At 43.9% G+C, this 113,843-nt stretch overlaps 6 protein-coding genes and 1 long non-coding RNA gene across 13 annotated transcripts; 3 read left to right on the forward strand and 4 right to left on the reverse strand.

The window, feature by feature from the left end:
* Positions 1-6,423: 6,423 nt before the first annotated feature.
* Positions 6,424-24,070, reverse strand: odad3 (outer dynein arm docking complex subunit 3). The gene is made up of 14 exons (XM_006631633.3): positions 23,446-24,070; positions 22,006-22,127; positions 21,333-21,410; positions 20,784-20,963; positions 19,514-19,549; positions 18,387-18,488; positions 17,857-17,982; positions 17,310-17,432; positions 16,835-16,981; positions 15,410-15,570; positions 13,484-13,640; positions 11,010-11,165; positions 8,838-8,922; positions 6,424-7,939 (listed from the first exon to the last, which is right to left on the reverse strand). Exons 1-14 carry the CDS (start codon positions 23,528-23,530, stop codon positions 7,809-7,811), a joined length of 1,689 nt encoding a protein of 562 aa, XP_006631696.2. The 5' UTR covers positions 23,531-24,070; the 3' UTR covers positions 6,424-7,808.
* A 4,008-nt stretch (positions 24,071-28,078) lies between these two features.
* Positions 28,079-76,048, reverse strand: slc44a2 (solute carrier family 44 member 2 (CTL2 blood group)). Of its 4 annotated transcripts, none has more exons than XM_015349098.2 (22): positions 75,862-76,046; positions 46,071-46,119; positions 45,626-45,699; positions 44,748-44,832; positions 43,070-43,154; positions 42,569-42,685; positions 41,700-41,760; positions 40,114-40,237; positions 39,072-39,155; positions 38,843-38,955; positions 38,284-38,415; positions 37,807-37,906; positions 37,626-37,718; positions 37,390-37,477; positions 36,793-37,055; positions 36,232-36,326; positions 35,750-35,853; positions 35,094-35,167; positions 34,917-34,987; positions 34,730-34,818; positions 34,090-34,174; positions 28,079-30,131 (listed from the first exon to the last, which is right to left on the reverse strand). In XM_015349098.2, the coding sequence occupies exons 1-22, from the start codon at positions 75,896-75,898 to the stop codon at positions 30,025-30,027; spliced, it is 2,130 nt and encodes a 709-aa protein (XP_015204584.1). In that variant the 5' UTR covers positions 75,899-76,046; the 3' UTR covers positions 28,079-30,024. The 4 variants fall into 4 exon arrangements, with proteins under 4 accessions (XP_015204584.1, XP_006631698.1, XP_015204582.1 ...); XM_006631635.3 differs by lacking the exon at positions 75,862-76,046 and adding an exon at positions 51,657-52,496; XM_015349096.2 differs by lacking the exon at positions 28,079-30,131 and adding an exon at positions 30,624-33,052 and having other exon boundaries at positions 75,862-76,048.
* A 5,776-nt stretch (positions 76,049-81,824) lies between these two features.
* On the forward strand, positions 81,825-94,020 carry gcdha (glutaryl-CoA dehydrogenase a). Its single transcript, XM_015349224.2, has 12 exons — positions 81,825-81,961; positions 83,372-83,482; positions 84,383-84,418; positions 85,245-85,385; positions 85,635-85,697; positions 85,779-85,949; positions 86,672-86,801; positions 87,911-88,127; positions 88,650-88,753; positions 89,601-89,726; positions 90,506-90,666; positions 93,307-94,020. Exons 2-12 carry the CDS (start codon positions 83,383-83,385, stop codon positions 93,378-93,380), a joined length of 1,323 nt encoding a protein of 440 aa, XP_015204710.1. The 5' UTR covers positions 81,825-81,961; positions 83,372-83,382; the 3' UTR covers positions 93,381-94,020.
* Positions 88,124-90,558, reverse strand: LOC107077616 (uncharacterized). The gene is made up of 3 exons (XR_011191133.1): positions 90,484-90,558; positions 89,548-89,774; positions 88,124-88,210 (listed from the first exon to the last, which is right to left on the reverse strand). It is a non-coding gene; the product is annotated as an uncharacterized lncRNA (long non-coding RNA).
* Positions 94,021-94,408: 388 nt separating the features above from the next.
* Positions 94,409-100,292, reverse strand: syce2 (synaptonemal complex central element protein 2). Of its 3 annotated transcripts, none has more exons than XM_015349226.2 (5): positions 100,053-100,292; positions 99,078-99,172; positions 98,158-98,249; positions 97,257-97,452; positions 94,469-96,771 (listed from the first exon to the last, which is right to left on the reverse strand). In XM_015349226.2, the coding sequence occupies exons 2-5, from the start codon at positions 99,138-99,140 to the stop codon at positions 96,577-96,579; spliced, it is 546 nt and encodes a 181-aa protein (XP_015204712.1). In that variant the 5' UTR covers positions 99,141-99,172; positions 100,053-100,292; the 3' UTR covers positions 94,469-96,576. The 3 variants fall into 3 exon arrangements, with proteins under 3 accessions (XP_006631700.2, XP_015204712.1, XP_015204711.1); XM_015349225.2 differs by having other exon boundaries at positions 94,470-96,771; positions 99,078-99,239; positions 100,053-100,290; XM_006631637.3 differs by lacking the exons at positions 99,078-99,172; positions 100,053-100,292 and having other exon boundaries at positions 94,409-96,771; positions 97,257-97,365; positions 98,163-98,249.
* Positions 100,293-101,279: 987 nt separating this feature from the next.
* Positions 101,280-103,748, forward strand: LOC138241862 (inositol 1,4,5-trisphosphate receptor-interacting protein-like). Its single transcript, XM_069195870.1, has 2 exons — positions 101,280-101,387; positions 101,885-103,748. The coding sequence occupies exon 2, from the start codon at positions 101,887-101,889 to the stop codon at positions 103,687-103,689; it is 1,803 nt and encodes a 600-aa protein (XP_069051971.1). The 5' UTR covers positions 101,280-101,387; positions 101,885-101,886; the 3' UTR covers positions 103,690-103,748.
* Positions 103,749-105,971: 2,223 nt separating this feature from the next.
* Positions 105,972-108,451, forward strand: LOC102682686 (inositol 1,4,5-trisphosphate receptor-interacting protein-like 1). 2 transcript variants are annotated; one of them, XM_069195868.1, is made up of 2 exons: positions 105,972-106,079; positions 106,577-108,451. In XM_069195868.1, exon 2 carries the CDS (start codon positions 106,579-106,581, stop codon positions 108,385-108,387), a length of 1,809 nt encoding a protein of 602 aa, XP_069051969.1. In that variant the 5' UTR covers positions 105,972-106,079; positions 106,577-106,578; the 3' UTR covers positions 108,388-108,451. The 2 variants fall into 2 exon arrangements, with proteins under 2 accessions (XP_069051969.1, XP_069051970.1); XM_069195869.1 differs by having other exon boundaries at positions 105,976-106,063.
* Positions 108,452-113,843: the final 5,392 nt, after the last annotated feature.

A 113,843-nucleotide genomic window follows, 5' to 3' on the forward strand; every position in this document is an offset into this window, starting at 1 on the left:
TAATCCCTGTGATACAGGCTATAGGTTATTTTAAAGATATACTGTAATATCTGGTTTTGTTCCTGGAATGCAACACATTACACTTCTGCAGAGATTGCTACATCAGCACCAATGTCAAGTCAGCCAGGGCTGCTGGGAAATCCATTAGTTTGGGACCTGTGATGTCATGCCAGATTCTGTCATCTCTTCAAATATGGCATCCATTACCAAAGCGATAAGATAAAGCCTTTGCAAGGGTCTTGTTAATGCTAGTGCCTGAAGTATCAAAATACCAACAAGCATCAAAGCAAAAACTCTAATTCCCAAGCATTTCTAAATCTAGGTGATTCTTTAAAAATAAAAAGACATCAAAATATTCTCTAACCTGGATCAGCAATAAATGTGTATCAGCCCACAATTTGCTCTCTCTCGGGATCCAAAAGAAAAAACGTGATTCAAGGAGATAAAACACCCACTTTGTTAAAAGGAGAGTCAATGAGATGCAGTTACATAAAAGCATCACATTCAACAATATTTTATTGATTGGACTATGTTTTTCAGCCCTCCAAGGAAACAGCCTTATACAAGTACAGTCTTCCATGAGTACATCCCTCCATGAGTACAGCCCTAAACAAATAATGCCCTCCATGAGTACAGCCCTAAACAAGTACAGCCCTCCATGAACACAACCCTTTACAAGTGCAGCCCTCCATGAGTACAGCCCATCCATTAGTACAGCCCTCCATGAGTACAGCCCTAAACAAGTACAGCCCTCCATGAGTACAGCCCTATACAAGTACAGCCCTCCATGAGTACAGCCCTTTACAAGTGCAGCCCTTTACAAGTGCAGCCCTCCATGAACACAACCCTTTACAAGTGCAGCCCTCCATGAGTACAGCCCATCCATTAGTACAGCCTTCCATGAGTACACTACACAAGTACAGCCCTCCATGAATACAACACTATACAAGTACAGCCCATCCATTAGTACAGCTCCATCTGTGTACAGCCCTCCAATTTGTCTCCCTTAATGCTGCAAAGTGCAGATCCAGAAGAAAACTGTATTTAAATGCAGAGTGATGTGATGAAGACCAGTAAAGCACATGGAAGAACAGGCCATTTTGCTTCACCTTGCGGATACACATCTACCCCGGCCTTTCCTGACACTGTTCTTAGAGAGTTCGTTTGCATTGCAAATACCCTCAGCAAAAACAGTCGCCACACAAAACAATAGAATCTACAACAAGAGAGGATTTTCTTGAACACTGAAGAGAGGGATGCAGTTTCAATGGGGCTGATTGTTAAATATTTTAGTCCATCCATTATAAGAAAACAATTTATTCCTGGTTTGCAGCCAGCCAGAGGCTGTCCTGGAAGCACAGGGTACAAGGTGTAGTTTTGTGGGAACACATGGGAACAATTTCGAGCTACTGATCGACAGACAACAAGTCTTTGGAAGGAGGGTGGAAACAAGAGCCCTTGGAAAAGATCACAGACACAAGAGAACCATGCAAACCCCACACAGAAGATGCACCAGTCTGAACTCGAACCCAGGAGCCAAGATATGCGAGACAGCAGCACTAACCACCACAAATTCAATTCAAACAGTACAGTATGTTTCTGTCTTCACTCAGAAACCAACCCTTTTAATTCATTTTAATTCATTTTCTGTTGTGCATTAACTTGTATGAACCAAGAGACCTATTCTTAACCACCCTCTTACATTGAATTACAGAGGTGGATACAGGTGTATTATACTTTTTGTTATGTGGTTTTCTTTTGTGTTCAAGGCAAATGAAAGTGAACATTTGTTATGGCTCTCCCTGTAGACCTCAAAGCCAGCATTAGCATCTTGCTCTTACTATAGGTAGATTCAACTGTGGTGCAAAGTATAGAGCCATCTTGTTGGAGACTGCAGCAGCTCATTAAGTGCAGAAGAATCTTTGGAGAGAAACAGCAAATATTTGACATTGACTGAATACTCAGCAATAGACATTCCATGATGAAGAACACTATAGAACATAATTCCTTGTGTATTATTAAGCATCTGTTTGACCAGATGACCAGAGACTGCAACAGCATTTTCTAAGCTCTTTGTCCAATTCAAGGTCGTGGGGGAGCCAGAGCCTATCCCAGCAAGCAAAGGGCTCAAGGTGAGATACACCCTGGTCAGGAAGCCAGTCCATCGCAGGACAAACACAGACACACACTCATACCACGGTTAATTTCCCAGAAGCCAATTAACCCACCAGTATGTCTTTGGACTGTGGGAGGAAACTGGAGCACCCGGAGGATACCCATGCAAACACAGGGAAAACACAAACTCCGCGCAGACAGCGCCCCAGGTCCAGAACAGAACCCAGGGCTGAGGCAGCACAACTAACCACTGTGCCAAGGTGTCATCCTACTATCTAATCACTTTAAGTCAATTTTAGGTAAAGCTGCACTTTGCTGTGCTTTAATACAGAGTTAAAAACTTCTTTTGGTTATACTTGCACCAAATCATGTAAAAAATACAACACTCCATCTGTACACCGGTTTGTCTTGCTAAGATATTGATATTTGCAATAATCTTGGGTAGCAATTCACAAGAAGTCTGCATTATTATTAAAAAAATTGTATATCAAAATATATCAACTGTATAAGTGTGCTTTCATCCTTTTTCAGGACCAGCGCTTTCAGCACACACACTGCTGCTTTTCCTGTTGGAAAAAGGACAACACAAAGAGCACATGTGCATATGCAACTACATTTAAATTACTTTCCACTGCAATTACTGTGCATTTGCAATACAAAGGCAATGGAATTGTACTGCAGTCTGGACACTTAAGAATAAATCAGTGCTTTCAGATCTTTAAACGTGAAAGAAAAAGAGAACTCTGATATTTCTCAATCTGCCCGATTGTGTATCAGGATATAATTTATCCACTGGCTCCAAATCAAGAGCAAAGTTTGACTTACTTTTGCCATCTTACTTACTGTAACTAGAGACTCCTAAATTCTTACAGTTCACCTCAGTGCTGTGGTTTGGTTAAAAATTAATCATTAAGAATAGCACTGTTATTGTAGATACATAAAGAATATTTCTGAGAATAACTGGATACAGATCCATAAGAAAGGACTGATGAATCCCAATTTTGGAATTTAATAAAATTATCAGAATTTAACTCACATTTTGATTTGTTCTCGATAGATTTTCACTGGTTTCAAAAGAAACAGTAAAACACTGATGTAGTAGCTAGCTGCACAAAAATAAATAACTCCTGTGCATATACTCTAGTCAGAGTAAATGAAAATTATGGTTTGTGAACTGAGGAGATGGCTTGGTATTTCCATTATTGTGATGATTATATTTTCATAATCTAATCCCTTGCTAGATGCTTTGGGTGATTATGTCAGCCTCACTATTAATAAACCCTAGCCTTATTAGAGTAACATTAAAACAAATATTTCTTAACATGTATGGCAACTGTAATAAATATGCAGCAGAGATATACTACATTTAAACACATTTGTAATCTAGGTTTCTCAACCGGCATATTGTTTTTACAATCCTCGTTTCGCTCCATTGACTTGCCAGATGAAACTACAACGTTAAGTCATGCACTGCTCCGCAGGGAGCACGTGAACATTTTTCATTAAAAATGTTAAAAATGATCACATGGAAAGTCACACTGCCAGAGTATCCATGAGCACAGGGCAAGCTAAGGCCACAGAATTCAGCAGAAGAAAAAGAAAAGTGGAGGTGCTGCAAGAGCAAAGTTAACGGCATTCAACATGGCCTTGGCTGTACTCAAAGACATTTGAGACATCGCCTTGCACACTTACATCCAATTATGCTTTGAACATATTTGATCTACCAAAAGGTTGGTGTCACCAAAAGTCAAATTAAGACATAATGAATATAAAAATTATTTAAGTCTTAGCCCTATAAGCATCTATGAAACATGCTGCAAAAACCTGTCTTTGCAGACATGCTGCTAACTAGCTAAAAATCCATCAATCTTCTAATCACTTTATCCAGTTCAGGATTGAGGTGGAGCCAGATCCTACCCCAGCAAGCAATGGGCACAAAGCAGGAAACACCCTGGACAGGACACCAGTCCATCACAGGACTTACAGACAAAACAGACATGCACACTCTCACACCAGGGCCAGTTTTCCCAGAAGCAAATTAATTACCAGTATGTCTTTGCACTGGTGGGAGGAAACTAGAGCACCTGCAGGAAATCCACATGAACACGAGGAGAACATACAAACTCCACACAGATAGCACCCCAGGTCTGGAACTGAACCCAGGGCCTAAAGCACTAGAAAGCACTGTGCAGCCCAATTTTTAACACAATAAGCCAAATCACCATAAGAGACTCTGGTCATAAACCCTTTAATTCCTGCAAGTGATTGAAAGAGGAAGGGTTAGGGTTAGACTGTGAAGTCTCAAAACTGAACAACTACTCTCCTAAATTCAAGCATAAGCACTAACCACCTCCCAGGCGCTAAAACCCTGTGTCAAGATGCTTAGTGCCTTTTACTGCAACACTTGCACAATCAGCACCTGCACTGTGAAATGGAAAGTTACAGGACCCAAAGTACATCTGAGAAAGGTCTTCTTATCAGCTTTTGATATGAAAATCAGTTACTCTAACAACCTTGAAATAGTAATGAACTGGTCTCTTTAGAGTCCCAATCTAAGGTGCGAAAATATAGACATTCAACTGGCTTATAATTAGCGCAGATATAACAAGTACAGTATTTAAATTGCTATTTCTTATCCGAATTAAATGTTTCAGAACATGAACTATGTCACACGTCACTACTTGATGCTGCAAGCATTTATGCTACTGGGATTGAATGCAACAGTAACATTTGCTTCTGTCCAGTACCGTTTTTCACTAGAGTCCACAACTGTTCTAGTCCACTTGCATTCACACTGGCAGTTTTGAATACTGTTACATTCTACCGATATAAATGAGCCTGTGGTTAACAAAGTCTAAAAGCATGGGAACATAAGAAAGTTCCACCTGTCTCATTTGGTTTTTAGTAGCTAATTGAGCCAAGGATCACACACCATCTCTTGAAAGAAGGCTAGGGTACCAGCTTCGGCGACACAGCTATGTACTGTAGCTTCTCCCATAGCCCAGTGTGTAAGTTGTTCACAGTCTTAAACATACTTTCCCATTGTTTCTATTTGTGTTTCACTGGTGACTCTGAAGAACCACTGGGTTGGTTTAGAGTATAGAATGCCTTGATCTTAAATACTTGATTCTGGTCACCCTGTAATCTTCTTATGGGTAAAAAAAATGATCTGACATAAAATTAGTGTGCAAAACATGTCATAGTCATGAACAAAAAAAAACTTGCATACCTTTTGATTATGTTTATCCACTCAAAATATTAGGTTTTTGTCATTTATATGCAAATACTGTCCAAATATCTATCCACAACAAACACTTTTGTTATTATATAACATATACATATAACATATAATAACCACAGTTATTATATAGCTTTTAGAGTTGATTAATTGCTATTGGAATATACCTGGATATATACAGTAACTTTAAATGCATACATAACATGTTTTAAGATGATAAACTTGTATGGAGTAATTTTACAATAATATGAATCACAAATTGATATATCAGATTACATGGCTTTGACAATAATATGTTTAACTACACAGTTAAAATAAACAACAGTTAACAGCAATTAACCAGGTTAACAAGAAGCATCAGAGGCTAATTGGATTTATATCCATTTAACATTATAATGTTGGCAAGCACTGGGTGTAACTGTCAGAGCAGAACAGTCTGAATGGGACACTCAGATACTGCAGGCCAAGAAGTAAGTGTGGTGAAGCCACTTATAGATTTCTCTCAGAAGAGCAACATTTTACAAAAGTATAACAGGGCAAGGAACACTTTTGCATAAGGTGGATAAAGAAAAAACATTTAATCTCATTCATGTTCACTTGTTTGTGTGAAGGACTGTAGTCTGGATGCTAATGCTATACCCTGAATACCTTTAAAGAACCCCAGACATAAAAACATCTATGTGATAATGCTCAGATGACACACTGACGTAGACAAAACACTGAAAGCATTGAAAGTGCACTTAAATTCCTGTTGTGCCTTTATCTGTATCTCTACATTCACTAGAAAAGCATCCAAACTTCAGGTCATGTGGAGCTACAGTACCTATTGAAACAGAACAAAGGGTGGCATTTTACAAAAGAACAGTGAAAGAACATCCCTGGCTGTTTGGGATTGGTTTCAAGTGTCATAAAACACCAAAAAAAGATCACTCTGGAACACAATCATTTAATGCACAGGGGTTATGGCATAACTGTGATAATTTTGGTGCCAAAATACTTCTTATAATATTTTAATAACAATTATTATTACAATAATTAAAACATCTAAAAGAACAAAATAAACTTGAAAATGAATTTTCTTGTGTAATATTTTAATAAGTGAGAATATTCTCATCGCCTTAGACAATGTGGACATAATTCTGAATATCTACAGGAATAAAAGCAGGTCAGAACTAAATTTACTAGACCAGATCACACATACAACAGTTTCAAATACAAGTAGAGGACAGAGAATGGCTTTGATGTTCTGAAAAGACTCTGTCTCTCTCCATTTGAGTTATTGAGGTCACTATAAGAGTAGCTTTACCCATTAAAATCAAAAGCATTTCCAGCCTCATATCCTTATTGCCTGTTCTTGTAAGGGAGCAAAGGTTTGTTTTTAAAGATGGCAAATAAAAAGATCTTCAAAAAATATATTCATTACACAGAGCAATGAGATCTTTCCCAATTACTAAGAAGGAAATTTTGAGGGTTGAAGATTTAACTTTTGTATGTACATCAATCTAATCCTGTATACATTTAGCAAAGATAAAGACTATAAATGTCCAGTATAAGAGAAATAAAGTATCCTAAAGAATTCGGTAGATATGTAGTTTTTGCACAACCACTTAGTTCCAAGGAGGCAGATTTAGCTCAGAAAGCTCATACTTTTAGCTCATACTTGAAATTGTCAGTGTTTTAAAAATCACATTAGCTACAACTACATGTTCTATAAATTGGACTAGATCTGTGTCCTCAGCACTAAAGGGCTTTCAACATGAATACAAATGGTTGTTTAGAATATAAAGCTGATCAGGCTGGGTGCGTAGGTGCCCAACTGAGAATGAACTGAGAACTTTCTTAAATAAAAACTCCTTGCTTCTTTTGCTTGGAATGCTGTATTACTAGGGACTGAAGTAGACATTTTGATGCAGAGTAAGTTTCTAAGTTTAAAGTTAAACTAGGTCAAGAACTCATATCTGCGTAGAATAGAGCAGGGGTCTTCTACTCTGGTATTTGAAGGCCACAGTCCAGCAGGCATTTGAAGACTCTCTGAACTATAAAGACTTTAAGCCTTAGACTTATTTTCCCCTTCTCTTCAGTCAAAATATGTGAAAGAGGCTCCGACACCCTGCTAGACTACGGCACTACGCGGACTGCACTCGGGACCCCATGCAAAGATTTCTAGTTTTCCTTTCCACTGAAACAGTTTTGGAAAACTGGGAGGAGTTCATCTGGAGCTGGCGCAGCAAGTGAAGCAAGATGTTCTGAAAGCCAGGATTGCTAGAAGCCTCACCGCGGTAAAACAATTAGCAGCTTCACAGACTGGCAAATAGAGCTGGTTTTGTCAAACTGGATTTACAGGGTCTACGTTAGTGGCCTAGGGAAAGTCAACAGGGTTTGCCCTCAAAACCCACCTGACCTCTACTCTCCAAAACTGTCCTATGAACTGCTGGTGGGGTTGGCAGCAGCATGCCTAATGCTTGCCCTTCTTCTTCTTGGTGCGTGTCTTCCTCTTGGTCTTGGAGTCGATGATCTGCTGGGACTGCCTCTTCAGCGCGGCCCGAGTTACGATGTCAGACTCGTCTTCTCCGCTCTCTTCCTCTTCTAGCACAGAGAAGAGAGAACATACTTCTTTTTATACACTGCATTACACAGATTCGGCAGCAACACACTTACTTTAGTACTTTTCATTCGTTGCTGCTGTGTTAAGGAGCCCAGAAACAGACACTAGAAGCATAATATGGATTTTAACTCTGCAGGAGGAACTAAATAAATGCATACCCTGCTGATTTAGGACAATTCTGTATGCCGTAAAGTATTTAACCATTACTTGATTTAACTAGAGTTAAATACTAAACAGAAACAATATTATTGTTTATAAAACAACGGATCCAAGACTAATTCACTGAGATTATTACAGGGCCAATTTCCTAAAAAATGAAAAATAAGACTGTATTACTATTGAGGAAACAATTAGAAAAATGCAAAACAAGACGAAGATATGAAAACCTAAATCTTCAACTTGCAAGTGACCTTGACAATGTCACGCACAGTGCAAAGATTCCTGTTCACATGAACTCGGTCAACAAAAGGTTTTATCAGCACTTACTGGATGTGCAGCTTCTCAAAATTACAGATTTTGAAAGCATGTTAAAAAGTCTTAAAGCATTCTAGAGAAGAAATTCCTTGTCTCCACAAATCCTTAGATTAGTGAGGGGCTTCTTCAGTTTCCATGTTCACAGGTTCCTCAGGATTTTATTGCAATTCAGATCTTGATTACATCAATAAAAATAACTTATAAAATATAAAAAACATGTTTGTCAGGTATTAATCTTTTGCGAATTTAAAAGCTGCTATATAACTTGCAGCATTTTGTCCATGGAGGAATGGAGTTGCTCCAAATAAAAGCATTTTACATGCTTAAAAACCCAGGGTTCCATCTTTTACAATTCAAATGGAAAACTCAAACTACAGAATGTTAGAATCTGGCTGATTCACTCACCATCATAGAGGTCCTGTTTCTGGGTCTCAGGGAGTTTGATCCTCATGTTGTAGGCTGGGAGTTTTCCCTCAATGCTAGTATGGAACTACAAAGAGAAGCATTTGTGAAATATTAGTGAAGATTTATATTTTCTGTTTACTAAAATAGGAAGGCACTTATTCCTTTAGGTACCATATTCTGAATATTCTTTATGGACCTTATGGGCATTTACATATATTTTTTTTATTAAATAAGTAAACTCTAATAATGTCCACAGTTCAACAGGTTTTCTAAACATCTATTATGCTTCTATATTGGTGAATTATTTGAGAAGGAAAACAGGCAAATTATTTGATGTTTTAGTTCAATTTTGGAACCATCCAATTAATAGTAATTTCTTAGAACTAGGCTCTGCAGTAGTGGCTTTTTCACAACACAATGTAGCAGAGACTTTTGTCATTTGACAGGCTGTGAGCTTGTTCTCAATAATGTCACAACAAGCCTACAGGCACAAGCCACAAAATGCCAGAAAACCAACAGAGTTGTCTCTGACTTATCCCAAACCTGACACAACTCAGGCTCGAACCTGTGACATCTGGAATCAATTCAATAAATCTTAAAGCATAGAGCTGGCTAGCAGAAGGATTACCGATTGGTATAAAACAACTCTGCAAATGATTCCTGACAGGACAGACCTCAAGTGTCAATAATGATGTGAAACATGCAAAACTCATATTCTTTGCAAAATAACAAAGTTGAATGATTTTATACCATCATCAACAGAAGTCAGAAGCCAGAAGCCAGAACACTGTGTGCCTGCACAGTCATTTCCCAGCAGGTATGGCCTGCTGACAAAGCCAGTCTTGTTTCCATAACAAACAACTTGCGTTAAGAATTTGCCTGACGTCTCTCCTATTATCCCCCTGGACGGATGGTGTCAGCAGTCAACCAATCGTTGCACATCCCCTGAAAACTCTGATTTAACACACTGCTCTGAATCTTAGATTCTTTGAGAAACCGATACAGACCTACACAGAAGTCAAGCACCCAGCTAAAGAGCACACTTCAAATTTCAGAAAAAAACACTCTAATGGAATCTGAAGATGCCGAAGAATGTGAAGCACTAATTAAACGAGGTGTATACTTATTTTGTTGTAAGCCACATATGCTTTTCTGAACAAATTATTTATGGTATTGTGAATGGACAGCTTTGATTATGCATTTTGACAATGGACTTTGGTGCTCTATCAGAGAAAACAAGTCGTTACTAGGTATTCTACAGTAATATTTTAGATTAATATAATTATAAATATATGCAGCATACTTCTTGTCACCACAAAATGTTTTTTTGAAAAGTGAATATCTATTAATTCATAACCTGCAATAACATTGACCAAGTCAAAAACCTTTTACAATATAAAGAGATACAAACATCAGAACATTTCATCATTGCATGAGAACAGAGAGACAGAAATCTGAGAACAAAGAAACCTGCACTCCTTAAAGGTAACTCCAAACTATTGTTTTCATGCTGAGTGAAAGAACCCAGTATATCAATCACTAATTTCTAATACTTTTTGACATGCTATACCAAAATGACTCATTGATTTTGAGGATGTTGCTATTTTAGAAGGCATGGATATTTTAGCCAGCACTGCTGAAATAAAGTGACAGTCGAGTAATTGTTCTACAAACAAAGTCATCTTGGCATGTAAGCTTATGAAATTTGAGAGGCAGTACAACACGTTGCAAAGCTCCATATTGAAATCTGATATAAGGATACTTATTTCTGAGCCTTGTCGAAAATTCATCTCCCTGATGACACTCAGATATCATGGCCGAGAGTGTGATGTTATTGGTCAGGAATGACCAACTTCAGCTACGGTTCTGTGCTAACTTGGTTTCAAGTGTCTATGTGTTTCAGGTGTTTAGAGGTTGGTAACATTAAGTGGCCTATAATCACAGCATAGCGGTTCTCTCACAGAATACAGTGGCACTCCTGTTATTCCGCGGTGTTGGTATTTAATACAAGAATGATTCAAAGGAAATTAACAGGCTTCACATCTTTACTAAGTTTCAGTTTAGCCAATAAACTGAAACCTAGTAAAGGAGGGCATAATAAAAATAGTGATTCTTAAATATATTTACAATATATTCTAGGTTTTTTTGTTCAGTTTCTTTCTGGGCTCTCACCTCTTCCTCCTCCATCTCCTTGAGGATGGCAGCAAGATCTTTGCCCTGCAGCTCCTCCAGCAGTTCCAGCAGTTTCTGCTCTGACTGAAACAGCAGCTCCAGGACATACTCCTCTGAGGTAGGGGGTACCTTGACAGCCGGAACCTGGCTTTTTGGCTTTGGGAGACAGAAAGGGAGTGAGATGTTGACTGAACCTAGTTCCATGCCCTTTCTCTCATTAGGATGGAACCTGGCTGTTTACAACGTGATTCCCAGCTCCAGGTCAGGTTTGTTATCTGGCCACCACCTAAATATTTAGTTAAAAACCTGCCTATTTATTTTAGAATTATGCAAATTGCAAACTTTCAGGTTACTTTTTTAGCATTTAATTTACCGTGTGATGCAGGTGAACCAAATAAAATGTTAAGTGCTGGTTGGATTAGCAAACTAAAGCGTCAGTAAAGACTCAAGACTAGCTTCAGAAAACAAAGGCTTACAATTAAGACTGGAAGCATCTAACAAAGGGCACTTTCCCTTGCAAAAGAGCTCGCTGTATCACCTGCAAGTACACAGCCACCACCACACTCATTCAAGGCCGCTCAGGACAATTCCGGATCACCCAGACAGCATCTTGTACCTCCAGCAACCTTATTTACTGTATCTCTTGCAGTAAATGCCCAGCCATCTACATTGGGGAAACAGGAAGGAGACTCGGAGACCGCTTCAGAGAACACGTCAGGGCTGTGAAGATTAAAGATCTCTCCAAGCCCATTGTTTCTCATTTCACCTCTGACGGCCACGACCACTCTAATCTCTCCGTCTGTGTTCTCAAAGACGGTTTTCCGAACTCATACATCAGAAAGACCACCGAAACTAAAATTATTCTGCAGCTAGGATCACACATTCTCCCTTCCCTTAACGACAGATTACTGTTCTTTTAAATTTTCTCCATTCATTGGAAGTTTCATTTCACACCTCTCCGCACCCATTCTGACTTCACACCTCTTGATTGGCCTCTCTTTCTGTCCCCTGCTCCCGCCTCTCACTCCTCCTCCCTCTCAACCTTTGTTCTCCCGCTACTTTACCTTTGCCTACTGCCCTGTCTCTCTCACACCTGAAGAAGGCTCCACGGCCGAAACGTTGTGTTCTCTTTCTTCTTTTTTTCAGCATGGAATAAACCTATTACTTGTATCTTAAAATGCATCTTTCTCAGAATTGTAAATGCTGCTCAGTGGATCTGGCATAAAATCAGTACAAACCTTATTTGCATGGTGTAACAATGCTTCAGTGTAATTTTTACCTTTCAGTATGAAATTACATTTATACACATTTATATAAATAATAGCCAAAGCATGAGTTAAATCTAAAGCAGTCAGAATACCATTGCTGCTGTTTGATTGCAGGAACAGGTTTGTCTTGTTTATAATCCTACAGTACATATTCAGGTACAAGAGGCATCCAAAATAATCATATTGCTTATAGTCAACACATTGTTAGTATTTCTGATGCTGGAGTAGCTACTGTCTCATAAAAAGAGAACTGCTGTATGCAATATCTAGCATTCTAACATATTATTCTTGTTGATATTCATTACATTATGTTGATATTATGTAGTTTTATATTCTAATTTTGCAATCTGTAAAGACCAAAATACAACTGCATCTGATAAGCGCTGCAGCAAAAATGAATAGATTCAAAGAGGCAGTTATACAATAGCTGAGAGGTTTACACTCATATAACAGAACAAAAAGTGCTTTGCATGTGCTAATTTATGCTGGAAAATGCAAACCTAATTAAAAGCATAAGGAATATTGCAAATGAGAGGTCGTAGTTAGGGCTACCTCCCTTGCTTGGTTGCTAGGAAATAACTAATCTCAGGATCTTATCCAGCTGTTTCTTAAAGGAGCAGGGAGAAGAGAAGAGCTTCAAAGAGATGGTTAGATACAGTAGTTCATGGAAGACATCCAACACCCTCTGTGTCAAGGGGTCTTTTTCTGCTGATCTACATTTTAAAATAAATCTTCCTTAAAGAAAATTAGAATCACATAAATGCCCACATTGTAGATCGAATTAGAAAAAAAATAATTCCCATTTTTACAGAACAATAAACATTTGGCTGATCAAGAGTTATTTAAATGTTGATGCACTTATTTGCAATCTCCCCATACCATATAAATCCTTACCACTGCCCATGCTGATAAAGTTAAAGTCATTTAAAAAATGTCATTATCTGCAATTTTAAATCATGAGATAAGACTACCACTGCACAGCGATCTCTGCAGTTACTGGTTCTGTAAGGCTCTTACCTATAAACCAAGACCAGATATTAGATATATCAGTTTATTTTAATGACTCCATGAAGCTAAAATAGTATTAAATGTTTTGCTTGTGTGCTTTATCAGCGCAGTCTGAGCAAGAGCCTGCTGCTCAAAAGTCAAGAAGTGGATCCACCCTCTGTGCAGCTGGGATTCTGATCTGTTTTGCGGAAAAAGTACCAGTTTGATGTGCTGCAGTTTGTCGCTGAGGTGCTCCACTCCGGCCCTCACGGTGTTGAGGGTGCGCGTCAGCCTCTCCAGCCTCTCCTTGGCCTCGTCTCGGCGCTTCTCCTCCGCCCTCAGATGAGCCTCACACTCCTCCAGCATCTGCTGCCCGCTGTAGGACAGAGAACGGGCATCAATAGGGCTGTCGGGTAAGAGACGTGAAATTATGGAGGCTAAGGACTGTAAACTAATTCAGTCAATTACCAGCTTTATTCCATTACTAGACAAGCAGGCTGGCATACAGCATGTGCTTCATTTCAAGGAAAGGGTAGAGAAAAAAATGCAAGAAAAGGTGGAGATCTGGCCAGGCGCTGTGCACAATCCAAACGAAAAGTGCTAAAAATGCTTTGTGTAGTCTGAAGACAGACGGATTAAAAAGGTTGTTGCTAGCTCTCTTCTCTAGGTTGCTTTTGTGAGTCAAAATCTCACATAAAGAAAATAATGTAAAAATGACCGTAGCATAAGAATTGCTGTAGCTTTGTTTACACCAAACAACTCAGGAGGTTAGAACATTGTTCAATGATCAGAGTAACTTCTGCACAATTCTGTGGGATCCTTCCTGCTTATGGTGATGAGGACCACGTGTAGTGGGGTAGATAACTCCTCAAAAACTCAGGAATATGGAAAACCTGCATATTGCAGATATTGCACACTACAGCTGTTATAAATAAAGGCAGCTTAACTTGCTTTCAACCCCCAAGCGTCACTTGGAGAGACTGCTGTCCAGCACACTGCCTGCAGTGTGTTTTACTATGAGCTAGAACTACCACAGCACAACATCTGCAGAATACAAAGTTTTCAACAACTTATATAGATTTTCTTGTTTACCTGAAGTCCTGCTAAAGCACTATTTCTTAAGGTAAGTAAGGGAATGTGGACCCATTTCTAGTACTCTTCCAGCTTCTCTGACCTTTGATCTTTTCTGGATAAAGTTTTAACACCCAGGAATGTCTGCTTCTGTTGTCTGTCTGGGTCTCACAGTACACCTTCAATCTTTCCCTGGAAAGTCGTAGGTTTGTATGATATAGGTCCATTTATTCCTCCGCCTCCTGCACTTTCACAGTACACATCCTGGCTTTCACTTTGGCAGACAGCGCTCAGAACAGGAGTAAAGAATCACACAGTGAATGCAGGAACTCCATCTAATATGCACAGGCATCACATGGATATAGCACAGAAAAGACATCACGGTGAGTCACTGGGCATAAAATATAAAGCTAAAACAATTCAAGTAGTGTCTGTTTATTAACCTCCCCCACACATAACACAGGTTATGCCACTGATGAAAACATTGAGACCAGGCAAAAATGGCTTTACCCAGAACCCCGTACAGCCAGTGAAGGGAAAAATCATTCATCAGAAAGGTTCTGAGGATAATTGCCAAAAACAATGACACATACTGTGGCAGACACTACCCTTCCAAACAACGGCATTTCTGAAATCCCTTTCAGAAACTACATGTCAGAGCACAAAGGAATTTCTAGGAAATGTGGCATGCAAAAACATAGCTCATTAGAAATAGACAGGAAAAACAACATAGTTTAAAGAGCATCAGGAGAGACTGTAAGAGCAAATCCATGGCCCTATACCAAGTCATAGGTTTAACTAAGGGGACGCCTAGTGACAGAAAACATCAATACACAATAAAAGCAAAAACAAATTTTAGGAATCTAGGGCAATTAATCCGATTTACTGGTCTTGGAAAGCCAAGAGGTTTTAAAGAAATTTGGGCTTAAGCCAATGAATGATTCAATTAACTCATTAAGATCTTCTGACAGAATGAAAACCAGAATTCTTATAGTGTTGCATGTCCACTGGACTTGTGCCAGCAGGATTCCGGATGTACAGAATGAGCAGTGCACTTATGGGGAACTTGTGTACCTGGAGAGCTTGGCCTCCCCGGAGTATTTCATCTCCTGGAACTCTGCCTGCAATCGCTCCCTCTCTTCTTTCAGCCTGAGCAGGGTCTTCTCGTTCTCGCTCTTCAGCTGCTCCAGGTGTCTCTGCGTGTCGCCCTGAGAGATGAAGCGATCCACCACTTCCTGCAGGTGCGCAACACAGACAGGGGGAGAACAGGGTGTCCTGACTTGAGTCATAGCAGTCAACTTCGGAAATCCCTTCATCACCTGAAAACGTAATTGTACTTCCAGTGGTCTACTGAAAGACAGTAACTGACACAATGTGATAAATCACACCATAGCTGCCCATCAAACATCCTCACAGAATCTGAAACACACCAATCTCAGCAGGGTCTGAAAGCTCAGCTTTGTATGTTAAGCTATGCCCTGGCCTAAATGCACAAGAACGATATTTACACAACGGACACAGAAGAGCTGTGAGAAAATGGGACAGATTTGCTATGGATATTGTGGCGGGGAGGGGGGTTTGCTCATAATAATGTGGCATGATTTAAAATAAAAAAGGTACAACTCCTTACTATCATCATATCTAATAATAACAATTATACCTTAGAAATGACCATAATGCTTTGAATTTACATACAGCATTTGTATTAACATGTTAGGTTGTGTGTGTTAATCATGCAATGTATTTACTGTGATTTAATATTTACATGTTTCAGTACAATACTACAAGCCAAAACATGCCCTCGCTCTTCACCTATAGTTATAAAAATAACTTATCAAACAAAATATGTTGAATGTTGTAAATATAAAAAGTAGATAATAATAGAGTATTTATGGTTAATTCTGTACATTAAAAGTATACACAATTCATTTCTCATTGGATCTACTAGAATGTTGGTGTGTTTGGTTATCTTTTGGTTCAGTTACATTGTAAATAGCAGTAGTCAACTGTTGCACAGAATTATGAAATAACAAGAATGAACCCAAGATTTAGAGCAAGTTCTAATTTCATACTATTTAGTCATCGATTCACTTGTTATAAATGAGTAATTCGAGAGACCTGTTAAGTTACTTGAAAGAAATAATTCGTTTTGCATTCTTTATGTCCTCTTTGATTATGTCGCATATCTGAAATACCAACAACCAGGGCAGGGAAGCAGTTTTGCATACAAATAGGAGCAGGTGTAAAACACAACCAAAATCCATTTAGGCTCTCTACATTAATTATGGCAACAATTAAGCTCTACTTGAAGCTATTTGTTGAAGTTATTTATTTTAAAAAATGTATACGTATATGTGTATATTAATGTGAATTTATAGTGATTTAAAAAATACCACTGATGATGGGATTCTCAGATTGTCCTCTGGGAAAGCGTACGACGATGGAGAAAGCACGAGCGAGAGCAGTGTTTGACCGTCTCAAGCCCCCGCGATCCGGTACCTGGGTGTCAGTGACGCCGGTGGCCTCTTTGATACGCTGGAAAGCCTCCTCTAAGGTGGAGATGACCTTCTCCTCCTCCCCCACCCTGGTGCTGCTGCGGTGGGCCTCGCTGCCCGCCTCATCAGGGTGCATGGCTGCCCGCTGGGCCTGCGAGTGGCCGCAAGCACACCAACACAAGGCAGTAGGACACAGCTCAGTAAGACTGCAGCATCAGTAGTTCATTACAACATTATTGTAGCAGTAAAACATCCAGGAAGTGCGTCCTTATAGTGCAGCAATGGCACAATTAATAGCTAAGGTACATTACATGAGAAGGCTTTTGAAAAAGCTAAATAACAGATGAACGAGTAACAAATTAGCAAAGAATGCTGCTGGCTGATGTTCATTTACAGCATCATTATCTGAACGTAAAGCAGTGTTAGAGATTAAAACTGAAAAGTATCCAGGACTGTCTTTGTCCCGGGCTCAGCCTTACCCGCCTCTCCACGCGCTCTGCCTGGGCCTTCCTCTCCTCGGCCTGTTTCTTGTACTCGGCCAGGATCTGCTCCCTCTCTCTCCGCTCCCTGTACACCTGCTCCTCCTGTCGCTGCAGCTCTGCCTGCAACAGCCACATGCACAGCGCCCCGTCGGAACACAGACACTTCCATGATTGGAAAGAAGCGCGTCTGGCCTGAACCCGGTTCAGCTGATCTTGCAAAAGTCTTTGACGTGGTTTAGGGTACGAATTGTGGTGTGTGAGAATCTCAGACACAGTGGGCAAGTGACATGACCCAACCTTGAATCAGCACTAGAGAGGGCCTTTGCTGGTCAAGACACTGGGATGGCTTCTGTCTGAATGTCTTGCATTTTCAGAAGCTATGTCTTGTCAAAGAGCAAAGGACAATGTATAAGGAATGAAGAGATGCAGAATATTTCTACTTTTTGTAACAAACTGAATAGATTAACACAGCTACAAAAACACTGGTCTACAGCAGTTCCACTAGCACACTGGGTACATGAGGACAGGCTGATGTCGGTCAGACCTTAGCAGCGTCTCTGGAGAGGTGTGCATCACTGTTCATGATCTGCAGCTCCCTGAGCTCCTGCCGCTGACGCAGGATCTCTGCTTCCAGACCATCCAGCTGCACCTGGAATGTCAGGCTCTCCTCCTGAAATAAGAAGAGATGGACACGGGGAATTAAGAGGCAGGTGGTGAGGACAAGAGAGAAAAGACTGAAAACTCTGCCCTTCATATGAGGGCCCAAAGGCGCTTACCAGTTGCACTAATCCAGACAAGCAGATGCCAGGGTATGTCGAAAAGATAATGTCTGTAGAATCGCAGAGGTAAGCACTGCTGTTCAAACTAGAATTAGGTCACCAACTAGAACAGATTTTAACTACAGCTTTCTACAATGAATGAGGATTCAATAAAGTTTGAAGAACTATCCATGGCAAATAAGAATAGCGTAACCAACATGAGATTTAAAATACTGGCACCAGGTGTAAATGTACATAAAGGGAGTCGAATTTGCATCCATAAACCTAAATATTAAATAGGATCTGAGATCCACACCTGAAGGTGAGCTTTGAGTTTCAGATACACGTTCATGATGTGTTCTGCTTCCTGGCCCTTCAGCTGTGCTTTCTCCAACCGGTTCTCAAGAATCCGTAGGGTCTGAAACAACAACAACACAGCAAAAGATGTGAATGAGAGGCAACCACATTGTCCATGCTGTGCACCCTCACAGTGACACTCCTAACGGATTAAAAAAATCTTCTGGCTACAAGCCTGGCTGTCCCGGCTTGCAAAACCTTGCAAAAAACTCACACGGACCTTCAAAATAAGAAAACCTCTCACTAAGTAACATTAGGGAGTCAGTGAGCAAAAAGAACAGCTTGGACAGAACGTGGCCAGGATCAAAAGGTTTAAAAATATCTGTAACTCAACTTCAATCCCATCCCATCTTCCTAGCAGCACTGTATCTAGCTGAGGTTGCAATGAGAGAAACAGTGTGTGGGACTGAACAACCCTTTGTACCAGTCTCACTGGTTTTCAGCAGGATTGAGATTGGGGGATGGTTCTGCCACTGAGAAAGAGCATTCATTTGACTGGGTGTTCCTAACACTGTCTTTTGCCACATTAGTGTCTGATATTGACCTCAGCTTCCTGAGTCTACCTATTCACTATAATCAATCAACACCACATTTAAAACAGCACTTCATAGCATATGCTTGGTTTCCTAACACTCCACTGTAATCATTTTATCCACTCCTGTGTAAAGAGTTGCTTTACTTTGACAGCTCTCTCTCTATCTATTGAACACTTTTCTCCAAATGTTACTGCTCTATTATCTGAAAGCTGTGTACAGTTATAAAAATCCTTTTGCTAAAATAATTAGCCTCTTTCAGGACCCAAAGGCCTGAACATTTGCATATTGGTCATCCCCAGAATGCAGCCCAATATTAGTCTACACTCTTCTAGTGGTCAAACACAGAAGACCTGGACAAGCAAAGATGTATATAAAGATGTGCCTTGCAGTAAATACTAACAATCAGAATTAGGTGCGAACCCTCTAGTGGTGTTACATGAACAACTGAACAATCAGGATAACGGTGATGTTTTTTTTAATCAAACAGAAGGGGATTCATGGCAAACATCTACTTAAAAAGGGCTGCATTAATATAAAGAGGTGTGTTAACCTGCTGGGGTTGCTCCTCTGTGCCTTCTCTTTCATTCTGTGAATAGAAGCAAAAGGTCAGTGACAATGAATCCCCAGGTCATGTGGTTTCAAAATGTTTTGGCGGGGACAGCGGTGTTATTTTAAGAAAAACACATTTTAGGATAGAAATAAAGATTTCAGTTGCCTGGCAATTTGATTCATTTTGCACTTGAAGAGCCACATTATTTTTGGCATGTCTTAAGAAAATAAATAATGAAATAAATTCATTAATAAATAAAAAATAAATACATAACTCAAAATAAATAATTCTGTGATGCATTTTACACAATAGTCTGCAACCTGGAACACCCAAAATGGCGTGAACTGCTATGCAATGGGAGTCTTATTTTTCCAAGATGAAAATCTAAAACATCCAAGTGTCCCAACCATTCTGTGCTCACATCCTAAAAGATCTACATAATGTCCACAATTTGCATTTCTGTCTCAGAAGTACAACTGTGCTTTGGAACCACCTAATATATAATGTATGTACATTCTGTTATTAAATTTACAGAATTGTCAGTCCTGATCTTCAGGCTTTTCAATGTATCCAGACAGTCTGCTTTTTTCATGCCTCAAAGCCTGGAGCAGGCCTAGTCTGAAAAACTTAAAAACACTTCCTAAGATCAAACATTGCCCTCTCATTGAACATTTACCAGTATACAGAATTTCTTTAAAAATGTCGATGTGATTAATTATACCAAAATATTAAGCGGTTACATCCAGCACATCCGAGCAACGCCAGGTACAAAAATTCTCTAAGCAGAACAAAAAGAGAATGAACTGCATCAATGCTGCCACCATTCCCAGCTCTGTGGATCTTCATGTTGAAATCCACAGCCAGCCATTCTCTGGCTCACCTCTGACAAACCTTTTCCCATGCTGTGCATGGGAGACTATGACAGACTGAAAGAGCCATGGGTAAGCTCCCAATTGCCAAGGCTTGTCTGTAAGAGTTTTCAAGAAATATAATAGGTCTATTTTAAACTTTAGTAAGCCAAAGTGCTGTGCAACTGCTATTGAAATTACCATGCTACATCTGGCCAGTTTCCCAAAGGTTTCATTAAACCGCTAATTTAGTTACTTTGCCTTGGTTTCCCAATAATTTGTATCAGATCTGAATCCCCTGCCTTTCCATTTGATTTACTAGCTCTTATACAAGACGGATAGCTTCCCAGCTTTATGACGACATTCCAGCAAGGAATGAGAGAGGTGTGGGCCAGGATCTCTGCCCTGGTTGCTGCAGTTACCTTGGCCTCCTCAGAGCTGGCCTCAGCCCCCTGCTGCAAGGCCTGGCTCTCCTGCTGCAACCTGCTGTACTGCTCCTGCAGCTCCTCCAGGCGGCGCCGGCGAGTCTCGGTGCTGTGCTTCAGAGCATTTAGCCGTTTCATTTTGTCGCACACCTTCTGGTCCATGATCTGAATCGCTGCCTGGAGACCAAGCATAGACAGGAATAAGGTGAGATAACAGCTACCTAAGTGCGTTTCAAGAATTGTTTCAGCATAACCAGTTTATTCCTGAACAGAACAAAACTGAGGCTGCGACTGCAGTACAGCCCGACAGCCATATATTCCATTTCAGGTTTTATATGCATGTGTTACACAAGAAAGAAAATTAGTGAAAAAACAGACCTAGTCTTAAAATTATTTTTTTAGATTTTTTTTTAATGTATAATGAGGCGCATTGTCCTTAAAAGCTAGAGCTATGCAGGTTTAACAGGGAATTTTCTCTTAACTCCCAGTTACTCAGTGTGCCAGTGGCTTTCAGGCTATCTGGTCACCATACAGGAATTCCCTCACCTTCCCTGTCTTATTCCTCAGGGTGGCACTCTCTGCAATGCGGTTCCGGAAGGCATCCTTTATCACATGCTCATCTCCCTGCAGAACCAGACAGCACATTGCAGAAAGTTAGAAACTGTGTTATATCTCCTCTTCCATCATCCCCTCAATCCAGTATTCCCAATTACTGTTTCACCGGGTTCTCAGCTTCACATGGGCCTTGTTCAGAAATGCAGCTCTCTGCCAAATTCACTGAAAAATTATCTTTTTAACTGCCCTTCAAAAAATGGACCATGAGCTAGGAAACCACCCTATGCATCGCTGTCATTTGAACCTGACTTAAACCAAGTTCACAAAATAAAACTTCCTTTAAAACAATTAATTAAAGGGGGGTTGATGAACCCCAAGCTGGAACTTGAGAAGTAGATGTTTTGGAAGTATAAACTTGGTCTTCCAAAGAGATCCCAGCCTAGACTCCGACTGTCCCTGGTCTTCCAAGGCCCCAGTGTGCAAAGTTTATTAGCCCCAAGTCTAGATTTGTGAAGCACAGAACCAGAATGCGGATGTAAAATGATCCAATCTCTATTCCTGCCTCACATGAACTAGTCGGCAGGACCATTGTAGCACAGACACATGATGTCTGTTTGTGCTGCGAGGCAAGAGGCCAATGGCTTCTTATCCTAAACCATCTTACTGCTAAGGCTTCAGCCAACTTCTTATGTAGCCTCTTGTTCTCCTGACGGAGCTGCAGGATGGCTTCCTTGTTCTTCTTGATGGTCCACTGGGAGCTCTCATAGTAAGCGCTTCTGTCCCCCTCTGCGAGTCAGAAATGTCATACGTTAGACTCTCCACTCTTCCTCAATATCAAAACCATAAAAAAATCTACTGTAACACATACTGTTGCAGTAAATCACCACCAGGCTCTTTTGTGCTTTTATTAGAGCTATGCAGAATGGTTTTCCCCGCACAACGTGCTTTAAAAATGCAGTGTAGCTAGCAGACGTGTGGCAGCTTAGACACCGAAGTAGCTGGTATGAGAACAGAAACCACCTGTGTGGTTTTGGATGTTTCCACCATCCCCACCCCCACGGATGAACACGCATTGTACAGGCAATGCTGGAGAACAGAAAACAGTCAGCACCGATAAGATGCTGAGAAATAATGACTCTTCTGGGGTACAGAGAAATCGCGGAACGCTGATATTGTCAGGAGAGCGCAGATATTACAATAACCCGCCGGCATCTCGAACGCACAGGTGGTTGATTCATAATAAGATGTGCAAGGCGTCCTTCCCCAGAGCTGTCAAGTTGGTGATGCCCCCACTCCCTCCCATCATACTATGATCTCTCCTAACTTCTTCCTGTACCCACAAGGACTGTACTCCAACACCACTACACAACTATAGTTGTAATATTTATTAATCAAAAGTATTTTTGCACTGTTCCCCGAATTACCTTGCACTGTTTTTGTCCTGTTATATTTTCTCTGTTTGCGGATTTTGCACAGTTTTGATTACGTTATGGTAGTACACGTTACTGTTATTGTTATTGTGTTAGTCTATTGTCTTATCTTTTGTCCTGTTTATATACTGCACCTGACCGACTAATGAGAAACACTTTTCATTATACTATGCACCTGTGTAAGTATAATGACAATAAAGTTGAATTGAATTGAGTCTGGTGCGCAAATCTCCCACTTTCTGCGCGGCCCCCACCCAGCGTTAGCTGCAATGTTTTAGTTTAGTCATGCCCTATAAACTTTGAAGGCTCGTCCTTCCAAGCGACTGATATGGTCCACGTTTTATCATGACAAGTTCTTGCCAACTCTAACACTATCCTTACATAATCTACTATTTATGTACTACTTACTGTACAGTACGACTGTACAGTAAAAGTCGAGATAAAGCGCCTACAAAATCAACTTTAACTCACACCTTTGTTAAATTACGCGAAAGTTGCCGATTTTAAGTTAACACGTTTCTTTAAAATTGTATTTTATGCACCGTGGTGCGTACAATTAATTTAAACCAGACGAACTCAAGTTTCTAGCTAAGGGACTTTAAGGGACGCGTTTAACTGCTTCACTCAGATGACAGGCTAATATCAGTCCAACGTTAATGAAAAGAAATACCTACCAAGAAGCTGAATTTTCCTTTGGAGCTCCGATATCTGCTCGTGTAGAGGAGGCTTAATTGCGTCAGTATTAAACGAGAGAGGCATGTTTACCAGGTGCGCCTTGAATGTGAAAAAGATAATGTGAATAACCCTATGCCTGACGCCGATAACGTCGACCTAGCACCCAGAGCTTTCGGGTGCCACCGTTATTTCAGTGTGCTGCGCTGGCGCCGAGTTTCGGTAAAATGAATTTTTCCTCTTGTAAGGACTCGGGCCTTCTTCACACAGCTACCTAGGCTGGAGCTGTGAAACACTAGGAGCTTGTCTGGGTGCCCAGCAACAGCCATCCATCTCCATGGCCACAGTGGGAGATAAACAAATCACGTTGCCAGGAAAAAGTTCCACCGCAATGCATGCTGGGCGTTGTAGTTGAAGACGATCATGGCCGTGCACACTACTATCTCCTACACCGAGCATCTTTCAAAATACACCTCATTGCACTGCCATGATTCGCATCGCTGGTTCTTACTATCAGTGTTTCTAAGTCTCCTTACGTTACAACAGCTACCTATCTTGGAGAACTTCGTAATTGGAGCAGTTTCTTCCCGTTTGCATAACATTTCAACAACCTGCAGCTGGATTCCCTGCTCCCTGCGTTCAAAAGATTTAAACTTTAAATGTAACGTCATTAAAAGTTACAATACCCTTTAATGGATATTGTATCCTGCTGGATACAGACATTTTGACCAGCTGTGGGAGGGGCTAGGAACATGTGTTTTTTTATCCAATTAAAACATACGAGGGAGTCATGTGTTAAGGACTTAGGTCATGTGATTTCATCTGAGCATTCTGGGATAGACTTGTCACTCCTTTCTGAATCTGTTGTGATGGAAGATGGAGAAGGCTTCACTGACCATATGGTGAGTACCTGTATTTATTTTATACATAACACAAATTTTGGGGGGACATTTTTATAAGCTATTCATTTTTAAGCATGATATGACATGTTAATATGAAAAAAAAATGTGAATTATATTTGTACTGTTCTCCAAATCTGACATTAAATATCTGTATCCCCTGGGATACGTTGCCTAAATGGGGGTGTAAAACAGTCATTAATAGCACTATGTGTGCCTGTTCTTTTAAAGGCCATAAGTATTAGATATTAAATAACAACAACTGAAATGCTTTCATCACATAAAGGTGCTAACTATTACTATTTACTAACTATTTCAGGGAATTTCCACAAAGATATTTTATAGTAGGCCTAGGAGAGGGATTCAGCCACCTGTTGGCTCTTCAGATTCAGAGCAAGGGACAAGTGAGGAAGATGATGAAGCCTATGTAGATGCAGAAGGCCGAAGAGAAGATAGCAGCATTAGCAGTGAGGATAGCAGTAGTGACTGTAGCTGTAATGTTGAGGCAGCAGAAGGACACCTGTCCATACAAATTAAGAAATGTAGGTGATGTAAACCATTAAATAGGATATTGTTGATAAAGTAACACTATATACTGTGTGTTCATGTGGGTGTGTGCACTTACTGTACATGAATGTATGCATGTGGACTAGAACCCAGACAAAAATATTATGTCCAAGACTGCTAACTGACCATGAGAATGTGTACATGGAAGTAATACATGTTATTTATAGAATGTATAGTGAGCAAAAAAGGGGAGTGTGAGTGGTTTCCAATAAACCATTATATATTTCATTCCTTTCTAGGTGGAAAAAAAAAACGATTTTGAACACCAGTCAGCTGCAACACCAACATATTTCATGGCACAAGATGGAATCTTTTCTCCACCAACCTATTTTTCCAAATTCTTTAATAATGCGATTTTTGAGCTAATTGCTGATCAGACCAATCTGTACTCATGCCAACTGATTGGTGGAAGCATAAACACCAACATCAGTGAAATCAAAGCATTCATAGGTATCAAATTGTTCATGGGTGTAGCGAAAATGGCTGCAATGGAAGATTAATGGGCCAGTGATACAAAATATGACAAAATAGCAGATGTCATGCCAATTAAGTGCTTCAAATGTTTGTCCAGAATACTACACTTTCAAAATAACCTGGTCCCTGAGTCCCAAGAAGACCGGCTGGTGAAAATCAGGCCTGTGCTAGACCATATGAGAAAGAAATGCTCTCAAATTAAAAGTGAAAATCAGTTCTCGATTGATGAAATGATGGTGCCTTACAAAGGTCGAAAAGCTGGAAGTCTGCGCCAGTACCTACCTGCCAAACCCAAGAAATGTGCGCGCTGGGGTATCTGGTTTTGTGCATGACTTCTTCATCTACACAGGGAAGTCTACATTTGCTTGTGCTACACAAATTCCACTCAAAGAGTTTGGTTTAGGGGTCAATGTAGTTTTGCATCTTTGCAAAACCATCAGGAACGCCCCTGACTGTGTGGTCTATTTGACAACTTCTTCACATCTCTCAGCTTGCTAACCTATTTGAAGGATTCTATGGGCCTCAGAAGTTTGGGAACCATTAGAAAATCACTTGATGGGCTGAAAACTGGAAGATGATCAAGAACTACTGAAAAGAGGAAGAGGTAGTTTTGACTACCGAGTTGACAACGATGCACAGCTTGCAATAGTCAAATGGGCTGACAGCAAAACAGTCACCTTGGTGAGCACATGTGCTTCTGTGATGCCTGTAGGTTAAATGAAGCGCTTCTCAAAGAAGGGAAGACAGATATCTGTCCCATGTCCACAGATCGTGGCAGAATACAACCATCACATGGGAGGTGTGGACTTGACTGACATGATGATTGCATTATATCGCACTCCAGCCAAGTCCCATCGGTGGTACCTTTGCATATTCTGGCAACTGATAGGCATTGCTGTCGGTAATGCATGGTTGCTTTATCAGCATGACGCAACAGCAATTGGTCCAGTAAAGCTGAAGAAACTGAAGGCCTTCAGGCTAGATGTTGCCAAAGGTCTCATCTATCCAGAAAAACAAAAAAGAGCCCGGCTTTCCCTAGGAAATGAGAATGATGCAGCCGTGAGGGTTGTCAAGCAGCCAAAGGTCCCACAGCCTATAGATGAAATGCGCTATGATGGAAACAGCCACTACCCAATTCTGTCTGTGAAAGGGAGATGCAGGATGTGCCCTAATGGACCATCATGTGTGAGAAGTGTAATGTGAGGCTTTGCATTGTCACTGGACAAAATGCATGCAACTGCTTTCATCTTCGATGAAATTGATGAAATACTTTTGAACATAAGGACAGGTTCATAGTACCAGTAAAACAATGAACTGTTGCAATTTTGGGCCCAAATGAATTGGGGTTTTTGTAAGACTTTACTTTTTTAACATTAGAGTAACTTGTAAGTTTTAAGTTTTAACACCAGTTGTAATTTTTTAAACACCAAAGCAAGTAGGGATAAGGGTGTATTGTATGTTTGGCATTCCTTTTTTAATGAAACATAAAAATTAGTGAGTTTTAATGGTTTTATGGTTCTTTTGACTATGGGAGCAGTTGCCAAAAACAGTTCAGATGTATACCCCAAATGGGCACTGTATCCTGTGGGATACAGTTTGTAAAATGGAAAATAAACACACAGTTTTGAAAAAAAAAACTTATGAAATTGTGTTATTTGAGACAAAATCCACTAGAAAAGAACAAGTAAAACATTTTCAGTTAAGTTTTTTGGTACTTGCCAATTAAAGGGTTAACTCTGGTAGCTTTAGCTCCTATTAATGTTATGCTTAGATGGTAATTAAGACTACAATGATAGCAGGGTCAAAATTCCTGCCTAAGCCAGAGATGAAGAAGCCATCAGTTGCTACTATAAAAAACCAAATCAGCCCTGTTGGTGTGGTTAGAGATACCACATGGCGTTGTACTCTCACACAAACCATCAGCTTTTGTACCGATAACGCTTCTCGAAGTCTCACAGACCCCGAGAGGACCACACCTTTCTGGCAACCCTCTGCCGCCAGTCCCTTCTCGCTGCCGACACCGCTCTGCCTGGAGAGGGGGCAAGTGAGCAACGCTTCGACTGGACCGAGAAATGCACAAATGAAAAATGCCTTTAGTTAATCACACACAGCCCCAAGTTTACAGAAGCCACCGCAACGTCTGTACGAGTCTGGGTAGCCCATACTCTCAAGCACCTTGAAATTTCATTCTTTCTCAGAGTTGCTCCCAGACTGATATTCACCAAACTTAAGTTTTGTTAATTGCCTTGAAGCACGTCGGCTAAGCTATCTATAAGCATCACTATCATTTTTCCCAGACGTTTTTAGAGTTTCAGCAGTCGTTGTATGTTATACATATCTTTCAGTGGATACCTACCATGACCAGTAGTTCAGATCTGCCACTGATCAGACCGAGAACCACCTGTTCCCAGTCAGTACTGGATCAGGAGGTTCCGTGGCAATCGGATCTATACATCGATACTCATCAAATACATTGCCACTTTTAAAGAAAACAATGCAAGATTCCAAAAGTAAACTTAATAAAGGTGTTGTATCCCAATGACCTATAAATGTCAACAGACATTTATTATTCTGCTTACTCCTTGGTTTAAGTCAAACCTCAGAGCAACTTCAAAATCTCATTCAGTCTCCAGGCAAGTGGCATGACTAAAAGAGGAGCCTGAAATTAATATGCAGTCCAAGCATACTTCCAAAATTGGATTAAACACATGGCAACTTTAATGCATCTCAAAACAAATGGATTGTACAATGCCATACCCAACATACGGACTACCACTTGGGTGTCTGTGCATTCGTACAGCAACACCGTGAACCCCTAAAACCGCAGATTGCGTAGTCTACATTCATATTCTTCATCTCGCATAATGGGTTAAAAAATAAAGTAACAAAAATCTGCAAAGGCAGTTTAACATCAGACAGCATTTCTCTTCCCACTCCCCCCCCCCCCCCCCTCTTCTCCTTGCTCGGTGGTCCACAAGTCCACCTCCAAGAATAGAAATCCAAAAGCACTTGTTCTTCTCCCTAATAGACTGTACAGACATGAGTGCCAGTGAAAAACTCTGTAGGGTAAGCTCTCCGAATCCCTACACACCACCAAGCTACTGAGGCACACAGGCTCATATTGTGACCTTTTAGAACGGACATGTTAATATGTTTACCTTTAAACAGGCTTTTTCTACAGAATCCTTGTTTTTTTCAGGTCAAACAAGGGGACGATCATCTTCATTATCACTTAGGCTGGCCTCAGGTTTCCCTTAGCTTACCTTGACATTAGTTGCGAATAAATACCAGCATAACATCTCAGAACGTTTGTGTACAGAATTAAGAAAACAGTGGAGCTAACAAAACTCTATAGTATAAATGAAATAAAGTTAAAATACATGGTTAATGTTTAATCATTTCTGCCAAAACATAGATCTGAACAGAAGTTTAAAAAGTTTGTTTTCTTCCTTCCAGGTAATGTCCCACATCCATACCTTGATCAGTTTCGGCACAAACCAAACCTTGGTGTGACAGTTTAGAAGAGTGAGAGAAAACGGGGTGACTACACCCCATCTTTCAAAATCCGAGTGGGAAAGCTAAAATGCTATAGAACAGGGGGACATGGGAGACATTGACTTATAGAACAAGAGCCGAGAGAAAACAATCCTGATTTTCATCGGCAAGGGTAAATCACGGATGTTCACTCAAAACAAAAGGAAAAAAAAGCCATCCACCCTCTGATCAGCAGATTTGTGTAGGTGCCAAATCCCATACTCTTCCCATAATTCCCCAATGTGGCAGATGGATAACTCTTCCCTTCCCCCCCAAGGCAACCAGGTTCCTGTACCGCTAAACCAGTGTGCGGTGCAGTGCTTTAAAAAAAACAGGACCACAATTTTGTCACTGAATCAGCTCTTTGGACTGAGGCACGCCCCCAACAAGAAATTGAATTCAGGTAAACACCCTTTAATGGGTCCCACAGGTGTATAGTTCTATGCTTCTCTATTCTAATAATAGCCTGAGGGCCACTAGACAGGGTTTCAGGTAATTGGTCAATGAATCAATAAAAATAAAGTGATTTTAAATGCAGTAATTGAGCCATATATTTAAGGCTAGGCTAAAAACTGGACCTTTCTTGTGGTTCCCAGGGTTACAATTCCTGATTAAGGAAGCAGTCTACAGAATTCCCCTAGTGGAACCAGAACACATAAAAAAAGGTCACAAGACCTTCCACTATACCCAGCTTCTACCGACAAAACCAAAATCGCACAGACCCAAACTGAAGTAAAAAACTGAGATGCTTTAAACACTGCTATCTGAACATACAGCACTGTAGTTGAAGATTTTGTACATGAATGAAAACCATTTGGAAAGGTCTCAAGATTGGATATGAATCCAAGATGCAGGAAGTATTGTGGACTTTCCCCGGATCTCCGATAGGAAAGATAATGCAAAGAAAATACAAGTCAGACAAACATTTCGTGGAGTCTCTGAAGTCCAACACTGCGGTTTCCAAAAGATCTGGCAGCAGAGGAAACCACACACCAGGCAGGGACAGGACAAACCGATTGTGTCCAATGGCATAAAAACTAGAGACGGGCATCCGCGGAGGGCAGGCTTGTTCACTCTGCGTGGGATGGCAGAAAGCAGAGCCCGGAGCTATCCCACGGTTTTTTCCTCGTTCTTCTTTTTGAGGATCTTGAGCAGAGCCTCAGGCATGTAGTAGGGTCTTTCCTGGGAGCCGTCGTTGCGTTCCAGGTCCTCCACTGTGGAAAGAGAGCGCGCCGGAGACAGACAGGGGGAGGCATAAGGGAAGAGGGTGAGTGCTGCATCTTCAAGTGGAGACACTAGTCCTACTTTTAAAGGGGGGGTGGGGGACTGCGGCATTGGGGATTAGAGTCATTTTTTGCACTTCTCTCATCTTCAGATTCACCTTGATGTCTTCAATTTTACTTTGAATTACGGTGCAGCCAAGCTTCACAGGGAGACTCATTCTCTTCCTACTCCCAGCCCAACAGGGAGATTGGATTGATCAGCACTTGAACATCGATCCAAACCAGCTCAAAACCTGCCCCCTGCTTGAGTATGGGGCGAAAACCCCCTGAAATACCAGCACAAGAAGTCCACTTGAATATTAATAATTTCAGTTTAAGCGGCCTTCACACCTTCCAAGTTAAACCCTAAAGTCTGTTCTGAATCATCAATTCAATTTTTGTAGAAACCCCCCTATTCCCAGAGAAACAAGCAGGAAACACAGAGTAGAAAGATGCTGGGTTTTAATAAAGATTACAGCATGCAGACAAGGATTAGTAATGGCACAGTCAGAGGTTAGAGGGCCAAAAAGGCTGCATTAGATTGCATTTACAGTGTCAATCAGTGTTCCAAGGCAAACAAGGTGCTTAATTGTATATTTTTTTAAAAACAAGATCCATTCCATATTGTTGAAACCCAATCAAAACCCAGTTCCTCACAGGTTGTAGCATTTTATGGCTTTTTCTTAATATGAAATTGGATGATTATCTGGACAAATATTAGGATATTTTTCCAGGATTCCATTTCAAAAATCTCATTTTTCAGGGGACCAAGCACATCTAAAATAGACCTGTAGAAAAAACTAACTTTCCTGAAAATAATCTTTTCAACAGATAAAGTGACAGTCTTTGAAATACATTATGTTTATTGACTAAATTGACCCCGAGTCCTCCATCTCTAACATACTGTACAATGAATGTGAGAATAGAAGGGGATTGGAGAGCACTTACGGACACACCCTCAAACATTTGATTGGTTCATCCAGGTCCACCCATCTCCAATGCACCTCTTGCATCGTGGGAGTAGTTTAAGGATCAATAGCATGACTTGAAAAACTTAATCGATCTTAGGTCTTTGGGTTTGCAAAAATTGTTAATCCCTGTTCTGCAAATCTATGTTAAAAGAATTTCAGGTACCAAAAAATGAATGTTTCATTCCCTGTTACAAGCAGGGAGGAAAACAACACTAATGGAATTCAGTTTGGAGTCTGGTACAAAGCAAAGTGATTGTTTAGGATTTTTAAGTGCTCATGAGATTTTATACTTTGCAGATGGAGAAAACCAGAAGCCGTTCAAATGAGGCCACGAACAAATCATACAATTCCCTTTGCAGTTGGCAGATGGGACAGTTATTGTTTCCTGTAATGACAAATGTTGGATCTTTTATCGGCCGCATGAGGAAGCCAGCTTTGTGGAAGACACATTGAAAGAATTTGGTGCTACTGTTAGAGAATTGTACGATCGTGCAGATCTTTACAAATAGAGCAAATTGTTAGGAAACTATTTTCCTTTTGAGCAAATGATCTTGAAATATTTCTGTGCCCTGTGGCAACGTAGAGACGTTGTAACTGGTTGTAAAGTACCGTGATGAATAAGGTCTTTTAAAAGACCCTGGGATCACAAGTATTAGAAGCTGATGCGTACAAAATCAGACGTACAAGCATGTCGGAGTGCAGACAAGCTACCAAGTTCTGGTCTAGAGGCTCAGAATGGGATCAGGACTGTGACCCAGAAAAAAAAACATATACCTAAGTAGAAGTGGCAGCTGTAGCTTTGCATATATCAACACCCACACTGAAGAGAAAATACGACACTAAAGATTAGGCACATGAGCTATCCTGGGTCATATTTACACAAGGCTTCTTGGTTCCATGTTCAAAAGAAAACCAGAGATCTTTGGATGCTTAGCAAAAGAGCTAGTATACTTGTCCATTACTGGGCTGTTTCCCCTGTGACTTTACACTCAAGCATGATGTGCAAGAGGTGGGTCCTGAATTTTAGAATTTGCAGATTCCAGTAATCCCAATGAGGTTTCCTCATTTCCAAAGGGCACAAGCCTTGAGCATACCATCTACTGTACATCTGTCAACCACAACCTACCCAACAGGCTGAGATTCTGCAAGACAAGGCTGGATGAAATTCAGCGACAGGTTAGCTACTAGCACTTGAGCACAGATACCTGTAACTTTTGCTATATGATCACAATCAAAGGTTTTTCCTACACAGTGATGGAACAAGGTACTGTTCTATCACACAGGAAGTATTCAGAAGGCAAAGCCCTTTTCTGAACACTTTAGTCTGAGGGAGTGAGAAGGGTAAGAGGAGTTAGGAAAACTTCAGGACATCTTAATTTACTGTTGAAAGGAAGGTACCCATACCATCTCAGCTATGAAAAGGAGGGGGGGGGGGGGTATTCTATTTCTACATTCATGCAACCAACACTTAACCTGCTATCCCAAATCCACCATCCATCTTAGCAATTAAATCAAGATGGACACCAGTCGCCCACAGAAAAGGGTTGGAATGTGTGGGTTAAATCCTTAAGACGCAGTACAACCAAGCTTCCCCACAGACACACTTTGGTACAATCCAAGAGAAGCATTTGCTTCAGGCTGAACGAAAAACCCAACACTGCAATAAAGGGCGTTCTCTTTAAGAGGTGGGGTAGCTTCTTGCAATAGTGCCTCCAGAGCACAAGGGGGAGATATAACATCCCCTCCCCACAGTTCCCTTTGGCTACTCCTGGGCCTCATCAGGTTTTTCAGCTTGCGGTTCTTCCTCCTCTCTAGGCTCACTCTTGGAGAGGATCAGATGGAGCTCGGAAGACATGTAGTATGGCCTCTCCTCAGAACCGTCGTTACGTTCCAAATCCTCACCTTGCGAGGAGGGGGAGGTGTTCAGGCATTTGTTAATACAAGGCAGGGGTGGAAGGGAAGAAATGAGTGGGAAAAAAAGATAGAAAAAAAGAGTCAGAAGCAAAGCCAGGATAAGTCCCATCATTTTTGCCAGAGTTTGAGCCAATCTGCATTTTACAAGGAAGGCATGTAATTGGGGATTCCACACTGTTAGTACACTTGTAAAACATGCAGATTGGTTAAAATCAAGATAGAAGGAAGGCACAACTTGCAGTGCTATCAGTAGAACAGTGCAGGAGATAAAAAGTTAACCCCCCTGATCATATTTGCGCCACTGTCCCAAGACCACAAGCTTGAATTAGTGAAACAGGCACCATGCACTCCCTGAGACTTGCCATTCCGACGCTGAAGACCGCATGAATGTTCTGCGCTAAAATCAGAATTGCTGCACCCCCCTTGTTTCCTACATGGAGACTGGCGAGATTAACCTCAATGTCCGTTTCACTGTGTACAATCAGCAGTTGATGGATTCGATATTTAAAAAGCTGGACAGAAAACACAGTGAAGTACGGCCAGCCCTTAAACAGTCACAGTGCTGAGCAACGAGATTCAGCTGGACAGTTCCGTTATTATAGCCACCCAGCATTCGCTTTTTCTATTCGAGCCGACCATCGACCCACGATCTTAACACGCAAGGACCCTGTACTCGTACAGTCAATTTTATGAAGGATAAGCCTACTCCAATAAAGGGGATAGTCTGTGCAGGCTTGCACCGTCAGGAGTTGACAAACACGGGAACGGTTCTCCTCTGGGATCGCTGTCAAAAAAGGTCCCTTTTACGGAGCATCTCCCCCATGCCAGCTCAACTGCCCTCTCGAGATTTCAGAGTGATGAATGAGCGACGTTGCTTTGCACTCGAGCCTCCTTGCTTATTTCCCGGAATAATTTGTTGCAAGGAAACCTGTGTGGGCTATGTCTTTGGGCCCTGTGTCATTACGAGACCAATCGGTCCAGAAAGGAGGATGCAAATCCGTTCACAATGGAGAAGGCGTACTTACAGAAGCAGAGGAACAGCGTATCCACACACATGGCATAGACGCTGAAGAAGCCGTGAGCAATGAGATACGAGCCGACTATCACCGTCTAAGGAGACCAGAGACAAAGAGAGACCCAACTCAGCCACTGCCTCTCATGTTTCTCAAGACGCCAATAAAATTCAGAAAAGGTTAAGTTGTTTATGTACAACTATTACAATATAGTCACACACCTGAAGAAGGCTCCACGGCCAAAACGTTGCGTTCTCTTTCTTCTTTTTTTCAGCATGGAATAAACCTATTACTTGTTCCTTTGCAGCCTACGCATGCTGACGCAGCTACCCACCTGAACTATTACAATATAGTACTGAATAAACAATACTTTACAATATAGCTTGAATAAAACAATCAGATAAATAACGCTTACTGAAGAAGCTACTAAATTTCAGATTCATAAAAGCGTTTTGCGTTTTAGCAAATTTTAAGTTTCTCTACTACGCTGTATTCTAACCAAAATAAGGGCTCAAGGTCAGAACCACTTCCAAACACAGGCAAGAAGACCAGGAGCTCCCAAACTACCAGGGTAGGACGAATTGGCTTCCCCTCACATGAAACTCATTCTCAGATAAATTGCCACAATGACAGGCGCTTCCCGGACACTCACCAGGATGGGGACCCAGTAATAATTGAGGTTTGGAGTGGTGTTCTCAATGGCTTTGATTCTCCCCGAAAAAAAGAAGAAAGACAGGATTCCTGCAAGAAAGAGGTCAGGACTGGATCATGGGTTATAAGTTAACACACATTCCCGAAGGAACAGCGATGTTGGGGGGGGTATCTCGCATTCAACTTACCAACAAGCCCGACAATCAACAGCTTCCCCAGGAACAGTAGGAAGTCCGTCACCTTGTCCAGGACGGCCACCCTGAAACCAGCGAGAAACAGATTGACACGGAGAGTTCAGCCCAAGCTACCCTGGCCAGGCCACATGGGGACATCTGCGTAGGTACACCTCCCCCTTCCCATCTCACCTCACTATGTTCCTCATCAGGAGGAAGAAAGCATCCCTGGCTGAGGTGCAGAAGTTTTTTCCGTAAATTGCGATCTAGACAAAAAAACAAAACAAAATGGCAGATGTTATTGTAAACCGCAATGCAAAAAACTCTCGTTTCACTAGAGTCTGGCCACTCAGGCTGTTTGTAAACTGTCAGTTTTACTGTAAACCTGGACATTCAATATAGACTTTTTAAAAGATGCCTGAAAGACATTAAAATGTGTAAATTGAGCATAAATGATCCAAAACTGGTTTATCAAAGGTTTTAATGATTTTATTTAAAATTACAAAGCAATTCAATTGGCAGATTGTAAGCTTCATGCTGTTACTCAAGTTTGTTCAAATCCCTAGTTTATACTGTGCTCTAACCTGCACAGAAAAGAAGAATTATCAACACAGAATCTTTGAAAATTACTCCGTATACATCTGATGCAATATTCCAGAAACATGGAGATTAGTCTCTATCAAGTAAATGACTGATATAATTTAAATCTCCTGTACATTCTACAATACTGTAATGTTGACAAGTACAAGTATTTAAGGTTTCAGTTTAGATCATGTTGATTTCTTTCAGCTTCCATTGCTCAAAGCAGGGGTTATGGTGGCCCCAGGGTCACTTCAATATACACTCACCATGATGTAGGCGTTTCTGTTCAAGAACTTGATGAACTTCTCCAGGCACCAGAAACAGCACTTCAGGCAGCACAGCAGGAATTTGGCAAATTTGTTTTGGGCACCTGTAAAGGTGTGTGATATACCCAGAAAACATCAGGGGCCAATACATTTCCAAGAAAAAAACAAAATCACTTGCATTTTCGAAAAACCACCCGTGTCCATTCAGTCACTCTGATGGAATTACCCTCGACCATAGGCACCAATTTTTCTTTGGAATACTTGAACACAACAGATTTCCCAAATTTTAATTGCAACATCAAGAATGGTACTTGTCCTGCAGAAAACCAGTCCTTCCAGTCCAGAGCCATGATGCCCCACAGCTACATTTTGCACTATTTAACTCAAATTAATTGCTTTAATTGAGTCCTCTAACATAGCAGGAATCTAGCCATGGAATGGATGGGAATATCCCAGGGCTAATTCCACCTCTCCCGACTCACCTTTGAGTTTATGGTCCAGGTATTCCAACAGAACCCGGATGACCTGGACAATGGCCAAGATTAAAGATCCAAAAGCCAGGGAGCCAGTGTGGTACCTGGGCAGAGAGACAAAGATACAGCAGAACAAGCATCACCAACTTGCGATACACCTGCTCCCTAGATATCCCCAAATAACACAAGCTGTGTTATTTGAACTTGAATTCTCTCACTCATTCCACCATGGCACATTCAGAAAGCCTCGTGAGAAACTAGATCATACACCGTGACAGAAATTTGATTTAACCATGTTTGTACTGTACGTTGAGCGACCCATTCAATTTTTAGGAACATTGGAAATTGATTGGTCTTGCCTTGTGTGGTAGCTGAGGTTTTTCTAAATTTAAGGATGTTTTACTTGAAAAGACTCAATTTCAGTTAACAATTTACTTGATTTGCACAAATATAGCAAATGGGAACTTGTTCCCAGCAAGGTGAAGGTACAGACTTCCCCGTCGCGCACATCTTTAAAACGGTGGGGAGATGCCTTGCATTTGGTCGTGCTGGGGCACAAGCGACTCTTACCTGAGCGCCCGGCCCAGGGAGGAGAAGACGGGGAAAGTGGGCATGTCGTCGGGCTTCTTGAACGCCCAGTAGTAGGAGGCAAATGCCCCCGCCAGAGTTATCTGGCCCAGCGCCGTGACAAAGTTGGCACACCAGAAGAACAGGAAGACGTTGTAGAACTGCAGTGCGATGAGGTACTTGTGGTAGTACGACTCCCCGCCGTAGAAGGCGAACAGGCACTCGGCGTCGGGGCACTGCTTTCGGATGTCGGTGGTGTTGAACGTCTGTGGGAGAAGCACAGGCAGTCTGTTACTGACCCAGCTACCAAAAACCCAGCTATTGCAATCCATGCTCTGCCAGTCCATAAACATATCTGGACTTCAATCCCACATTAGGATTGTGGGCTAGTTTGGTATGAGGTCATCTGGGATGGAGGGCTTATGACATTTTTAAATTTAAAAGCTTGCTTTGCCAATTTCAAAACGGGGTCAACAGCCTCCAGAGAAAGGGTGTGGCGTATTCTGGAACCCCCGACTTCAAATATCTCATCTCCAGCAGAAATGCTCTCGTTTCCCTCCCCCGTCCCCATGGGATGTTTTTGGAAGTCGGCTTGCTCACCTCGGGATCACAGGTGCTCCTGCTGTAGTTGCATGTAGTCTCATTGGCAAACACTTTGTAAACAGGCTCATTGGAGGTCGAGAGGAAGCTAGCAATTGCAGCTAAGGAAACAAAACACAGGCCGCAAGGCGTGTGTGCCTCAAATAATTAGCCAGACAGACATTGAACCACAAGCCATTGATCTTGCAGACATTAGAGACAAAAGGGGTCAGAGGTCACCCCTCTCAAAAGGATACACAGCTGTGATGGCCCAGTATGCAATGACCAGGGCCAGGAGGGCAAAGGTCAACAGCGGGTAAAACAGCGATGACATCACATGACCGATCGCCCTGCAAAGAAAAGAGGTGCGAGTCGCTATCATTGTGCTGGAGTGTGGGGCAACGGAAGAGCTTCGTGCACGACGAGCGAATCGCTTACCTGCTGGCTTCCTTGATGAGAGCGATGGCGATGAGGATGCGCTTGCGGAGGAAGATGAGCAACAGAATGATGATCACCTCCAGTATGCACAAGATGATCACTGCAATACAACGCAAAGGAACAGGGTGGTATCAGGACACTAGACCGACTAGAGAGAGAAAACCAATTCGCACCCGTTTCAAAGTCCAGCACCAGATTTTTGTTCTTTAACCTCACTGTGCAATCTAAACAAAGACCTCAAGCGTCTTACAGAATGTTTTAAACAACTACAGTTCTTTAAGATGAAGGGTCCGCAGGTACTCTCATTTAGCATAAGGTCTCAACACTCTTTCCTAGGCCGTCTTGCAGACTTAGGAGCAGTTCTTAGAGTGGAAGAAGAGGATCATGGGAGCAGAGAAAGGTGGGGGAAGGGGATCGAGCTCTTGAAAAGGGAGGAGGGTTAGAGAGGGGTCCTGGAATTGAGGCAGGTGGACTCACTAAAAGCCAGCCAGGTCTGTCTCAGCTGCAGGTACACGGCGAAGTCAGTCTGCAGGCCCAGGTCCTTGATGGAGACGTCCGACCCAGGGACGCCTTTCAGAGAAGCGTACTCCATGTAACAGTGGAAGATTCCTGGAAAATCCAAGAACGGAGATCTCGCATCAAAAGAGCAAAGAGCTACAAATAACAGGAATTCATTTTCCAATGAGGAGTGTCCTGGAAATACAATATCTAAAAGTCCCCATATCCATTCTCCAATATGAGAGGACTTGCTGTAGTCATTCATGTTTGAGCAACTGCCCAACTAACACAGTGCAATCAGACAAAGTGTAACCATGGTCAAGAGAGAATAGTCAGCTAAAATTCCAGTTTGGACATTGCAAATCTGACCTACTTATCTCATCCACTGGAGTCCTACTGCACTGCAGTGACTCCTGATCTCCTGCTGGGTAAAGTGCTCACGGATCCTTTCAGCATAAAAGTGCATTAGCAGCTGAAGATAGTATTATATTACAGTCACCTAGGTGGCCTAATAAGAGCTAGAGGTCAGACGGCGTACCGTAGCCAATGACGAGGATGACCAAGATGATCATGATCCAGACCATGATGCCTGCGAGGTACCGTAAAAGCACGATGAAGATGAGGCTGACGATCATGGCGATGACCAGGCCACTGCACAGGAACAGAGAGGATTAGAATCCTGGCCTGGAAAGAAGTCATTCTGATTTTTTTTTTTCCCCAGCTGGAGGGGTTGGAAGGAAAAGGAGGTAGAGAGAGGGGACACTCACAGCAGAATCCAGTACCAGGACTGTGTGTAGTCCTCAAAGATCTTCATGGCCACCTGTCGCGCCTCCAGCACCATGTTGGCTTTCCTGTAGAAGCAACACAACCCTTAGTCATTTCAGAAGAGCTCAGGTGGGAGTCCAGTTCACTCCGCAAGCTACTGAACTCCGGCAAATTAGATCCAGGGCAGAACAGGATTGTGCCCACATGCTCATTTTTTTTTTTTTTTAAGATTAATCCTCATGTGTTTACAAACCTACATAGAGTTATTCTTTATTGTTTAAAGTTTATTTGCTTTTGACTGCTGTGAGCCAACATGAACAGCTCAGCTCATTCGAGAGTTTATACCTCCTTGCACAGAAGCCAGAAGTTCCTCCTATCAAGAAAATGGGCCCGGGTTTTGACATACAAGCTTCAGGGCCAGTAAATTGAGACAACACTACCAGTACTGGGATGGTTTTCTACTGCACCAGACAGCAACAGCAAAATCCCTGGAAAATTGTGATGAGTATCATACAATGCATAGCATGCATTATTGAGAGCGTTTCTGCACCAATATGGTAACCTTACAGCAAGTGGCCCCGACTAGAACAACTAATTGCATGGTTATTAATGGAAGCCAGATAACCTGTCACTGTTAAACTTATACATTTAGAATTTGGATGCCCTAAAAACAATGAGACACTACATAAGTCAACATACTGCATTTATTTGCACTGTGAGGCGGTGAAGATGGCTGCTTTCCAGCAGTCAGCACTAGGGGAGAAATAAACACTGGGAATCGTGCAGTTTGGTGACAATCTATCACCACACAGGTGAGATAGACCAGGCTGGGGGAAGCTGTAGGAACAGACTTGTGGAAGTGAAGGATCCTGACACTTGGTTAAATCAGCAACGGATCAAACTGCTGTTCAGTGGGAGCCTGCAGGGATGAGAAAGTGCTGAAGAGTGGGAGGGTGCCAGTCCTCTGGGGAGCTGGCGGCAGGCTGGAGGGAGTGTGCCGGGCTTCAGTGAAACACGAGGAGCGCCGCGGCTGGCCAGACTCACTTGGCGCCTTCCAGCAGCTCGGTGACGTTGCGCACCTTCCCTCGCCCGTCGTTGAACGTGGTGTCGTTCCCCACCGTGATCACCCCCTTACTCGTCTGGAGAGCGGGGAAGCACCTGCGACTGACTGGCAGCCAGAGGGGAGAGAAGGGGGAGGGATTTAGACACGGAGGTTCCCCGTCTCCTGGCCTCAGGGTCCTAGAGAACCGGACTCCTTAAAATTTCAACATCTGAGATTGTGTGGGGGATAAACTGTACCAGTTAAGGCATAACGTGGTCCAATTATCTCATCACCCAGATGTAGGGCTGGTTTAACAAAGAAAAAGACTTATCCAAGAAAACCGATGGGTCGCATTCGCAAAATGGTACATGAGAACTTGGAACCATCAGTGGCTTCACTTAAGACCCACAGCATTGGAAACCTTAAATTCTCAATCAGATGGGCCCCAGCTCCAGCAAGCAGCTCAGAACAGCATCTCAGTCCTGCCCCAAGGAAGCCCAGCTTCTGGTGGTTATTGCAATCATACTGTCCAGCACTTTAATGAACTAACGTACCTTGCTCAAAGGTACAACAGCAGCATGCCATCCACAATTTGAACCTGCAACCTTTCAGTCACGGGGCCAGAGGTCCAGGCTGCCGTGACCTAACCAAGCCCTTGTGTCTTATGCACAAGTAGCTTTTTGTGCCTTTAAAAATGGCCTATGGTCCCAGAAACATATAGCAGATAGATTTATCAATCACTTCAGTTGGATCTGAAGGGGATTAGGTATGCAAAAGCCGAGTTGATCCATTTCCAAACTCCAGTTAATGACTGTGGTAATAATACCCTGGACAATCACTAAGCCTTCCAGTGTGTATAGTGTTTATTTTCTAGTTATAATTAACTGAGGAGGATCTTTAGAATTTTGTTTTCACTTAAGCAGTATTAAAGCATTTCATGTCAATCCATGGTAAAAAAAAAACAAACAAACAAATTATAATTCCACATTGGGCAGTGCAGTTGCAGAGTGGTTAGCACTGCCGCCTTGCTGCGCTGGGGCTCAGGGTTCAATTCTGGACCTGTGGTGCTGTCTGCGTGGAGTTTGTATGTTATTATATGGCCCGGGTTCAAATGGGTTTCCACCCAATCCTCTCAGACCAAAGATATATTGGTAAAGTAGGTCAACTGGCTTCTGGGAAAATTGGCAAACAGTGCGAGTATGGGTGTGCGTCTGTGTGTCCAGGGTGTACCCCGCCTTGCGCCCCTTTTTTGCCAGGATAAGCTCTGCAATCACATGCAGCCCTGAAGTGGAAGAAGCAGTTAGAAAATGGATGGATGGATGGATGGGCGATTTCATATTGTAACCCAATAAAATGTGGTCAAGTCCAAGAGCGTGAATACTTTTGAAAGCCACTGTATTGCAAAATTTTACCATTGGTATTCAGGTCTTCAGAAATGTAGTAGAGTCTAAACAGAAACACATTCATAGTAGAGGTTCGCTTTGAAAAGAACAGTAAAAGAACACCCCCAAAGGGTTTCCTCCCCAGAGTGTTGGCACAAATTTCGGAAAACAAGCGCCTGTTCAGCAGGGGTCAAGCTGATACTTACATGGCTTGCTGGGGGTCAGCATGGCTGGACACAGACCGTCCCTCAGAACCTCCACAGCTGTCTGTAAGACAAAAATACATGGCTGTCACAAATATCTGCACATGGGATGATGCTAGGAGCAAGGGCTGAGCTCTGGGGATCTGGAGCAACTTCACCCTGATCAAACAAGCAGGCGATCCGTTTCATCACCTGCTTGATATGGAGACCTGGGACCGAGATCCAACTCCCCTTCAGCCCTCAGGAGCCAGAGGTCTCTTAACTGAGCAGATTACTGGCTTAACTAACCTTTAATATACAGGGTGAGCTGAGAGGCTCACTAGAGTGGCCCAGAGAAATTGAACTCGGGCCTCCAGACTGGTTCCACTGGTAAAGGTACAGGTGGAGCTCAATGATCACAGGTTCGAGCCAGGGTCATTTGACTAGTGCACAGCAGCTGGGACCCTTCACTACCATAGGGCGGCATTCGACAACATGGGCGCTCTCTCCCCTGGGGGTGGTCAAAGGACTCATAGTAGCCAATTTTTCACGTGTCCGTTCAATTATTCCAAACTGGGTGGGTCCAACAGAAAATGAGGAATCCTGAATTTCGACCCAGAGAAAGGAATGGCTCCAAAAGGAGGGTGTGCCCACATTCTCTCATGAGCTGCAGCCATGGGCTCAGTCGTAAACAACCAGCAACTTCACACTGGCTGGAGATACGATATCATAAAGCTGGCAATCCAGGTTGTTTTAAAGGAGAAATAAAACCAAACTAGGTGCCTTGCACACCACAGAACGTCACTGGTGCACAACACTTGAATGGTTGAGTCCCCCCCAGGGCCTGCCCACCTTCCACTCAAAGGCCTCCTTCTTTTGCAGGTGCAACTCACCAGTTTAGAAAAAAAAATGTTTTCCTTGCAGAATGTCTGATAGTATTTCAGGTCTGCTGGGTTTGCGTAGGCCTTCAGTAGTGTCATGAAGCGATCCGGACACTCATCAACACAGATCTGCCAAAAGGGAAGTCACACATCAGCCACTGAGCACCGCCTCGAGTCACCCTGAACATGGGCCACTGCCCACTTCGAAAATCTTAATCTGAAAGCTGGCACAGGACAGTTCTCAGTGTTGGCAGGTGCAATAGCCAAGTGCTTCGTTCATATATGACTATAGTGCAATCACTGGACATTTGGGGTTTTGTTTCCCAGAAAGGCAAATTACACTTCTTCATTTCTAGTCATATGGTAGTTAACTGTTCCATTGTTACAAACTGAAGTCTGTTCGGTTATCAAAAAATAATAGACATTTTCGTACGGTTTCGATACTCCCATTGAGCGTTTGCGTTCAGGACCTCCTGAAGAGAGGTCAAGGGTCACGTGGGTGATGGACCTCACCTGCGTTGTGGGACACTGGAACTCCAGCAGGACCAGAGGGCTGGCACACTTCATGATGTTGAAGTAGAACAGGTTCCCCTTTTTCCTGGAAATAAAGAAACACACAAAGCCAAGGCCTTGTTAGAACAAACAGGGAGCAGAGAAACTCTTGTTTACTTAATGACCACCCATTGGCTTTCCATCCCTTTAAAAGACTGGATTCTAAAGAAATAAGTGGAGTTTTAATCTTGTTTGGCCTTTAAAGAAGATCAGGACGGCCTGATCCGGGTTCTTTGGACTGGGCGTCTACTGTTCTGGTTCTGGAAAACTAGTGTCTCCTGGTCATCAACTTGCTGAGCACCCAATAACTTAATTGGATTAAGCATCTTAGTTAAGCTTTCCAGGTCTCTGCTTGTTGACCATTTAAAGCTGCAGGGCTGGCGTTCTTGCACCCAGGCTGCAGAGCCTAGCTTTTAATGAAGAGTATCAAACCTTTGGACATTAAGGTCCAAGAATTAAAACTTAGGCCTTAATCGGGGATCCCCAATCCTAATACAGGAGGACCAGTGCATCTGTAAATTCTCCAGTAAAATAATACCAATAAATAACAGTAATAAGCTGCAGCTTCTTGGGTTTCTAGTGCTTTAAAGAGAGCTAGAAAAAATGCAGAGACACTGCCTGCTTCTTCAGGACCAGGCACCTGTGAAAAATGCACAAGTTCAATGTTCTTCCTCACATTCTAGGGTACTAATAACAAAAGAGGTTAAACAGTTTAAGAAGGATTAGCTGAAGTACATCACTACATCTATAACTCCCAAAACAGGAGTCTTGAGGTACAAATTCCTTGGTTCTCAGAAAAAAAAAATGAACTTCTCTTAACTCTCAACAGGTTTTTAGACGTTTAGACTGTTGCCTCTGTGTACTAAAAGCATCTTTGCAAAATAAACTATACTGGGCATCCAGAGAAACCTACCCCTATTCATGCATGCATGGTTTTGGAAAATTCAAGTATACGGATTTTGGATATTGATTAAATAAGTTAATTGTAATTACAATGATTACAGGCCTGCAGCTCTCAACTGGCTACCCAGTAAGATAAGCATGGTTGAGCCTAGTCCTAGTCAGTACCTGCATAGGAGACCTCCTGGGAATCTATGGTTGCTGCTGGAAGCGGTGTTAATGGGACCAGCAGGGGGTGCCCACCTTGCGGTCCGTGTGGGTCCTAATGCCCCAGTATAGATGACGGGGACACTATACTGTAGTGGATGCCATCCTTTGGATGAGATGTTAAACCAAGGTCCTGACTATCAGTGGTCATTAAAGATCCCTGGGCATTTCTCGATAAGAGTAGAGAGTCATCCCGGGCCAAATATCTCCTGCCTTTACCGTGGCCTCCAAATTGTCCCCATGTACGATCGGCTTACACTTGCCCTGCAATGGACTAGCATCTCGTCCAGGGTGTACCCTGCCTTTTACTTGTTGCTTGCCAGGTAGGCTCTGGCTTCCTGCGACACCGTATGGTATAAAGTAGTTTGGCAAATGACATGACAATGATTGCAAGAACTAGTCTTTAACAGCATTTCAGGTCCTTCTGTAATAAAGGATCTAAATAACGGAAACAACCATCTTTTCTAAACTGGACTAAGAAGAACATATCCCCGAAAAGCAGAGACCGAGAGAGTCGTGCAGTGATACTCACTCCAGTGGGGTGCCAGCCTGTCCACAGAACTGCCCTCTGCTGTCAGTGGGGTAGATCACCTTTCTTGGGTCACCTTGAGACCAGGCTGGGCAAAGACATAGTGGGACACCATTAGAAAAGCAGGGGCTCCTGTGAATTGCCTCTCCACGTGAGTAATCAGCTGTATCCCATTGAAGCTGCCTTGTTAGCTGTTCACAGGTGCAGGGTGGCACCAAATAGCTCAGACACCCCAGGAGAGCATTTATACACCCAGTCAATGTCTGAATACCAGAACGGATTTGTCTAGTTAGTTATTTCACATTTTTAATGATTTCCATGTACCTGATACATTTCTGAAGTCTCAAGCAGTTCATGAATTGAAAATGATCATTGTTCAAAATCAAGTCATATTGGTTTCCAATAACTCAAAGCTGTCAAGATGAGTTTGTTTGCGATGCGGTGGCTCTGTGGCTGGAAGGTTACCGGTTTGTATCTCGCAGCCAGCAGAGGAATCTAACTCTGTTGGGCCTCCGGGCAAAGCCCTTAACCCCAACTGCTCCAGGAGCGCAGTATAAATGGCTGACCCTGCGCTCTGACCCCAGGCTTCTCTCTGTCCATCTGTGTGTCTCATGGAGAGCAAGCTGGGGTATGTGAAAAGAAATTCTTGATGCAAGAAATTGTGTATAGCCGATAAAGTGATTTTATCTTATCAACTACAGCAAGCAAGTCATTTCAGATGAAGGAACTTCGAGATCATGTTGTACTAGCCTGGCAGAGCTGGCACAGGTACAGGGAATGAATGCGTGTCCGGACAAGCGCCTGGTGCCCTTGGAGGATAGAGCCGAGTGCCCTCTTGCGCCAACAGCAGAGCCACCGCGCCAGTCCCATCTCACACTTACCCACGATGCCCACGACAAAGTAGCCGATGATGGCGACGATGAAGAGGATGCAGCAGATGATGTCAGTGCAGCCCCTGGGGGAGGGCAAGGGGAGAGTCTAGTTAGTGCTACCACAGGGGTTCCCAATCCTAATCCTGGGGACCCCTATGCCTGCTGGATCACTTTACTGTAACCTAGTCCTTAGCTGAATGGTTGCTTCTACTCAAAGGTTCGAGATTTTAAGTGACTTCAATGCTGTAGTTAAGGAACTCCAACAGGTTTAGGAAACGGGAAACAAAAGAAGAATTCAAATGAAACCTGTTATTCAGTCTATTAAGGATTCAGGTGTGGAGGAACCCAGGACCAAGACTGGGAACCCCTGAGCTACTGGACCTTTAGATTAAGTAACACCCCCTCCACCCAGTCTCCCCACACTGACCACCAGCCCACACTTCCTCTCTCTTACCGGTTATGAATGGGTCCTTTAAAACTGGGGTCATACTTCTGCGGTTCCCCTGCAGAAATAAAGAAAATAAACTCTTTAAAAGACAGAAAACACAAACCCACAGAGCTACTGTATCTCGTCTTGACTTATTGATTCTTTCTCTGTGAGCCCAAAAGTCATCTTGCATTTAACTCAGCAATTTATTACTAATGCTTACAGAGCTTGTGTTTTCTCTCCCTGCCCTGCATCGCACTAAATGAAACGCTGGCCCAGGGACACACCCAGCAGAAACCTCCCGGATTCTTGCCATGACTGTCATTCCATTTTCAAAGCTCTTGATTGCTGCAGTATTTAATCCACAACACCAGAGGGCAGCACTGAGCTAAACTGCTGTTAAATGGACACTAGAAAATGTTTTATCGTTTTAAGAGATGCTCATTTTTTGTTTTAAAACAAATGAAGGAGGACTGCTAAAATTAGAAAATAAAACGGGAGGCAGTGAATAAATGTATCCCTCTTCTCAGAAATTGTGGTGATTAAGTAAGGTAGAGCACACATTTCAGATTTTCCCTAAATATGTATCCTCTGGCTACACTCAAACAAAAAGGCAAGAAAATAAATTAGAAGTAGTAGCTCCAGGAAAACAGCCTCCAGAAGGAGCGTCCAAGGCTCCTCAAGGCTGGTTTAAGTGCATCCTCTTTATCAAGCATCGGGATTCTGTTGTGTAACAGAAAAGCAACAGTTTTTGGAGATATTCCAGACCAAACAGTATTCTCAGATTTAGGGCTTAATTTCACCAGTTTAAATCTCCAAAGGTTTGAACCTTTTCAAACCCCAAAAAAGCTGGATGGAAACAGATACTGTCCTCAAGGATCAGGAGACCCTGTATGCGAGTTACCTTGGTGTTTAAGTGCCCAAACACGTCAGGGTTTCAGATGCCAAAGGGAAAACAGCAGTGCTTCTTCTACACACATCTCTTCTGCTCTTTGTGGGGATCAGGAAAAAACAACCTTGATTGCACTGCACACAGTGCTTCTATTAGCGCCAAAAACAACCGTGTAAATGAAAGTCATCCAAAAATCGAGTTTAGGTTGCACTAAAAGAAAGGGCATTTCTCCTGAATACAGAAAGTCAGGGCTGTTTACACAGAAACGTCCTGTGGAACAATTTCACACCCCTTCCTTAAGGAGTGAATATTTCAATACTGGTGTAAAAGGGCATTATAGGCACTTTCTTGTATAATGGAAAAACAAACTTAAGATTCTCCTACAAAAACAAAATTAGCATCAGCATTTACTCCCAAGATGGAGCAGAATTGGTCAACACCCTGATAGCTTGATCTTTGATCTCTCCCCCACACAGAGGAATGTTTTCAAGCAAGGCTGGGATAAGGCCATGACATAAAGCAGGAGTGTCTAACTCTCCAGCACACACCCGCAGGTTCTCGGAATCTCTTCACCCCACCGGCTCCTGCCGATCTGGGAAAAGAGCTTCGTCAGGTCTCGAATTCGGGTCACTCGGATCCGAGCTGGACCAAACACTTGCCGACACTCAGTCCACGCCGACAGAAAAGGGTCTGGTACATTGCTTTCTAGATACAGCACCACCCCACCCCTCATTTCCCGCGCAAGCTACAATTTCAATTCCCAGGACGTCGCCACCAGCTCCAGAGATCCCAGTGCGGTCAGGCCACTGGTTCCACCACAGAAGAAAGCGACAGTACAGCATTCACCAGAAGAGCAATAATCAGCCGAATAACTGCCCTCTCCTGTACCAGATTTGACAAGGAGTAAGGACTGTACAACCCCTTATTTCCACAATATTAAATACCTTTGCCAAGATTCCTTTTTGCTTCCACATATTTACATTCTACTGGACAATCATAAATGTACACTCATCTCAGAGGCCGTAGATACGTGGTGTAGGCCTAGGCAAATTAAAATATTTTATATACATTTTTATAAATCCATATAGAAACATATTATTGAATATTTGTAAGGGTGCCATGCATAGCGATCATCGATCACGGTAAATAGGTCTACACCAAGTGGTACCCACTTCTCCCCAAACCCACCTCCCCTGTGGGGGGCTTGGAGAAGGGGCTTCAGTAGTTTCCCCTATGCCCTGTGTCAGTAGGCAGCCAATACTCTAATACCGCTGTACTCACTGAGGCACTCTGAGGGCTGAAGACAGGATTCAGGCGCAGGTTTAGAAAACAAGAAAACAAGCAAACACGTAACCCATGAACAATAGCCAGGAACAGGCGGAGTCCAAACCAGGAAAGCTCCGAGTGAAGGACCACAGGGACACACAGAAACAGGAAGCCAGGGCTGAAACCCAGAGGAATCATAAAGCAGAGTACAGGGCCAATCCAGGAACACACAGAGAAGGCAAGTACAGTTGAACCACAGAAAGTAAGAGACTGGACAACACTAAGAGTAGTAACTGATGAGCTAAATTCATTCTATGCTTGGTTTGAGGTCAGTAACGCAGATCCAGTCATGAAGATTCCAGAAATCCAAGACGGAAACCCACTGATCACATCCAGAGCAGATGTGTGTAAAGTCTTAAAAAAGACCAGTCCACGCAAGGCTCCTGGCCCTGATGCCATCCCTGGCCGCATTCTGAAGGCATGTGCAGACCAGCTGGCAGATGTCTTCTCGGACTTATTCAATCTCTCCCTAGCTCAGTCTATAGTTCCTTCCAGCTTTAAGAAAACCACCATTGTCCCCGTTCCTAAGAAACCCAGAGTCAGTTGCCTAAATGACTACCGCCCTGTTGCACTCACATCAGTTATCATGAAGTGCTTCGAGCGGCTGGTCAAAGCATACATCACCTCCCCACTGCCGACACCCTAGACCCACTGCAATTTGCTTATCGCCAGAACAGGTCAACAGAGGATGCTATTGCCACTGCCCTCCATACTGCCCTCTCACACCTGGATAAGAAAGGAACATATGTGAGAATGCCGTTTGTTGATTACAGCTCAGCATTCAATACCATAGTGCCCTCAAAGGTTGTCATCAAGCTCCAGGACCTGGGCCTGAACACCTCCCTCTGTAACTGGATCCTGGACTTCTTGACAGAATGTCCACAGGTGGGCACCAACATATCCTCTACCACTAAACACTGGAGCCCCCCCAAGCCTGTGTGCTTAGCCCTGTCCTCTACTCCTTATTTACTCATGATTGTCTCGCCAGGCATAACTCAAACTCCATCATTAAGTTTGCGGACGATACAACAGTCATCGGCCTGATCACAGATGGTGAAGAGTCTGCGTACAGGGAGGAGGTTGAAACCCTGGCAGCATGGTGCCAGGAGAACAACCTCTCTCTGAACATCACTAAGACTAAGGAGATGATTGTGGACTATTGAAAACACGAGGAGGTCGAGGAGGTCACACACCTATCTACATCAGTGGGACTGCAGTGGAGAGGGTCAGCAGTTTTAAGTTCCTGGGAGTTAACATCTCAGAGGACTTAACCCGGACCCACCACACCAACATCGTGGTCAAAACAGCATGGCAGAGCCTATTCTTTCTCCGTAGGCTAAAGAGGTTTGGCATGCCATCACATATCCAGGCCAACTTCTACAGGTGCACTGTTGAGAGCATCCTGACTGGTTGCATCACTGCCTGGTATGAGAGCTGCTCCGCCCAGGATTGCAAAGTACTGCAGAGGGTGATGAAGTCAGCACAGCTCATTACTGGCTGTGAGCTACCAAGCATCCAGGATATCTACTCAGCTAGATGTCTGAAGAAGGCCAGGTCCATTCTCAAGGACCCCAGTCACAAACTGTTTTCCCTCCTACCGTCCGGTAAACGGTACCAAAGCATTCAGTCCAAGTCCAACAGACTGAGGAACAGCTTCTACCTTCAGGCAATAAGACTGCTAAATAGCCAACCTGCAGCTCCTTTAGCAAATCACATGTAATGGCTACATGGACACAGTTTTCACTGTATTCAGCATAACCGCACTACTTGTATATATTGCATACACCATGGACACATAACAGCTCTACTCATATTGAGTTTTATTCTGTTTCTATTACATCTATTACCTCAGTTCTGTGTTTTTTGTGATTTCTGTGATTCTTGTGAGATAGCAGAAAAGACATTTCATTGCCAGCAACTACTGCTGCACGCTGTATTGTTGTGCATTTGATAAATAAACTTGATTGATAACTAATGACTAAGACTATGCACCAGAGGATGAGAAGGGGGGTCTTAAATACCTGATGATATTAGAGTCTGAAAGGTGGTACTGATTAACCACAACAACCTGCTTTGGTAGGCAAAGACTGAATGACAGGATTGGCACTGTGAGTCTGGTGTGATTGTTTGTGGGCCGACGAGCACAGGTATGACGAAAACATGCCAATGAAGCTCTTGAAATACATGAAGGAGCTCACTTCAGCCACTCCTGCTGCACAACAGCCTCCCCCTTCAAGGGGAGGAGTGAGAAACTGCTTCACGAGTTGAATTCGGGGACCTGGAAGATTACACAAGCACAGAGTGGAATTGAGCCAGGACAATGAGGTTATCACTACCTAGTGTTACCACAGTTTCTATCTACTGGTCCTCCAACACCAATTCCAGCACCAACCAGCTTCTCTTTACTACTGCAGTGGGCAGTCCTCATCTTGGAGGGCAAGTGTACCCACAGGGTACTAAACCACCTCATTACAGGGTTAACTGGACCAATTTAACAGCTTATCCCAGCTAATCAGCTGCTTGGCACCCTGCAGAGAACCCCTGACCCTCCAGGACCAGGACTGGACACTTCTGCCACCCCATTACTAACCAATCCCAGCCTCGGTCACTCCACAGTCTCTGGGTAAGACGAGGGGCTGTTGCCAGTATTATCACTTCAGCTTGTTGAGAAGCAACACCTTGATCTTGTTAGAAAAGGCCACAAAATTAGCTCACCTGCACACAAGGTGCATTTTATGCAGACGGGTAACCCAACGAGTTCAATTCCTGCTGTCTGGCTAGACCTTTCCGCAGTGTGTCTTTAACACAGCGGGTGTGGGCGAGAGGTGGCTCCTCCTTGTTTGTTTGAGCAAGTCAGCTTCGGAAAGCAGATTTTCCGAACCTTGAAAGAAAAAGTCTAAGACAGAGCAACCAGTCTCATCTGGGAACCAGGGAATTCATCCCTGGGCAAAGGCAGGACCCCGTTAGCAATGCTCAGTTGCCTTCCACCTCGATACCTCCAGGATATCTGACCTTTCTCAAAACGTTCCCAGAGAATTCCCAGCCAAGGCTGTAAAGGAGGTGTGACTCACAAAGCCCTGAAATTCGATAGCCCAACATTGCACAGGGACAGCGCAGGAATGCCCGGCTCCTGCATTTTCCTGCAAACTGAACTAAGGCTCTGGACTACAACAGGTTGGGCAACAGTGCACAGCTGTTTTTACACTCAAGCTACGGTATAACAGGAGCTCTACAAACACCTGATAAAGAACCAGAGGTTGTGTTTTAACAGCATGGCAGTTTGTTTTTGCAGGTCTGCCGAAAACTCGGTGCACATTGTACATCTCGGCTTCCTCACTCCAGCACACCCAGAGGACATGCAAGCACACACAGTCAGACAAACAAAGTGACTTTACCATGTTTTCCATAGTAGTTCTCTTCTTCACCTCCCATCTTCTCCTCCGTTTGGTTTTTATGTCCACCTTTACAGCAAGAAGAGGCTCACCAATTTTGCAGTTTTTTTTTTGTTTGTTTTGCGGGCTCTTTCCTTTCTCAGTGCCGTTCTCTCTCTCAGCACCCACTTCCTTTTCCTCTCTGGGTAAGAAACTAGTCAGACCAGACCTGGACTGATTTAAATAACACTAGGCCTTACCTTTCTATTCCCTGCACAGTCCTCCCCTCTGTCTCTTTTCCCTCCCTTTCTCACACTTCCTCTTTCTCTCTCCCTCCCTCTCTCTCTCTCTCCTGAGAGCAGGCCCCACACATACAGCACTCCTCCCTCCACAGCCAACTCAAACAGCAGATACTGAGAGAAAAAACCAGCCCACAGCTGAAACAGCACGTCACTATGCCCCAGCAGCCCACAGGCAAGGCACTCAGGGACTATTTCATCACTCTTTCAGACTCAAGCAACAGCTTTTTCTTTCTGTCCTGCTGTTGGGTTATGAGAAAAAGCAGTCTGCATCTAGGCTATTCATGTTTATTCGAGACAGCTGGACTCCTTGACTTAGCAAATTGGTTCACTGCTTGAGAAACTGAAGGACTTCCCCCTTCACCCCAATTTCTACCCCTTCTAAAAATTAAATAATGTTACCAGTTGGCCTCCTAAGCCCTCTAAACCAGTTGAGACAGGACACAGTTATAGAGCTGCCCCTAAACCAAAAGAAATTAGCACATAAACGCAGTTCAACTAAACTAAAACAGACTGACAACTCAGTTACTGAGTGTTGCTGCCTTGCAATAAGCATTGAAAATATTCTTTATTTCTTTATTTCCTGCCCATTTTCTGTTTGTTCTGATTTCTGTCTCTCTCATTTTAAAGTCAAAGTTGATCTTTTCAAGCCCTTGAGGGCAGACCCCTCCCGCCAAAATCAATAACACCAATCAGCTGTTCTGTCTTCCTGCTGCTGATCAGACAAAATGAGCAGCTGATCACAATAACTAATTTGATTGCTATTAATGCGCTTAAACCAAATCCTCAGGTCCATTGAGTCTTTCCTCTGCTGTAAAAAATTCATTTAAGCTGTTACTGCTATTAGGAACATAACAGGGTAACAAGATACCTGATATACCCTATAGAACAGTGGCCATCTATAGGACTAATACCTGCACAATACAATCTTTCTGCCCAGCTGAGGCATTGAAATGAATTCATTTAAAGTAGAATGAGGATTGACAGTAGGGATACCCTGACATTTCCAGTTGGTCACTTTAAAAAAATGTATTTATATTGGTGCTCTGCTGAAGACCTATTCACTATTCTAATTATCAGACAATATGTGTGAATGATTGATCAATTGTACAGATTTGCATAGGCAAGCCATTGCAAATTAGAAGTGTCCTATAGATCCATTACTCTCGATGTAGAGAACAGCCTCCCTCAGACTTCAATCCAGGCGCACATGTTGTCTCAACACTGTTGGCTGGTCAGAAACCAGACAAACTACTGACAAACGTCTCAAAGAGGTCATTTGAGGACAAATAAGACTGTAATGAATTCTAATTCAGAACTTCGGTTTTAAAACAAAATTCCCATTCACAACGCTATAGTACAGTGCTATTTGTTTTGTGAGTCAAACAAAAAGATGCTTTAATTGGTTGCAATGGTGGCTGAATTGTGATCTAATTATCTCTGAGACAAGAAAAATGACCACACCCCCACAGTCCATTTCTATTATGAGCTCTGAGAGGAAACAGGCAGCTCATCCTGGAGGCTGCCCAGACTAATATTCAAACATTACACCAAGGCCTCTTTCTAGCGCTCTGTCATAATAGCAATCAATCTTGCCCTATAAAAAGCATTCTCCCTCACTGACACTCAACATTATACTGCCACCTAGTGGCCACAGTGGTATACAACCACTTCAAATAGCGTGCGTCCACGAGGCCTGCTCTCGCAGAAGAGGCCCTCCTGAGAGGGTGGAGTCATGTGGGGAGTGAGCCACATCGAAGTAACCGCTCCCATTCTGCGAGCTTTTGCTGTCTGAGTATTACAGAACACGAAATCCAACAGCCTTTTGAAATGCATAATTCTCAATATTACCTTATTCCTGCTGCCTGTGTAACGAATACACCCTGCATATAACAGGGGTAGAAGAGGAGTTCTCCTTTAGCTCAGCTGGCAAGTTCCCTGTTGCGTGACGCCGGAGACCCGGGCTCATGCCCAGGCAGTGAGGGACGTACTGGCAGGGCAGGAGGGGCAAGGGCAGAAACCCCAAGAACCTTTACACCTGCCTCTTTCAAGGAAAACCCCAAATAATGTTAATGGGAGTTACGTTGCTTGTCCATAAGTCATTACGGATAAGATTTGCTGCACCAGCAGCGACAGCAGTAGTAGCTCACACAGCACTTACAGTACATACCAGGAGAGGTGTCCCTGCTGAAGCCGGGAGATACCTGATTTTCTCACAGGACTTCTGGGATACACATTGTCTTGTCATAAAATGTCAAGACCTCAGCAAGAGCAGCTGCATGGCTAAATTAAAGGCTATGCTGCCAGATACGCATGAGTGTGTGTTTGTGTCTTTTCCATTTTGTGCCAGGTGTTGTCTCAGCTATGCAAGCCTACCTCTGTGACAATGTTCACTGCATTAACAAGACAGAAACTCTGCCTATATGGTCAGTGTATATCAAATAATTAATTAACACTTGAAGGGAAACAGACCCAAAATCTTACAAGCAGGCACCCAAATATACAGCAGCATGTACAGCATGTACCACAGATGCACACATGTCTGTATGTGTGTATGCTTGCAGAAGCAGAATGCTTCCAGTCACGTGCCCAACATCTCCTGCTCACAACTGTGATGTTTGAAAATGCATGCCTCTTTCAGAAGCTTTTACAAGCTTTATCTCTCTCATCTAGCTGGGAGAGAGGAGAATAAGGCAGAATTTGGGGAAGGAGTTCCCACGTACTGGTGTGGCTGAGACTGGACAGCACTATCCTCCACATGTTCAGGACAAGATGAACAGGCCCCGAAAGTCTAGACAGAAAGGAGGTTAAGCAACACACTGTCTCTTCTGTCTTTCCTAGCACTTGGTAGGATGGATTATTGTTCAATAAAGGGAACTTGCCCAGCCTGTTCTGGCTGTGAAACACTGCACAGACATTTACATTAAAACCACAGGAGGTACACTGGTCTGCTCACAGTGAGGTGCATATACTGTATCATTAGGCTTCAGTCAGAGTGATTGAGCAATTTTTAGAAGCAGGCATTTTCAGCAGTTATGTCACCCTGTAGCTTACCACTGGCGGTGAGCTAGTTAAGCGGCCCTTAACTAAAGTTAAGTTTAGCAGCCCCCTAAAGTTAAGCTTTGAGTAGGGTATCCAGAAAAGCTCTATATAAGCGCAAGGAATTATTATTAGAGCTGCATCTGCGCTTGCCCAAGCAGAAGGAAGGGCTGTGCCCCACAATGCAGAATGACTCACAACACATGTGACTGCTTCAAGAGCAAAAGTGAAACCTGAGCCCGGCACGCACAGTGCAGAAAATACCAGTATTGGAACGTGCATCTCAGGAGGCACAGTGGTTAGCACAACTGTTTCTCAGATCCCGGGTTCGATTCCAACCCAGGGGAGCCTGCACATCCTATCATTTTTCACAGGCTGAAAGATATGCTACCATTGACCACTGTGGTATAGTCACAGTCACATAAGTGACTGACCACTTTGAACTGTGCGCTTGGGGTCCATCATGAGGAAGGCAGCTGTGTTCCCCCCCACCTCGTTGCCCAACCATGAGTGCAGAGGAGTTCAAGCCTCTCCACTGCCCAGGTCCTGACAACAGGGCATGAGCCTCTGCAGACATAGAGATGCATGTCGATGCCACAGCTCGAACAGCAGGTTTGGTCGGAGGGGATGCAGAAGACTCTTTCACGCAGATGGAAACACGTGACGTAACTCCATTGCAGCAATCTTCATGAAAGGCCACAACTGTATCAGGTAGGCCATTTTTTCTAGTTTTCCCTACATTCTTTATGCTTCGATATGATGTCTCAGCATGTACCACAACTCCCTCCCTGCATTGCAGCCTGCTTTAACCATGAGTCCATGGACCAACATTTTTACCAAAGCAAATCTACAGCAGAGTCCATGTGGTGCAGTTATGCAAGAAAAACTACAGGCTACAACTTTTTCTCTATTGTTTTGCTCGCTTTTGTACTCTGTATTTTTGAGGTAGAGTTAAGTCTCCTACTAAAATGTCAGTATTGTCATAGTATGAATTTGTGATGCTTTGAAAGTTAAAGGGAGGGTGCTCACAGCTCAAGTACTGGGAATTTTGGAAAATTTAACTGAATAGATTTTTTCCGGGACTAGGAGGGGATGGTGGGCTTTGTGAGGCCCGACACAGACTTTCCTTCCCCCCTCTTATCCAGAACAACCCCCAGGCCTCAATCCTGCTGGAAAACCAGTGTAATTGTTTCAATTTTTTTGTATATTGACGAATTGCTCTGGTGATGGGGAAAACAATGACATGAATAAAATACATTTTTTTTCATTTCTGCATTGTCTCTTCATTTAAAAACGATTTCAGTAAATTACACCCGTATGTTTTAAAAACAGGGCAGCGCGGTGGTGCAGGGGTTTGTATAGGTCCAACACAGCGCTTGGGCCCAGGGTTCAATTCTTAAGGGTGCTGTCTATGTGGAGTTTGCATGTTCTCCCAAAAATGTGAGTTTTCTCCAGGTGCTCTGGTTTCCTCCCAAAGACCAAAAAACATACTGGTGGGTTAATTGGCTTCTGAGATGGAGTTAAATTGACCTAGTTTGTACAGAAGTGCGACTGCAAAAGCCCCTGGAGTTTTAGTCTAGATTTTAGGCTGAGAAATGCCCCCAGTACATAGGAGTTTGCATATGACTCCACTTCTGTAAAACAGGAATCAGGCAGGATGCTGTTCACTGCTGTACTGTTAGAAACCAGCTCCCAGTTTGAACACAGAAAAACAGGAAAGGCTCCTGCCTTCTCCTGATTAACATGACTTATGTAGATGTTTAACCCATTTAAAGGGGTGAAATGAAATATATTTGTTGACAAAAACATGCTTTATATAAATAAACCTCAGCCTGTGAAGAATACTTCTGCCAGGAGCACTGCTCCAGAGGTGTGGGAGAATTTCCCTGTTGCCAGACATTCGAATGTCCATCACACAGCGTGCTGCACTGGTACACAGTAAAATTACCATTTGGGCCGGCTCTCTTACTCAGAATGACTTCTATTCAAGGCGTGTTCCCTGAGTCAGTCCGAGTGAGACTCCCGGCTCAGAGGAACACAGTAGCTCCCCCACCCAGGATTTGATCTGGACCATCCAGTCCAGACATTTGAATCCCAAATGATGTGCAATCCTCCCAGTCAGAAAGCAAAAGGTGTAAGTGTATTTAAAACAGAGTGAAGCACTGGGAGGTGTTTCACAGACCAGAACGGAGACCGTGACAGCAGAAAGGCTCTCTTGAAGATGACAGAGAGTGTTTATCTTTATAGGAAAAATCCCTAGACACACATTTACTGGTATTCACCAACTTGCAATACAGAAGGGTTTCATTCCGCACAACCTTAAGCCAAAATTTACAGAAGTCGGAACGCACTCTTTGATTACACATACAACTGTTGTTATTACAGTACTGCAACAATGCATCAATTCATTTTCTAACCACTTCATCCAATTCAAGGTCACAGGAGAGCTGCAGTCTTTTGAGCAATGGTCACAAGGCAGGATACACCCTGAATGGTAGACAGGGCAGAGAGACACAAACACGCACACACCAGGGTCCATTTTCCCAAAAGCCAGTTAAACTACCAGTATGTCTTTGGCCTGTTTGAGGAAACCCATGCGAACAAGGGTGACACCATGCAAACTCAACACTGACAGCACACCAGGTCTGAAATTGAACCCAGGGCCCCTGCACTATGAGGCAGATATCCTACCTCAATAATTCCTTTTTTGCAATATTATTACAGTATACTGTACTCTTGCACAGTAATTGTAACAGTGCCTTAATTCAGCAGCAGAATGCTTTTCAGACATGAATAATATATAATAACAATAAACTTTATTTCATATAGCGCCTTTAAAAGGTGGCTTCTCAAAAGCTCTTTACAGAATAACCACAACAATTAAAAAAATATACAAGATATGCATGATGACAATACACAGTTATGAGGAGACAGCAGATGGTGGTACTAAATACAGTAGGAGCAGAGGGGTAAAGAACAGAACCAGTTAAGTAAAGGTTCTTCTAAAGAAGAAGGTTTTGATTCTAGATTTAAAGGAGTTTAGAGAATGTGACTTTCTGATATCCTAGGGGATAGAGTTCCAGAGCTTTGGGGCAGAACAGGAGAAGGCCCTGTCACCTGCAGAGTGTAGACGGGCTTGGGGGACACATAGGAGACCAAGATTTTGAAGTCGACATGAAACGTGACAAGAAGCCAGTGCCAGGACTCCAGGATAGGAGTGATGTGATCAAAAGTGAAAAAAAAATGCGAATAAAAGGGTAACACTGCAAACACACAGCAGAAGTTATTCCAGACTCATGGAAGAGAAGATATGTACACAGGACAGTGCGGAACAAGACTAAGCTGCATGCGATTTTTTTTAATGGAAAGATGGATTTATGTGAGTCTGAGACTATCTGTATTCATTTGGCTGATGCTTTTATCCAAAGAGCTTAACTCTACTAAACTATGAAAGCGTTAATATTAACTATCCCTTATTAATAATAAGTAATGTATAAAGAGTTAGAATGACAGCACAGCAGATAATAAATGTTAGGTTGCTTTAAAAGACAAATAGATCACAACACAGGATTAGTCATTGACTACACACATGAATTATTCACTTTTGGAGGCCATCTTCCGGGAATGTAATTTAATACTAAAAACATTCGTGGTCATCATCTTGGAATATGAAACTCGTCTTCTTTCGGCTTCTTCCCACACGGAGTAAAACAAGGTAGCATTGAAGCCGATCCAGATATTCCTCCACTGGGTAAGGACAGGGAAAGCTGCTGACTGCTAGGGTCTGCCTTCTCTTTTCCCTTAAAGTGTAGCCAAGAAAAACTCCCCAACTTGCCGACTGACATCTGTATTCCACAGGCTCTTCCGACCGACAGAGGGATCTGCCTGGCTTATCACACTGAGCACACAGCTGCTGTCAGCTCCTGACTCAGTGACGAGAGCCTCTTTAAAGACAGCACTGACAGGCGGTGCTCTCATGGTGGCCTCACCCTGGCCCTCCAAGGCAGGTGAAGCTGATCAGCAAGAGACTGCAGCAGGGCCAGAGGACAATGGCCAGGGAACTCCCAGCCTTCAGCCTACTCTGCTCTCCTCCCCACTGATAGCTGATGTGTGGTGAGCGTTCTGGCGCACTATGGCTGCCGTCGCATCATCCAGGTGGATGCTGCACATTGGTGGTGGTGGAGGGGAGTCCCCATTACCTGTAAAGCGCTTTGAGTGGAGTGTCCAGAAAAAGCGCTATATAAGTGTAAGCAATTATTATTATTATTATTATTATTATTATTATTATTATTATTATTATTCAGCAGTCTGACTGCCCAGTGAGAGGGTGTAGAGACAGAGCCTTGTTGTTACTGCTCAGACAGTATGACACTGGGCTGCTTCATCTCACACAGAAAGGGATCAGTCCTATAGTTTGTGAAACAGAAAGGCACAGGAAGCACAAGACCTGGACACAAAGCTGGTCTTGAATCCCCAACACCTAGAACAACATCTTCGATTATCGTGCAACCTGCAATTTGTGGTCAGAATAATGTTTTTTATCTCTTTTCTTTCCATCTTGGAGAGCTCCAAAACCTGACGAGTGCCACCGCCTGTATATTTCCTTACTTCTTTATTTAAAGTAACATCTTTTCTTCAGAAAAAGCTCCCCGGATTTAATTTCTGGACTTCACAAACCATTTGGGATGGTCTCTACCAGGTCCCGCCCACCCACGAGATCATTTGTTTGGCATACATGTTGCTCACTGCTGATTGGAGGAGAGGCTTGTCGCTCACTGATGTCTATGCCACCCTGCAGTTACCCGTGGATATCGCTGGGGTCGCTGTTTTGCTGCGAGCCAAAAGACTCCTGTCTTATTCCAATCTTTGAACTGGTCTGGAATATTGGTAGCAGTCAATAAATGACAGATTATGACGAATTTTGGTGGGAGGCTCCGTGAGCCCATCGAAATTAAACGTATACGTCATTCACAGTACATTACAGTCATCCAATAGTTCGACTATTGGAGGAAAGTAGGCACAGTCCTCGGTTTCCCGTATGTATTGGGATCGCAGCCATGAGCTGAGTTCATGAATCCGCGGCCTACCCAAATTAGGAGTGTATAAAAATAATAAGCAAATGTCTGGGCGCATTACATCAATAATAACGCGCTCAATGTGTCAGAAGTTTAAGTCTTTCACTCGAGAGTCAATTATGCCGCATATATTTATATAGAAGTCAGAAACAGAGACGCTGGTCTACGAGTCGGTGCCAGTAACAGAAAATCAGAGAATTGCAAGGTATTGGGACCGAGCCTAAGCGTTTTGGCAGAAGCGTGCATCCTCAACTTTTGTTACTCAGATTTTCCTTAACGCTCTGCTTTCTTCCTCCAGCTACACGTCTGGCTCCATCCCCGCAAACGGCAGAGCTGAGGAGCGGTCAGCTTTCAGAACTACGAAACAACGATGCAAATATTCAACGATGCAAAATGATTACTTGGACTTTTATTGGAACTTCAAACTGCAATAGAGCTTGCTGTGGGAGCAGCACGTTTGCATTGTTGAATCCGATTTAGGTGGCAAGAGAGAGAGAGCGCCTGTGTTTCTCACCTCCGGTGTGTTGGTCACTTGACGGACCAAGTACAAAATATCTGTCATATCTTTGCCCCCCTTCTCTGTGAAATTCAATGCGTGCTCCCTGTAACCTAGAGAAGTGCTAGGTTCTTTTACATCTCAGGCAGTGGAACTAAAATTTTCACGAAGCCCGTGGAATTGTCACACACAGATATACTGTAGAATTGCAGTTTTGTGTTTCCGGAATTAGAACCATGACACAGGAATTCAGATTCTTCGACAACGTGAGACACAGAATCACGGTCCTTTAAGCAATTAAAATGAACTGAGGGAAGACAGACCCCATATATTTATATAGACACACATCCTTATGTACATTTACACAAGCACTGCCTCATCGATGCACAGACATTTGTACAAGAGTATTCTCTGCCTACAAGCTGACCAACACCATTGTCAGAAACCCAGGAGACAGGCGCTCCCTTCTATAATGTTAACTGACCAGGGTTCACACAAAATTAAAAACATATTTTGCTGCAGTGACGTAACTGACATTAATTCAACATTATTTGCTGATTGTTGCATGGGGAAACATTTGGCTACAGAGAAAAGAAGGCGGCTCTATTTTTAATATACCAATTCTCATGAGTCATTTATTTTCGTTATGACAGATTTAGCACCAGTTAACACCCAACACCCTAGCCCCGGATATTTCAGAAAAGGAATTACCCCAAGTTTGTTCCAAGGTCGGGTTAACGGTTTAACAGAGAGGACTGAATAAAAGAGATTTAGGCTATGGGTTTCAATCCAAAGCTCTAGAAACGGAAAAGCAAATTTAATTTCATGATTAAACAGACAGTACCTCCTGTCTATTTACAGAGTACCTCTCAGTACCTCCTCTGTATAACAGAACCAGCTTGAACAGTGTTGTACCAGATGTTTCCTTGCAGTTCTTCGTAAAACCATAAATGGATTAAGCTGCCATGGAAAGGGACTTTTTACTGGCACTGCTGTATCTGCGTTGTTCAGCAACCGCAGGGTAGAGACCAAAAGACCTCTCCTTGTTTGCAACCGTTCTGAACTCGGTTCGCGTTCGCGTCTTCCTGCGCTACCTTGTGCTAATCTTGCAGCGATTAGCGCGCATGAATGCACTCCTGCAAAAAGGTGTTGCAGCTCCGGCCAGGTTACGAGGTGCAGCTGAGAAAGACGGTGGTCTCGCTGCCACACATTACAACTGGGCAGCAAGCGGAGCAGAAACGGCTTCGCATCGCATCCAACAGGCATTGTCCTGCCCTGATATCCAGCTCCCACTAGCATCGCCTGTTGTTCTTTTATAGCCGTGAAAAGCTCTGGCAGCAGGAAGAAAAAAAAGACCTGTGAGCAAACTCGAAGCATGAAAAACCACTGGTTTCCTGTTCGTCTGTTTTTGTTTTTGTTTCCGCGCTTTCACGCAGCGCGCACTCGTCACCTGACCCGCTGTAGCCGTTTCCTCACTCTGGACTTCACGGTTTCTCCCAGTAGCAGAAAGTCTTTTTACGGCTCTCCGCTTGCAGCGAGAATCGTCTTGCTGACCGCTAAAATGCAAATTTGGGAAGATTTAGCGGGCCTCATACCGTAAAGCCAGCCGCTGTATCACCCTGCAACTCACAACTGCCAACCCACTGAAACTCAGCAGTTGTGAGCCTGGTTTTCCCCTGGATAGGAGACCTCCTGGGAAGCTATGGTTGCTGCTGCAAGAGGTGTTAGTGGGACTAGTAGGGGGCGCTCCCCCTATGGTCTGTGTGGGTCCTAATGCCCCAGTATACTGATGGGGACACTATACTGTAAAAAGGCACTGTCCTTCGGATGAGACGTGAAACCGAATGGTTGTTAAAGATCCCAGGGCGTTTCTCGAAAAGAGTAGGGGTGTAACCCCGGCATCCTGGCCAAATTTCCCATTGGCCCTTACCAATCATGGCCTCCTACTAATCCCCATCTATGAATTGGCTTCATCCCTCTGTCCTCCTCCCCACTGATAGCTGTTGTGTGGTGAGTGTACTGGCGCACTATGGCTGCCGTCGCATCATCTAGGTGGGGCTGCACATCGGTGGTGGAGGGGAGTCCCCATTACCTGTAGAGTGCTTTGCGTGGAGTGTCCAGAAAAGCGCTATATAAGTGTAAGGAATTATCATTAGTTATTAAAGCTTCTTAAAATTAAACATAAGATGCATGCTAACACAGTCCTGCAACACTGCAGGTTCAGTAGCTTTCATGAAGGTCTATTAATATACAGTAAGCATAGCGAAATGCACTTGAGATGCACATCAGAAATCAGCACAGGTCTTAAGATAAGGACTACTCATAAGGAGAATTAGAAGATGAGGTGCATCCTAAGCAACTGCCTTATATAAGTAGTTCAGGTGGATGGCTGCGTCCGCATGCGTAGTCTGCAAAGGAAAAAGTAATACGTTTATTCCATGCTGAAAAGAGAAAGGAAAAAACACAATGTTTCAGCTGTGAATGCCTACTCCAGAAGCAGCTTCACAGTCAAAACATTGTGTTTTCTTCTCTTTTCAACATGGAATAAACCTTTACTTGTTCCTTTGCCTTATATAAGGACCACTGGCTATCAAGCCAGGAGCAGAGCCAGAAGTACAGAGCTGGAAGTGTAAGAAACACAGTGTCAGAAAGCAAATGCTTTTTGGAGAATAAAAAATAGCCAAAAGGATTTTTTTACAAAATCCCCAGATATGAATCTGCAAAGTCAAATGGGAATGAACACCCATTATAAGAAATTCATTGAATCTGGGCAGTGTGGTAAAGGTGGAAAAAAAGTTTGTGAAGACAAGAATAGTACCTTGCAGGACAACGGCAAAATTAAGTTGCCACATGTACTGTAAATCCGGTTTCTGCAGTATGAGTCTTCACAGGCTTCAAACAGGCAGAGAACAACACACCCAGAAGATTGGGACTGTACTTGTGCTCAAAGTGTATTTCATGAGAATTTCTTCTTCTGGTGACCCAAGTAAGGTTTGTCTTGCTCTATAATCTTTGCGGTGTTGCAGAAAGGCGTAAGAAGGGTCTCCGCTCAACTCTTGATAACTGCTTGGCATCAGTGCCACACAGCGTGGGATTTAGAGCGTGCCTGCAGCTGGTTTAGTGTGTCACAGCTCTAAGTGCTACCTTTCAACATCACTCCAATACATGTTCAGCAGACGCTAATGGAGCCTCTTTGTGTTTTTAAAGCCCGTGTATTAATGCACTTGTTCCAATATGTACACACGCAAACAGAACAGATCAACAATTGTCCAGCGAGATACAGTCACTATTCAGTCTGCCCACTGCTGATCTTAGGCCAGATGAGGACATTTCCTAAGGTGGCCGAGCTAAACGGCTGCCATGGTTTAAAGCTCTCAGTTTCTGTTTCCAGCGGCCCGAGAGGTCGTCTCTTTCCCTGAATCGCCATCCTAAAGTGCACAACGGTCTCCGCCGCAGGGGATGAGGAGAGATCAGATGACCCACAGAGAGCGCAGCCAGCAGTTCACAATAGAGTCCTTTGATCCTGGTTCTCCCACAGGCCAGTCTGTACAGTGCTTTGGGCTTGGCAGCCTGGAATGACTCTATTTTATCTGCAGATAATGGGCTTCGCCAATGTGGAAGGACAAGATGCCCGTTGATGAACAGTTAGAGAGGAGAGAAAGCTCTGTTGCTGCACAGCGCAGCCAAACAGCTGCGGGAGGAAGCTCTGAGAGCATTTTGCCATTTGGACTCTACAGTTAGTTTCTCTTTTAATCTGGGCATTTTCAGAGTCAAGCCTCAGGGATGATAGCCCGGGCCATGACAAGAGGCAAAACACATTCATCTATCCTCTTCATCCTCAAGTAAGGAGGCTCGATTCCCACAGTGCTCACCTACAGAACGAGCGGGACTCTGCAGCGAGCAAGACTCAGCTCCAAGCTCCTGAACGGAACTGGTCTTCATAGGACACTGTAAAAGGAAACCGCTCGAGATCACGGAGCATTTGATGGTGCAAGCCTGGAAACGAATGAGCTTAGAACGGAAAATGATTTTTTGGAACAACATAATTATGGCTGAATACCAGAGGCATGCCTGACAGATCAGTTCAGAATAAGGGCTTCTCTGCATACATAAGACAGAGCTGATATGTTCATGCTGTACCTATCCATCTTCTAACAGCATCATCCAATTCAGGGTCACGGGGGAGCTGGAATCCAACCCAGCAAGCAACAGGCATCGCAGATACAAACGCACACACATTCACACCAAGGCCAATTTTCCTAGAAACCAATTAATCTCCCAATATGTCTTTAGACTGTGGGAGGAAAATGCAGCATCTAGAGTAAATCCATATGAATACAGGGAGAACAGACAAACTCCACACAGACAGAGGCCCAGGTCTGGAATTGAAACCAGGGCCCAAGCGCTGTGAGGCAGCTATATTAACCACTGCGCCACCCTGCCAGTGGCAAAAAGATGAAATCACTCTGATGCTGTTCCAGCTGTCCGCCAGTCAGGTCCCCCCCTATCCTGAGACCACTAGAATCACGAGAACAGTGCTGTGCTCGCACTGGAAACAAGGAGTGGGGCAGAGTCACTGCTCTTGAAAGACACACAGATTCATGAAAAGAGAAGTGAGAACGGTCTTAGTCTGTCTTTCTGAGATGTGAGCTAATCACATCATATGCCAGATTTAGCTTCGTTCACTTCTCCCCTTGAAGAGCATGGTTATTTTCAATGCCAACGCAAGCAGTACATCATCTGATCTGAAAGACAGCCGGGTCACAAATAAGAGGAGTGCGTTTGGCTCTGCCATCTGATTTGGATCTTATCCTGCCCTTTGTTGAGGAAAGCCAGAAAGAGGAGGAACTTGTTCCAGCCTCCTGCAACCATCTGTGTAAAGCTGAGCCTGTTTTGTCTCAATTTCACTTCCTCCTTGTTTCCACCTGTGTCTTTGGGTCTGCGTTTCCTTGTTGTCCTTATGCAGAGGACGTATGACGTATGACGCAGACTCAGCAGACAGCAGCAAGCAGCAAGCAATGGAAAAGAAGATGACTGATGCTTAAATCTGTGTGTCAGAGCAGAGTAAGTGGTTCCACTTAGTCTGGATGGAAAACAGAAAGAGTAAGAAAGCGATGACACAGGCACAGTCTCACTCCAAACTAGAAACATTTGCCCAACAAGAGAAATCCAGCCAGATGGACGTATTTTCCCTTTCCTGATTTTGTCCTAAGCTGTGTTTTTTTTAAATGAGAGAAAAATCTAAATTGCAGCGCACAGGAAACATCTGGCCGAGCTTGAAATAGTAACCTACTGTTACAGCCTAAAAAAAAACCCACCCCAAAAATTCACTCAAATTCTCTGGAAACAGTGCCCAGAAAACCACTGACGTATCTGACCTCCTGCAGGTTCTGCTCCATAATAATTGTTTTCTTGGAGAAGGAGAGGCGGTTTGTGACTTCAATTAAATCCTGAGAGTGGCGGGACAGTGGCACACTGGTTAGCATTGCTGGCTCACAGTGCTGGGACCCTGGGCTCAACTGCGGAGTGCTGTCTGTGTGGAGTCTGCATGTTCTCCCCGTGTCTGTCTGGGTTTCCTCCAGGTGCTCTGGTTTCCTCTCATAGTCCAAAGGCACACTGGTAGGTTAACTGGCTTCTTTGACCCTGGTGTGAGTGCGTGCCTGTCTGTCTGCCCTGTGATGGACTGGCGTCCCGTCCAGGGTGTACCCTGCCTTGCTGGGATAGGCTCTGGTTTCCCCGTGAACCTGAATTGGAAGAAGCGGTTCAAAAATGGATGGGTGAAAAAACGAAGCTGGCTGGAGGCAATGTCGGTAACTCCCTGTGATGAGTACGTCTCTCCTTCCTCCAAGCCCCTAACCTCCCCCACCTGGTGCAGAGACTGGCAGTGCAAATTCAGATGAACCTGTAACTGAGCACTCAGCAACATCAGCCCAGCAAAAGCAAAATAAAAAGGGCCGTTAGCGGTTTACAAATTGCTTCACAATTCAGAGAGTGGGAGGAATCCCTTTCAAAAGCATCTGTCCTGGAGTGCAGGAGGGTTCTAATAAAGTGAAAAATGAGAAAATTTATCACATAAATATTTGTTCACAAAAAAAACGAAATGGTCGCCACAGTGGCACAGTGGTCAGCATTGCTGGCTCCCGGATTCAACTGAGGAGTGCAGTCCGTGTGGAGTTCATATGTTCTCCTTCTGAACTTTTTTTAGACTCAGGCAAAGAAGACCCCAAGAAACCTGATCCAAGGATTCATAATCCTCAAAGGCATTGAAAAAGGCAACATTGCGGACTCCTTCAGAACGAACACTGAAACATCATGGGAAACTATGTGGAAGTGCATCTGAAAGGCAATAGGAGGCACTTCTTTACACAAAGGGTGGTGGGAGTCAGGAACAAGTTACCCATGTTGTTGAAGCTAATACCCTAGCTTCTTTCAAGAAACATCCAGCGAATATCTGGGGATCAATTAGTTACCAAGTGGCAAATGGGCTGGATGTGCTTAATGGTTAGTTCGTAATGGAAGACATGCTAATTGCCACATTATCTCATCTCATCTGTCTCCCTGTGCTTAGAAACCAAATGGAAGAAGGATTCCTCTTCTTTGGAAAAATACAGGGGCTTTTAAAAAAACAGATAATAGTGGGTAATGAAAATCTTCCATTCTTAAATCAATCATGAGCTGCTGTTAACTGGATTAACTGCAGCACACTTCTAGAGAAGGGCAGTCGGACCCAGAGGGATGCACCTCTGCTCAGATCTCAGAACCGCACACAAGACAGCCTGTCATTTCACAATAACCACGACTGAAGGGTTTTGTGCCAAACACTGGTTGCGCCCACATTTCACAAGCACGTAATTATAAAGTACAGAATGCAGGCCAAGGGACATGAAAGTTAGCCTAGGCTGCAAACAGCACGTACCAAGAACACAGTCTCACGTGCTCTCAATAGCAGTCATAAGAGCCAACCACAAACAAACGCAAGGGGCTTTTGAGTCAAGATGCTACCTGAAACTAATTTAATCAGCCACAGAGCCACATCAATATGCCCGGGCTTTGCTCTCGATGTGCCGCCTGCTGTGTGCCCACAGAATGCCCCTGCCTCCTCACCCTGGCTGGAACGGAGCAGGCCAACAGCACTGTCATGTGACGGGGGTGGGGGGGAGCGGGTTTCCACTGCAGCAAATCCTTGCAAGCAGAAAAAAAAAATTGCACAACTAAGGGCGACCTTCCTGTATCTGAGGCAAAGAATGTTGCAAATAATCCAGATTAATGTAACGGGGGGGTCACGGGTTGATTGGTCATGTCTTCCATGGCGGGGCAGAGCGGTGCCTCTGTGGCCAAGGATCTACGCCTGTGGCCAGAAGGTTGCCGGTTCCGTTGGGCCCCTGAGCAAGGCCCTTAACCCCAGCTGCTCCAGGGGCGCCATATAAATGGCTGACCCTGTGCTCTGACCCCAAGCTTCTCTCTTCCCATCTCTGTGCCTGTGTCTCATGGAGAGCAAGCTGGGGTATGCGAAAAGACAAATTCCTAATACAAGACATTGTATATGGCCAATAAAGTGATCTGATCTTATCTGTCGTCAGCGCCAGTGCCCAGTGTGCCAAGACAGGAAGAGTCTGAGGAAGAGCTGGGGGGCTGGGAGAAGGAGGGGCACAGCCTGTCTGTGCTCTAATGACTGTTCAGACAGGCACGATGGGAGGGAATCAGTAATTACAGAGGGTCGATTACAGGGAGAAGAAAGCAGAGGAGAGGGATGGCTTTCCAGTTCCAGGGAATTAAGGTTCACATCTCGGCAGCAGTGTGGACTTTAGGCCATGGGTTCAAATCCCAGGCGGCACACTGCTGTAGAGGCCCTGCCTGAGGCCTTTCCCTCGAGACGATCCCTTAAATTCCCAGCTGTATAAACAAGTGTCGCAGGTGGCCACTGCGATTGGCATTACACAAGCTAAGTGTGTGATTCTCAGCAACTGGCTCCTGCTTCAAAGGCGATCGCTCAACCCCTTAGCAAACTATCCTGGCAGAATGTTTATTAAGGATGGAGGAAGTGAAGTGGGGGGCAAAGACTGCACTTTGTCTTCTTGGTTTATAGTCTGCCATGTGTGAAGTTTAACAGGGTGTGAATGCCAACAAAGTCAGAACTTGGCATCAGCCTATTGCATGCCTTCTAATGACATTTTGTTCTGTACAAAAGCAGCTCAGCAGTAATCAGTGGGGCTTCAAGCAACCTTTGACCTCTCGAGTAACTCCCAACATCACATTTTTCTATTGGCCAGACTTTGACACAGATAATCAGAGAGCGACATTTCCCCATTTCCACATGAAAAAAAACTGGAAACAGCAAGACGGAGAGAACAGAGCGCTCCGTACTGTTCTTTCCCTGTATGATTTTCATGGAAGATCCGCTCTGCACTTCTCTGAAGCCCTGGCCCTCAGCGAGAAACCCAAAACATCCCCTTTCCTCAGAGACACTGGCCAACAGTGTTCTCCTGAGGAAAAAATAACTCCTTGATGCTCAAGGAATCAGGTCCAGGGATGCCTTATCGGATCTAACAGCCAGCCTCTTGGGGCTTCTGCTGTAACGGATATTGTTCCTTTCCTGGAAAGGTGACATGCTACATATTGTACCTCCCACAGGGAGCCTGAACTCAATTCAGAAGAGCTTCTTGTATGAGCCAGGACTTCTGTTTCTCACTGCCTAGGGCCTGTGCCTTTTGATTCCCTAATAAAGCCAAGAGTGAGAAGAGCCTGTAAAACAAACGTATCAATTTCCACAGCAGCCCCTTGTGAGTGCAGTCTTTAGCACACATTTCATTTTGTTATCGGACCAGGGCAAAGGGAGGAAGGAGGGCTTAGTGACACGCTCAGTCTGTGCGTTAAATGGAAAGGTATGGCACCAGTGCAACCCTAGAGCTTGCACAAAACATGTGTTGCTTAAAATATTTAAGACAAGCACGCAGGCGATGTGCAGCCTGAAGCAAAAGGCCTGATCACACTGTATGGTAGAGCCTCTAATCCTGGTCCTGGAGTGCTCCTATCCTGTAAATCCAACAGGCATTTCTCCAGACAAACATTCTATCTACGGAGCCAATTTCCAGGTCTTTAGAAATTGATGATTAGGAACAGTGACCTATGATAGATACTTTATTGATCCCGTGAGGGAAATTGCAGTGCAACAGCAGCTTAACACAGACAATACAGCCACAGTGTAACGAATGATACAATAATAATAATACAATACGTACAATACAATCAGTACAGTAAGAAGAGTTACTCACAGTCCAGAACACACAAAGAACAAACCAGAACAGAACAGTACACAAAAAAGTTATATTGCACAATATGAATATAAATATAAGTTATATTGGCATATTTTGCACAAAAACGGTTGTAAACGGGAAAAGAAAAAGAACACATGTATCAGTTTACTGTTCAGTCCGGAAACAGGTCACTGTCAATCTGAGAAGTTCTGCAGGTGGCATGACTTTGAGTTGTATTTAAAGTCCGAAGTATAGAAGGTGAAGAGGAATGGAGAAAGAACCATCCCCTGAGGAGCCCCTGTGTTACTTACTACCTGTTCAGACACACAGTTCTGAAGGCTAAAGAAGTTAGGCATGCCGTCACATATCCAGGCCAACTTCTACAGGTGCACTATTGAGAGCATCCTGTCTGGTTGCATCACTGCCTGGTATGGGAACTGCTCCGCCCGGGATCGCAAAGTACTGCAGAGGGTGATGAAGTCAGCGCAGCTTATCACCAACTGTGAGTTACCAAGCATCCAGGATATCTACTCAGCTAGATGTCTGAAGAAGGCCAGGTCCACCCCAGTCATCCCAGTCACAAACTGTTTTCCCTCCTACCGTCCGGTAAACGGTACCAAAGCATTCAGTCCAAGTCCAACAGACTGCGGAACAGCTTCTACCTCCAGGCAATAAGACTGCTAAATAGCCAACCTGTAGCTCCTTAGCAAATCACCTGTAATGGCTACATGGACACACAGTTTTCACTGTATTCAGTATAACTACACTACATGTATATATAGCATACACCATGGATGCATAGCAGCTCTACTCAAATTGAGTTTTATCCAATTAAAAAAATGTAACCTACATTTTTGTGATTCTTGTGATTTTTGTGAGCTTGCAAAAAAAGACATTTCATTGCCAGCAACTACTGCTGCACCCCGTATTGTTGTGCATTTGATAAATAAACTTTGATTTGATTTTGATTTTGATTTGACTGTGGTCTGCCTGTCATATAGTCAGTGATCCACGAGATCATGAAGGCACTGACTTGCATCTCCTCCAGCTTCCTCCTTAGAAGTAAGGGCTGGATGGTATTGAAGGCACTGGAGAAGTTGAAAAACACCATCCTTATGGTGTTGCCAGCCTTGTCCAGGTGTGAGTAGGCCCTTTGCAGCATGTAGATGATTGCATCCTCCACACCAACACTGGGCTGGTAGGCGAACTGTAGGGTGTCCAGTGATGAGCTAACCAGGGGTCTCAGGTGGCATAAGACCAGGCTCTCCAGTGTCTTCGTGACATGAGAAGTCAGTCCAACTGGTCTGTAGAAAAGAAACCAAAGAACCAAAGAAACCCAGTACCAAAGAAAGGTGCCCTTTCTTTGGTACTGGGACCAGGCATGATGTATTCTAGAGCACAGGGACTTTCTCCAAGCGCAGGCTCAGGTTGAACAGTTGCTGGAGCACTCCACTCAGCTGATCAGCACAAGCCCTCAGAACTCTGGGACAGACGTCATCTGGTCCTGTGGCCTTACCCTGGTGCAGCCTCTTCGGCTCCCACTTCACCTGGACAGCCGTGATGGTCAGCCTGGCCTTGGGGACGGTGCTCATAGCGCTGTCAGTGCTGCAGGCATTAATGGCGGAGGTGCTCGAGAGTGGCAGCTGTGGGGGATGGGGGGCTGAGTAGCTCTCGGGGGTTGTAGCTGCAGGCGGCCATGGTTGTGGGGGGATGGAGGAGGTGTTGGGCAGTCGCAGCTGTGAAGGGTTAGGGAGCATGTGGCTGTGGGGGGATGGGTGTTGAGCCACAGAGGGCCATGAATCAAACCTGTTAAAAAACTGGTTCAACTCATTGGCCATCTCCAGGTTCCCCTCCGTTACACCCCCAGCCTGTTTGAAGCCAGTGATCTCTCTCACACTGCTCCATACGTCCCTCACTCTATTCCTTTGCAGCTTGTCCTCTACCTTCCTCCTGTAGGCGTACTTGCTCTCTCTTATCTTCTGCTTTAGCTCCCTCTGTACACGCTTGACCTCTTCCTTATACCCCCCTCCTAAAGGCTCTCTTCTTGTCATTCAGAAGAGCCTTCAGGTCGCTGGTGATCCAGGGTTTGTTATTGGAAAAGCAGTGTACGTCTTTGGTGGGGATGGTGTTGTCTACGCAGAAGTTAATGTAGTCAGTGACACAGTCCACCATGTTGTCTATGTCGTCCCCATGTGGTTCGCACAGCACATCCCAGTTGGTAGCCTCCAAAGCACCACGTAAATCCTCCATAGCCTCCATAGATGAGGATCTCCAGAAGCGAGGCTGGAAGTCCTGCCCTTAGGTATATTCCTAGATTGGTACATTGCCATGGCCTATGTTGGCCACATCGCTCACACCCCTGACAGAACAGGCTAACCTGCACACCGACGAGACATAGCGCCACCTACTGGTCACATCCAACAGCAGTGAAAAGCATTTCGGCGCACAGCACAAGAATATGAAATCCTGTATGGCCATTGGCAGACATGCGATACCATATTAGCGACACACAGACAAGAGACTTAGGAGTGGAGTCCCAGGCAGGGAAACCCAACAATGAAGAGAAACCTCAACTCTACTATGTAATGAACTCCTGTATTGGCTTTCCTCCAGCTCACGCTCTGCCATGGCAGGGGGGAATTTGACATCTGAGGACCTTCTGAGAACTATTTTAAGCGAGCTATGTAGGATCTCATCAACCACTGGCAAAGTCTTGACTGTCCCGACCTGCCTTCTCAGATCTCTGTAGTTCAGATAACAAGATAACAAGCCCAGTATAACATGGCAGAAGAAAAGCATGAGCATTTACTTTCCTAACATACTGTACACACACTCAAGGCATGCTGGCGCAGTGGTTGGCATTGCCGCCTCCTAGCACCTAGGCCCTGGGTTCAATTCCAGGGCTGCTGTCTGTGTGGAGTTTGCATTTTCTCATGTGGGCTTCCTCCCACAGTCCAAAGACATGCTGGGAGGATAATTCTGGGAAAACTGGCCCTGGGGTGATTGTGTTGTGAGCGTCTGGCCTGTTATTGACTGGCGTCCTGTCCAGGGGGTGACCCGTCTTGTGCCCGTTGCTTGCCAATATGACCCTGACCTGGAAGAAGAGGTAAGGAAATGGAGGGATGGACATGTACTTACAAAAACAGCTCTGGGACACCAGACAGTAACGACCAAGAGGCAAAACAATCATATTCTTAATTAAGTTTAAAATGTGTATCCCATGTCCACCATGACTCCATGATTTTTTTATAGGCCATTCTAACTCCTTCTGCTACTTAACACTATTTTAACATTCCTCTTTCAGGTCCACAGGCATCCATAAGCCACTGAAGTTTCCCTTCTGCTCACAGGTGCCATATCAGTCTAATTTACCAGAGGCAACACTGATCCCTCTGCTCCTACTCCATCTGCCCCAGCTATTTTAAATGCAAGTGCTGAAACATCATATACAGTACAGTAGGGACTAATTTAACTTCTGCGCTGTTGCAGTAGCAGTGGACAGTCAGTCCAGACCTCTTGGAACAGGGAAGTCCCTGTTAATGCCACAATCTGAGAAAAAGAGGGTACAAGTTACTCTCAGCTGAAATATTTGCATGGCAGTGCAGGCACTTGGCACACAACTGGGTGACCACACCTCTCCAAGCACACAGTAGGCTTAATCTGATCCTGGCCAGTATGTCAGTCTTAACTGAGCCTTAGTGCTCCAGTCGAACCTTCTGGTGAACACGCCTTAAAGAACTGCAAACATACTGTACTTGTATTAAGACATTCAGGCTGTGAGTGGGAGTTTCGTAGATTTTCTATGGGCGAACTAAGCAGGACGAGGACGCTATTACCAGCACTATTACCAGGGGTGCTAAAACTCTGGAGTAACATTTTCCATTTGGTAGTTTTGATTTGCAGAAAGTTAACCCACAGAGCTCCTCCCTTAACAGACTCCAGCGTCAGTGCTGACATCGCTCTCCGGACCGCCTTCTGCTGACTGAGGAGTCACACATCCACTGTGTGTTAAAGAGGGTATCTGGTCTGCTTACACCCTAACATTCTCTACAACGGCCTAAACGATTTTTAACACACTGGAATGGTTAACAATGCCTGGAATTTCACAACCAGGACTCAGTTATTGAAAATAAATTTTGACAGTGGCAAAAAATAAATAAATAACGAACACACACACACAAGAAAAGACTCCTGAAAACGTTAAACTGCCCAGTTTTTCTGGGCTGAGGTTTACAATATGTACAGGTAGGCATCCTACAGCTATGCAGACGGACTGAAAACCAAACACTACGCAAGTTTATAACGGCAGATAGTTGAAGGGCAAATCAAAACAAGCTTACATTAAAAATAACCATTCGTGTTCGTTCCAAATGGGCAATTGTTTCAATTTGTGGCTTTGTGGCTTTGGGCTTATACTGGCCACCTCAGAAGTGAATATGATGAGCTTTCGGAGTTATGTACACAAGAACAGCAACTAACACAAGACGTTCAGAATAGGCAAAGCTGTAAGCGTAGTCCTTAATTAATACCTATATTTAGACGGGCGGGGCATTCAACAGCTCCCCGTTAACTCGGACATTCCCAAATAACGCGCAGTAGGACTTGGACGGGAGACACGCTCAGGCTTGCCAGTCATTATCTGGGGCGTGAATTAACCTCGGACTGGGTTAAAACAAGCGCAGACAGACGGGAAGGTCTCATCCCCAGCTCGAGGCAGCTTGGGATTTGGACGTCGAGGTTTTCTCTCGCCCTTAAAAGGACAAATGCATTATGGGGAAGAAAATCCCGCATCTGCAGCGCCGAATTACAGCAAGCGTCTCCCAATTACAGTGGGAATTACAGCAAGCGTCTCCCAGTTTGACAGTCCACTATTACAATGAAATGCACAGGACTGTGGCCAGTTTGCCGTTAACACTCGTCCAAACAGCAATTTTAACCCAGAGAAGGGATATAAGACTCAGCTATGGCGAGTGTGGAGTTTAATTTTCATTACCTGAACGTTTATTTCCAATTGTTCCTCAAAAATAAATACTTGAATATTCTGGACAACGCTATGCACACACACGCCACTCCCAACGCCAAAACCACCCTCCTACTGTCATCTTTAATGAATAAAAGCGCAGCCTGTGGCAACTTGTACTCCGTCTCTTGAGAACTACACGCCCTGGAGCCCAATCAGAGTCTAATTAGCCAATGTAGGTTTTCCGACATGCTAATATAGTAGTAGTAACAAAAACGGTCATGTTGGCCGCGGTAGTAGCCAAAGTGGAATTTAAGTTTCATTTTTACAACTCAACATTGTCAAAGTCGTTTTAGACTTCGTAGTCATTTTAGCAGTTTGAGTACTAACAGCTCCGTGGGTAGATGTTGAAGTTAGTAATGGGAAAACAGATGCTCGTCAACATGTTGAGGTCCACAGTGAAACAGTGAAGTCGGGATGTCTCGCCCAGCCCAGCATGAATACCGTTTCTAGGAAAATCGATAGTGAACCATACCCGTACAACTTGACAGGTAGCTGTGGCGACGTGACAAAACGTTTGCCTTTCAAATCCAGTCCTGTTGTGACTAACATTTCCATATTCATTTACCCGTCATGTATAAAAACCTGCAAACTGGTCTACTTACATTTGCTTCATTTTTTAACAATATCAACACTCTCACGTAAATATGAACGAACTGCCTCGAATTGTGAACAATATATACTCCCTTTTAATCCGTTGACAAAACACGTTCCTTAGTTTTGTACGCTAAAAGAGTTGAAAAGGACGCTTTAATGAAGCCGAGACTGTCAATCGCGAATCAGTGTATATACTGTAGATGTATTTTGCAGGACAAAGGCACATTTGAGTGAGCGCTAAATCGAGTTTACTGTTATGTTTTTGCACAGAAGCGCTACATTGATAAAATAAAGCTTTTATAAACCACACACGCCACTTAGCTATCGCTCATTCCTCGATCATTGTTTTCAGGACTGCTTGTGTTTATTTACTTCATGCACAGGAACTAAGCAAGTCCGCATTGCAATACAGGAGCAGGGTAATTAATGGAAACAAGCCCACATCTTACCGTATTTAGAATCGGGGTTTTTATTCTCGGGTTCCATCGTTTCTTTAAAAGTTGTATTGAGAAGAAAATGTATATATATCCTGGACAAGAAACGAGCGCCGTTAGTCCATCATCCTCGGAGAGAAAAGGCGTCAGACTTCAACAAGGCACCCTGCACCCCCCCTCCTGCTCGGCTCTCCACCCCAGCCTGCCCTCCCCGGGCGAAGAAAGGGAGAGGCGCACCGTTTTAGAAAGCACAACAGAGGCCAATAGAAATAAAGGGTTTTATGATCGACGAGCAGAATGACCAATGGCGGCTAAGCTCAGAGGTTACATATTTTCCGCTATTCTGAAGGAATGTGAGTCAATATTATCAGCCAGTTTCAACATGTCCCTGGTCTACTGGCGGGCGACGGTGTGTAACTCATCTTTGCTGTAAACTGTATTTAATTTCTTGAAGTTCCGTGTTTTTGTTGCAGCTGACTGCGTATGTGTCCGTATAACTCGCGTTTGATCGTCTATACCCTTTCGAAACAGACAAGGGGGGAGAGGCCATTTCGTCTTTTCTGTTATTTCTCGTGTTCTGTGCCTTTTGAAATCTGAAGCTCCTTCGTTTATCAAACCCACACCAATTCCAATAAGCAAAGCCTTCAACGAAACTCACTCTACACCTTCTTAAATTATTTTATAGTTCACGAACACCGAGTGGTGTCCAAAGATGCTGGAAGACGTGGTAACGCCCCTTATTTTACTATAAGCACGGTCTCGTCTAATTACCCCTAGTCTCATCGGAAAGGGAAGTTAAGACATTAAAGCATCAGCAAGTAGTAGTTCCAGCTGTTCGTGTCTTTGCTGTAAACAGTACTTATTCTCAGGTTTCCGTACACGCCTGTCTCCGCTGTTCAAAACAAAAACCCAAGTGAATCTATTAATGACCGAGATCAGTAACGAGGGTGGGGAAAAATATTGGACACGAAAAAACACCAGAACATGACGATGATGATGATCATAGCTACAGCGCTCGATAACTGCAAAAGTTACAAACTGATACCTGAAGAGGGCTCCACGGCCGAAACGTGTTTTCTTTCTTCTCTTTTCAGCGTGGAATAAACCTATTACTTGTACCTTTGCAGCCTACGCATGCTGACGCAGCTACCCACCTAAAAGTTAGAAACATTTCAACTTTGAAACTCTCTGGATGCGATACGTTCACTCTTTCACAGATTATAAATCTAAGGAGGTATTCGTTTGATATTTGCATTTTCCTCCTTTTCCACGTTTTTCTATCTCAGTCTTTGTTTCTCTGTAGTCCATATTTCATTTTTTTGCTTCCTCTTTTTTGTTCGTTTTGTTTTAATCTGTAGAGTGTCCCCAAACGCTGTTACAAAGCCTTGTAATTTAATGTACGCCGGAGACGCACTGTGATTGAAGTGTGGCACAGACGCGCTCTGTCACAGGCAGAAGTAAAAACTTGACAAATATTGTCAGGGACCGGTGTAGTATCTCAATCCTTGCTTTCTCGGAAGAAGACTACCCTTCATTCATAATTTCATAAACGCAAGCGGTAGCCTTGTCTCTCCCGCAACCAAGCGCTCACATTTTTACACCCAGTTACCGATAACCTGGAGCGCTTCCAGGTAACATGACCCGGCAGCGAGGAGTTTCGCTGTGCGCGTCTGTGGGTTTCCTTCAATGCAGTCTGGTGGTGATACAGTAGATTAATTTTCATTCTGAGCTTTGTCACGACAACCGAAAGGAACATAATACTGTAATCGCAAACCAGTTGCATCCACACAGCGTTTTGAAAAGAGATTTTATCATGGAAATGTCTGTATGTTTTACACATGAAATGTTCTGTTCATTAAAGGTCTCCCCTCATACACGATTGTCTATTTTATTTCCGCTTGTATCGATGGTCTATGATGTTGTTTTATTTTGAAAGATTGATATTATGTAAACCTGCTGTTATTACTGTTAAAAGCAAATCCACCGATGTTATCGAGAGGGCCCTCACCTGGGCCAAAAATAGCCCTCGGATCATCAACTCGACAAGGAACTCCCGGTCTCACAAGCGCATTCCTTTGGTGCTTCCCAACCACTCTAACACATTTGCTATCCCCAGGACCATTATTAACAACTACTCCATTTTACAGGGCGATCCCCCCATCAGTACCCTTTTTTCTAACCGCCCAATCATCTCATACCGCCGACCACCCAGTCTGCATAAACTTCTGGTTCACCACTCCCTCGACCGCACTCGGCAGTCATCCCCCCCAGCCACCTACCCCTGCTACAGAACTCGCTGCATCACCTGCAAATACATATCTAACAACAGCACGCTCATTCAGGGCCCCTCAGGTCAATTCCGGATCACCCAGACAACATCCTGTACCTCCAGCAACCTCATTTACTACATCTACTGCCAAAAAAAAATGCCCAGCTATCTACGTTGGGGAAACTGGAAGGAGACTAGAAGATCGCTTCAGCTCATTGTTTCTCATTTCAACTCAGACGGCCATGATCACACTGATCTCTCTGTCTCTTTTCTCAAAGAAGGGTTTCTCAACTCCCATAGCAGAAAAACAACAGAAACGAAAGTCATCCTGAAACTAGGTTCACACCACCCCCCTTCTCTCAATGACGGACTCATTTTAGTATAATCTTCTCCATTCTCATACAGGTTTTGACTTCACACCTCTTTTTACCCTTCACCACTTCCTGAGTGGCCCCTCTGCCCCTCCTGCCTCCTCCCCTCTCCCCTCTGTCAGCTATGTACTTCAGTGCTATTTAATCTTTGCTGTCAGCCCCGTCTTTCTCACACCTGAAGAAGGCTTCACGGCCGAAACATTGTGTTTTCTTTCTTCTCTTTTCAGCATGGAATAAACCTTTACTCCATTACTGGTTCCTAAAAGAAAGTCTCACAATATTAATCCTCCTTAATGATCCTCCTTAAAATGCGGCATTTTACGTATCTACAAATAAAGATCTCGAATTGTTAAAAGTCAGATGGTCATGTAGTTCATACAATCGTCACAATCTTTTATGTAACCAGGTAGGTCGTTGAAGAACACTTTCATACTTTCAGACACAAACTGGGCTGAATAAAAGATGTCTAAGGCAGAGTCTTTGTTCTGACAAAAGCACAACATGGGTTTGTCTAATTTGTCTTTTATTTTTGCGCTGACGATACTCAAATATACATCCATACCAAACATTGACACTGATGTGGCTGTCTCTATTCTATCTAATTGCATCTCTGACATAAACATTTGGATAACTCAAAACTTCCTTCATCTTAACTGTGATAAGACTGAAGTCATGCTTATTGGTACCCCCCATCAACTTCGTAAAGCCAGTCCTGTAACCCTGTCTGTAGATGGCTCTGTACTTGAGCTTCAATCAAAATTGAAAAACCTTGGGGTTATATTCGATTCTGGCTTAACATTCGACCCACATGTACAGCATACTTTCAAAACATCTTTTTTTCACCTTAGAAATATCGCAAGACTACGCCCTATGCTATCATTAACTGTGGCTGAAAAGCTGATCAACATATTTGTATTCTCTCGAATTTACTACTGCAATGCTCTACTCACTGGGGTATCTAAATCTAGTTTGAAAAAACTGCAGTATGTCCAAATTCAGCAGCCAGAATCCTGACCAGGTCTAGTGCAAGTGTTCACATTACTCCTATCCTGGAGTCCTTGCACTGGCTTCTGGTCAAATTTCGTGTAGACTTTAAAATCCTCATGCTCACCTATAAGGCTCTACATGGCTTGGCACCTCAATACCTGTCTGAACTATTATCGCCCTACTCCCCACCTCGCAACCTCCGCTCTTCAAATTCTGCCCTCCTTACTGTCCCCCAAGCCCGTCTACATTGTATGGGCGACAGGGCCTTCTCCTGCTATGCCCCCAAGCTCTGGAACTCTTTGCACAAGGATATCAGAGAGTCACCATCTCTAAACTCCTTCAAATCCAGACTCAAAACCTTCTTCTTCAGAAAAGCCTTTACTTAACTAGTTCCATTCTTCACCCCTCTGCTCTTCTTAGTACCACCTTCCACGGTCTCCTCTATTGTTATTGTTGTATTGTTGTAATTGTAATTGTGTCTTATCTTTTGAATTATTCTTATTGTTGTAGTCTTCTTATTTATTGTTATTGTCATCCTGTAAAACGCTTTGAGAAGCCACCTTTAAAAGCGCTATATAAAATAAAGTTTAGTATTATTAAAATAAAGTTTAGTATTATTATTATATAATTGGCAGATCTGTTGGTGTAAAATGAAGGTTCGTTTAGTTTCCCATTACTTTCCCTTTGAGAATGGCGCCCTCTAGAGACATTTAGGAGTAACGTCACCCAGGGTACAACAGCAGACTGGCATAGCGGACAAAGATGTAACATTTACTTTAATTCTGTTCAACTGAAGTTATCTTTCAGTTCTTTCAGTATTGAACTGAAAGATAACTCTCGGGCCATTAGAATAAGGAAAGTCTTTTTATTATTGCCTGAGAATCGATTATCTGGTGAAACTTTCCACTTTTCACATGGAGTGATCACGGACTCAAACCAGTAGATGTTGCAACGCGCTGAAGCTACCGCAACAATGTGAACCCCAGCAGCTGTAGACGTGTACATTACAGTGCTTGATTACTTCAATTTGTGCTAAACCTGAATGTCCCAATGTACATAAAGAGATAAGAACATGAACTGGTATTCGTCTCTTCTAATCCAGTGACACCAGGAACGCTTGCTTGAACTATTCTTTCTCTTGCAAGTCTGAGGTTTGTACCAAATGAAGCTTGTCGAAAGAAAATCTGTCCAAATCGCCATGTCCCCGTCGAGCTACGAATTTCACGAGTGTGCCGGCGTATAGAAATAAAAAAGCACAACACATTCCATGTATTTCAACTAAAACCCACTTCTTTTATTAATTCACGAAAATCCCTAACATCGAAAGGTGTTAAAAGGGTAGTTATTTAGCACTTGTCAAGGGTTCATTTAATTAAATCTCCAAGAATCCTTGTTTAATAATAGTAAAATAATAATAACAACAACATACGACAGATAAGTATTGCATATAATGGTACTCAATCGTGGACAATAATTACGATTCAATGATCATTAACCATGGCGCTTCCCTGTCGTTACAAGCTTCACCGCTCCGCAAACCTGACAAACTTTTTTTGGCCTAAGGCGTTTTGAAGGCACTTATACGCGTCAGCTAAAATCACCCACGCAGTGTGGGAACAGCCGGGCGCTGTTTAAATCACCTGGCCCCCTCGCCCTGTCCCGCACACGCCTCTCTGACTCCACCAATGAGCACCCGAGCTCCCGGCCACCGCCCCCAAGCGTGAGGGGGCGGCCATTTTGAAAGAGGCGGTCGAAGTCTCGAAAATCAATCAAGCCCGTTATTTCACGAGAAAATAATTAAATCTAGAAACAGGCGTTAAAGTATATTTTCTTTGCTGCGTGTCCCCAGCCATTTTGCAGTGTAGGTATGAATCGATTACTAAATTCAGTGCACTCTATAACTTAAATATGGTTACATGGTGTCCCATTATATGTAATGGAATTGAACATATAAACATTTCCAATTGCGTTCACTTCCCATTAAATCTAACGAAAATAAAACTGTTCTTATGTCTGCAGACATGTAGGACATAAAATCTGTTGTATAAACAATCACAGTATGTTTCCCAGAAATGTTTGCAAAACGGATTGCTCTAAGAAGTGCAACTGCAAATCAGTCAGCAGCAACGTATGATTAATTATAATTCTACAAGTTGAAAATGTGACTGTAAACCTCTTGATGCTTTCTTTTTAATGGTTTGTTTCCATTTTCGTCGAAGTATTTATTTTACAGTCTCATGCTTTACATTTTGACAAAACTTGGAAAGTTGCTTTAACCGCAATTCTTATCTCGCCACACTCAATATGGCAGCTTAGCCGCCCCTCCGCTTCTGACGACCTCGGCGTGCGACCGTTACGTCACAGTGAGCTTGCTGGCTTGTCAAACTGTGAAAGCCGAAGTCCTGCAGCACGAAGGAAATAAACTTGTTTACCCTTTCAGCCCTTTCAGAGATTTTATTTAGTGCCTGCGAGGAAGCACAAACTCAGAGTAAGTAAAAACTGGTAGCGATGCACGGGTAATATTTTAGGTCAGCTAAGAGATCGGGGTTTAATTTGCAGGTTGTGTAACCGGGGTTTGATGCCAGTTGCCAAAAAAAGTCACCAGACTGCCCTCACAATAAAACTTTAGCCTTAGGGACGCCGCTGAATTATACTGCAACAGTGTCGCTGTGACAGTATATCTACGTTTATTATCGTTTTCCCTCCTATAAATTGTTTTACGGTACGATACGTTGTGGTATCTTCGTAGAAAGCGCACAGAGAGTTATGCTTGCGTAACACGCTACTAACAATGGAATGTATGTGTCTCGACATACCGTTCATTACAAACTGAACACAGTAGAAGCAGCCTTTATTGATGACAGTTTTTATTCGCGGTTTTCTTATTTGTAAAACACGTTATTCTGTTAATAGGCACTCTGTTCTCAAAGGCAGTTACGGAAGACCCTCGATTTATCTCGGTTTGTTCCTAATCTCTCAAATGTCGAATGGACGTAGATTTAGGAAATACGGGTTTGTAATTTGAGTAATCCATTTCAACATATGAATGTGAGGTGAATAAAAGTAATTTAAACTCTTGGACTAAGAAAGCATCTGGAAACGCAGGTCATCCTGTTCAAGGATTGGATGTAAAGCCTGTCCTTCCTGTTTGAAGTCTTTACACAACTCCAACGAAAAAGAATTGGTTAAACAAAACAGTCTTTTTTCCGGCTGAAAGTATACCTTCAACAGGGCGTACTGTTCGTTTGCCAAACAAAAACTCAGACTGGCATGATGACAGACTATGCAAAAAGGAAACTGCTCCTTTGACACAAGAGATCCTGATGTCTCAGTCGTGCTGTGTTTCCCTGTCAGCTCCACAGCTGCTGAAGGGCATCATGATCTGTGTCTTCCAGTGCAGGTTCTAACCAAGTTTGGAGGTTAATTAATCCCTTTGATTGAACTTTTTGTTTGATTTGCACTTTTAAACCCGTTTCTGTTCAGAATGTCTGACCTGTTGTTGCGATAATAAACCTGCTTGTTTATTAAGTGGTCTTTCTGACAAAGCATTTTAACAGCTGTTCAGGTGGATACTTTAATGGTATAGGGGAACTCCAGACATAAGTGGAGGAACAACATCGCCCCCAGATACTCCTGCAGATGGGAAAAAAAAGCGACTGTGTTCTGCGGAGGTCCAGTTTCTTCATTTCCACACACCTAATTGACAGGAGATTTCTAGAGCTCAGAAATATTCTCAGAGTCCTTTTGTACTTATCCCAGTCAACATCTTAATCAGCTCCTTTAGTCCAATAGACTTCCAGCTCTGTTGCTCTAGGTGATCTGCTTATGCTTTTTGTACCACTGAGAGTGGCAGGTCTGTCTTGCTGAGCTGACTGGATGTTTGCTCTTCCCTCCCCAGCATAACCCACAATGGCCTTGAGAAGCGCAGCTGTGCGTCTGCTCCAGCCCATCCAAAGGGGGGCGCTGTTCCGCGCTGTCAGAGCGCAGGGCACCGCCGCCGCTCAGAGGGGTAAGACAGCCAGATTCCTTAACGGCTCTGACCATGGGGCAGGCGATGGTCATCTCCAGGCCTCGAGGGGCCCAAAGGGCTGCGTGGCTGAAATTTTGCGAGCTGATTCTTCGGTTTGCATGTCCAGCGATGTTTTCTCCCACAGTCCTCCTGCTCCCCGGGGCAGAAATACCAGCCCTCTGTATGTGTGTCAGCAGCTGGTGGTGAGAGGTGTAGCACTAGAGATGCTCTGAATCCAGATTGGTTTAGTTTTGGAGAGGGGAGGCTATCAGGAGGGTTCATTCCTGTGTTTAAAATCACAAGAGACACCGATTCACAGTCTCAAGCAGGAGTGCAGCTTCACCACCTAGAAGGACCCAGGTGGGAGCTGACAGGAAATGCAGTTAGGAAAGGACAGCACTTTGTTACATAAAGGGTTGTGAATTAAGAGGACATGAAATCAGTGCCCAGCCATGTGGTTGAAGCAGATCCTTCAGGAAATAGCTGAACAAGGCTCTTGGAAGTGGGAAACAGATGAGCCGGATGGGTCTTCGCTAATTTGTGACCTTTCTGACAGGTGTCTTATGATGGATTTATTTATGCGATTCCTTTAAAAAAGTGGTTTGGTTGCAGATGTATTGTCTGTTCAGGCAGCTTGTTTTCTTGCGGAGGACTAAATATATTTGAATTCAGTTTCAAATTTTGCATAACCACAGATATCTCTTTAAGCTGCCTTGTGTAATTATATCACGGATACATTAGGGAGCCAACAGGCAGAGCATCTTCCAATTTCATTCTTTAGAAAATGAGATTCCTTCTGTATGCAGGATTTCTTTTTCAGACTTTACATTGTACCAAAGACAAAGGCACATTGTCTTCTATTTTCTGCGTGTTCTGAGGCCTGGGTTTTGAATCTTACAGAGACAGAGGTGAAGACGGACAAACCCAGCAAAACAAGTAAGTGCAATTTGAATGATCCTACCGCAAAAATAGCCTTTTAATCCAGATATCCAGTGGGATCTGTGACAGCATGAGATAATGGGCCGACATACTGTACTCTTCTAAAGCATCTCAAGCTACTATGAGTCGGTCTGTGCGGAGAGGGTGGTGGGAGTGTGGAACAAGCTGCCTAGCTCTGTTGTTGAAGCAGATACTCTGGCTTCTCACAAGAAGTAGCTGGATAAGATGCTATAAACTACTATATACAAATAAGCTAGCTAGATGCGCTAAGTGTTCTTTTTTTTGTACTCTTTCTTTTGTTCAGAGAGTACCCAGTGTGTACATCCCTAGGTGAAAATACTTGATCTTTAAACTTGAACAAGTGGATCTTGGGTAGGGCGGCACGGTGGCGCCGTGGTTAGTGTGACAACGCTGGGGCCCTGTGTTCAATTCTGGACCTGAGGTGCTGTCTGTGTGGAGTTTGCATGTTTTCTGTGGGTTTCCTCCCACAGTCCAAATACATACTGGTAGGTTAATTGGCTTCTGGGTAGATTTGCCCTGGTGTGAGTGTGTGCCCTGCGATGGACTGGCATCCCATCCAGTGTGTATCCTGCCTTTCACCCGTTGCTTGCTGGGATAATCTCCAGCTCCCCTGCTACCCTGAATGGGATGAAAGAGCTAGAAAATGAATGAATGGATGGATGGATGGATGGATGGATCTTGGGCATAATGTCCTTACGGGTTGCATTAGTTCCATCACAACTCATTTATCTGCCTATCTGGGGAGGGAGAGGGGGGAGGGCACAAAGAGTATATGTTAATGCTGCCACTCGGCCCCACCCAGCCAAGGCGCAGATGGACTGGCGTGATGCCCTGGACCTGGAGAGCCAGCTGACCGAGGAGGAGACCATGATCAGGGACACAATCCGGACGTACTGCCAGGAGAAACTGATGCCGCGCATTCTCATGGCTAACCGGAACGAAGGTGAGAGGGAGCAGTAAAGGAGACCACAGCAGTCTGGGTTTGTACTGGGGCTGCTGTGATAAAAAGGTCCCCATCATGCCTCACATACAGGGAGAAATGCAGACGCAGCCCCTCTTTGCCAGAGTTAAACCACAGTGTACAGACTGGCTAGGAGGAGAGCAATAGAATCGGTTTCAAATTAGAACGCAAATGGGAGTTTTTCACTTGTCTTCCAATTGACTGGGTTTGGTGGGTTGTCCTTATTCCTAGTTTTCCATCGGGAGATTGTGTCCGAGATGGGAGAGCTCGGAGTCCTGGGCCCGACGATCAAAGGTGAGTCGAGACCAGGCAGCCGACGTGCCCCGGCGCCCCTGCTGTCCCCCTGTTCAGCGCTCACGGACCGTGTCTCGCCAGGTTACGGCTGTGCCGGGACCAGCTACGTGGCGTATGGCCTGATCGCGCGGGAGGTGGAGCGAGTGGACAGCGCCTACCGCTCCGTGATGAGCGTCCAGTCGTCCCTGGTCATGCACCCGATCTCCGCGTACGGGTCCGAGGAGCAGAAGAAGAAGTATCTGCCCAGGCTGGGTAATCAGGCCTTCGTCTCCCCTGTGCAGAACACCTGTACAGAGGGCATGACCGGTTAATTAGACGGCTGTAATCGGACATCTCCTTTATTTATTAATTTATTATTAAGGACATATTTCCTTTATTGTGATTGTTGTGGATTTTTTTTTTAAATCCCTTTTAAAATGCTCCTTTTTCGTTTTCTAAGGTTTAGCCAGGAACCATCCACAAGAGAAGCAGTTATCAATCAGTAGTTGTGTAACTGAAAAATAATCTGTGCTGAAATGTGCTTTGAATATTCCTGAAGATTTAAGAAAATATTGCCAAAATTTATTTTGGGTTTTGTAAGGCATCATTTACAGAATGAATGAGGTCTGAGTAAAAGTGTGCGTGTGTTTGCCCGTTATGCCTTCCGGCATGTAGGGCAGCAACAACCTGTTGCTGTTTCTCTTACATTCGTTTTTTTACGGGACAGAGTTGTTAGCCTCGTGCCCAACCTCAACATGGAGGACCTGGTAACCGACGTGGGACACGAACCCACTACCCTGAGATAATGAGTCTCGTGCTCTACCCGCAGAGCTAGTCGGGGCCTCTGAGATAGAGTAGTCAGTTACAAATGGAGGATGAACCCCAGACAGGAAGCTTTTCCTTGGTGGGCTCTCCCTGCCTCGTCACTGGGGTATTTTCCGAGCTGCTGCTGTTGGCGGTGGGGGCGTGCGGGGCTGACCTGTGTGCTCTCTCAGCCAAGGGGGAGATGCTGGGCTGCTTCGGGCTGACGGAGCCCAACCACGGCAGCGACCCGAGCAGCATGGAGACCCGCGCCCGCTACAACTCCTCCAGCCAGACCTTCACCCTGAACGGCTCCAAAACATGGTACTGATTTATAGACACGCGGTGCCTTCGGAAGCCTTCGTTATTTCCTGACTGGGATCCAAGTCAGTTAGTCCTGTAGCCTGTAGAGGTTCGTCCCTGTAGATCTGTATCAACAGATATAGATCCATCTACTTTCTAATCCCGTTGTAGAATTCAGGGTCATCGGGTAGCTAGAGCCTGTCAGATGCAAGGCAGGATACACCCTGGATGGGACGCCAGTCCATCATCACAGGGCAGACACACAGACACAGACATTCACACCAGGGCCAGTTTGCCTGTAATTAATCTACAAGTGTGTTTTTGGACTGTGGGAGGAAACCCATGCAAAAATGGGGAGAACATACAAACTCCACACAGATAGCACCCAAGGTCTGGAAGTAAAGGCAGGGTGCTGCCTACCGATATAGGTATACCACAAAAATGCACAGATATGCAGTTCTATATCAATAAAACATGCTAAAGCCCTTGTTGGGAAACGGGCTTCTGCAGGAGGTGTGGAAGATAGGTCTTGAAAGGTGCTATTTTGTTAATTTACACCTTAGCTAACAGTAGCCCCGCCTATGTGGAGTTTCGAGAGAGAAAGTGCATTGACTTTTCTTATTTTATTTGACCATATAACTTATATTACCCGATAAAACTTTCTTTCAGCGTAATTATCCGTACTTTACACTTCCAGCTGTAAAGCCAGAGTTGGTAAAACCTTTGCCGCTGTGCGTGGCAGAAATATAACCAGAACGCACAAACTGAAAATGAGTAGATTATACATAACAATAAATAAACGTAAAAGCAAAAGCAAAAGGTTTGGAGGTGAGGTTGAAAAGCACGGGTAGAGTCAAGGGCTCTCGTTTTCTCTTTGGGCCAATGACCTGCTCTGCGGTGAGAGAATTACATGAGTAGTTTTCCCCCTGGGAACATCAGGCCCTAGAGTCTGTCGTCCGTCTCATTAGGTTAGGTGTATTGCAACAGAACAGAATCTAGTTGCTCTTTAAAGCCGAGTTTTCCTAGACGTCAGGTTTGATTTTGGAGTGATCTTCCAGAAGTTGGTAGATCTTTGCCTAATGCTTGAAGGCAGTCACCTCTCAGCCTGGCTCTGGTGCTGTCTCGCGCAGGATCACCAACTCCCCCGTCGCTGACCTGTGCGTGGTGTGGGCCAGGTGCGAGGACGGCAAGGTGCGGGGCTTCCTGCTGGAGCGCGGCATGAAGGGGCTGTCCACGCCCCAGATCGAGGGCAAGTTCTCCCTGCGGGCCTCTGCCACCGGCATGATTCTGATGGACGACGTGGAGGTGCCCGAGGAGAACCTGCTGCCCAATGCCAGCGGCCTGGGGGTGAGGAGGGGGGCGCCGCAGCAAAGCTGCCTCGAAATCTCACGTCCTTGTCTCCGAACTCGCGCGGCAGGCATTCGAGATCACTGTAGGAGGAGCACAAGCGATGACGGAAGGTTTGCCAAACCTGCTTTGCGCCCTGCGGGCAGTGCCAGCGTCAGATCAGATCTGCACTGTTGAAATTCCGCATGATCGCAAAGATGGGCGTGGACTGCAAGCTCAGTCTGCTGATGAAAGGACATGAAAGGCAGGATGCACATTCTCTAGACACATTACTACACATCTCACATTCTAGATCCATCACAAAGCACTCGAATCTGCTTTTGTACTACTTTGTAATATCAGAAAGAATTTCTCCTTTGCGATCACGCCCATGACGTTACCCTACATCGACTTCATCGGTGATGCAAACTCTAATGAGCGCATTGAGAGAGACCTCTAGGTGCAAGCCCTGCACTTCTTCAACATAATTCCACAAGTCCAGATGTGACAACTTTCTCTGCCTGCCTCTCGCTTGTCTGGCAGGGTCCCTTTGGGTGCCTGAACAATGCCCGCTACGGCATCGCCTGGGGTGCGCTGGGCGCAGCAGAATTCTGCTTCCATGCGGCTCGCCAGTACACCTTGGACAGGTGAGTGCTCCATTCCTCTGATCGTAAAGACAATTGCACAACCTCTGCTTTATCTTATGTTGGCTCCATTTCTTGTGTTGTTGTGAGTCGAGTGTCTCTTTGGTTCTGCTCAGAATGGGATTTGAAGATGGTGAAGGGAACTGAAATTATTTTTCCTTCACTGGTAAATTAAGACATCATCGAATTGACGGGTTGAGGATCGCATGGAACAGCGTAGCAAGATTTGCAACAGCTAATAACCAAAAAAGATTCTCTTGGAAGGGAATTGAGTGAATTCCTTGGATCTTGGAGTAGCAACTAAGACCGTGCTATTTCCGACTTTTATGTTCTCAGACTGAAACACTGTCACATTTCCCTCATCATAAAATGTGTCCTAAGTTTGTTTGCGTTGAAGACTGTAGACAGTGAAGGCCATGTTCACACACAGCATAATCAACTGCAACCTTTGCACACAAACCCTTTTATTTTAACCTTATAAACATGTCCAGCTACCTGGAGTCTGGAGCTACAGTAAAGCTTTACAGTTGTCTCCACCCATATGAATTGCTTTTGAGCAGGCAGTCAGTATGTGATTGAGTACTGACATTACAGCTGTTGACAGGGGAACTGATGAGTCTACCGGATTCTCAGGAGCTGTTCCTGGTTTTACAAGCCACAGACTGAGCACTCATTCCAGACATCTTGATCACACTGAAAAAATACTAGACAGGTCCGGGGCAGGAACAGAAACTGGTTACCATTGGTGGAGGGGGGGTGAAAAGGACTGAAACACCACGCAGAGGGAGTCATCTTACCTGAGTTACCTGAATTGGTGGTGCTCGGGTAGTAAAAGGCCTGTTTCCCCCAGGATCCAGTTCGGTGTGCCCCTGGCGCGCAATCAGCTGATGCAGAAGAAGATGGCCGACATGCTGACAGAGATCACGCTGGGCCTGCAGGCTTGTCTGCGGCTGGGGCGCCTCATAGAAGACAAGAAGTGAGGAGAACTGTGGTTGTTATGTGAGAACCGGTGTCAGTTCCCTTCCTGGGGGGAAAAAGACGAGGGGTCAAGGGGGGTCTGGCACAAGCTGCCCAGCCATGTTGTTGAAGCTTCTTTCAAGACGAGATTCTCAGATCAGTTAGCCACGAAAGGGCTTGATGGAACTCTTCTCATCTTTCTTATGATCTTAAGAAGCCACCTCAAGCTTTAAAGCATCAGCTAACTATCTTTTAAAGCCAACGTGCTTGAATGCCTAAAATACCCTCCACTGTTGTACTACATTGGGCTTTCCTAGATATATTCACCTCTGTTCTGATGTTACCGTACTTGAGTGTTGTAGACAAGAGAGGAAAGAAGCTTTTTGCTTTAGTTAGGGCTGTCCCTTTAGGGATATTTTGGAGAAAATAAACTCCATTAGCAGGGAGGGTAGCACCTCATTCCTCAAGGGAGGTCTGTTTCCATTTGCAACTCAATTAACTAAAGAGCCCTTAAGTGTTTCATGAGTATAATATTAGGCTGCTGATAGACAATATTCTAGATTTGTGAAATAAAGAGCTTCCTTACAAGTGAACACAGATTTTACTGTAGGCTTTGTATGCACCCAGCCAGATTCAATTAATTTTAGCCAATTAAATCAAAGACAGGCCTCTGTGTTGGATGAAGACTGCACAGCCCTGCTTATTTATACAGTAGGTTCAGTATGTGTGTGAAAGGAGTATCGGGGGAAATGCTTCATGAATAAACAGGGTCTCACGGGTGTGTTTTATCTTCTGCAGGGCTGCGCCAGAGATGGTCTCCATGCTGAAGCGCAACAGCTGCGGAAAAGCGCTGGAAATCGCGAGGCAGGCCCGCGACATGCTGGGGGGCAACGGCATTGCCGATGAGTACCACATCATTCGCCACGTCATGAACCTGGAGGCCGTCAACACCTACGAGGGTAGGGGAAGAGCTTTGAGTGTTGGCGCAGCGCAGCGCATCACCACTAGAGGGCAGCATAACCACGGTTTGGAATTTGCAGGTTGAGGCGGGAGGTCATTGGCCGAGTGCCTTCTTCCAACCATTCTTCCACAAATCATCGTTTCTCACAAAATCCAGCCATCTTCTAGTTGCTTTATCCAATTCATGTCAGTAAGAACCAGGCACAAGGCGGATACACTCTGGATGGGTTGTCAGTCCATTGTAGGACGCACACAAAGACACAGCTTTAAACGCACCCACACCAGGGCCAAATTTCCAAGAAGTCAATTCGTCTACCAGCATGCCTTTGGACTGTTGGAAGAAATCAGAGCTCCCAGAGGCAATCCACAAACCTGGAGAGAACATAGAAACTCCACACAGACAGCACACCCCGGTCTGAAATTAAATCCAGGGCCCCAACACTGTGAGGCAGCATTGCTAACCACTGCGCCATCTTCTCCCCAAAAATGCCAGAAGTAGATAGTTTTTAATTTCATTTACTAATGTACAGCCTTTGGAAAAAAAGATCTGTAGTGAAAACAAATGTTTATTATGATTTTCACAATATTATGAAGTACCTGAATAGGATGTATGTTTTTTTTATAAAGGTTTACAGTGGGTGTAGAAACTATTGATCTCCACTGTATTTTTACCACATTTTGTTGTGTTACAAATGGAAGACGTGACTGACTTGTGTATTTTTAGCAGAAAAGTGTTTAAAAGTTTGGGGCTATAAAATAAATTAGTTAAAAAACGTTCCCTCTAAAAATCTCCATTGGAAAAGTATTCACCACTTTAGCGATTAACACCTGTCTTTGTGAGGCTACTTGCAAAGTCGTTTTAGTTGGTGAAAATTAAACCCGCAGATGGAAAAAGCTGGGTTCAACATCCCATAAAAGACCTGAGGCTGTGATTGTTAAAAGAGGGAAAGAGAATAAATGTAACATTCTTAAGGTCTCAGGGACAGTGAATAGTTGTCCAAGCAGTTTTCTATTTTTCCTCAAATTGTTTTTTACAGTCAAAACTGATTATGCTCTATCAACGTTTGATGCAATTTGAAGTTTAACAACAAAATGTGGTAGAGTTCCAGTGAGGATCAATACTTTCTACACCCACTGTACCTGCTGCAATAGATTACAAATAGCAACACTACTGAAGTGCATTGCTGCCACAAAGGGGAAAAACAAAAAGTCACCCCCTTATCTCATATTTATGAGATAACATATCTATCTATATCTATATATATATATTTATCTATATATTTATGAGATAACACATTCTCTCAGAATTATGAGATAGCAATGATTACTTCACTGTATGTACAACTTATGTTGTGCATTGAAGGCATCTAGAAGCTACTGTGAATGTGGCTGGCACTTTCTGTTTAATGATTTAATGTCCAGCGCTGCATAATTTGTACAGATTTACTTCCAAATGGGGTTTAGTCATAATGAAATCTTGCCATTTTTAGCAAATGTGAACAGAATCATTATAAGCATGAGGACCAGTTTTGTGGGATTTAGAAATCAAGGCAATGATGGTTCCGTTATGAACAGTTATACGTGCAATCACTTCCACTGCTTAAAACTGCAAGCCCGCACGTAGCGATATAGGTATTATATGACAATTGTGCCATCGCATGATCACATAAAGTACGCGAGATATACTATCTCGAATTACGAGATAATTAGTAAGGGTGAGGAATTTTTTTTCCCTTGGTGGCAGCAATGCGCTTGCGTACAAGACTGTATGCCACTGTGCTTATACAAAGATTTGCCGATAGTCGGATATTTTCAAGCAATCATAGAAAAGGGGAGTTTAATTCTAACCCATCCACTTTCACATCAACTCCATGCTTTCTGTATGACACAATCCCAGCACATTCCATCAAATTAAGTACAAAAATAAAGTCATACTTAGTATAATCTTATTGTAAGAAAGCCAAAACTGACACATGCCATTCCATTGGTATGACGTATGCCATATATTATTGCAATCTACTGGAATGATTGGAACTAAATCTGTAGGTCTGCGCTCCAGTGATTAACAGGTCTTGGTGTTGAAGTTAAAACTGTGAAAAAATCCAAAATCATATTAAACACCACCGCAGTGCTTTGTAAAACAATCTTTTACACCATTATAATTGCAGCAGTTTTCACAGTTTTGCTCCATGAGAAATTACTTGTTTTAACAAGTTTATGACCCTTTTTTTTTTTAATTTGGGGCTGGTCATGGGTAGCATGCATTTCATGGTCTAAAGAAAAAGATCTAATCACACTATCATCACCTAAAATGATGATTAAGGTAACAAATGAGAGGAGTTCAGATGGCACACTGAATGAAAAATGCTGGTTTAAATGACTAATTGTAATAGTATTCAACATAGCGGTTTTAATGTTGATATAATCACCATGCTCATTTTTCCTTTCTGCATTTAATTTACACCTGAATATCTTGGAGGTATAATATTTAAAACTTGAGCTGAATACCTAATGGAAAACTAATCTTGTTGCCTTAAAAGAGGCAGTATCTCAATTCCCATTTTAGGATTTTTTCATTTCCTCTAATTGGACTTGCAATGTAAAATGAGGGTGTTCACCTTTTCCTTTTCCTGTTGTAGGGACTCATGACATCCATGCGTTGATCTTGGGCAGAGCAATTACTGGGCTGCAATCCTTCACCGTCCAGAAGTAGATCTTCAGACTCTTTGGGAGAAGAACCAGGTCCAGAGATTCTTAATTGTTCCCAAAAAGGCTTCCAATCTGGAATCTACTGAAATTTTGTTTTAATCTGAAACTGTATAGAACTTTTTTTCCCCATGAAATCAAGTTTGGAGTTTGGACTTCTGTTCTATTTAAAATACGCACATCCACGATTCCTCTCGAGACTGTTAGTGCCGATCGTTGCTTCAAATGTAAAAGAAAATCAGGTGGGCTCTAGCAGAATATAAGCTTTTGTTCTTATAAATTTCTTTGTGACTTGAGAGCTCACTGAAAATAACTTGTTTTGTGTACTGTGGTCTGCCAAGCATTATAAGTTTAAAGATTATTTAAATGTAAAACCATATTTTTTCTGCAATAAATGTTGTCAAGTTTTATTTTTGACTGATAGTGCATCGATCATCTTACTTAATAACTTAGCAGAACTTTATTTTTGAAAAAACATTAAGTTACTGATTATGTGTAAGAGAAAAAGCTGCCTACATTGTGCACTTTAGAATTTACTGTTCTACAGTTTCCACCACTTCCTCACTAATCTAATCTGTTTTGAAAGAACTGGATTTTGTTGACTGTTGGAGGATTCTATTTTGTCTAAAATAAAACACTTCATGCAACATTGAGTCATTTTTAAAACAACAAAAAATAATTTTAGGTTCAAGCCTAAACTATTTACCACTTCTCTTTTCTATCTTTAGGACTGTGTTGAGCAGACACTTTACTGTAATTATTAAATTCGAACAGTTTGAGGTATTGACTAGGCTTCTTATTTAGAGAGTGACAGCAGACACCTTTTTAGTGAAACAGTTTCTTCAAGATGGATTTGTTAAAGTTTTAGGGTAATTTACTAGGAAAAAGTATTTGTTTTCTGGCTGGAAATAGATATTTAGCCATGTGCTGTGTAAATGAAGAATAAATAAATTTAATTCGATGCAGATTATTTTAGTAAAGCTGTATGGTTTACTGTATTAAAAAATGTACCAAAGAGTCAACTTTCTTACACATTTTCTTACAGTTGTTCCTCAACATTTTCAGATATAATGTGTAGGCAGTATTGAACAGTGCTCCAGCATGAAATGGAAATCTCACTCACTCAAATTATTTTTTGTACTTAATGATTTTTGAGTCTATTTTTTGCTACACTAATATTAAGGCAGATGTAATCATCTAGGCAGGTGTATTTTATTCACAATGAACATTGACATTTAACCGTTTACACAATGAGAAATTAAGTGAAAGTAGGTGAGGTTGGGAATTAGGCAACAAATAATAGATCTGTAACAACGACAACAAACAGAAGACCTGTAAAGAAGACTAAAAGCACTGTTTTTTCAAATATAAAGAAACTATAGTATGTGTCAATAGATACCAGTAAACTGAGTGCATGACGCAAGTGTGGATAAGATATGGATGTTTCACTCTACCTGCTATCTTTGAGCCTGTATGCCCTCTCACCTTCTAGGAAACAAAATGTTGCAATCATTCATCTTTAAAAACAAATAGGGTACTGGGGAATCTACTCACCGGGAACCAGCAGCAGCAGATTTTTAGAAGATAGCCTGTGTACAAGAGAGAGACTAAGCTGTAGGGCAGAAGATGGCGAGAAGAGGCACTGGTATTCTGTTTGCAGGACAAATAAAATGTCCTGCTTAGAGTTGAGCTGCCCTGACACCTCATCCCTTTCTGCCTTCCATGGGATCCAGCAGGAAGTCCATAGTCCAGCAGATGAAATTGACTTACTTCCTTCATAACCTTGGTCCAGTTTACTGAATGATCTGTATTCGACTTTATCATTAGAATTTACCCAATGCATAAATTAACTTAAAAAGCATTTTTTACCAGTAAATCATTTTACTCTTGCCGAGTTATATTTTTATGATAAAGGGTTCTATTGTTTTGAAAGGATTTTAAACTATTACTAGTACTATAAGAATTACTATTATTGAGTATTACCAGAGGTCTATATTTTTTATATGTGAGCATCTGTTCACTTGTACTGCAGTTACGCTACAGCCACCAAAAGGAGAAAATAGCCAGTAAATTGATGGCCTATATTTTTAAAAGATTTTTTCCCTTTTGTTATTGTAGACTGCTAGAATTTTCCAAAGGTTCAAATATGATGACAGTGAGCACTCGATGAATTCACAGAATCCTGTTGTTCTGCAGACTAATTCATAATTTCATAAAATCAAAGTAATAGTTCTAAAACACTGCAAACAAAGGTTGTTTTGGGGAGAATGCAGCATCTCTATTATGGAATATACTTAGACAATACATCAATGAAATATGGAAATATGTTTCTTTACAGAGATTGCATTAATACACCTCTTCTAAAGAATGCTGAAAACATGGGAAACAGGAGACTATTTTTGAAATCATGAAAAAAAAACATTTTAAACATTATACAAAAGATATACTTATCTTGTCAAGCTTTAGCACAACATCCCTTTCTGACTAAACTAAAAACAACAGGTAGTGCCAAATACAGATTTTCCTTTTAGTCTTTTACCTTACGGATATATTCCAATTCAAGGCAGGTTACAGGTATCTACAATCTTCAAATGTCTATAACTTGTCAAGGATAATTAAACGTTTTTAAACATCTTTGTCACAATAACTTCTCCTTTTCCTAAATCTAGTTATATACTGCAGCTTTGAAATTCTAACAAAAACACACCGATAATTAACAGCCAGTAATGCAAAACACAATGGCTGTAACCTATTTTGTTTATCATTGGCCGATTACTGCAGTATTCAGGTATGCAGTTTTGTTATGTATCAGAATACGGCTGTATTCTGTTTCTGCCATTATATCACAGTGCTACTCCCAAGTACTCACTGATGACTGATATGAATAACGCATTTGTATTATCAATTAAAAACTTTTCAGAAATTTAAGTTTGATGTGAAGCATACCTGGTTTTGGAGCTGTCAAAAAAGCTTTGAATTAAACACAGCACACAGTTTGACATCTCAAAAAGCAACCTGCCTTTGCACTGAAAGATGCCTGTTAAGAACAGGACTTTGAAGAAAACACCTGGGAACATCATAGTTTGGCACACCCCTGGGAGCAACCTTCCAATCTGAATGCACATCTGATTTGGGAGACCAGAATTGACATTTTCTTTCTTCTAAAGTTTTACAGGTTTTCTATAGTTCTAAGTGGTAGAATGTCAAAGGTCTGTTGGGAAACATAAGCACTTGTTGATGGTCCTCAGAGATTGGCTGGCTCCATGGAGCTCCATGTTCAGCAGCCTGCTCCTCTGTAGGGACTCTGACAGCTGCTGCAGCTTCTCCTCCACCAGCATGTTGTCCTCCTCATACACCTCACACATGTGGTCCTTCATCTGCTGGCATAGGCTTTCTACCTGAAAGGACGAACATCTTTATCTTTATATTCTCACCGTTGATTTTGTGGTTCTTTTGTGTTCTTGAGAACATGCTGCCATGTTCTTAACTCCAGAATTGAAGGTGAATGACTGTTAGTGTACACTGAGAGTCGTAAAAGTCAGATTTGGGATGTGTTACGTTGTGTAGTGTACCATTTGTTATTATTGTGTGTTGAGTACTAGCCTATTTCAGCTAAAGGGGATAAAATATTTAAACTCAATCTGAAAGGTACTTTTTCAAATCACCTGAAATTAAAGCACATAGTATTTATATAAAAAAAGGATACATTTTTATCTTAAAAATACAAAATCCCAAATAAGCATCACTGTGGAGAGATCTTCTTTATTTCTGTGACATACAGTCTGTATCAATGAGGAAAAGCTGAAAGTTAAGGATCTTATTATTTTCTCAATGGCATAAAGGAAAAAAAGTCTTGATGACGATTTTTAAGAAAATGAAATACCTTCATCATAATCTTGTCTTGGAAATTGTTCATTAACTCATCGTTTTCTTTCCGGCTCTCGTTGAGCTTTTCAATCAAGTCCTGAGCTTTTTTCCCTATCTCTTCGATCCTCGAATTGAGAGCAGAGAAATACATTGATTGCTCAGAAGGAACCATATCTGCATCGCTGCTGGAGGTTTCAACGCCAGACGAATCACTTCAAACAGAAAAACAAACAAAATGATATGGCCTGCAGTGACTGTACAGACTGTAAGAATGTACAGGCTGAATGAGAGTGTGATATCTGCTTGGTACTGAACATACTAATTTCAGTTATTAAACCTCAATGAATACCAAACTCTTGTTTCCAGTAATTAGATCTTTACAAACACAGAGTTATCAAGTCTTTCCTGATCCACTTCAGTCTGAAAACTACTATTTTCATTTGACTCTAAGTCATGTGATTCACTGTTAGGAATGAAATGAGTCTCACTAATTAGATTTTGGTCTTGGTGGCAGAAGCAAGCCTGACAATTTAGGATATTAAAGATAAAATAAAAACTGGATGTTTCAATTACATGATTGCAAAGGTTCAATGTCCTTTAGAACCAAGATTATTTTAAAATGGCTAATTCTTAAAAAAAAACGTTTCTTCACAATGATTGTACTTCAAATCATTTCAATACAAAAATCTGAATCCACCAACACCATTCTGCAGTATCTTCCTCTAAATGAGATTCTACAATTAAAAAAAGATGATTTTTTTAAGGATTGTTGACAAAGGAGAAATTCTGGTTGGGGGATATTCCCTTAAGTAGGATGATTCAAGATTCAAGATTAATACTTCGTGACTACCAAACCCTAGTATTTGCAAATATTTCACTGAATATATTTTAATGAATGAAATCCAACTTTATCTTACCTTACTTGGTGTTCACGGGTCTCATCCAGGTTCAGAAAAAAAGAATTATCTGCTGTTGACTGACCGTCTGTTCCTAACCCTTCATCTGTGTCCTGAGGTTGAGAAGAAGGGAAAATATTGACACATAAACATAAAGAGGCTAATAAGATTTTAACCTTGAAATAGTCCAAGACAATCTATGGATATTTCATCGTGAGAAAATAAAAGGGGGAAGGCTACTAATTGTTTGGAATCAAACAATAAGGCCTTACTCAAATATCTTCCTAATCTGGGTAATTTAAGGCTAAAAAAAGACTGGCTGTGGCCTCTATGCTGGATCAAACAATAATTAAGTGCATAGATTCTTTAAAGATACAAATTATTTTTAACAAATTCATTCATGATTTATTTGTCCGTTACTGCATTTCATTACTTTTACAAGAGACCCCAATAGAGCACCGAAAAAACATCTCAAGATTCTTGATACTATGGCCACACAATATGTACATGCATTCTAGGATTAAAACTCTCACTCATTTTCATTGATAGCTGGGTTCTTGATCCGAAAGACAAACTGTATTGGTGTAGAGAACTTTTTTATTTTATAAAACAGAGTTCATTTTCAAATACCTTTTTCAAGAATAAACATACAGGGTGCCTCAATTAGTTTATATTATGTATAGCCATTGCCTTCTAGGGTTTTACAGTACAGTGCAAGGCAATAAGAAGAGAATTTTCTTGCCTTTTACAAATCAAAGATATAAATGATTTGTTTAAGAATACATCAGCGTGTGTGTTGGTTTATCTATTTTTTTCATTAAGATGGATAGATGGATTACTTATTCCAATTGTAGACTTCAGTTTGGTTTGCTGGACTCTCTCTAATCAAAGTATTTCTCTAAAGGAGGCCTCTCAGACAGTACTGCTGAAACCTTACACACCTCTGCTGAAGACTGATCTTGTTTTGGGGTGGAGGTTATTTTCCTAAACAGGAACTGATCCATTTTCAGCAGCAGCCGTAGAAACTGTTGTTCTCCTGGGCAGATGCAAATTAGAAGCTCTTCAACACACTCTTTCTCACATCAATTTACAGCATCTGTTCTCTAGGAAAAAAGTTATTGTACATTTTAATTGACTTATTGGTAGCTCGGATAGAGTCTGTATACGCCTGCGTAACAAAAAGCATCCTTCTGCAGTGTGAATGTGTTAAAAGCAAAATACATTTGTTTTAATACCAGATCCACATATCCAAAATACTTATTGTGACATGCCTGTCTTATAAAAATCTGCAAATACAAAAGATATCTATTGCATATTTTCAAGTAAAGAGCATCTTTAATATTTTTTTTAATTTTGCTCTACCCCTTTATTGCAGCATCAATCTGATAGTGTATATTGTCTCTTGTACTCATTTGCAGAGCTTGTGATTAAATAAGTCATCAGTCCTGCACTGTTACCTTTTACAAATCTCCATGACAGACAATTTGCAGCATTTAAAAAATTGGTTAAATGTGATTTATCTAATAAACGACAACATTTTGCAACTAATTATCTATTAAAATGACAAGATGTTATTACTGATATTGTTTACTTTGTAAAAGTTCAGCAGTTGTTTACCTTACATTTTCACAAAGATTTGCTAAAACCTTTAAATATTGTTCTGACTCAAAGTGTGGGGTAAGGTGGTAGGATAATAGTACACTTAAGAGACTTTTAAAATAACTGTGCAACCTAAACTATTAGCATTTTCACGGCAGATCGATAGCAGTAAAAGACGCGATTTTACAGTACGTCCAACAAGATATGGGCTTATTCTGGCCCTTTGAAAAAAATGCCCTCCATTTTACCACTACTTTGGTAATGCTCCAGGTTGGAACGACATTGTACATAGGTACACACACAAACAACCTGATTACCTGACAAATTCAGGACGTGATTTCTTGAGCGCTGTGTCGGTTATTAACACAACTGTCTCAATGTAGACATTTTCCTGTTACCAACGGTTTCGTCTACAGGGGAGTCCTCGCGTCGCAGGCTTCGCGGGCACGCGGTGACTCTGGCGAGGATGAGGAGGTACACAACTGCGCGCGCATGCGGGTGGGACAGAACGAGGACAAAATGGCGGAAAACGTCTATGTGTGGACAGTTACTGTACTTCTAAATCCTAACCAACATATAACGTGGGATCTGAAGGTTATCACAATGTTAATAACCTTTTCGCACAAAGCCGGGTGTCTAAAAAATACGTGTTAAAAATTATTTTAATCCCCCGTGCACAATTTGAAATAGTCGATACAATGAGAATCAACAGTTAAAGACTCAGCAATACAGGAACACAGACCATTGGTGTGTGTGTGTGTAACCACATAGTTTCAGGTGTAGTGTTTCTGATGTACCACCCCAGCTCTTCCATTTTTGCGAAAAGTCTTTTCAGTTCCGTTGCGGCTGAAAGAAACACAAACCTACAGCGGCCGTATGTCGCGGGTGCTCGGGGAGCGATGTCTCCCGTGGGTTTAAAAGTTGGCTTTGAGGGGAGCTGTGCTAAAAACAGAGCCCTTTAAAGTGTCATACTATGTTCATATCGACTCCTCAAATGTAAACCATTTCCCATCACAGCAATGAAGTACCTAGTCGCAGTTACCGTACCTGCGCAGAGGTGTGACCACAGACTTACAGCAGCTATTTTGATATTTAAACGTTTATTTTGCGATTTTCCTCTTCGCTTTTTTTGTAAAGTTGTATTTATTTTTTATTCTTTTTTGTTAAGTACCGGTGACATTTGATTAATGTAACATTATTTCTTAAGTAACCTTGTATCTATGAAGACCACGTTGAAAAGAGAAGTCTCATGGAAGGAGTATGGGGTAAAATATGCAAGACGATTTCAATACGGACTTTCTACAAGTGTCATTTTGCACTTCTTTTTATTTAAAAAAGTATATAAGGTGTGATAGCTTTACAGTATTCTATGATTTTATTGCAAGGTTGTTTTTTTTAATGCCAAAGCGGATAGGCTTTTGATGAGGTCACAAAGGGCGAGTGTTCCGTTTTACCCTACATTGTAGTAACACCTGGGCGACGAATTAAAAACACCAACAACACCCAAATCTAAACAAATCTCAACATTTCTCGGAGGCTATTTTCTTGGTTGATAGTTATATACAGAATTTAATATTTATTCAAATTAAGAAACTAACGATACTTCCATTCTGACCAGATGATACGACTCTGAAACGTAAGACACGTTTAAGGTACGTTTGGAGTATATATTTAAAGTCTATTGTTTCTCCTTTACAGTTGTGATTAAGATGGCCGCTATTTTGTGTCTATCTACTTGTGCCACAATGTCAAGTCCTCCCTTTCCTTATCACATTACTACTTGGTTACACACATGTGCTCAGTCCTATTGACTCAACAATCATGACATTGTGCTATGTGCATGTGAATGAAAAAAAAGTTTTTACAGTAAGCAAGGTAAATGTATGAGTTACAGTAAGCTTCAGTCATTTAACTAAAAACGTGACAGCCAGAGTCTCTTCCCTCCTTTGCTCTTGAATGAAATAATACACCATAAAATGGCTCTGTGCTTTCTATGCTCAGATACTTGTGACAGTGTTTGAGACTGCTCCATTTTGTGACTGTTGTTGTGTTACACATTACCTCTATGTGAAAGATCCTGACGGCGCCAGCTTGTGACTGGGTCTGTCGATTCTATTTTGTCTCACGCCTCCGCCTCTTGGCCTTGCAGGGATGTCCATCTTGGTACTGTGCTACCTCATCCTGGGCGGGGGTCTCCAGAGCCCCCTGCAGGTGGGGGATGGAGTGCGCCGTGCCGCCCTGGTGGACGAGAACAGGGAGCGTGAGCTGTTCTTGCAGCAGATGTTGCTGCAGCTCGACGAGGAGTTCGACCGCCTGAGCCTCCAGACAGAAACCGAGACCATCCCGGCTGACGTTTTAAGTATGGCGGGAGCCTGGGCGACCGGACCCTGGGTCTGGACGCTGGCCGGGGCTCTGATCCTGGGCCTGTTTGTACTCAGACGGCGTCGTCCTAGACCCAAAGAAAAGGAGAAAAAAGAGGAGGTGAAGAAGGAGGAGGAGAAGGTGAAGGAAAAGGTGGAGGAGGAGGAGGAGGGGAGGGCAGAAAGAGATGTCAAGAAGAAAAGCAAGAAAAGGGTGGCGTTCAGGGAAGAGGAGCACAGGAAGGAGCGGACGCCCTGGCCGTGTGTCCAGTCCCTGCAGGCCTTCTACAAGGCTGAAGTGAGCCAGGCTGGAAGGGACGGGGCCGTGTGGGGCGCCGGCAGTGTTGTACGGGGCCTAGTGGACTCTCTCCTCCGCACAGCCAAGGGCTTTGGCCAAGCAGGCGTGGACGTCCTGAGGGAGGAGTGCGTGGGCGTGGGAAGCCTGTTCGAGGGCTGGGGTGTTCGAGGGGGCAAGCTGGAGCCCGTGTACGACGTGCTGGTGGCCATCAGCGCGCCTGCGGGCTTGTCCTTCCGCGTGGAGCTGGGCTACGGGGAAGGGTTCTGGCCCGGCTCCTGGCTGGCCCTCCCCGAGCACCTGGGACAGGGCCGAGTGCGAGTGATGGGAGCCAGTCGGCCCCCGCCCCCGCCCGGCTCCGACGTGCGCAGGCTGGCGGCGGAAAGGAAGGACAGCCTGGACTGCCTGCTGGAAGAGGGCCTGCGCTCCGGGGAGCACCTGGACCCCACTGGCATGCTGCAGTGGCTGGGGGCGGCGCTGAGGAAGGGCTGGACCCAGCAGGCCAACTTCAACCTGCTCTTCGGGGAGGCGGCCTGCCCCTGCCGTCTGCGGCTGGAGTACGGCTCTGGCCAGGCGCTCTGGGTGAACGTGTTGCCGGCCGTCAGGCTGGAAGGCTCCGACGTCTACCTGGTCACCCAGGGGCCCGTCTTCCGGCCCCCCCTGCACTGGGTCCAGTGGTTCGCCGTCTACGAGGCCCGCTTTCTGCAGGAGATGACCCAAAGGCTGCCCCCCGACAGCTGTCACATGCGCTGCCTCCAGATCCTGGCCTACATCCACGCCTCTTGCACAGGAGGCTGCGCCCCACCCCTGCCCAACAGCTCCAGGGGTCCGGTATCCTCCTTCCTGAGCTCCTTCCACATCAAGACGGCCTTCCTGCACGTGCTCTTCTCGCAGGGCGACCCTGAGAGCTGGGCCGGGGGGCAGCTGTCCGACCGGGTTCGGGAAGTGCTGTACATGCTGCAGCACAGCCTGGACAAACAGCGGCTCTTCCACTTCGTGGTGGGCAACCAGGCCCTGTGCCTGCACCTGGGGCTCCCCTCCATCTTCCGGAACGCCCCGCCCCTCAATCTCTTCCGAGCGCTGCAGGACGACCACGCGCTCCGCAACCTGGCCCTGACGGAGTTCCGCCGGCTCCTCGAACGGCTCGGAGACATCGGCCTGAGCGCCCGCCCGCGGGAGCCCCCCGCCCCCCGCGCCCAGGGAGCGGGCACAGAGGCGGCCGCGCCGGCCCCTGCAGATGTCACCCCAGAAGCCGCTTCACCCGTTCCAGACGGGAGCACAGCCAGGTCCAACCTGTAACAACATCCAGAGCCACAGAACACGAGAGCATTCAATACATTTTGCATTAGAAAAGTGAAGGAGTCTCTGCCTCTTGTGGTTCTTGAATCAGTTCTGTATTAGCATTTGTTTAATTTAATCATATTTTAATATTAGGGTTGATTTACAGATAAGACCCTTGCCAGGCTCACTTACTGCTCTCCCTTGTCTGTCCAGAAGTTCCTGATGGCATTTATGAGGAGAAATATATTATCATCATCTTAATCCTGGTAAGGTGGCACAGGTGGAGTTACAGTAGCCCAAAGAAGTTCAGGTGGGCAGCTGCGGCAGGATGCGTAGTCTGCAAAGGAACAAGTCATATATTTATTCCATGCTGAAAAGAGAAGATAGAAAGCACAATGTTTCGACTGTGAACCCAAAGAAGGCTCCACATTGTGTTTTCTTGTCTTTTCAGCATGGAATAAACCTATTGCTTGTTCTGTTACAGTAGCACTGCGGCTCCATTGCTCTCTTGGGCTCTGGCATCCAAAATCCTTCTGTGTGGAGTTTGCATGTAGTCTCCACACAGAACAATATGGATTTTCTCTTACCTTCTACAGATATTGTCAGGCAGGTTCATTGGTTTTGTTACAATGTCCCTCTGAGCTTGTTTGCGGGTGTCCTGTCACGGACTGGTATCTCATTTTCCTTTTGGGATAATCCTCAGGTTGAGACACACCACACCAGGAAAAAACAGCTTTTCTCAGCTACATTTCTGGGGAGATCAAATGTTATGGAAAGTTCCAGGTAAGGTGTAAACAATGATCATATGAAGACTTTTCCAGATTGCTCTCACTAAAAATGCAATATAATAAAAGAGAAAGTTGCGCCTCCCAACTCCTGAAGCTTTTCAACTGGCAGCTTCCAATGAAATCCAGAATGTTCCACCATGACCCATTCCCAGCGTCCATCTCCAGGCCATTGCGAAGGGAAAAGGCATCAAGTACCCAGTAAGAGGAGCGTTACAAGAGCTCACAAACGAAAACAAAAACAGATTTCACACCGGCCAGACCCAGGTGGCTGTCTAAATTGCAAAGGATTTAACCAAGAGAAAAGAAACCAGCACGATCAAAAATATGGGGGGAGAAGGCAGATGACCGACGTGAACTGAAAAATCAGTGTGGCGTGCAGCAGCTTCATTCCCTGTGGGACTTCTCATTCGACTTCCCCGCCAGGACATCTCCGAATACTCGTCGCCAAAAAAAAAACAACAGCTGGAGCCTAATTGCATGGTAGTGTAGCAAGAGCACAAAGCTGGGTGTCTAAAACATAGGTGTTAAAAATTATTTTAATCCCCCGTGCACAATTTGAAATAGTCGATAAAATGAGAATCAACAGTTGAAGACCCAGCAATACAGGAATAATACAAATAATAATAAAAATAATAATTGCTTTCACTTATATAGCGCTTATCTGGACACTCCACTCCAAGCCTTTTACAGGTAATGGGAACTCCCCTCCACCACAGATCTTTGGTGTGTGTGTGTTAACCGCATAGTTTCAGGTGTAGTGTTCCTGATGTACCACCCCAGCTCTTCCATTTTTGCGAAAAGTCTTTTCAGTTCCGTTGCGGCTGAAAGAAACACAAACCTACAGCGGCCGTATGTCGCGGGTGCTCGGGGAGCGATGTCTCCCGTGGGTTTAAAAGTTGGCTTTGAGGGGAGCTGTGCTAAAAACAGAGCCCTTTAAAGTGTCATACTATGTTCATATCGACTCCTCAAATGTAAACCATTTCCCATAGCAATGAAGTACCTAGTCGCAGTTACCGTACCTGCGCAGAGGTGTGACCACAGACTTACAGCAGCTATTTTGATATTTAAACGTTTATTTTGCGATTTTCCTCTTCGCTTTTTTTGTAAAGTTGTATTTATTTTTTATTCTTTTTTGTTAAGTACCGGTGACATTTGATTAATGTAACATTATTTCTTAAGTAACTTTGTATCTATGAAGACCACGTTGAAAAGAGAAGTCTCATGGAAGGAGTAGGTAAAATATGCAAGACGATTTCAATACGGACTTTCTACAAGTGTCATTTTGCACTTTTTATTTAAAAAAGTATATAAGGTGTGATAGCTTTACAGTATTCTATGATTTTATTGCAAGGTTGTTTTTTTTTTAATTTCAAAGCGGATACGCTTTTGATGAGGTCACAAAGGGCGAGTGTTCCGTTTTACCCTACGTTGTAGTAACACCTGGGCGACGAATTAAAAACACCAACAACACCCAAATCTAAACAGATCTCAACATTTCTCGGAGGCTATTTTCTTGGTTGAAAGTTATATACAGAATTTAATATTTATTCAAATTAAGAAACAAACGATACTTCCATTCTGAACAGATGATACGACTCTGAAACGTAAAACACGTTTAAGGTACGTTTGGAGTATATATTTAAAGTCTATTGTTTCTCCTTTACAGTTGTGATTAAGATGGCCGCTATTTTGTGTCTATCTACTTGTGCCACAATGTCAAGTCCTCCCTTTCCTTATCACATTACTACTTGGTTACACACATGTGCTCAGTCCTATTGACTCAACAATCATGACATTGTGCTATGTGCATGTGAATGAAAAAAAAGTTTTTACAGTAAGCAAGGTAAATGTATGAGTTACAGTAAGCTTCAGTCATTTAACTAAAAACGTGACAGCCAGAGTCTCTTCCCTCCTTTGCTCTTGAATGAAATAATACACCATAAAATGGCTCTGTGCTTTCTATGCTCAGATACTTGTGACAGTGTTTGAGACTGCTCCATTTTGTGACTGTTGTTGTGTTACACATTACCTCTATGTGAAAGATCCTGACGGCGCCAGCTTGTGACTGGGTCTGTCGATTCTATTTTGTCTCACGCCTCCGCCTCTTGGCCTTGCAGGGATGTCCATCTTGGTACTGTGCTACCTCATCCTGGGCGGGGGTCTCCAGAGCCCCCTGCAGGTGGGGGATGGAGTGCGCCGTGCCGCCCTGGTGGACGAGAACAGGGAGCGTGAGCTGTTCTTGCAGCAGATGTTGCTGCAGCTCGACGAGGAGTTCGACCGCCTGAGCCTCCAGGCAGAAACCGAGACCATCCCGGCTGACATTTTAAGTATGGCGGGAGCCTGGGCGACCGAACCCTGGGTCTGGACGCTGGCCGGGGCTCTGATCCTGGGCCTGTTTGTACTCAGACGGCGTCGTCCTAGACCCAGAGAAAAGGAGAAAAAAGAGGAGGTGAAGAAGGAGGAGGAGAAGGTGAAGGAAGAGAAGGTGGAGGAGGAGGAGGAGGAGGGGAGGGCAGAAAGAGATGTCAAGAAGAAAAGCAAGAAAAGGGTGGCGTTCAGGGAAGAGGAGCACAGGAAGGAGCGGACGCCCTGGCCGTGTGTCCAGTCCCTGCAGGCCTTCTACAAGGCTGAAGTGAGCCAGGCTGGAAGGGACGGGGCCGTGTGGGGCGCCGGCAGTGTTGTACGGGGCCTAGTGGACTCTCTCCTCCGCACAGCCAAGGGCTTTGGCCAAGCAGGCGTGGACGTCCTGAGGGAGGAGTGCGTGGGCGTGGGAAGCCTGTTCGAGGGCTGGGGTGTTCGAGGGGGCAAGCTGGAGCCCGTGTACGACGTGCTGGTGGCCATCAGCGCGCCCGCGGGCTTGTCCTTCCGCGTGGAGCTGGGCTACGGGGAAGGGTTCTGGCCCGGCTCCTGGCTGGCCCTCCCCGAGCACCTGGGACAGGGCCGAGTGCGAGTGATGGGGGCCAGTCGGCCCCCGCCCCCGCCCAGCTCCGATGTGCGCAGGCTGGCGGCGGAAAGGAAGGACAGCCTGGACTGCCTGCTGGAAGAGGGCCTGCGCTCCGGGGAGCACCTGGACCCCACTGGCATGCTGCAGTGGCTGGGGGCGGCGCTGAGGAAGGGCTGGACCCAGCAGGCCAACTTCAACCTGCTCTTCGGGGAGGCGGCCTGCCCCTGCCGTCTGCGGCTGGAGTACGGCTCCGGCCAGGCGCTCTGGGTGAACGTGTTGCCAGCCGTCAGGCTGGAAGGCTCCGACGTCTACCTGGTCACCCAGGGGCCCGTGTTCCGGCCCCCCCTGCACTGGGTCCAGTGGTTCGCCGTCTACGAGGCCCGCTTTCTGCAGGAGATGACCCAAAGGCTGCCCCCCGACAGCTGTCACATGCGCTGCCTCCAGATCCTGGCCTACATCCACGCCTCTTGCACAGGAGGCTGCGCCCCACCCCTGCCCAACAGCTCCAGGGGTCCGGTATCCTCCTTCCTGAGCTCCTTCCACATCAAGACGGCCTTCCTGCACGTGCTCTTCTCGCAGGGCGACCCTGAGAGCTGGGCCGGGGGGCAGCTGTCCGACCGGGTTCGGGAAGTGCTGTACATGCTGCAGCACAGCCTGGACAAACAGCGGCTCTTCCACTTCGTGGTGGGCAACCAGGCCCTGTGCCTGCACCTGGGGCTCCCCTCCATCTTCCGGAACGCCCCGCCCCTCAATCTCTTCCGAGCGCTGCAGGACGACCACGCGCTACGCAACCTGGCCCTGACGGAGTTCCGCCGGCTCCTCGAACGGCTCGGAGACATCGGCCTGAGCGCCCGCCCGCGGGAGCCCCCCGCCCCCCGCGGCCAGGGAGCGGGCACAGAGGCGGCCGCGCCGGCCCCTGCAGATGTCACCCCAGAAGCCGCTTCACCCGTTCCAGACGGGAGCACAGCCAGGTCCAACCTGTAAGAACATCCAGAGCCACAGAACACGAGAGCATTCAATACATTTTGCATTAGAAAAACTGAAGGAGTCTCTGCCTCTTGTGGTTCTTGAATCAGTTCTGTATTAGCATTTGTTTAATTTAATCATTTTTTAATATTAAGGGTTGATTTACAGATCAGACCCTTGCCAGGCTCACTTACTGCTCTCCCTTGTCTGTCCAGAAGTTCCTGATGGCATTCATGAGGAGAAATATATTATCATCATCTTAATCCTGGTAAGGTGGCACAGGTGGAGTTACAGTAGCCCAAAGAAGTTCAGGTGGGCAGCTGCGGCAGGATGCGTAGTCTGCAAAGGAACAAGTCATATATTTATTCCATGCTGAAAAGAGAAGATAGAAAGCACAATGTTTCGACTGTGAACCCAAAGAAGGCTCCACATTGTGTTTTCTTTCTTGTCTTTTCAGCATGGAATAAACCTATTGCTTGTTCCGTTACAGTAGCACTACGGCTCCATTGCTCTCTTGGGCTCTGGCATCCAAAATCCTTCTGTGTGGAGTTTGCATGTAGTCTCCACACAGAACGATATGGATTTTCTCTTACCTTCTACAGATATTGTCAGGCAGGTTCATTGGTTTTGTTACAATGTCCCTCTGAGCTTGTTGGCGGGTGTCCTGTCACGGACTGGTATCTCATTTTCCTTTTGGGATAATCCTCAGGTTGAGACACACCACACCAGGAAAAAACAGCTTTTCTCAGCTTCATTTCTGTTGAGATCAAATCTTATGGAAAGTTCCAGGTAAGGTGTAAACAATGATCATATGAAGACTTTTCCAGATTGCTCTCACTAAAAATGCAATATAATAAAAGAGAAAGTTGCGCCTCCCAACTCCTGAAGCTTTTCAACTGGCAGCTTCCAATGAAATCCAGAATGTTCCACCATGACCCATTCCCAGCGTCCATCTCCAGGCCATTGCGAAGGGAAAAGGCATCAAGTATCCAGTAAGAGGAGCGTTACAAGAGCTCACAAACGAAAACAAAAACAGATTTCATACCGGCCAGACCCAGGTGGCTGTCTAAATTGCAAAGGATTTAACCGAGAGAAAAGAAACCAGCACGATCAAAAATATGGGGGGAAAAGGCAGATGACCGACGTGAACTGAAAAATCAGTGTGGCGTGCAGCAGCTTCATTCCCTGTGGGACTTCTCATTCGACTTCCCCGCCAGGACATCTCCGAATACTCGTCGCCAAAAAAAAACAACAGCTGGAGCCTAATTGCATGGTAGTGTAGCAACAGCAAAACTAACCACGGCAACGATAACATTCTCTGTTGTGCTTTTCCAGGCCCAGCAGGTCAGGCGGCTGGAAAAGAGGTGAAAATCCTGCCAGTCCACCAGTCTTCTCTCTGCCTGTACACCAGTCTTCCTGTCTATCTATCTCATTTTGCCTGGTATCGAGAAGCAGCTGTTTGTCTGGGAGGAGGCATACAAAGAGTGGGATATGAAAGCAAGGAAAACCAGATAGCAGTTTCCTGCTGTGCATGCGTTCCGTGTTGTGGGGCTTGTATTAGTTATACTAGCCAGAGAATGTTGGGGGGGGCCTGATTGGGGTATTCATCCACTACTACTCTTGAAAGTAGGATGACGGGCCCAGCTAGGAAAAAAAAAATCTTCCATTGTATGATATCAGAGAGATTAGCAATCATTGAAACTAAGACGGGTGGCCAAAATTAAAAAAATAAGAGCAGTATTGAGAAGATAGCCAAGCCCTAATGTTCTACACTTTATTCACTTAAGCATCACGAAGGCTAAAGACAAGCTAAAAGCCAACCTTGCCCTTTCTGTCCCTGGAAGTCATTGAAAATAAACTGAACACAACAAGGCAAACCCATGAAGGTACAGTATAATCAGAGTCACAATGCAGAGATCAGGGCATTGAGCCCCTGGAGGAGAGAGGAACCCAAAGACCTCCCTTCACCAGTATGGAAACATAATATCAATCAAGAAAAGACTAAAAAGGTCATGCTAGATACAGCCATTCCTGGTATTCTGAGTATATCCCGGGATATTTATAGCTCTAGCTCGTGGAAAAAAACAGATTAACCTTCTTGCACTTGACAGCAACTGGGGATCTTGAGATCAGAAATTCCACTCATTAAGAATGAACCTGCTTCCCTGCTGCTCTGAACTCAATGACTTACTTTGGCTTGCAGTGCTAGGGCGGGGCTATTTTTACTGCCTTCTGAGTCTTGTTTAGGATGGCAATGAATTACGGGACTAATACGTCCAGCCAGAAAGAGCTGAGCTCTAATGGGATGACACAATGTTACACGTTGTGCAGGTTATGTAAAATAGCGGTCTGTCATAGGTCCACTTCGTGCCAATCTGTAGGCACTGCATCAATGCTTCTAAGAATTCTGCACTTATAGGAGGTTTAACCCGGTCAGCAAAAGGTCTTGCAGGTGAATTGTGGATTATCTAAATAACACCAGCACTTATGATCCTGCCAATTTTCTTCAGAGGCTTTTGTAATCTGGGCAGCATGGTGGTGCAGTGGTTAGCCTTGGGCTCAGTTCTGGGCCTGGGGTGCTGTCTGTGTGGAGTTTGCATGTTCTCCCTGGGTTTTGTTTTTCTTCTGGGAGGTAGCAGTATGTGTCTGGATTGTGAAACAAAACCAGAGAACCTGATAGAAACCCATGCAAACCTGGGGAGAACATGCGAACTCCACACAGACACCACCCCAGGTCTGGAATTGAACCCAGGGCTCCAGTGAGGCGAGGGCGAGGGCGAAGCAGCAACACTAACCACTGTGCCGCCGTACTGTCCCGCCATTGCAAACTAATATAGGTAAAACTTTAAAAGTGACTGTGTAGGAGGGGAAAACGGGAATAAACGGAATATTCCGGTCATTATACCCGGATTTTAAACTTGAACTGGATTTGAGGTGGAGACTGAAAACAGGGGGATCTAGTTTCACACCTGAGCAAAGGCCTTTGACAGTAATGATGCCAGCGGGCAGAAAAATAACCCGATGGGCTTGTGTAAGGAAGGAGAGTGGTTTAAAGCCAGCAGGTGTATGGAGGTAGGTTCTCTCAAGGTGATGCACAATGTGGTGGAGAGACATCAGGACGGTCTCTGTGGAGAGATGCAGAGCTTTGTCATTAGAGAAGCGGCAGCATTCCACCAGGAGCCTGTAGAAGGGTGAGAAAAATCAAGCGAAGGGACGTTAAATCTTCACAGGATGTGTGAATTTAGCCCACAGGTCTCAAGCTCAGAACAAGGGTAACTCCAAACTGGAGCCGTGGGATGCGTGGCTTCTCGAAATTTCACTTAAAAAACGCCTTCGGCTGCGAGCCCCACCTCAAAGCTTCTGAGAGCCCACGGCAGAAAACTTTTTTTTCCTGCCTTTAAAAGCCACGCTTTTGAATTTTCCTGAAGTCAAGACAATGCCGCTGTTGGCAACAAGGCCCGACAGTCTGAAACACTGAACTGCATCCCCCCTCCTCCCACACCAGTCCTGGTTACACAACCTCTAAACCGCTTGGCTGGAAACACATTGTTCAAAATCGCCCACTGGCCCCCACCTCAGGATTTATAAATTATTCAAGCAGACACACACACAAAAAGACAAAGCACAAACTAAACTCCCATCCGATGCCCATCTGATGCGAAAAGGATTATAATCTCTAAATGGAGAGATAAACTTAGCTCTGGGAGGCGTTGGATCATATTAATGGACAGGAATAATAATACGGTGAGAGCATCTTTCCAGAGCCTATAAATAAACCTCCTCTGGAGTTCAATGTGAGGAGGGAGAGAGAGAGAGAAGGGGTTTGTATAACACTGCAGTGAGGGTGGTTTCTGCTCAGGTACCTTCTGCAGACCGGAGTGACCGCGGAGAGCAGGACAGAGCAGCACCCCACTGATCAAACCTCTTCTTAGGTCTGGGCATGAGATTCCAGCCAGGCAAAGGGCTGTGCTGTGTCACTGATAACTCTTTCACACCCCAGCACGCACTGCTCAATGGCAGTACTAAGGGGATGCTAATCGGCCACTTGGCCCAAAGGCAGACTGGGCTCGATGACCCAGAAGTCGTGGTTATCGGGCCCGGTGTTACATTCTCTTTGTTTTTTTTCACTCCCCTCCCATGCGGCAATCTGTTATCGGAGGTAGGCGTATACCTAAATGAAAGGAACAAGTAATAGGTTTATTCCATGCTGAAAAAAAGAAGAAAGAGAACACAACGTTGTGTTCTCTTTCTTCTTTTTTTCAGCATGGAATAAACCTATTACTTGTTCCTTTGCAGCCTACGTATGCTGACGCAGCTACCCACCTGAACTACTACCTAAATGAAAGTCTGTCTCTGGATTGGTTGAAAAGAAGGGTCCAGTTTTCAATGCCGGTACGGGACATCCTGAGAGGGTGTCTGAAGAGAGCTGTAAGAAGAAGAAACAGCGAAAACGTGAGATGTGTCGGATTTGTTTTCTCAGCTGTGGTGTAGGCTTGGGATTGTTGTGGCAGCCATGTTTGTTTTTTTTGTAGTTTTCCGTTATAGCTTAGTTTAGTAGAGGGTAGAAAGACAGCTTCCAGAAGACTTTTCTTCGGCTTTGCCACCCTTTCCTTGGGACACAGGTTTAGCGGGTAATTGGGTTGTAGAATAGTGTAGTTATTTTTTTTGTTCACTTATCACCGTGTTTTTTTTTTAACTTCCTAGCGTTTTCCACCATCCTGCACGTAGTTGTGTGTATTTCAGTTGTTAAACCCTGGCTCATGTTAGTCCCCATTCTCCCCTAGACTGAGCCACATTGAGGACGTAACACCTGGGTCACGTGAGGAGCTGCCTATAACCTCGACCCCCCCCCAAGAGAGGTTGCAAAATTACCTAAGGGCCACCAGGGGGCGATGGGTGCAAGTAGCCAGCAAGGGCAGCTCTTGGCTCTGGACCCACTGTGACTTCCTGGGCGGCCGCTCCTCCAGTGAGCTCCTGAGAGTGGGAAGGTGACACAGGATGGACGGCTTCAAGGAGCCACCTGGACATCCCCCTCTACTCCTTGTGGGAACTGGGGAAGGCAGAAATTCCCACAGAAATGGAGATTTTAATTTCACCCCAGAAGGAGCTCGCCTATTTGCTCCTCTGTGTGGCTGTCGTTGTCTGGTTAGGAGGGAGAGGAGGAGGAGGGCTGTCTCAGTTTGGGAGCTCTGCCTCGGCACGCGGCCTCCTCTTTCATCACCCTGAGCCCCCCCCCCCCCCGGTAAGAGGGGGTGATATATTGGCGTGGGGGGTATATGAGACAACTGTGAAGTTTCTCAGTGAAAACTCTCACCCTCCTTCCCTCGGGCGCCTCCATCTCACACCTGTGAAACCACAGCCTGTGGCTCATCAGAACATCCCCGGAGCAGGGCATCCTGTGCCCGACTCCTTGGGGCTTCTTGCAGCAGAGACGAGATCTCATCGCAAAACAAGAAACAAAGGGAATAAAACTG

Source organism: Lepisosteus oculatus, chromosome 11 (assembly GCF_040954835.1).
Source record: "Lepisosteus oculatus isolate fLepOcu1 chromosome 11, fLepOcu1.hap2, whole genome shotgun sequence".
Lineage (NCBI taxonomy): Eukaryota > Metazoa > Chordata > Actinopteri > Semionotiformes > Lepisosteidae > Lepisosteus > Lepisosteus oculatus.

Coding starts and splice junctions, on each gene's coding strand:
- odad3 (XM_006631633.3), bottom strand. CDS start 23,530: ATGCCTCTCTCGTTTAATACTGACGCAATTAAGCCTCCTCTACACGAG. Junction 22,128..23,445: donor AAGGAAAATTCAGCTTCTTG/GTAGGTATTTCT, acceptor TCTGACTCGCAG/AGGGGGACAGAAGCGCTTAC. Junction 20,964..21,332: donor TGAGGAATAAGACAGGGAAG/GTGAGGGAATTC, acceptor CTTGGTCTCCAG/GCAGCGATTCAGATCATGGA.
- slc44a2 (XM_015349096.2), bottom strand. CDS start 75,898: ATGGAACCCGAGAATAAAAACCCCGATTCTAAATACG. Junction 43,155..44,747: donor CAGGCTGGCACCCCACTGGA/GTGAGTATCACT, acceptor CTTTATTTCCAG/GAAAAAGGGGAACCTGTTCT. Junction 38,416..38,842: donor CATCCTCGTCATTGGCTACG/GTACGCCGTCTG, acceptor TGGATTTTCCAG/GAATCTTCCACTGTTACATG.
- gcdha (XM_015349224.2), top strand. CDS start 83,383: ATGGCCTTGAGAAGCGCAGCTGTGCGTCTGCTCCAGCCCATCCAAAGG. Junction 85,386..85,634: donor CATGGCTAACCGGAACGAAG/GTGAGAGGGAGC, acceptor CCTTATTCCTAG/TTTTCCATCGGGAGATTGTG. Junction 86,802..87,910: donor CTGAACGGCTCCAAAACATG/GTACTGATTTAT, acceptor TGTCTCGCGCAG/GATCACCAACTCCCCCGTCG.
- syce2 (XM_015349226.2), bottom strand. CDS start 99,140: ATGGATCAGTTCCTGTTTAGGAAAATAACCTCCACCCCAAAACAAGAT. Junction 98,250..99,077: donor AAGATCAGTCTTCAGCAGAG/GTGTGTAAGGTT, acceptor TCTCAACCTCAG/GACACAGATGAAGGGTTAGG. Junction 97,453..98,157: donor ACCCGTGAACACCAAGTAAG/GTAAGATAAAGT, acceptor TTCTGTTTGAAG/TGATTCGTCTGGCGTTGAAA.
- LOC138241862 (XM_069195870.1), top strand. CDS start 101,887: ATGTCCATCTTGGTACTGTGCTACCTCATCCTGGGCGGGGGTCTCCAG.
- LOC102682686 (XM_069195868.1), top strand. CDS start 106,579: ATGTCCATCTTGGTACTGTGCTACCTCATCCTGGGCGGGGGTCTCCAG.